General features: G+C 37.5%; 2 protein-coding genes across 2 annotated transcripts in view; one reads left to right on the top strand and one right to left on the bottom strand.

Annotated features, from left to right (window-relative positions):
* Positions 1-4,283, top strand: part of LIPC (lipase C, hepatic type) — a 173,793-nt gene extending 169,510 nt beyond the window's left edge. Inside the window, exon 11 of the mRNA XM_079912117.1 lies at positions 3,559-4,283. Within this exon, the coding sequence (XP_079768243.1) occupies positions 3,559-3,670 (112 nt within the window). The 3' untranslated portion in view covers positions 3,671-4,283. The remainder of the gene's footprint in view (positions 1-3,558) is intronic.
* A 21,266-nt stretch (positions 4,284-25,549) lies between these two features.
* On the bottom strand, positions 25,550-136,742 carry ADAM10 (ADAM metallopeptidase domain 10). Its single transcript, XM_079914873.1, has 16 exons — positions 136,422-136,742; positions 107,962-108,112; positions 96,295-96,413; positions 93,873-94,031; positions 81,318-81,418; positions 74,500-74,649; positions 69,763-69,855; positions 66,510-66,693; positions 54,330-54,493; positions 50,338-50,521; positions 42,308-42,458; positions 41,320-41,503; positions 40,294-40,402; positions 39,602-39,822; positions 29,566-29,692; positions 25,550-27,801 (listed from the first exon to the last, which is right to left on the bottom strand). The coding sequence occupies exons 1-16, from the start codon at positions 136,474-136,476 to the stop codon at positions 27,707-27,709; spliced, it is 2,247 nt and encodes a 748-aa protein (XP_079770999.1). The 5' UTR covers positions 136,477-136,742; the 3' UTR covers positions 25,550-27,706.
* Positions 136,743-144,179: the final 7,437 nt, after the last annotated feature.

The raw sequence follows: 144,179 nt of genomic DNA, 5'->3' as shown, positions 1-144,179 counted from the left end.
CCGCATGATCAATTTGAGAAAATTAAACTGCTTCTCTCCTCTTATACACTTAGCTATTCTTGCATGACTTTTTGGCCCTTTAGAAGAGCTCAACTGAGCACCACCCGTCCCCAGATTCTCTCAGCTGGAGAGTAATTCCTCAGTCTTAGTGGTTGCTTGCCATGGCAATTCTAGGTGACTTGACCTGAAAGGTAGTATAAAACACAGCACTACCTTCTCCCCTGGTGCTTACCACATGGCTCTGAGGAAGGAAAGAGGAGAGGGACAGGAGTGCTGCTTACAGAGCTCCTGCTGCACCATGGGCTTGAATGAGGTGCTCTAGAGCATTCATCTCATGGAAGCGTCCCAGTGACCTTCTGAAATGGGTAGTATTGCTGTGCAGATTAGGAATCTGAGGCTCAAGGAGTTACACAGCTTAGGGACATTGCTCATAACTGTCTGAACCCAGATCTGACTTGGTTTGTTTGACTCATTACCCGTTTGTTGCCAGAGCACAGCTTCCAACAGCTCCTCCCCCCCCATTAGTCTTGGTCCCATTAATCTGACCTTCTCTGGTCTAATCTAGCAGAGTTGCAGAGCTGGAAGTTAATATATATGTACATCACACCTTTCCTCACGGCTGCAGGAGGGACATCATGAAAAAGGGGGAGGGAGTCTGGGACCTATAGTTTTTTAAGTTTTTAACTCAGTGAGCCCTATGGGTCTTTGCAGTACCCAACACCATCGGCGGGGGCGGTGTACCAAAAAAATCTGAGTTGTAGCTTTTGGCAGAAAGAAACTCAAGGACCTAATTAGGAAAACAAGATGCATTAATTTTACTAATGATATGCTCCATCCCAGGGCTTCTCAAACTTTAATATGCACACAAATCATCTGGGAATCATGTTAAAATGTAGGTTCTGCTTTGGTAGGTAGAGATGGAGCCTGGGATTCTACATTTCTAACAAGCTCCCAGGTGCTTCTGATGCTGCTGGTCCATGGATTGCACTTTGAACAGTAAGAGTCTAGTACTGCATGGTCTATAGGAAGTCTAAGAAGAAAGACATCAGTTCAGGTTGGTGCTGTTCGGTCAGTGCTGCAACAGGCTTTGGAGAGGCCAAGAGGCATTCCCGGAGAGACAGGCAGTGAACAAACCATATATAGGCAGAATCCAATGACTTCTGCATCAGCTAGTCCCAAAGTCGAATTTTGATTTCACTGCTTCCACCTATGGAGGCTCAGACAATAGCTGCACCTCTCTGAGACTCAGTTCTCTAGTAACAAATAGGAATTATAATATGTATCTCATGAGACTAATAACTACCAATTTTTGAGTACCTTCTACCATCTGAAATCCCAGAGCTGGGATGCAGATATTAAACCTCATTCTCAATCTCTTTGCTAACTACAAGAAAAAAAAAAAGGTTAAATAACTTGCTCTGTGCCTCCACGGAAGGAATTCAATGAGAGGTGATTTTCTTCCCCCAAAGCACAAAGTCAGGGATGAGAGGGACTGTTGTGGGGTGAAGAGCAGAGCAGAGAATATTCGTCCTGTAGCAAGAAGTGAAAAGTGATTGGCTAAACAAAATGGGATGTTTGATTGCCACAGTAATCATATAAATGCAAAACAAAAATCAATGAAATTATCACTGGTCACCCACTAGTTTGGCAGGAATTCAAAGACAGATAACATCTAGAGCTGGTACAGGTGTGGAGAGATGGGCATTTTCATACATTATTCGTGGGAGTACAAATTACAGAGCTTCTGTAGGGGAATTTCACTCAACAACTAACATTTAGTGAGCACATATCTTATGCTAGACACTGCTGTGTATACAGCAGTGAACAGAGTGGACAAAGCCCTTGGTCTCATAGAATTTATATTATCAAAATTTGACATATGCATAATCTTGACCCAGAATTTTATGCTAGGTGCCTATCCCGGAGAAATACTCAAAATATCCACAAAGGATATCTATGTACAAAAATGTCTATTGCAGTACTATTTGTAAATACTAAACCATTGGGGAAAAATCCCAATCTCCATTAACAGGAAAATGGCTAAATGCATTGTCATACATCCATACACTGGAAGGTTATGCAGCAGGTGAAAAAGACTGAAATAGATTTTTTTGAAATATAGTTGCTTTATAGTGTTTCAGGTATACAGCAAAGTGATTCAGTATATATGTATATTCTTTTTCAGATTCTTTTCCATTGTAGGTTATTACAAAGTATTGAATATAGTTCTCTGTGCTATACAGTATGTCCTTGCTGTTTATCTACTTTATAGATAGTAGTATGTATCTGTTAACTGCAAATTCCCCATTTATCCCTCCCCCCACTTCTCCCCTTGGTAACCATAAGTTTGTTTTCTATGTCTGTGAGTCTCTTTCTGTTTTGTAAATAAGTTTATTCGTATCACTTTTTTTTAGATCACATATAAGTGATACCATATGATATTTGCCTTTCTCTGTCCGACTTACTTCACTTAGTATGATAATCTCTAGGTCCAGCCGAGAATGAAATAGATTTGTATGTACTGATGTGAACAGTTCTCCAAGTACATTATTTGATGACAAGAAATTTTTTCAGAAAAATACAACAAATGTGATGTTTGTATATGAACATCCGTATATGTGTAAATACATAGAAAGAGGTCCAGAAAGACAGAAAGCAAATCATGAAAGCAGGGAGGGGAGTGATATTAGTGAAAGGTGATGGAGAAGAGGGTCTTTAATATTCAACCTTATATATTTCTTTATTGTCTGAATTTTTTAAGAATGCATTCATAATTACTCACAATAATTTTTAATTTAAAAAGTTTGATTTAGTAAAGACTTGACCTTAGATGCAATTCAAAAAAAAAAGAAGCTATAAACTACAATTCTCTGTGACTACTGCTTTTTTTTTTTTTTTTTTCTTTCAGATAGATGCAATTGAAGTTAGTAACACAAAATAGCATCTCAGGCCAAACCAGTGGTCAAAGTTGTCAGCCGTTGGTCTCCAAGAGAGACCCAAAGCACTTAGTGATATCCTCTGTGGCTGGAGGACCAGATAAGAGGAAAGGGTGGGGCTTATAGGGCTGAGCCAGGCAGATGCTGATGACAGTGGCCTCATACCCAGGGACCTTTAAGAAGGGCATTGACAAACTGGAGTGTGTCCAAAAAAGGAAGGCTGGGCACGAAGCCTGCCTGTGAGGAACAGTTGAAGAAAGTGCTAATGTTTGCCTTGGAGACAGGGTAATGTAGTGAAAGAAACCATTGTTACCCTCAAACCTTTGATGAGCTGTATAAAGGAGAACAAAGCAGGGCTGCCCCAAGGACTTTCAGTTCTTACAGAACTGAAATCACACCACACAGAGCTCCGGGAAGCCTTACACTGATTGCTTTCACTGACCTGGGCTTTGTTTTTCTCTGAAGTTATGAAAATATTTGCAGTCATAAGGATCTAATTTTTTTTTTAAATAGCATGTGTTACTAAACAGCATGTCAAATTGGGTATCTGACAAAGGATGAAACACTTCAATAAGCTCCATCCAAAACTTAGTGCTATGTTTGCTTGATGTTTTCTATGCAGAATGACCTTTTGCTCAGAAAACATGAATGATCTACAACTTCACCCAACCCAGGAGAAAACCTTTGTGAGATGTGAATCAAACTCTAAAAAACTGAAGCGAAAGATCAGATGAGCTTTAATGAAGACCCAGTGTGAAGAATAAATGATTTTATTCCTTATCTGGAATTGTTGCCTTGTTTGAAAACCAAAGTTATATAAAGAAACTTGTATAAAGCTTTAATAGATTTAAGATTTAAAGGGGAGCACATTTCACTGTTATAAACTCAGCTTTTTAAAACTATGTGATGTAACTATGTTCAAATATTAGTGTAACCAAAAATTTCCCAATTTTATGTCTGACTGAATGGTAATATATGCAAATAAGTACAAATGTAAGAGCCATTTTAGATCCGTTGTTCTAATTTAAAATGCCTTTTACAATTAAGTCAAATTTCCCATATTTCCTTGCTGGTTTGTTCTGTTCAGTTTTTTGAAGCATGCTGGAAAGATACTTCTTTATTATATAACTAGCATTTCCATAAAGTGAAATTCCGATTAATCACAGTTGTGTGTCCCAAAGTACACACCTTTTAAGACCATTCAGCTCACCAAAAGAAGAAAAATTCTACTTAAACTAAAAGTTACCATCATACGAATCATACAGTTATTTCACTGAACCAAACCAATTATAGTAGAATTCTCCTAAAACTACTGATGATAACCATGAAAGCTGAAGAGTTGGTCGTTTTAATGATTAAATTACTACTGAAATACAATTTTCCTCTTTACTAATGCTTGCCACAAAAGCTAATGGAAAACTTGGAATATCTCAAAGACTTAGATAGCAAATCTCAAATGGACCAATAAACAAATTAATGATGTTTTGACCAGCAAACTCCATCACAGAGCATGTGAAGGAAATATTAGATACATCCCTTGGATGTAAATCCCTTGGATCTGTGTGTCAAGTAATTCAGAGAGGAGGAGCACACTATACACGTTCAACAACCTCACCCGACACTGGCATAGCCTCAGCTCTATACAGCTCATAATTCATATGCTCTTCACCAGAGCAGGGCCCCTGGAAACAAAAGTCCTGAAGACATACCTGCCTCTGATGAAATCAATTTAAGAGGATCTTGCGTGATTCACTTTTATTTCCCTTGGAAAGACCCGCGAAACTGAAGGATATGGGGGAAGAAGGACAGCTGGGTCAAGGTTGTACTGTGTCCTGCATACTAATCTTGACTACAAAAGCACCTGACCGCCCTTTTAGGTATTGTGTGTGTGTGTCTAGAAATTACAGATATTAAAGTGAACACTGTTTCCCATCATGTCTAAAATACTAAGATTTACAATAAAGTCATGTTTGTGTCGGATGGGCATGTTTTCTCATTGACTATCCAGAGGGAATTTAAAATATCACTTTTTGAACATACTCTTTGCTATATACCCCATAGAATCTATGCACAAGTCGAACAATACTCCTGTCAGCCTTGAAAACATCACAACGAGAGACAGCCCAAATACCCACCCATGCGGTGCATAAATGAACAGTGGTATATCCTTACTCATGGTTGTTACACAGCAGTGAAAACGGTGACCCAAAGCTGCACACACAACAAGAAAGGGCTGAGTCTAGAGTGAGACAGAGAGGCGTCCAGGGGGCAGAAGTTAAGGAAGCACTTGTGGGTTTGTGTATTTACACAAAGACACAAAATATATATGTAGTTTGTTACGAGGAGAACTAAACTATAGTGTTAAGGATGGACAAATAGGTGGTAAAACACTTACGTAAAAGCAATAACATCCCTAGCACACAGTGAGGCTGCGGTAATCTAGGAAAGAGGAAGTGCACACCGGAGTTCCAGGTGCCAGCAACATTGTACTTGTCACTCCGCGTGGTGGTTGCACAGGTGTCCATTTTTATAACCAGTCTTTAAACTGTACATATATATTTTATGCACTCACTTTTAGTATGAATGTCACATTTTGCAATACAAAAAAAAAGGGCAGAGTTTAAAACCAACGTTTTTCTACTCTAGTGTGATGCATTCCAATACTAATTAGTTTCACACAAAATATAATTAGAAAGTATTTCATCTTTAGTAGGAAAACTTAAAGTGACACAGGAGGTCATAACATTGGGGGCAGAGAAATCAATAAGCGACCAACATGACAAATGGTTCATGGGAAAATTTGAGACTCCTCTTGGCATGGATTATTTCCACTTGGGAAGATGTGTTCATCGACATCACATTTTCCGAAGTACATCTTAGGAGGGAATTCAAATAGGGAAACTGAATAATGCAGCCACATCTGTTCATTGCCCATGCAAAATGCTGACTGCTATGCTGATTATATGCACCTCTCTCCAAAGAATCTGTATGTATGAGCCCACTCAGGAAAGATAACACTAGCATACTGCCTTTCAGGCAAAAGCCTGTTTGTGCTTTTACTTGTAAGAGCCCAGGGAAAGAAATGGGGCGTCAATTACACTGCAGCTGGGCTCTTTGAGGTGCCTGAAGCCAGAGAGAAGGAAACAAGCACTCCATTCAACACTAAAGTCAATGCACCGTCCTGCAGAGCCAAGCCGCCTGTCTTCGGTGTTCACCTTGATAATGTTGCCGCAGACGTTGTGAAAGCTTTGCTAGCAGTTACACGTCTCTGGGGCGGCAGAGCAGGAAGCCAAGCTGCCCAGCGCAATGCCCACTCTCCCACCAGAGCGTGGATGAGAGGGAAGCCAGATGGATGGGAAACAGACAAGCAAGAGGAAGACGGAAGAAGTCAGTCCTGAGCGTCACCACCTACCTGCTTACCTCATCTCACACTACAGACTTCTCCTGGAATTCCTATGATCTGTATGTGATGAATGAGGGCCCCCAGCACACCTCATTCCTTCTATCTGGGCGCAGGACAGCCTGCCCCAAAATATGCCACAATGGCATATTGTTTTTGAAATTAAAGTTACTTAAGAAACAGCCAATGCAAGAGGGACACTCTGACCCTCCTTTCCGTCTCTCTGAAAGCAGGAAGTAAATCTCTCCTGTGAAAGGTGCCCTCCCTGATCTGGAGGTAGAAAGACACCCTTATCACCAGAGATAGGGAACTGGGGCTGAGAAGCCTGTCTTAACAAGCACTGTTACTTCTTTAATTTACTACCCTAAGCCCAAAGTCTGTTTAGATTCTTCACTAAACTGAGCACCCAAAACCTAACTTTCTTTGACCTGTCAATTCCTCACAAAGGAATTGTCTCTTTGTCTAAAAAGTATAAAAGCTGCCTGCTTTGGCCACCTCTTAGGTGCCATTTTATGAAACCTCCATTTCCATGCATTAAATTTGTTTTTCCTTCTCCTGTTAATCAGTCTTGTGTCGACTTTATTATTAATCCACCCACAAGAACTCAAGAGGAGTAGAGGGGGAATCTCCCCCTCCCTGAGACTTCCCACCTCTCCCTTTTCTTACACCTCCTTCTTCTCTTTCCGCCAGAATGTCCGCTTCCCTGCTTAACTGAATCTTATTTATCCATCCAGACCCAGTTACTTCACCAGTTATTTCCTAGGTCAGCCCAGCTCACGGGGATCTCTCGCTCCCCTGAACGCCCAGCTGTAACATAAATGATGCTCTCACCGGGCCCTCAGTTACTGGTGCGCTGCTGACCTTCCTGCTACCTCTCTGTCTCCTCTCTGCTCCTTGCCCTCTACTCAACCTGTCAAGGACCTAGACCTCCTTCTCTGCTCACTTCTCTCTCTTTACACCATCTCTCCACTCCTGTGGCTTCATTTATGACCCATACAGGCCAACCCCTCTCACCTTAGAGCTGCACTGTGGGGTCCCCCCTGAGCGGCAGGCACTCCCATATGTGCAATTACCCACTCTCAACGCTTCTCCCTTTGCTGTCTTACAAGCTCAAAAGGTTCAGAACTGAGCCCATCATGTCCTCCCTGCCCCCCGCCCCAAAACCTACTTCTCCCCATGCTGCCTGCTCTGTAGCTCAGTGAATGTCATCATTACCCCACTAGTTGCTGATAGCAGACACCGGAGGGACCATCCATAATCCATAATGTCTCCTCCCCTTTGGCCCAATTGAACAATCACCAAATCCTGTGCGTTTTACCCATGCTTCTTAATTGTGTGTATATCTCTCCACCTCCGTTGCCATCATCCCAGCCCAAGCCAACGCTCTCTCTTACCTGGATGTTTGTGACGACTTTCCACTTCTTCCTGCTGTGCCCAAACCTCTTTCAATCCATTTTTATCACAGCAGCCCAGGCGATCTTTTAAAAAAAAAATTGTTTTTCTTAAAGACACATACCGTTTTCATACTTAAAGCCCTTCAAATGATTTCCTAATGGTCTTTGGAAAAAAGTCCAAAATAATTACCCTGGCTTCCAAGGCCTTCCATCAGGCTCTCACTTTTCCCTCCAGTCTCATCGCCCTCATTCACTACGTCATTGTAACCCAGCCTGCACGTTAGAACTGCCTCAGAAGCTTTCAAAACTACCCAGATCTCGGCCCCACCCCGCGAGATCTTTACTGACTTGGTCTGGGTAAAGCCTGGGTAACGCGAGACTTAAAATGCTTTCCAGGTGATTCTAATGTGCGCTAAGTTTGCGAACCATGGGTTTAGACAGGTGGGCCCTCTTTCAATTCCCTGAAAGGTGCAGAGCTCTCTCCTGCTTCTCAGCCTTCACCCTCTCCTCTTCTCCCACCTTCTTCCCATGCTTCCAGTCCCAGTTTAGGTGTTACGGCTTCAGGGATAATTTAACAAAGATTATCCACCCCACCACCACCGTCCCAGCTATACATACTCTTCCTTTTTTTCTTAAAGGGGTTTCTTTTTTTAAAAAAATATTTTATTTATTTATTTGTCTGCATCGGGTCTTAGTTGCAGCATGTGGAACCTAGTTCCCTGACCAGGGATCGAAACGGGGCCCCCTGCATTGGGAGCACGGAGTCTTAACCACTGGACCACCAGGGAAGTTCCTATACATACTCTTAACATCTTTTCATTCTTCTGGAAAAATTACTTGTGGCCATGCCATGTGGAGCCATATTGGAGCAAAACAAAAATCAGTGATCCTGTCTTTATATAAAATATTGATATTTTATTCATCACAGATTTTTGCATTAATTTTGAGTTTTTAAAATATTGCATTAAAATATTATTTATATTGATGGATAGCTGAGTTTTTGGCGCCACCTTCAATTGTACACCCAAGGCAAGTGCCTCAGCCACTTCACCTGGTCCTGGCAACTGGTGCGACAGTTTATTTAATGTCTGTCTCCCACGCTGGATGTGAAGTTCTGTGAAGTCGGGGAGCTTCTAGATGTTCACTGCTTTATCCTAAGCACTCAGCCCACCGTGGCAGAGTTGGCGTTCCGTAAATATGTGTTGACGTTACAAGTGACAGTCATCTTTTTACAAGTATGTCTTCTCTTGCCAGTTAAATCATAAGCTCCAACTACAGTATCTGTTCAAGATAGCGTTTACTGCTTCCTCATTCCGTTTGAAAACACAGCCACGTTGCTGGAGCAGTTGACTTCCCTCCCCCCTCAAGGACAGCCTTATCCCTTCCCACCCTCTAGCCTCCTCTCGTCCTGATTTGGCATCTGTCTCAGTCAGTTCATTAAAAGCCTTTGTGTTCCTTGACTAAAATTTTGCTTTTCAAATTAGGTCTATCACAAAAAAGGATTTTCTAGAGAGCCATACTCATGCCAAATAAGTTAAGAGTTGGGGGTGACCATATGTGTCATCTAGAGCATTGCTTCTCAAACTGGAGCATGCACAGGGACCGTGTTAAATGCCTTTCTGATTCAGGAGGCCTGCCGTGGGACCCGAGATCTTGCACTTCTAGCAAGGTTCCAGGTGATGCCGTTGCTGATGCCACCACTGCTGGTCCCCAGGCCACACTGTGAGGGGCATGAACGGAGGCCAGTGTTTCCCACACTCCTATGTTGACAAGCATCACCTGAGCACTAATGAAAATACAGCTTCCCAGACCCCTCCCCTGGAGATTCTAATCCAGTGGGTCAAGGACAGATTCTAGAGATTTTTCTGTTTCACAAGTACCCTGAGTAAGTTTTCTCATCAGAAAATTCGGGATGACACTGACCTAGTCCAAAGCCTTCCTCTCAAGGGAACATAACATCACAGCTGTGGCTGAGCACCTCCAGTGAAGGGAGGTCCCTACCTTTGCAGAGAGCAAATCTGCCTGGCCATAACCTCTCAACCTTAGTTTCTTCCCCAGAAGCCCTAGAGACCAAATTCATGCCTCGAGTAGCTGGAGACAGTCTGGATGTGAGGCTATGAGCTCTTGTGGGCAGAAGTAATGTGTTCATGGGATTGTTTTAAATTTCCCATTTGTTAGATGTTTTACAAAAGCGTAAATACAACATGTGAAACAATGCAAAGATGTATAAAGAGAAATCTAGTCATCTCCCTGCATCCTCCTACTACCCAGCCCCAGCAAGCTCGGGTAGGTAGAGGATGATAACAGCTATTATGTTATTCCTTCAAACATCCACAAGCATTTTTACACACTCAGGGCTCTGTTTGTGGTTTTCACCAAAGTAGAATCATACTATATAGATTACTCTGAAACTTGCTTTTATTTCTTATTTTTCAGTTGATATAGATCATTAATATTCCCATAAGTTAGGAGAGATGAACATGTTTTTCTAATTTCTGTAAAAGCAGAGTTATACCTGTTGGAGGAGTTAGTGCAGTCTTTCTCCTACTCTTCTGGCTGGGGCCAGTCCCCTGACTCATGTTAACGACTAGGGGTGTCAATGAAATTTTTTGTGGTCATATACCCGAACATATGTACACATTCTTATATAAAGGGGAGTTGTCACTGTTTTACAAACATGTAACCTTATACATTCTTATACATCTTATACAAACCTTATACATTCTTTTCAGCAAATTGATTTTCTTACTCAATGGTACCTCCTGAAATCTTTCTAGGTCAATTGGTATAGCTCTCAATATTTTTTATGACTGCCTAATATTCTAGATTGTGGAGGTGTCTTAAAATATTCAGTTGGTCTCATACTGCTGTGCATACCTTTCTTCTAGCTTTTTGTCCCTCTGAAAAAGGCTGCATTTAACATTCTTATACATACCTCCTACATATACCCATTTGTGGGAAATATTTCTAGCAGTGGAATTGCTAGGTCAAATGATACATATTTTTCAACATAATGCTTGCTTATGCTTGCATTATGTTGCCGTATTGCTTTCCCAAAATGCTGCAACAGTTTGCAATTCCACCACAGTCTTTGAGCACCTACTCTCTCCTCTCTCCGCCTCTTTCTAGGAGGAAATATTTATTGCTCATTTTAGTTTTTGTCAGTCTGACGGCAGTGATGACTTCATTGTGACTTTAGATTTCCCTACTGAGTCTCAGAATCTTTCCACAGATTTATTGAATTTGCTTTACTGTGAACTAATTGTTCAAATCCCATTTTCCATTGGAATGCTTGTCTTTTTCTTGTCAGTTTGTAAGAACCACATACTTTATGAAATTTTATTAACCCTTTATCTTTCAGCTTCTTTGCAAATTATTTTTCCAAATCTGTTCCTCTATTGCTTTTAATTATAGTATTATTTGTTATACAGTAGTATAAATTTTTCTGAGGTCAGAAAAGTCTAAAATTTCTTTTATAACATATGGATTTCCTGACTTGGTTACAGTCTCTTTCATCATCGAATTGCAAATTGTACAAAATGAAGATTTTCTTCTGAGATCTGTATTTGTTTTCCTACCTTAAAGGCTTTAATCAATTGAAATTTATTTTTGTATATGGTATGAGATTGACTTCCAACATAACTTTCTTTTATATGGATAAAAGTGGAGCTAACATTTAATATATTAACTTTTCATGCTGAATTCAGATCCCACTTTTATCATAAATTTAAAGTACATACTGGGAACTATTTCTTAATTCCCTATTTTGTTATATTGATCTCCTTGTTTATTTCTATTCCAACCATACTTAATTGATTTCAGAGTTTTTATTTACTTGCTTACAGGGGCTTTATTCATAGTATATTCTTAGGCATCTAGTCTTTCATATGGACTTTAAGGTAATTTTATCCAATTCCCTAAAATCTCTCTTAATATTTTAATTGGGAATCACAATTAGAAATTAGTACAAGGAGAACTGACCATTTTACTATAAGAAGTCTCCTCATCCAGGAATATGTTTTCCATTTGTTCACATATTGTTGCATGTCCTTCAATAAGATTTTACACTTTTAATTTTAATTTATTCCTAAATATTTTAATTTTTTGTCATCACTGAAAGTGGAACCATCCATTCCATTTCTATTTAATGCAGCTTGTTACTAGCATATAGAATAGATTTTGGATTTTATTTATTCTGTATTTGTCCACTTTATCAAATTATTTTATTGACTCTATTTGGTTTTTTATTTTACTAGAATCTCATGGTATACAATCACTTCATCACCAAAAAGACAATATATACTGATTATTTTATTTTTTTCACCTTAGTGGGTTTTCTAGAAGCTCTAAGACAATGTTAACTAAGAATGCTGATAGTAGATACTGCTGTTTCATTCTCGATATTATTAAAAGTTTTGATGTTTTGCCTGTAGTACATACATATATTTTTTTTATATATATATAGTTTTGGCAAGTAAACCTTATTGTATTTAAGTGGTTTTCTACTATTTTTATTGGAAATGGCTGCTGAAATTTAAAAAATGCCTTTAGTAATATATGAATTTTCTTCTTTAGCTTATCCATAAAATTAGTTATGCTGATAGATTTCCTGATACTGACTCACACTTACATTCTTGGAATAAACCCTCCTTGGTTATAATGTATTTTTTTCATAACATTACTGGATTTTACTTGCTAAAACTTAATTAGAATTTTGCCTTTATTTTCATAACTGAAACTGATGTACACTTTTATTGGTGCTATCATTTTCATCCTTTGATATTCTATAGCTTTCGTCTATGGCCTTGAATAGTTTAGATAATATAGTGATGATCTTTATAATTTTTTTAATTAGAGAAACATTCAGCTGTGAAACCATCTGGTCATTGTGCTTCTACATATAGTCTTCTTAGGTTTTCCGCTTTTACTTGTTTATTGCATATAACATTTATTTAAATTATTTATGTGAAATACCTTCAAGCAAGAGAGGTACAAAGTTACTCATGATAATGAGTAAATGAAAGCATAACATTAAAGCACAGGAAAAATCCCAAACTAAACTGAAATTTTAATAATTCTACCTGAGGTAACTAAGCAAACACACACATTTTTCATGGGAAATAAGATTAAGCCACAGGAATGCTATGTAGTGCTCTGTCCAACATTAAAAGTAGATACAATCCACCAAAGGCGGGGGAGGCGGGTGGAGCCAATAGCCTATAAAGTGAAAAAGTTTAGTTAACTGTCAGGAGAAACTATGTTGGAGAATGGTAATAGTTCTCCCAGTTTCTAGACATACTCTGCTTAAGAGTATATTTAAACACTATATTTTTAGGAAGTACATTTGGAATAATTCTAAGTTCTTACAATTCCTGGGGGACTGGGGCATTCATTCATAGCATGGCTGATGCTCTTTGAGCAGCCCATGTGTTCGTTTTCTACCTTATACTCTCAAATTCTAAATGGAATAAGAGGTACAATGAGTCTATTACTTATTACTATTACTGTTCTCTATTTACTACCAATGACATACAATGAGATATGTGTAGGCCCATAAAATAGGCCCATAGATTTAGGAATATAAAGTAAGGTAAGGAATCTAATGCACTTGAAAAAATAAAACGTTTCTAAAAGGAAACATTTAATGGAATATAATAAGTTATTTCTGTGAGATATTTTCTGACTCTACTGTCTTCTAGGCTGGAATAAAATTAGTAAAATTAAAAGATCACGATAACAAGCATAAATTACACCTGGGTTATTATGAGTTTAGAGAAAGAGAGAAAAAAAGAAAGAGAGGAAAGAAGGAGGAAAGGAAGGAAAGAAGGAAGGAATGGAGGGAGGGAGGGAGGGAGGGAGGGAGGGAGACAGGACAATGCTTTTTTTCTCCCTAAGAAGGAAGCTTTTACTTCTAGAGTCAAGACCAGGTCTAGAGTGAGGCAAGCAAGGCACCTCCGTCACAAAACCCGAGGAGGCAAGAGATGCAAGTGCCAGCCCTCACTTGTGCGACCCCGAGAGTGAGCTCCCCTTTACGAGGGAGGTGCCCAGGAGGCCAGGGTTGGCACTAGCACGACCTCGTCTTCTTGAATTCTGTGCCCTGGGCAGCTCACTTGCCTCTCTATAGTCCCAGTTCTGTTTATGTTAAATCCTTCTTCATATTTTCTTTTGCTTAATTTTGTTCTTTTCAGAGAACTTGCTGCATAGAAAAACAAGTACTTTTATTTTTAGATATTCTTCTTTAATGATAATGGTGTGTCTGTTTATAAATTTTCCTCTGAGTACAGATTTTGATAGAAAGCATGCCCTTTTTTACTGCTTTCTAGGTAGTTTACAGTTTTAGCTCTATTTTCCTCTTTGCTCTAAAAGTTATCCAAGAACTATTCCTTAATTTATAAGTAGGCTAGTCCAGACACTTTTAAATTTTAAATTCCTCCTTGTCTACTATTAACTTTGCTATTTCTGTTTTCTTTTTTATTATATTTGCTTGGTATCTTTGTCCATCCCTTTATTTTCTTTATACTTTTTTATTAAAATTTTGTTTTAGATATTTTTCTTCTAGATGTTGTATAGCTGGTTTATTTATATTTCCAGCTCAATCTAAGCGTCTCTGACTTTTAGTGGGAAAATCCAGTCCTTCCACATTAAGCGTTATAATTGGACTCCTTCCCCTAACTTATTTTATTTAGTTATTGCTTTATACTACTTATTATGTCTTACTTTTTTTTTTTTTTTTTTTTTTTTTTCGGTACGCGGGCCTCTCACCGCTGCGGCCTCTCCCGTTGCGGAGCACAGGCTCCGGACGCGCAGGCTCAGCGGCCATGGCTCACGGGCCCAGCCGCTCCGCGGCATGTGGGATCTTCCCGGACCGGGGCCCGAACCCGCGTCTGCTGCATCGGCAGCGGACTCTCAAACACTGCGCCACCAGGGAAGCCCTATTTCTTACTTTTAATTGTATTTATTTTTGAAGATTGATCAAATTGTTATTATTTCCCCTTTCCATCTTGTTAACATGACTTCTCTTGTGGATTTTCATTATATTTCCTGTTAGTTTCCCTTTCCTGTTGCTCATGATCAGATAACTATTTCTTTACCATTTTTTAAAAACCAGATCTATATTTCTCCCACCAAAATACTCTATTCTTCCACCATTTCCACTCCAAACTTTAGCATATATTCACTCCCCCCACCAGTTCCACAGCCACTCCACAGATGAGACCTTCGGAACATTTCCCTCCTTTCCACCCACACCTGATGCCCAGATTTGCTGAGATTCACTTATTGTTTTTAGTTCCAGACTTTTTAGAGGAGTTGTCAAGGCAGGTGGTAATGTGATCAATTCAGGAAAAGAATAGACTTACAGAGTGGAGAGTCCAGACGCACTCAGCAGTCAGAGGGATGAGCTTCTCTGGGCTTTGTGTATTCAGGTGCTGGTAATATACTCTGATTTGGGGGATGGTCCCTTTTACCATTCTCCTAAGATTTTGTATTCTCCTGGCCCTTCCTCATGCTTATGGAGACTTTGACTCTAAGTTTGTTTGGTCACTAAGTAAAAGAAACTGGTAACGTATTCTTGGGTTATTTTGCAAGACTGAGTGAACTGAAAGTACAGGTCAATTTCCATACAGTTCCATACAATTTCCTAGGTCAATTTCCATACAGTTCTTTTCTCTCGTTGGTCGGCAGTTTTCTATATTGTAGCGTACAGTGTTGCAAATAAGCAGTCCAATGCTAGGATGATTCTTTCTTCTTTAGAAGTAACTGTTCTTTTCTGGGGAAACTTGTAAGATTTTTCTCTTTTCTTGTAGCTCAGAGATATAATATGCCTAGAAGTCTTTTCTATCATCAGTCTTTCCTGGAACTCTGTGAGATGCAAATCTCTCTTCAGCTAAGAAACTTTTCTTATCTTACTGATTGCCTCTTCTTGTATTCTCTACCCCCTTCTCGATTTCTATCCCTCTCCTGATTTATATCTCTCCGTGTTTTTGCACTGTGCTTTGAGGTGTCTCTCTTATCTTCCAGGATACTAATTCAGACATCAACCATGACCACTTTCTCCTTCAGTTCAACTCTTGAAATTTTTACATCAAAATCTATTTTGGTCTCAGAAAATCTGTGTGTGTGTGTGTGTGTGTGTGTGTGTGTGTGTGTGTGTGTTGCACTTAAATCTCCTTAAGTTTCCTTATTCTTTTGGTTCAAGTTATCTATGCCAACAGCTATTTCTGTACTGAGGGCTCTACTTGTAATTCATCTCCCTGGCTGCTGGGCCCCATTAGGAAGCTTCTTTTCCTTTGTTTGCTCACTGGGGCGCTGTCCCATGTATTGGGGTATCTTAAGGGCAGCATTCCCAAAGCAGTGGAAGGAACAGTGGTCTCAACCTCCCCTGACCAAAGCTTAGCGGCAGATGGGTTGCCAGTTCTCTGGTGAGGCACTAGGAGGAAGCCCTTCCCAGTCTTTTCACCTCTTCAACTCAGGATTGGAGGCAACTCAGCCCATGTGCTCAGCTCCTCAGGAACCAGGGGGACCAGGTACACTCATAGGGACCTTCCCCCTGGTACTCTGTCAGGAGGCTGAAGCCTCACCAACATTCCAGGCATTGTCTGCCTCCCAACAGCTGCTTTTCTCGGGAGAGGCAGGTGGGTTAAATTGCAAGTAGAAAAAATGCACCATGTGTCCAAGCTGCTAATCTTTCCAGAACCTCCTCCTATTCCTCGGTTGTCATGTCTCAGAACTTCCTCACTTCTTGTTTATTTTTGCATTCCAAAGTGCTCAATAAATATGACTGAATAAATGCCACCACTCCTACCACAAATATTCTCTGGTGCAGCTTCTAGTCATTATGATGTTTTTAGAAGCTAACTCAAGCTGGCTTAAATAAAAAAACTTTTTTTTTTTTTTAATCTCACGAAAAAGGAAGTCCCAAGGTAGGGTGGGCTTCAGGGAAGCTTGATTCAGCAGCTCTTCAGTGTCATTAAGGTGAAGGGTTTTTTGTTTGTTTTTTCTCTCTCTGCTCTGCATCCTCGATGTTGGCTTCATCGTCAGGCTGACAGCAAGTTGGATGCTGCAGTCTCAGGCAGCACTAAGACCTGACAACACCCAGAGAAAGAAAAGTCAAAATCCCCTCATATTTTACTGGCCAGATTGGGTTACATGCCCATTCCTAAACTTGCAAGGGTGATGGGGTTGACCAAAGACCAATCATCCCTAACCACATGGCTGTTTGAGGAGAAGATACTTAAAATCAGGGAATACCTGCTCACAAGCTAAATGTTCTCAGCTCAGTGAACAGTTTTTCACATGAAAACAAGAATAGTTGGCACTTGAGCGCGCACCATATGCAAGGTGCCTTACATTCTCATTTAATCCTTATCACAGTCCCCTGAGGTGGCTAATAGTACTATCTTTGTTTCACAGATGAGAGACCTAGAGCTTAACTAACTTTAACAAGGTCACACAGTTAATGAACCATCCTTTTCCTCCTTACAGATTCTATATGTCTGAATGCAGCTTAGCATTGCAGTTGGCAACGGAACACGTCCTTTACATATTAATTCCCTTGGACCCCATGTGAGAGCTATAATTAGGTACTCTACTTTAAGACAATGTCTTTCATATTAAGGAGCCTGGTAACTAGCTCACAGTGCAAATCATTAACGGCAGACCCCTAGCTGTGCTCTCCCTGATGTAGCTGGGACAGTGCAGACCTGTTCAGCCATGCCTTGGAGTTTCACCTTTGTTTATTATATATCAAGCTCAAGAATCCTATTATAAAACAAGCCTCATGATCTTATTATGGTACAGCTGAGCCCTATGTGGCTTATGCATTCATTTTATATATTCCCTTAGAAACTAACAAGTATCTGGCAAGTCAAACAAGTATTTTATACTCCTGAGTACACATGAAACTCTTTGCACTTGGGGCTTTGTAGTTTGCATGTGTGTGTGTGTTCAATTAAGTGTTTGCCTATTAAGAGCAGTAAACACTCATGGAACACAGAACCTATGGGGGGAAGGTACCACCTGAAGTTCTACTCCTCAACTCTCCTTCTCCCACTCCCAGGATAATCAGTTACTATGTGGTGTATTTCTATAGATTCCTTGTGCAGTGCATTTATTTTTCTTTAATTTAAAATAATTATTTATAGTAATATTCAAATATACATAAAAGTAGAAATGTAGTAAGGAAGCCCAATGTTCCCATCACCCAACTTCAACGATGACAATGTGTTGTGCTATATTTGACATCACACTATATGTAATTTTTTAATTTATTATAAAGAGAATCTTTCATAAAAAATTCATATACAGAAGGATAAAAAGTAAAAAAGTCCTATTCCTCTCCCAAGACCCTTAATTCCAGTGCTCAGAAATAATTTAACAGTTTTTAATTTATCTAGAGATTTTCTATACATAAATTATATATTTTTACAAACTTCAAAAATTTCACACACAACAAATAAGGCCACACATATTTATTAATACTTGCTTTTTCCACTTACTGTATCTTGGAGGTCTTTAGAAGTAAATACCTAGGAGTGGCCTGCATTCTTCAGCAGCTACAGTGTCCCACTGGAAAAGATACTTAACCCAGGAATGTGAAGTGGGTGAAAGCTACTTGATTTGGAAGATATGTAAATTCTATCTCTAAAGCCAGAGGTTTACAAAGTGGGTCGTGTACACACCTAGGTGTGTGCAAAAAGACCCAATGGACGGTGGGAGGAAATACTGTAGCTGCCATTAATTTTTAACTCATCCCTTTTAATTTTTGCATATTTTAAAACAGTAACAGTATAACACATTGGCATTATTTATAAATAAATATTTCCATGTTACGAATGTGTACTCAAGATTTTTAAGTATGGAGTACACGATGAACAAAGTTGGTAACCACACTCCCAGGCCACCGTTTTAGTGAGTGCCACAGAAAGCAGGGATGCTTGTAAGGCTGAAAGAGTAGGCTGACGGCCGGACCTCTGACAAGTGTTTTAACAGACGTGAAACTCCAAGCCTCCTAAGAATTCCTTAGGTAAGGAGAACCTGTCCCTGGCTGGGGATCCTACAAAAGTACCCACCATCTAAGCAGCAATACACAATGTTTCTACAGAACCCAGACTCTTGCGGGGGGGCGGGGCGGGTAGGGAGGAAGAGCAGGACAGTTTCCTAGTTTGGGAGCGCTCTATATTATGATAAGACCCTTTTAGAGACCAAAATCAGTGTTAGTATATTAGATGCTCTTAGGGAAACCTCGTTTAAAAAAAAAAAAAAAATCAATAAAAATAAACAAAAACCCATTTGACTTTTACTCAGCATTTTCATTTGACCCTGGAATCCATATCCCCTCCCAACTTTTTTTTTTTTCTGAATAGTTATTCTAAAACCTATGGAACTAGAATTTTGTGGGAAAACTTTACAGAAAAACGTTGCTCTGGACTTTTGCTGCAGGAAAACACCATCTACAAAATGTTTAATTTCTACCTTTTATTCTGAAATAGTCAAATAAAAAATACCATAGATGATTTAGCTAAAGAAAACAAACACTTATCCACACATACAAAGAAGCTAGGGCCTCCCCATTTAATTTCTAATTTGAGCTTTCTTAATCCATTTCTTCTGCCAGGAGTTATATATAATTTGTTGCTTATACACTCCAAAGCTAAGCTGTGCTTTTCCCATTTGTGCAAAACATGGTGGGTATATTTTATATCCTATAAATACAAATGCATATTAGATTTTTTTTTCATTTTATTGTGCTTTGCTTTATCACTCTTCACAGATACTGTGGGTTTTTTGTGTTTTTTTTTTTTTTAACATCTTTATAGGAGTATAATTGCTTTTTAGATTTTGAAAGGAAATTTCTCTCTGGGGGTGAGAGGAGGAGGTTGTGCTGCCAGGGGATTTAGAATCAGAGACGTTAAAAAGTTACAAGTATGAGTGTTGGTAAGGTTGTGATGAGACTAACTTTTGTGCATTATTTTGTGAAATTAGCTTCATTGCCTATTTTGCAAAGCACACACCCTTTACTAAAATACAAATGTTTATTGAACACTTACTATAGCCAAGTTCAAGGAAATGGAGATCAATAAAATTCAGCCCTGTGGAAGAACCAAGAGGGAAGAGACAATCCAAGCAGAGGGAAAAGCATACCCACTGGCATGGAAGTACAGCAGAGCATGAAACAGTCAAGGAACTGCCCTGCAGTTAAATCATTTCTAAAAGTGACAGCAAGTTTGGCACTAGTTAGAACAAACTTTTACCAAAACTTCAAAACTCAGCTCAAGCATATATCCTTTGGAAAGTCATCTTGGCTCACATATGCATCGCCTCTGAGTTTCTAGCTATACTGTATTTATATAGTTGACAGCACAAATCCCTCTGCATTATGATTGTTGGGTTTTTTCTTTCCACTAGATTACGAGCTCCCTGAGACCTTGGATTACAGTCCCTGGGGGGCTGAGGACAAAATGCAGCAGGTTGATAAGCAAACGGGAAATGAAGTAGCCACTGAGAATAGATGATCCTTTCAAGAGCTTAGCTTGGATGAGGCAAGATTACACTGCAATGTGGTATGTGCTATGACAGAGAATGTACAAAATGCCAGAGAGCAGCAAATTAGAGAGACACCTCACTCGGCACGGTACGAGGTTAGATGTCCTGATTCTGAGTTTATCATAGTCATGACACAGATGTCGAGGTCTGAAAAGCCAAGGGCCTTTCACAACTCTCCAACTTTCGCTGATATCCTTAGGAACCAAGTAAGACATCTGCCAAAGTACAAGCCAGCTCTTCAGTAAATGAATACGTTATGCAAAAATGAAAAATCATTAAAAAAAATACACAAAGGAATATGAATGGCTGGGTTCACATATAATGAAATCAAGAGCAAAAATTATTACCTTTCCCCAAAGAAAAACTAGTTATCAGTGCCCAATATATAACCATTCACTATTAATAAAAACCCTGTTTGACCTATTTAACCTCTCTTCATCCTTCAGGTTTGGGCTCAAGCATCACTTTCTTGGGGACACATTCCCTATCCTTCCTGACTAGGTCCCACCTCCTTCCTCAATCCCATCCCTGCATGATCAGCTCTTGGACCACCAAGGCCTCCCCCTCACAGCACTTACCATGGTTGTTACTGACATGTCTCCACATGATTATTGGATTAGTATCTATCTCACCTCCCAGCCATAAGCTTCACAAGGGCAGGGACACTGTAAGTTCACTACTGTATTCCTATCATCCAGCAGAGGTGCTGGTGCAACCAGGCGCTGAACACAGATCTGTCCAATGAATAACTGAGGCAAGCAGTCCACACAAATAAGCACGTGCATACCACATGAGCAAAGAATTCCAAACATTCTGAAAAGATTTCAAGGGAGAAGGGAAAAATAATGGTTAACAGGTCAATTAAGTTAATCAGAGGGCCTACTAATAGGGACTTGCAAAAAATAAAAACTAACTACAATCACAAAACCAAAGTAATGAAAAATTAATCATAATATATTGACACTTTATAAAAACTGGCCTTTTGGGTTCAGAAATACAGAGGCTAACTGTCCAAAAGGCAGGGGGAAAAAAATAAAATATACATCGAGAATGAAGAATAAAATTGTCTAATTAGTTCAGTATTATCAAATAGGCTTCACTTTTCAAAATGATGTCTAAAACTCACACAGTGGAAACACATTTTATACAAGACAATCTACACTAGATCAAATTATTCTAATTTCTTTACATTGAGAACAAACAATTCCAAGATATCTTTTTAAAGATACATTTCCACCTCCAGGGATCATTATCATTTTAAAAAGAAAGAGTAGAATCTAGTTTACTGTACTGAGCTACTTAACACTTATTCTAACATAGGACACACAGGTTAAATACAGATCATCTGATCATACTCCCTGACATGTTTTAACAGAAAATAAATATTTTCTTTAACTAGCTGTTAGGCCCCACAAAAACTAGTGAGCCAGGAGGGATCTATTGGCCTGCTTGACATGATTGCTGAATGACTGATAGCTTCAAGCATTCACCCTAGCAGTTGAAATCAATTAATCACTCATTGTAACTGGAGCAGAATATAATTAACTATGTTTGCTTGACTGGTTCAAGTATAATTCCACTAAAATCACTAAAAAAAACCCATTAGGAATATAGGCCATTATCAGGAATTGTTGCTAAAATAAAAACAGTAATGAATGAGCGTCTATATGAACTTAATTCACGTTTTTAAAAATTTTTTAAGAAAATGTTGAATACAAGCACAGGTAGAGAAAACAGTATAATGAGTCCCCAAGGGGCCGTCACCCAGCTTCAACAATTACCAACTCACGGTTAGTCTCGTTTTCAGCTTTACTCCCATACCCTACCCAACTGCAGCTCGCAATTTTTTTTTTTTAAATATCGGCTGTATAGCCTTCTATTTTATTTTTTAACTATTTTATTTTATTTTATTTTATTTTTGGCTGCGTTGGGTCTTCGTTGCTGTGCCCGGGCTTTCTCTAGTTGCAGCGAGCAAGGGTTAACTCTTCTTTGCGGTGCGTGGCCTTCCCATTGCGGTGGCTTCTCTTGTTGCAGAGCATAGACTCTGGGCGCAGGGGCTTCAGTAGTTTCGGCTTGCGGGCTCTAGAGCGTAGGCTCAGCAGTTGTGGCACACGGGCTTAGTTGCTCCGCAGCATGTGGGACCTTCCTGGACCAGGGCTCGAACCCTTGTCACCTGCATTAGCAGGTGGATTCTCAACCACTGCGCCACCAGGGAAGCCCTGCAATTTTTTTTTAAGCAAACCTAAACACAGTATCATTTCACTTTTAGGTCTTCAGCGTGAGTCTCTAAAAGGGCTCCTTTTATAAATGTAACCATGATACCATTATCACACCTAAAGATAATTGCAAAAATCCTTAAAATCATAATATATCCAGTTAGTTTTCCTATTTCCTCATTTTTCATTATTTATATCAGGATCCAAATAAATCCATAGGCTGTATTGGCAGATAAATCTCAAGTCTCTCTTAATCCATCTTTTTTTCCCTTGCAAGTCAGTTGTTGAAGAAACAGGGTCATTTGTCCTGTAGTTTTCCAGTCTGGGTTTTCCTGATTGAAGCCTTTGTGGTATCATTTAACGTGTCCCTTTATTTCCTGTGTTTCTAGTACAGAGGCAGTTAGACCCGGAGGCTTGACCAGGATCAGATCGGACTTTTGGCAGGACTGCTTCAGAAGTGGCACGCGTGTCTCCATTAGGAAGCACAAATTATTGGACTGCTGTCTCTTTGTGAGGTTAGCAGCCACTGCTGCTTGTTGTCTGGGTCCATTAATCATTGTTGGGTACAATGGTGATATTGTATCACTTCTCTTTATTACCTGGAATATTTCTTTAAGAGCATATTCCAAAGGTAACTAGGATTTTGTAAACTATCATTATTAACTCACAGAGTAAAACAGCTTTGGACAGTGGAAACTTCTTCAAGAGGCCTCCTTCAAGTGGCTTCTCTTGTTGCAAAGCACAGGCTCTAGGTGCGTGGGCTTCAGTAGTTGCAGCATGCAGGCTCAGTAGTTGTGGCACACGGGCTTAGCTGCTCCACCGCATGTGGGATCTTCCCAGACCAGGGCTCTAACCCGTGTCTCCTGCATTGGCAGGCAGATTCTTAACCACTGTGCCACCAGGGAAGCCCCTAGAAAATCTTTAACCCACTTTTAATTCCACTTTTAGGAATTTATTTTATTATTAGACTTAGGATTTTCCTTAAAGGACTGTTTAAAATAATGAACAATCTGAAAACCTAAATATCCAAACAATAGGGAATTGGTTAATTTTTAAAATGTATAATACATCCATAGAATGAAATATTTACAGTCATTAAAATGATGCAGATACAATATCAATGTATTGTTAAATAAGAAAGGTGCACAGAAAAAAGTCTTAAAGACTATATCCCAAAATGTTAACAATGCAAACTGGGCTGTTCTCATGTTTCCACTGGCTGGTTTAGGATTTGGCTACTTGTCCATCTGCTTTCCAGTCTCCAAAATGTTGTTATCTTCTCTTCGATATTTCTTATCCTTGTTGGATATGCTGTTTTCTTTCCCCAGTCACTATGATTTTAGTAGAGATTTTAGGAAAGAGCAGAGGCTAATAAATATTTTGCTCAACCCTCCATTTTTACCTAGTATCATGTTGCTTTTCATAGGAGAGAACAGATACTCTGAAGAGCTTATCAATTACAAAATATATGAATTTCTACTGAAAATAGTGCATACATGTATGTACCTAAGACAAACAATACAGTAACACAGAATACAAGGGTTCATTCACTTGTATCCTAATAATGTAAAGGGTTGGATACAGAAATGATAGTGGAAAAACTAAACTGGTAATAAACAGAAAAAGTGATTCAAATGGAAGCTGTTTTCAATAAAGAACATAAAACCAGAAATGCTGAAACTGAAGCTGAGCTCTGTGGGGCAAACTAATTATCCTTTTTGTTACTTAGAAGTCAAAAGTGTTTTTCAGGAAACTACAATTTCTTGCGACTGTAGTGACTTCTCTAGAGAAAAGCTGTCCCTGGCAGCTGCTTTTAAACTATATCCAACTTGCTCTCTAGTTTTGGGAGACCTTGACTCTTTAAATCTGGATAAAGAACATCACTTCTTATACCCCTGAAGATGGGCTGTCCAGTTCTGTAATGGACTTACTACACTGACCCTCTTGTACTTTCGATTAGAAATACTTAGGAAATTAAAAGCCTTCCCAAGCACATGCACCCACAGTTGCACAGCTACCAAGGACACTAATCTAATCCCATCTTTGGAGAAATAATAATCATTAGGTCTTAAAATGTACAGACCACAGGGACCAAAATAAGAACTCGAGGGTAGTCTGCTCAATTTGGAGAAATCTTCAGTTTTCACTAGTCTGTGAATATAACAAAAATGAAGTACCTCAAAGCACAAACTGCTGAAGACACCTCAGAAAACAAGACTTATCGGATAAAGCTGCCATTCCCTAAAAGAAGTCCTTCCCAAAACTGTATATTGCCTGACACTATGGAGAACACTAGTCCAGAAACTGTAATAATTTATTCTATTGCTGATTTAATCTAAACAAAATTTAAATATTCAATTGTAAGTAAAAATAATAAATTTGCAATCATCTGAATCAATATTGATGGTTTCATAAACAAACATAACTAAACATAATACATTTTGAGGTTTCTAAATTAAAGTAACTAAAAAGTATTGCATATTTTTACTCATTTAACAAATACTACTTATTTAAGCTGGCCTCAATGTATTTAGTAAATAACTAAATAACTTGGGTTTGGGGCAGATTGTTCTGTGCAGGGCACCACTCTGGGCTTACAATTCTTTTTCTAGGTAAGACTGAAATATCAAGTCTCTTCTTATTTGCTATGAATTTGACAAAGCAGGAAAACGTGGCTCAAATTTTTTAAATACACTTATCATCAAACTAGACTTTTAAAATAAATGAGGTACTTAGCATTCAAAACTTTGCAAAATATATATGAGACCAGTTTCCAAAATGACTCAGCTCTTCTGCTAAGACAGACACGTTTAAGCACTTTGAATATTGATTAGAAATAATGTAAAGCAGTTGAGACTGTTTTTCAAATGTTCATTGTGTGTAGAAAGAGATATCTAATAATAAAATTTTTACATGAAGTCTTAATTAGGAATAAAGATATCTGTACTTGTGTGGGAAGAGACCATCCTTTCTGCGTAACAATCTCTTTCATTTAGTAAGGACAAGCTGCCTTGCCGGAAGCTTCTTTTGATAGTTCTCAGAGCTCAAAGAGTATGAAACCTTCAAGACAATTTCATCAAGTCTATTTATTAATGCATTTCAAGTTTCAAAAAACCTTACATCTTTGCACAATACTTTATTTTTTGCAATTTTTAGTAAAAATTTCCAAAGTGAACAAAAAGATACTGTATAAAACACAGTGGACATTAAACTGACAGTAGTATTAGATCTCATTTGTCTTGATCCTTTTGTTTTACCACATCTTGATTTGCAGTGGAAAGAGTTCAGTGCACGCATCTCTTTTCAGAAAACATTTAACTTAGACTCAAAATAAAATGGGGCAGTATGTACCTGCCAAAACCCTACCACAGGATAACATTACAAGCAAAAAATGTACATGTTCCAAAGTCTACCACACTCAAGAAGTTACTAATAACTCTTGCAGAGTAAAAGTCACCATTTTAGAAATGCAAACCCACTTCCAACCTTTGCACAGTCCGAAAACAAAGGCATTTAAATGATTTAAAAGCAATTACATATATATATCTACCTACCTGTTTGTTTAGAATTATTTATAGTCTATCTGGGGTTTCATGTACAAAATTCGTCTCTAAATCATGTACAAAAAGCTGTATTTTGAAAAAAGTCACCACATACTGTACAAGTTTACAAGGAAGAGATCCCATTATTTTCTCTAGCATTTTTGGCCTTGCTGGCTTGCGTCACATTATGAGAATGATTGTGTAAACCTTATACTCTTAAGAAAAAAAGAAAAAAGAAAAAAAGCCAAACACAAATCTTTTCAACTTTCCCTAAATCTGCCTCCTATGTGAAGCCAGGAAAATCATAGCTGTTTACTTCTAATTTAAGTGATATAGCTGGAAAACAAGAAGCAATAAATATGTCACAAGCTTAAAGGTTTTTTGTAATGCCCCCTTCCATTCCTGCATAGCAATAAGCCTGTTAATACATTAAATGCTTTTGCCTTCTTTCTTTAAAAAGCCAATTATTTACACCTGTTTAAAAAATAAATTTGGAATGGGACATTGTGCTGTTTCACCTTCATTGCAGTTAAAATATTTTAGGGAAAAAAAATGTCAGAAGGCCTAGCTACAATTTTAACTACTGGTTGAGCAAATCACTCTTCTTTAGTGGTTACCAATGATCAGTGATGATATGCTGAAAACGCTGTTCAAATATTTTGATAAAATAGAGACACAGCTTTTCTTTTCCGTATCAGACAAAACCAAAACATAATTAGCATACAAATAAGAGGCTGCAAATAAAAAGAATCATTTCACTGACATAACTGCTACCAAACATGAATAAAACTTCACCTATCACTTCAAAAATGGAATTGAATTAGAAAGTTTAAAATAAGTAAGTGGAAATCAGACATTTACATAAAGAACTAAGCCTGAAGTAGTAGTATGCTGCATATGTCCAGTTTGCACTTAACTGTGTTCTTCAGCATCATCACTCTTGTGCTCTTAGCAGCCATTTGATAAAACAAAATGAATATCAGAACCAACTCCATCACAAGGAAAAGGTAAACTGATTCTCGTTTCAAAACTGCCTGTGTAAAGCATTACAGAATCCTGGACCACTGAATACCACCATTCTCTGTTATCCTGAGTATGTCAATTAAACAGTAATTTTTCATTAAGAGCGGAAAAATTTTATAATACAAAGAAACATCCATATTGCAATTTCTGTTTACAATTGCACACAGGAGTACAGTGTACGTAAGAAATACATGTCTGCATATAACAAGGTATGTACATTGGCAAGTGATGTCTCCAATGTTGAGGTGGTCGAGCCTCCTAGCCTTGATTGGCAGTTGAAAAAAATATATATATTTCAATTTGTGATAAAAGTTTATCGAGAGCCAAGTTTGCCTGCAAGTGAAGAAAATGCAGCAACGAAGAACAGGGAACACGGGGCACATAATAATATGCTAAGACTTTGTGCCATTAGGTTAAAAATATCTGTCCATAAGAAAATTGGGTTCCTTTTTCACATCCCACCCCCAAATTGGAATTTTCAGGCTTTAAAATTTAAGTAATTCCACCTGATCTGAGGACATGATCTCTTGCCATTTTTTTCTTCAACTGTTATTTGTGAGGGTTTAGTTTGGGGATGATGATTTAATAGGTTTCTCTTTGGAGTGAAGTTTTCCCATTGTAGGCACTAGGAAGAACCAAGGCAAAAGCTGAGTTAACGTCTCATGTGTCCCATCTGATAACTCTCCCGGGGCCTCTGACGCTGGGGTTGCTGAATGGGCTGGGGAGGTCTCCTCCTCTTTAAAGTGCCTGTGCGTCACAAACAAAAGCAAGAGAGATTTACCATGAGCTTTTTAATCTTTAAAAACAAAGCTGCCATTTCAGTTAAAAAAAAAAAAAAAGGGGGGGAAAAGAAAAAAGGTTCTAGATCAGCATTGTCCGAAACAAATATGATATGAGCCGTATATGTAAGTTTCTATTTTCTGGTAACCACAGTGAAAAAAGTTAGAGAAACAGGTAAAATAATTTTAATAATATTTTTATTTCATTTAACCCAATATAGTCAAAATACTATCATTTCAAGATGTAATCAATATAAAGAATCATTAATGAAATATTTCATTTTTTAAATACTAAGTCTTCAGAGTCTGTATGTATTTTATATTTACAATACATCTCAATTGAGACTAGCCACATTTCAAGTGCTTAACAGCTACAACTATTAGATTAATATGGGTCTGAGGAGAGACTCCATGAGGAAGAAATTGCTGGGTGTCTTCGAGCAAATGACTTAGCCTCTCTGAAACTCAGATGACTAACAAGTCTGTACAACAGGGATAATAACTAACTCAGATAGTCTGTTGTGAGGATTATATGATAATTCACGAAAAAGTGCTCAACAGTTTTTGAGAGCATTCAATAAACAACAGTTAAGAGCTGGAAAATCCTTAAAATGAAATTAAAAGAATTGCATCATTAAATGAGGCCATAATTGGTAATGTATCTAAAAAGTGTCACTTGGCCCTTGGAAATCCCTAAGAAACTGACATCAGTTCCAGAGTGCTAACTTGCTAATTTACAAAAAGCAATGACATCAAAATCAAATTTCCTTTGATTCCCACCAAGATACTGTCCCAGCATGACCACTGACCTCTCTTGCCTTAAGATAGGTAAATATAGGGGAACAACTGAGGGAAAATGGAGAAAATTATAAGAAACCCCTAGCTTTAAACAACTTTGTGTAGGGCAGTGGATTTGGCCTGAGGCAAGAGGCTTCAATGAGAAGTGAGTGGGGGGCAGGAGAGGGAACTACTGCCATTTACCTGGGCCTTGGGACAGTGTTGTCCCACACCTACTTCGCAGGTGTCCCGAGGGGAGCGTGGAAGCGACACCTACCTTGGGGAGGGGGTGGGAGAGACAGGTGGGGGCCTAAACAACCCACAGCAGTTGCTTCCTTACCTTCCTTCTCCAAATCCCCTTGTCTAAAGAGGGTATCTCCTCCCAGCCCTGTCTCCCTGAGAGGTAAAGGGTGGTGGAGACAAAACCTTAGGAGTTGTTTTCAGAGATGGAGAATAACTATGGTTGTTTGGTGACTGAAGCCTCTACACTACGACTCTCCCACAGACTGGAACTTGTATTTCCCCATAAGCATCATCCCTAGGGAAAATGACTTTACGTGCCAGAAAATATTTCAAGAGCACGAACGTTAAAAACCATAACTGAAGCATAGCTATTAGAATAGAAAGAACAATCATTTAGAAGTAGTCTATCATAATAAAACCAAAAAGGGAAGATTTTTGGATTTTTTTTTAAAGGATATATTAGCATTAGCAAAGGATATATTAGCATTTTTTAAAAAGGATATATTAGCATTAAATCGGCAGCCATAAGCTAGACTGGGTTGATTAAAAAAAACAAAAAAAACACACACTTAAAAATCAACTACATAATTCAGCCAATAATCCCATTCTCAAGGAGAAAGTATTATATATTAGTTACTGAAGACTCATTTATAATTCAGTTCTACTTGCTAAATGGTTCTGAGTAATAAAAATATTGCTCATATTGTCTTACCTGGAAGAGGTTTAGGAGGAGGCAACTTTGGATTACTACTTGGAGTATGAACACTGCATATCTTAATAAAACCGGCCATTAACATGATCAGGGCAATTCCCATAAGTAATACTGCCCACCAATAAGCCTAGAAATAAACAGATTTTTCCACTGAAAAAACTATAAAATATTTTAGAGTATTTTACATTATATAAAATATACAATAGGATACATTACATTTTAATTTTTAAAGAACATCTGTTCATTGGGAGTTGTAGATATCACGTAAAAGCACATATATATTAATCTCTAAATAAAAAGTACAAAGGCGAAAACAAAAATCACCCATAATTTCACTTCCTAGAGGAAACCACTAAATCTTATTTTCATTTCAGTCTCTATTCTATATAACTATGTTTGTCATACTCAGAAAAACACACGTGCAAAACTGGGGTCATCCTGCATATAGTTTATATTGCATTTTCCCATGTTACTAAATATTTTCTGATTTAAATACTTCCTTCCCTTCTTTTACCTGTTACTCTTACAGACTTTGCTTTTTATACTATCCAGTGACTTAGAAGGTATATAACTTGCTTTAAATTCTACTAGATAGATTTTTAAAATATTCTTTAACCTATATTTTTTTCTAATCATCAAAGCTAAGACTGAAATTCTATCTTTTTTGAGACCCCTCTTTCCTGTTTCTCTATTTCATTTGGAACTTGAGTCCCAGACTACTGTTATTAAATTATTCCTATACAATGTATCTTAGTTCTCATTATATATATATATATATATATATATATATATATATATATAAAATATCTATTACATATATACTCACTTATTTAAAGGTTAACTGTCTTCTTTAATATGAAAAGTGGAAGGATACACACATTCTAGAAGCAGGTAAAGTTTACCTCTAAGAAGGTACTAAAAAATTTCATTTCCAACTTAAGTCAAATTAAATCAATTAGCCAAACAAAAAACCTTCAAAAACTACTGACATAATCTTATTTATAGAAAAATTACTGTTGCCATTCTTAATAAATTTAAGTCTATTTTGCAATTCAAAATATTCAATTTTTGTCTTAAGATAGCATGTACTAATAAACATCATACAAAATAGTAACAACTAGAAAACTATGAACCTTATATTGGCTTACGCAGATTGTTATAATACATATATAGTTATTGCTAATTATTGCCAATAAAACTCCCATTTAAGAAGCGCTTCTCGGATCTGGGGCCTTAAAACCAGCAGTCTACTACTTCTATACTGTTTTCTTTATCCAGCAGTGACAGTATAATTAAAGAAACAGAAGCGGAAATAAAAATGAATGTTGTGGTAAAATACCCCAAGCCACCTTCCCCGTGTGTGCATAAAGCCTTTCATATATATATATATATATATATATATATATATATATATATATATATATATATAAACATATCAATTTAATTTTGAAAGAATCCCAAACTTTTAGAAAAGTTCCAAGTACAGTACAAAGAAGTTTGTAAAATCTGGAACCATCTGAGAGTAAACTGCTACCATGATGTCCTGTTACACTTGAACAATTCAGCATATAGTTCCTGCAACTTAAGGGGGTTTTCCTAGATATTAAGGGGGTTTTCCTAGATAATCATAACAAAATCAGGAAATTGGCATTGTTACATCACTACCATTTAATCCTCAGACCTCCTCATTCAAGTTTTGCCATATGTCCCAATGCCATCCGATTCAGAACTGTGCTGCATTTACCAGCTGTGTTTCTTTAGTCCCCCGCAATCTGGAAACAATCCACAGTCTTCCCTTAGTTTATATAACTTGACACTTTTGAAGATTACAGGTCAGTTATTTTGCATTGGAATGTCCCTCAATTGGGGTTTCTCAGATGTTTCTTTATTATTAGATTCAGGTCATACATCTTTAGTAAGAATATCTCAGAAGTGATGCTGTATTCTTCTCATTGCATCCAACCAGGTGACACATGACTTTGATCTCATTACTAAGGACGTTAACTGGATCACTTGACCAAGGTGTTAACTGCCAAACTTTACCAAAAAGATACTCTTCTCTTTTGTAGTCAATGAGTATTTTGTACGGACATAATTTAGAACTATATAAATATTTTATTCTTCATAAAACTTTAAATTTATTTATTCCCTCATGATTTCCTATTTTCCTTAATGGGTTATAATCCATTACTATCATTATTGTGTCTTTTGGGCATGTCCTCACCATTCTTTGAGCACTTCAGTTGGCACAAGGAGTTACAGGTTCATCTTGTTCTTTCCCTGCCCCAGCACTGGAATCAGTCATTTCTCCAAGGAGCCCTAGTTCCTTTAAAAACTGGCCCTCCTAAGCAGACACCCTCCTCACAATACTTGTACTCTGACATCACAAGCCAGTCACCCCTCCACAGGGTTCAAAGGGCACCCTGCCCTGTGCCAGTACAGCTCCCCTCACCAGGCATGGATGCCTTGCTTGGCCTCACCTAATTGCCTTTAGGAATGAAGTGTTCAAGAAAGGAGAGAGCAAGGGGTGATGCAAGTCAGCCTTACTGCCGAAAGATTTATCTTTAAAGAGAAGCTACAAATCTGAATTTTTACATGAAATCTGTTTTTAAATGCTAACAACTCATTCAAAATTTCTAAAAACAACAGGTAGACCATACAAGACACATTTGCCGGGCTGAATCTGGCTTGGAAACCACAGCTTACAATCTACTTTTCAGAAGCCATTTCTTGCATCCTACTGAGATTGCCAGATAGTTTTCTAAAACTTTCTTTTGGTTTCTGTAGAAAATAATTTTCAGAGCACTGCTCTTCCCTGTGAGTCTTTAGGTTAATATTCCCCTTCCCTTGTTAAATAAATTTCCCACAGGCTCCTGTTGTTTTTCCTGTTTTATTCATCCTCAAATAACAGACCTGCTATTTATCAAAAAAAAAGGCAGGGTTTAAGTCCTGTCCTCAGTCTGTCAACTCAAGTGCTGGCTGATTCCTCTCTTCATTTCTGCCTACTGTCACATGCAGAACTATATGCACAGCTTTTGTCATGTTCCAAGCATCCAGAGGCCTTTTAAATGTGGCATTCAATGAAGTTAAGACCTTCTCCTACCTTTCCTGTCTGCAACTCTGACACTGACCCAGTAAAATCATTAAGAACCAAAATCACCAGCTTGTACTGCTACAAGTACTCTTCCTGCTCTATACCAGTGGTTCTCAACCTCGGCTACACATTAGAATCGCCTGGAAACTCAGATACCTGGACGAAATCCCAGGCTCCAGTAGGGTGGGGGTGGGATCCTGACATCAGCAGTTTTGTTAAAGCTGCCACATGATTCCACTATGCAGCCAAGACTGAGAACTACTGGTCTCTACCAAGGGTCAGCAGACTTTTTCTATAAAGAGCCCAACAACTAACATTTTAGGCTTTGTGGGCCATATGGTCCTGGTCAAAACAATTCATTTCTGCCACTGTAGTACAAAAGCAGCCATAGATAAGACACAACACAGGTGAATGTGGTTGTGTTCCAGTAAAACATTACTTACAATTCAGTGTTCTGGTGGAGGGCCCAGGGAACTGCATTTTAAACAAGCATGCCCGTGACTAGGATGCAGATGAGTGCCTCTTACTCAGTGTAGATATGCTGGCATTGTGGTACAGGACCATTTTGAGCAATGCAGGAAGTTTAGCATACATGGCCCTCATCCATCAAATGCCAGTAGAGTCCCTCAGTTACTCTGACAACTACTGGTAATTTCCAAATACCCTCTGGAAAGGCAGTATCACCTCTAATGTGATCCATTTTATAAGCACAAAGGGTCAAGGGTCTTCCTACTACCTTCAGGCTGGTGGGCTAGTTCTGTTATGGGAGATGCCCTTCCATTCCTGACGTTCACTATATTCTCGAACACATTTCCTTCCTTCTAGTCTTCCACATGGTCATCAGTGTTACAACTACTTAAAACACAGAACTATGTCATTCCTCTATGTAAAACCGTTCTTCAAAAGCTTCCCACCGGGCTTCCCTGGTGGCGCAGTGGTTGAGAATCTGCCTGCCGATGCAGGGGATGCTGGTTCGAGCCCTGGTCTGGGAAGATCCCACATGCCGCGGAGCAACTAGACCTGTGCGCCACAACTACTGAGCCTGCGCATCTGGAGCCTGTGCTCCGCAACAAGAGAGGCCGCGATAGGGAGAGGCCCGCGCACCGCGATGAAGAGTGGCCCCCACTCGCCGCAACTGGAGAAAGCCCTCACACAGAAACGAAGACCCAACGCAGCCATAAATTAAAAAAAAAAAAAAAAAGCTTCCCACCAAAGATCTCCAAGATAAATCATTAAGTGGGACAGAGATAAAAAAACAGAGCACACAATGAACTGCGGCCCAGTAAATATATGATTCCACTTGTCTTTTTAAAATATATTTTCTTATAAAAATACAGTTTCTGAAAAATATATAAGAAACTCGTCTTGAGAGGACTGGGCTCCAGGGAAAAAAGGCGGCTTACTTTTCAACATATTACTTTGTCAATTAAAAAAAAAAAAAGGATAATCACACTTTTCAAAAGGATAAAAGTGAAAAAAATTTTTATTTAAAATATTTCTTATGTCTGTGACTATTTCAGCTGCTCTCTCTTAACAAAACATCCACCTGTCCCTCTACTTACTAGTCCTTAAGAACTTAGCTTTGCTATCACATCCTTAAAGAAGCCTTGTCCAAATAGGTTCTCCTATTTCCTGTGAAAACATGATGCAGAACTGAAAATATGTTTCTATGTGCTTATCCTCTCTATCCCAAACTGGACTGCAAGCTTTTTGAATTTATATTCTATAAACTCAGTATATACTCTACCAAAAAGTACCTGTTGGACTAGTTATTACACGTGAGTCATTACTCCAAATACTGACTTAGAGAAACACTTCTCATTTATAATATTTATTTATTATATCTAGATTGCACGCACGCACAAATAATGCAAAAGGTTCTTACAACAGAGGACATAAAAAATTATGGTTTGACACCTCTTCTAATACCAGTTTTTCAGTACCTATACAGTTTTAAATAGAGATGCAAGTAGTATGGCAGTAACAAAAGCAGACTGGAGAGAGGAAGCCTGAATTTAACAGTGGTTATAACTTCGTAGAAAACAAAGGTCAAAAGGACCGAGTCCCAGCTGAGATCAAAAGATATTTACGAAAATGTGGCACCCAGGTCCTTGAGAATTTCCAGTCCCTTCTAGCAGTGTTCCTGGTTTTCCTCTGAAATCTTCCAGGTAACTATATACCTCAAAAGCCCAAAGCTGAGATGTTTTCGTGACAATGATAGTAGCTCTCAGAAATAGAATATCGCAGTGGATAGAAGATAGCAAGGAAAAACTAAACAAAACAATAGTGCATTTGAGAGTGTTAGTAAATATGGTCACCTTTGGTAGAGAAGATTTTTTTAAATGCCCCCTTCAAGAGAGAATTATCAGAGAGTGGTAAATGCTAAATCACATGTTTTCTCATATACTATAAAATCTGGAAAAAGAATACCAACCAGGCTACTAAGTGCAATATATGTGTTTCATCTCAGAAAAGAGATCACAGTTTGTCCACCTGTTAAGAGTCTGAAATAAAAGAGAGCTGTCATTCATTCAACAGGCATTTAATGAATGTAAATTACGAGTCAAGCTCTTGTCTTTCATAGATACAAGGGTGTTAAGTGAAACTTAAGAGACAAAGACATCCAAGTTTAAAAAACAGCTTAGAAGTTAACAAGTACTAAATCAAGTCTGAGAAAATAATTCTACATAAGAAACAGATAGATGATGTTCAATACATCCACTTACATGGCCAAAAGAACACAAAGTAGAAAAATTAAGTAAAAATGACAAAAATGAAAGGTCAAAATTTGCCAGTCTAATTTATTATGTTCTAATTACAATAGTTTTTTATTTAATAATCTAAATAAACAAAAAGGACCTATAGGCTAACAAAACAATAAAACAGGTTTCACTCAAAAAACTGTGAGGGGGAAGGGGCAAGACAAGCCATCAAGTCTCTTCAGACGTAAGATAATCTTAGCTGGTTTTAAAGATCTCTAGAAAAAGTTAATCATATAACCCTTTTGGTGAATTTCCAGTGATAACAACTCTCAGTCACAGCAAACACGCTCTAGACTTCCGGGTAGTCACAAGACCATGTGGGACCCACAGTCCCTTGTCAGGATACTGATTATGCCATCCTGCAGGGGCAGAAAGCGTCCCTTCATCCTTCAGAAGATACCATTGTCTGGACTCTGACTAAATGTTCTTTTATCCTTCAACACTCCACGCACCACCCCTCTCGAAAGCAACTGGCTACTAATCTTCTTGTTACTTTATACTTAGCCTGGGCAAGCAGGTTAAAATACCACTGAGAGATACCTGAAAACATTACAACTTCAAAGTTAGGATAATATGTATGATTTTTTCTTTTCCATATAAGTTATGACACAGTTATCTGCTTCATTCATCTAGCAAACACATACTGACTCCTTACCATATGCTAAGCCCTGTGACAATACTGCATCTTTGTTGTTCAAGTTTCAGTAGTGATATCTATGAGGCCTATTCTACTAGGCAACAAAGGACTCTGGAGGTCCACAACCACCTTCCATTTTCAACACAGCAGGAAGACAAAGTAGAAAATTTCGGTTACAAGTCTTTTAAAAAGGAGTCATTACACTGCAGAGACTGTAAAAATGGTTCCCAAACTTTAGCATGCACCATCACATACCGACTCAGGGGTCCACGTGGGACCTGATCATTTGCATTTTTATCAAGTTCCCAGGTGCTGCTGATGCTGCTGGTCAGGGGACCACACTTTGAGATCCACTGGTCTAGATTAGGGCTTGGCAGAAACTTCCTATCAAAGGCCAGACAAATATTTTAGGCTTTATGGGGCCAAGCAGTCTCTGCTGCAACTATTCAAAGTGCAAACGCAGCCATAAGCAATATATAACTGAATAGCCATGGCCATGTTCTGATAAATCACTACTTATGGACACTGAAATTTGAATTTCATATAATTTTCAGAAGAATATATATTTTTTAAATTAATTATGGCCATTAGTTCCGTTACAGGTAATATTCTTTTTTTTTAAAAATAAATTTATTTTATTTATTTATTTTTGGCTGCGTTGGGTCTTCGTTGCTATGCGCAGACTTTCCCTAGTTGCGGCAAGCGGGGGGCTACACTTTGTTGCAGTGCATGGGCTTCTCATTGCAGTGGCTTCTCTAATTGCGGAGCACCGGCTCTAGGCGTGCAGGCTTCAGTAGTTGTGGTGCACTGGCTTAGTTGCTCCGCTGCATGTGGGCTCTTCCAGGACCAGGGCTCGAACCCATGTCCCCTGCATTGGCAGGAGGATTCTTAACCACTGCAACACCAGGGAAGTCCTCAGAAGAATATTATTTTGATTTTTTTCAACTACTTATATACGTGAAACCATTCTTAGCTGTAAGCCATACAAAAATAGGCAGTGGGCTAAATCTGGCTCATGAGCCATAGTTTGCCAACCCCTGTTCTACATGAATGGTTGGTTCTCAATCCCAGTTGATCATCAAAATTGAGAGTTGGGAGCTTTGAAATGACCCAAACACTTTATACTCCATCCCCAGAGATTCTGACTTAATTGGTCTAAGCCCTTAGGTAATTCTCATGTACAATATGAATAAAGGTCAGGTAAGTTTGGAAAATGAAGTTAAAAAGATTTTTTATCGTGGGGCTTCTCACAATATTATCACAAATCTCTAGAGGGGACTATAGTATGCAATATTGTCCAGATTCATTTGACCACCAAACCTATGGATCTAGTGTTCTGTGAAGCACTTGGAAACACTACTCTAAATCTTTCATAAAGAACACCAGATACTTATCTAGGTTCATAAAATTACAGCAAAATAAGAGAGAAGACATTAATTAAAAAATGAGAAACATAGTTGACTCTTGTCAAAATAATAATAAAAAGATGAACTCCTGATAAAACTGAACAAATTAAAAAGAAAAAAGCCACAAACTAACAGGCAATTATTTTAAAGTGTGGGGTAAATACAGTGATAGATTTGGAAAAAATCAAGGTCAAAGGTGGTTTCCTATGTCAAACCTAACACAAAAGGTGCAAAAAATGTGAACACATCAGTAACTATGGAAGAAAATGAAAAAGAATTACCAATGTATCCATTTAATGAAAAGGAGACAGTGGTACAGGGTCTTAACAGATTTACTGGTGAATGCTCTCCAACTTTTCAAGAACTAGGTGACCCCTTGATAAATCCAAAGGATGTTTATCATTATCTCCTGGCGAGACACACAGTAGGCATTCAGCCTACATTCAAACATTACTGTCAAAAACAACTTTTCCCCGGAAAAGAAAGTAAAAGTCTTTATTACATCATTTCCATGGTGCCTATAGCAGTCAGTAACTCACGTCCTGAACTATTAAACTGTTAAGGTTCTTCCCACTCTACCCTCATGAGGAAAAAAGATTCCATAGTATACTGTGGAAAGGAGATAAAAGAGCCACCAGGTACCAATGGAAAGGAAAGTCAGTGAAACTAACCCATCATCCCTTTCACAGCTTCTTACCAGAGCAAACTAATAACCTACATTACTAACTAGAAGGACACTTTCCTTATACATGATGAAAGACCAGTGTAACAAAATGAACTCTGCTATGCAGGTGAACTCTGCAAGTAACACAAATGAGACAAATAACTTGTAAGGAAGTGGCTGTTGTTTATCGTACTGTTTGATCTGATTAATGCCCACAAATGCAGCAACAGCCTAACGGTACTCTTCCGGCATTATGGACCATGCTATTTGAAAGGGTGGCATGTGAATGTCAACACTGATTTAAAATAACAGTGTTCTATACCCATTTAAGGCAAATCTGCATAAACCTAAAAGTGCCTGATTAATCAGTTCCAGAGCACAAGACTTCACATTGCTAAAATTCATTGTAAGAAGTATTTCACAAAATCCTCAAATCTAAAATATGAAAAAAGGTTTTAAAAACACTTTAACTAAAAAGATCATTTCTATTAAATATTTTAAAATAGGAATGAGTTTTTGAAATTGTAAATAAAATGAATCAAAATTAAACATAATGGAGAAAAGTGAAAAAATATTATTTTTAGATGATATGATTTACTATCTAGAAAACCTACAACATCTGGCACAACAACATAAACTCAGCAGAACATAACTCTGAGATTCCAATTATCAGATTTTTTTCTTTGAACACACTGTTTCCCATAGTAGACAAGTATACTAGATCTCAACTTTTTCTTATTAGAGATGATCAGAAAAAAAGAAAATAAGAACTGGATTTGAGTTGAAAACAGGGAAGTAAGGGAGCCAAGAAATGTAAGCTGCCTGAAGTCACAGAATTATCAAACGTCAGAAGGATGATCTGAATCCTCGTGTAATTCCAAGCCTGTACCCTTTTCACTTTACCATAGTGCCAGAAGGCACCTTTAGGTGTTTTTTTTTTTTGCGGTACACAGGCCTCTCACCGCTGTGGCCTCTCCCACTGTGGAGCACAGGCTCCAGACGCACAGGCTCAGCGGCCATGGCTCACGGGCCCAGCCACTCCACGGCATGCGGGATCCTCCCGGACCGGGGCACGAACCCGTGTCCCCTGCATTGGCAGGCGGACTCTCAACCGCTGCGCCACCAGGGAAGCCCTAAAAATCACTCTTCAGATAAAATACAGTTGACCCTTGAATGTGGCGGGTTAATCATAGTTAGCCAACCACCTCCAAAGTTCTCTATATCCATGGTTCCTCCACACCGGCAGATTCAACCAACTCCACACTGTGTACTACTGTAGTATTTACTATTGAAAAAGATCTGCTTATAAGTAGACCCATGCAGTTCAACCCATGTTGTTCAAGGGTCAACTATAACTCCAGTATAAACAGAAAAGAAGTGATTTTCTCATAACAGGGGTGACCTCTAACCAAGTAAAATTATGATCAAATCATTTTAAGATAAGGTTTCTTTATAAATAAAAACTATACTTACCACAATCCATTCAGCAATGTTTTCATAGAGCTCTGGACTGAAAATTGCTTTTTTAAGCCTAGCTAGAGGACCATCAGCATCTACTAATCTGCACCGCATGAAAACATCACAGTAGCCTCTAAAATCATTGCATGGGGATCCAGGTTGCAGCGTGATGGTTCGACCAAGGAAGTACTTGCTCCATTGCACAGACCCTGTACTGGCACAAGTTGATGGCTCCACTGCAAAAGAAGTGTCAAATATAAGTTGAAGATCAGATTTTCTATCGGGCTAGCTCGGGAGAGAGGGAGGAAAGGAAGAAACTGCCTAAAATCATCACCATGACATGTTATATAGACTTTCATTAGTTAGACTAGATAACACCACTGGTAATTCACCTTAAATATTACAGCATAAACAAACAACCAGTAACTCCTGACTTAGTGCCTACAATGGCTTTAAATCCTTCTAACGGTATTTATATTAATTATTGTAAAAACGCTGGCAGGTTTTATCTAGTTTATCATTTTAAAAACACTGTAGGGACCATAATACTAGAAACACAATTCTATACTACATTTTAAAATTTCTCAAGAGGATCAGTTCAGCTGGAAATTATGTCCCAACTGCATATCAAAGTTTAACACTTAAAATTTAGGAGAAAATAAGGTTTTTGAAACAGATTTTATACTCTTGCATTTTAAAAGCCTTACTCTTCTTCATACAGCAGACATGGCATAATTCCTTATCATCTTTGCCATCAGAGCTGGCACAGGTGCACTCCTCCAAGCCATATTTCTCACAGATAGAACCTGCACATTGCTGAAAGAAAAATAAAAGACCAATTATTTAATTCCTATACAGTCAAACCTCTTGTTGACAATAGCAGACAGAAACACCTCCAACGCTAAAATAATTAAGTAGAAATACAAGTCGGGGGGCGGGAGGGAAGCATAGATTAGTATCAGAAATGGATGGTATAAACACATCTTAAAAAGAGTAAGTGCAGGGGCTTCCCTGGTGGCGCAGTGGTTGAGAGTCTGCCTGCCGATGCAGGAGACAAGGGTTCGTGCCCCGGTCTGGGAAGATCCCACATGCCGCGGAGTGGCTGGGCCCGTGAGCCATGGCTGCTGAGCCTGCGCGTCCGGAGCCTGTGCTCCACAACGGGAGAAGCCACAACAGTGAGAGGGCCGTGTACCACAAAAAAAAAAAAAAATTAAGTGCAAATAAGATAGTAAATCTTTAAAGAAATGGTAACTTAAAAATCTAGACCAAACAAAAACAGAGAAGGAGATTAGATGAGCATCGACTTTATGTTGGTTATTATGGCTCCTTTATAAGGAGAGAAAAATGAAATTTTCCTCATGTAGAGGAAAGTGATTATTTAGCCAAGAAAGCTTTAAAGGCTTCACATTCAGAGGAAATAACTGAGAGTTCTTTTACTTAGAGTATTAAAATGTTAATTTATAAAACTTAAAAGAAATACAAAGTTACATGCCTAGTTACATAACTATTTTTCTCTAGAGAGTATCAAACGCATGCAGTAGAAAGATGAAAGACAAGTCAATAACTAATCAAATGCCACCAGGCACTTATGCCACATAATGCATTCACAGCTTTGTGAGGAAATAGATAGGGACCGAGATTAATTACTTTATGCGGCTTTAAGTGGCAACAAACAATTATCCTGAAAAAGGTTTCATAAAACTAAATAAACAACATACAAATCAAATGCTTACCCCATTAATGCACACTTGTGTATGCCTATTACAGTCTGTAAAGTTTGGTTTAGGATCAGATGCTGGGCAGAGAGCTGTGATGCCATTACATATTCCTTCTTTTGCACAGTCTGAATCATCCCGACACTTCTCAGTTTTTGACTTGAATGCACACTGTGCTGTGCAACAGGGACCTTGACTTGGACTAGAAGAAACATTGAGGTGAGTAAAGAAAATCACTAGGATATTTCCTATACATATAGATACAGTCCTAATTTTTAAATCATAAATGCTAAGTATGTTACTGTTAAACAAGTCTTATTGGAATAAGAGGCTATTAAATTTCAACATTCTATTAAGTGCAGAAAAGTGATTAAGAATCTTGTTTTTAAAATGAAGGCATACTATATTGAGCTTTCTTATTCTATTCTATTTGCCTATAGTAAAAGGTTATAATAGAAAATGGATTAAATATTAGGCAAGTCATCATTGTTTTTCATAGATACACATTAGTCAATTTATCAACTTTTCTCACATTTATACACTAAAATCAAACTAGGATACACAGAACATCCATTTTAAAAGTACTGCACAAACAATATTCTACTGCTTATATCTATCACTACCAAAATAATTTGGCAAGTGAAATAAAATTATATGACAACTAAGTTACAGGAGTGTATGGAATCCATACTATCTAAATATTTAAAGTTAAGATTCTAAAACTACTGACAAAAGTCACATTTTTAAAGTTAGGCATTAAATAATATGTATTTTATTGAGTGTCCTTTGCATGTCCTTTTTTAACACCCACCACACAAACTGCAATTACAAGTAGTTCAATCTGCCAACAACAGTGCCCTAAATACTACTACTCCAGAAAATAAACCAACAACAAATAACAAAGTTCCAAAACCACATACATCTCCTAATCTCAGTTTGAAATCTGACATAACTGCCTTCAGGTGACTTCCCAGGAACATGAACACTACTGGAATTAGCAAGGTACCTGCATTGCTTTCCAGGTTTCAGCTTGCATTTTTTCCCTTCTGGTTGGTTTGCATCATAGCAGCACTCGTCTTTACACTGGTCACTATAGCCGCAATCACATTCTTCACCTTGCTCTACCATTCCATTTCCACAAATAGGTTGGCCAGATTCTGAAGAAAATAAATAAGACAAAGTAAGCATTATATGCAACATTAATTTTATTTAAAATTTATAAACTCTTTAAAGCCGCAGAACAAAAGGAGAAAGGAAAATTTCGAAGAATAAGAAAAGTAGAACAAACTAGGAATCTGGAAATCAGGAGATCTAATTATAACAGTGGCTTGGTCACTAACTAGCAATGTGGCCTTAGGCAAGTCACTTCCCTTTTTTGAGGCCTCAGTTTCTTAAGCTGTACAGTGAGGGAATTTGACCTGATGCTCCCTTCTAAGGTCCCTCACAGAAGTGGTAGCATTCTATTTAGGCCATGCCACACTGAGCTTTACTGAACAATGACTGTACTATTTATATTTTTAGCACATAAGTACAAAGTAAGTCAGTGTTTCATCAAGCAGAAAAAAATTAAACCTTTTCTGTTAGAAAATTTCAAACATACACAGAAGTAGTAAAAGAATAAGTATAGTGAACTCCCATGTACCAATCACTTAGCTTTAGCAACTTCAACAATATGCTGTAAACAACTCCATCTAACATATTCAGCTGCTCTTAACAAATATCCCAAGATGAATCTAACAGATAAGGAGTTCTTTCTTTTTAAAATCTAACCATAATACCATTACACATCTAAAAAACTTAACAGCATGCTTAATAGCATCTAATAGCCAATTCATGTTCAATTTTCTTCAATTACCTCTTTACACTAGTTTATTTGAACCAAGTTTCACACAAGCTTCCCCCAACCCCTCTCCCCATGGTTGCTTTTGGTTGACATGTATCTTAAGTTCTTTTAATATGTAACAGATTCCCTCCCCTCTTTTTATTTTTACACTATTGTTAAAGAAATTGGGTCATTTTATTTTATGGAATTTCCCACATTCTATTTGGCTGACTGTATCCTGGTCAATTAGTAAATTCTTTTTGTAATGTACATCAGTTTTGCTTGTCAGCTAGACCAAGCTCCTTAAGGGAAGAACCATGTATTATTTACACATTTTGTATTTCCAGAGTCTAACAATATTGGGTCAAATCTTAGTTCATTAAGGTTGGGCTGTCTGGTCTAAGCATAGTGAATAATTTCAGAAAGATTTTTAGGCTCTTTTTAAAAATTCTTTGATTTTGCCAGTGAAGTTTAAAATTGGAACAAGAATGCTACTCTTAGTAAGAACATAAAATCACTGAATTTCAGTACCTGCAGGGAAATAAAAAGAATCAAATGTCTTCATTTTAGAGAAAAGAAAACTAACTTTCACAGAGTTTGTGACTTGCTGGAAACCATATGCCCCACTATGGACAAAACACAGTCTAAACCCAGGTCTTCTAGATCTAAAATCTGGTGCTCTTTTCTTTCTGTTATACCAAATCAATGTGGAAAACAGTTGTAGCACAGCCTTCAAACTGAGAACTGAGTGAGTGGAAGGGAACATATCTCAAGCACAGGAACCTAAAACAATGCACGTCTGAATCAAAAATATTCTAGAAAGCCTAGCTTTATACTCAGAAACTTCATTCTTATCCTTGACCACATCAAACATTAAAGGAAATTTTAGAGGTAACTGAAGCTACATCTCACTCTTTCCTTCTTCTTTTTCTTGGCCATGCCATGAGGCTTGTGGGATCTCAGTTCCCCAACCAGGGATTGAACCCAGGACCATGGCAATGAAAGTGCCGAGTCCTAACCACTGGACTGACAGGGAATTCCCTCTCTCTTTCATTTTATAGCATTTCTTTTGTTCTCAAAAGCTAGAAGCATGCACATGCAAATATATACTAAGTAAATAATAATGATTTTTCTAGTCTAGCAATAATCATTTTATAATTCATGTGACGTAATTTAGGAGAAAAGGAAAAACAACAGAAGTCAGAAAACCATTCATGCGATATTTACTACACGTTAGTTTTCGTCTCATACAAAAATATTACTTCAAATCAGCTATTTGCTAACAGCTTAAATACAAGGAAAAGGGGCTGTTTAAATACCAAAATTATAATACGTACATATTTCATGGTAATTTAAGAAACAAATTTCCTTCCCATAATACTAAAAAGCAATATGCTCATTTTTTTCTATCTTATGTAAATGTTATTTCTTTCTTTCTTTTTTTTTTTTTTTTTTTTTGCGTACGCGGGCCTCTCACTGTTGTGGCCTCTCCCTTTGCAGAGCACAGGCTCCGGACGCGCAGGCTCAGCGGCCATGGCTCACGGGCCCAGCCGCTCCGCGGCATGTGGGATCCTCCCGGACCGGGGCACGAACCCGTGTCCCCTGCATCGGCAGGCGGACTCTCAACCACTGCGCCACCAGGGAAGCCCCTTTCTTTCTTTTTTTAAAATTGAAGTATAGATATTTTACAATGTGGTGTCAGTTTCAAGTGTACAACAAAGTGATTCAGTTATACATACATACATCTATGTAAATATTTCTTTTCCAGAATCTTTTCTATTATAGGTTCTTACAAGATATTGAGTATAGTTCCCTGTGCTATACAGTAGGTCCTTGTTGTTTACCTATTTTATACATAGCAGTGTGTATATGTCAATCTCAAACTCCTAATTCATCTACTCCCCATGCCCTCGTCCCTGCTAACCCCTTTGGTAACCGTAAGTTCGTTTTATGTGTTTGTAAGTCCATTTCTGTTTTGTAAATAAGTTTATTTGTATCCTTTTTTTAGATTCCACATACAAGTGATATCATATGATATTTGTCTTTCTCTGGTATTTGTCTATACTACAAAGCTACAGTAATCAAAACAGTATGGTACTGGCACAAAAATAGACATATAGGTCAATGGGACAGGATAGAAAACCCAGAAATAAACCCATGCACTTATGGTCAGTTAATCTACGACAAAGGAAACAAGAATATACAATGGAGAAAAGACTGTCTCTTCAAAAAGTAGTACTGGGAAAACTGGACAGATACATGTAAAGGAATGAAATTAGAACATTCTCTAATTCCACATACAAAAATAAACTCAAAATGGATTAAAACGTAAATATAAGACTAGATACTACAAAACTCCTAGAGGAAAACATAGGCAGAACACTCTTTGACATAAATTGCAGCAGTATTTTTTTGGATCTGTCTCCTAGAGTAATGGAAATAAAAACAAAAATAAACCAATGGGACCTAATTAAACTTAATAGCTTTTGCACAGCAAAGGAAACCATAAACAAAATGAAAAGATAACCTGCAGAGTGGGAGAAAATATTTGCAAACAATGCTACTGACAAGGTGTTTAATTTCCAAAATATAAACAGCTCATACAGCTTAATGTCAAAAAACCCCACAAACAACCCAATCAAAAAACGGGCAGAAGACCTAAACAGACATTTCTCCAAAGAAGACATACAGATAGCCAACAGGCACATGAAAAGATGCTTAATATTGCTAATTATTAGAGAAATACAAATCAAAACTACAATGAGGTATCACCTCACAGCAGTCAGAATGGCCATCATTAAAAAGTCTACAAATAATAAGTGCTGGAGAGGGTACAGAGAAAAAAAAATCCTCCTACACTCTTGGTGGGAATGTAAAGTGGTGCAGCCACTATGGAGAACACTATGGAGATTCCTTAAAAACTAAAGCCATATGATCCTGCAATCCCATTCCAGGGCATATATCTGGAGAAAACTCTCATTCAAAACGATCCATGCAACCCCAATGTTCACTGCAGCACTATTTACAAGAGCCAAGACATATAAACAACCTAAATGTCCATTAGCAGATGAATGGATAAAGAAGATGTGGTGTGTATACACACACACACACACACACACACACACACACTAACACACAATGGAATATTACTCAGCCATAAAAAAGAACGAAATAATGCCATTTGCAGCAACATGGATAGACCTAGAGATTATCATATTAAGTGACGTCAGACAGAGAAAGACAAATATGCTCTTTTTTTTTTTTTTTGCAGTACGCGGGCCTCTCACCGTTGTGGCCTTTCCCGTTGCGGAGCACAGGCTCCAGATGCGCAGGCTCAGCGGCCATGGCTCACGGGCCCAGCCGCTCCGCGGCATGTGGGATCTTCCCGGACCGGGGCACGAACCCGTGTCCCCTGCATTGGCAGGCGGACTCTCAACCACTGCGCCTCCAGGGAAGCCCCAAATATGCTCATTTTTAAAGTCACTTTCAATCAGGAAGTTTACTGTGAAAACCCAGTTTGCAGATGAAGAATCTATGTGTCACTTCTACACTAAGAAGATTTAGAAAAACTACCACTGATAACAACAATAACAAAAATGAGAACATCAATTTTAATTTTAATCTGCCCTTTTAAAAGAAAAAGAAGGCTTTATAAGAAAAAGTCAATCAATAAAAGTAAAAATTGATCATTTGAACATCATCAAAATTTAACTTTTGCTCTGGGAAAGACTGTGAAGAGGGTGAAAAGACAAGCTACAGACAGGAAGAAAATATATGCAGACCAATATCTGACAAGTGACTAGCATCTAGCCTATATAAAGAACCCTCAAAACTCAACAGAAAAAACAAAACCAAAAAAACTCAATGGCCAAGAAACATGGACATTTCACCAAAGAAGATATACATATGGCAAAAAAGCACATGAAAAGATATTCAATGTCATTAGTCATCAGAAAAATACAAAGTAAGGTACAATGAAATACCACTATATACCTATCACAATGGATAAAATAAAAATACCAAAGGCTGACAAGGATAGAGAGAAATTAGTTCACTCATACACTGCTGGTGGGAATATAAAATAGTACAGCCTTCTAGAGAACAGTTTGGCAGTTTCATATAAATAAAAACAAACAACGGCTACATTGATCCATCAGTTGGATTTGGAGGCATTTATCACAGAGAAATGAAAACTTATATTCACATGAAAAGCCTGTTTATAGCTGCTTTATTCATAACTGCCAAAAACTGAAGATAACCCAAATATCCTTTAATAGAAAAATCGTTAAACTGTAGTACACACATACCACCTGCAATAAAAAGGAACAAACTAGTGATGCAGGCAAACAATTTGGATTAATTTCCAAGGAATCATGCTGAGTGAAAAATCCCAAAGGTTACATACTGTATGATTCCATTTATATAACATTTTTGAAGTGACAAAATTTTAGAAATGGAGAATAGTGGGGCAGCTGAAGGGATACCAGGAGGGAGGTGAGTGTGGTTATAAAAGGACAACGCCAAGAGTTACTTGTGGTGGGACTTCCCTGGTGGTGCAATGGTTACAAATCCGCCTGTCAATGCAGGAGACACGGGTTCGATCCCTGGTCTGGGAAGATCCCACATGCCATAGAGCAACTAAGCCCGTGCGCCACAACTACTGAGCCTGTGCACCACAACTACTGAAGCCCGTGCATCCTAGAACCTGCATGCCACAACTACTGAGCCCAGGCGCCTAGAGCTCATGTTCCACAACAAGAGAAGCCACTGAAATGAGAAGCCTGCGCATCGCAACAAAGAGTAGCTCCCACTCACCACAACTAGAGAAAAGCCCGCGCACAGCAACAAAGACCCCACACAGCCAAAAAAAGAATTAAAAAAAAAAAGAATTACTTGTGGTGATGGAACTATTCTTTATCATGGCTGTGGTGATGGGCACATAAACCTACACATGATAAAACTGTATAGAACTAAACACACACACAGAGAAATGACGACAGGAAAAACTGGGGAAATCTGAATAAGATCTGTGGGCTGTGTCAATGTCAATATCCTTGCTATATGTAATAGTGTATTGATACTATACAGTTTTGCAAGGTGTTACCACTGGGGGGAACTGGATGAAGGGTATATGGAATCTCCATTATTTCTTACAACTGCATGTGAATCTAAATTATCTCTGTATAAATTTCAATTAAAAACAAAAGGCCATAGTGTTATGTCAATTATACCTCAAAAAAAAAAAAAAATGCAGGGTTTCCCTGGTGGCGCAGTGGTTAAGAATCTGCCTGCCAATGCAGGGGACATGGGTTTGGGCGCTGATCCAGGAAGATTCCACATGTCACGGAGCAACTAAGCCCGTGAGCCAAAACTACTGAGCCTGCACTCTACAGCCCGCGAGCCGCAACTACTGAGCCCACGTGCCACAACTACTGAAGCCTGCATGCCTAGAGCCCATGCTCCGCAACAAGAGAAGCCACCGCAATGAGAAGCCCACACACCACAACAAAGAGTAGTCTCCTGCTCATCGCAACTAGAAAAGCCTGCGTGCAGCAACAAAGACCCAATGCAGCCAAAAATAAATAAATAAAATAAATAAATTTATTTTAAAAAATGCAGCTAAAAAAATGAAAGGCCGTGCTTATCTGGAAACCTTCCTCAATTCTTTCTCCTTTGCTGCCATATGTTTAACTCATCTATAAGAGTGTTGTTTATGTGCAATATGAGCAGGCCTCAGTGTTTGCCTTCAAGTAACTTAAAATCTTGTAAAATAGGACAAGGACCCCCAAAAACATAATACAAGGTAGAATATTTAGAACATATTAAATGCCCTACGAGAGGCATAACAGATGAATGGATAAACAAAATGTGGTATATCCATATAATGGAATATTATTCGGCCATAAAAAAGAATGGCATTCTGATACATGCTGCAACTTGTATGAATCTTGGAAATTTTATGCTAAGTGAAATAAACCAGATACAAAAGCATTATCCCATTTATATGAGGTACCTAGAATAGGCAAAGTCACAGAGACACAAAATAGATTAGAGGTTACTAGGGGCTGGGGAGAGAAAGAAATAGGAGTTATTGCTTAATGTTTACTAAATTTCTATTTGGAGTGATTTTAAAAGTTTGAAAATGGAAAAGCAGTGATGGTTGCATAACACTGTAAATGTACTTAATGCTACTGAATTGTACACTTAAAATTAGTTTAAATATAAATTTTATGTTATATATATTTTACCACAGTAAGAAAAAAATTCATAGCAACTTTATTCATATTAACCCAAACCTAAAAAGCCCAAGTGTTCCATTCAATAGGAGAGTGGATAAGCAAATTGTGATATATTCATATAATGCACTTCTATTCAGTGGGGGAAAAAAATGGTACAAAATACTAATAATGAATCTCAAAATAGTATGCTGAGTGAAAGCAGCCTTCCACAAATGGGTGCAAACTGTATGATTCCAATTATATGAAATAAAATAAGCAAAATTTATCTATGGAGAAATAAATCAGAATAATGGTTGCAGGAGGAGTGCAAAGATTGATGGGGAAAGGAAATGAAAGAACTTTGTGGGGTGACAGAAATGTTGTACATCTTCACAGGTGCTTAGATTACACAGGTAAATGTATTTGTCAAAGCTCATCAAATGGTGGACTTAAGATTTGTATATGGCGGGCTTCCCTGGTGGCGCAGCGGTTGAGAGTCCTCCTGCCGATGCAGGGGACGCGGGTTCGTGCCCCGGTCCGGGAGGATCCCGCATGCCGCAGAGCGGCTGGGCCCGTGGGCCATGGCCATTGAGCCTGCGCGTCCGGGGCCTGTGCTCCGCAATGGGAGAGGCCACAGCACTGAGAGGCCCACGTACCGCAAAAAAAAAAAAAAAAAAGATTTGTATATTGCACTTATGTGAAAAACAAAAACACCACAAACAATATTGAACTTTACTTAAATTGAACTCTACTTATGTAGGCTAAAGTGTTTAGGACTGAAGTATACCGATATCCACAATGCACTTTAAATTTCAACAAAAAAATATGGATTGAGAGATGAAGAGATTGACAAGTGTGATAAAGCAAATGTATTAAAGTGCTAACAACTGTAAAATATAGGTGGTGGGCACATACTAGGTGTTTACTATATAATTCTTTCAAGTTTTCTGAATGTTTCAAAATATTCATAATAAAATGCTGGGAAAATATACATACCAACAAAACAGTTGTTTCTCTTCTTCTCAAGAACTTGACTTATATTTCTAATACTACAGAGTGAGAATTTATTGTTGTTAAGTTTGTCCCCAGATGTTGCTCTTGCATACATGATGTAATTGCCATTTTCTTTTTGTCCTAAATTCTTAGATTCTCCTGGAGTGCACTCTGTTCCAGAATCATGCTGTCAAAAAGAATATAGAGTTACATAAACAGGAAGTAAAATAAGGTTTTCAGGTCATCTGATTAAATGTAATTTTCTCATCAGAAGAAAAATGGAAGTTTATGGACTCTCCTTTAGAGTAGATCTTACAATTATTTTAGACTGTGAAAAGGAAGATAATTTGCTCTTTTAGGGGTCACTGTCTCAGAAGGGAAGAAAAAATCAGTGAAGGTATAACTGCAATGGATACCTTTTTTATTTTTATTTCTTTTTTGAAATTTACATAAATCTTTGACACATTCTGCAATTATTTCTTTTAGTTGGATTCCCAGTGGTAGAGTTACTGAGTTAAAAGGTCAAATATTTTAAAGGTCTTGATACATACTGCCAAACTGCCTGACAAAAGGGCCATATTAATTTACATTATATAACCACATGGATCAAGATTTCAATAGGCAGAAATGGGAAGGAATTGGCTTCCTGGCAGAAGTAAAGTTTTTTAAAATGACTTAATTTGACAGGGAAGAAGAAATAACACTGGAATTACACTTAGACCCAAATTATGGAAAACCCTAAATGCTAAGATAAGGAAATTGTATTAGCAATACCATCAGGTATTAGAAGTAAGGTTGTGAACAGAAGTGACATGATCAGACCGATTAGAACTATACCTAGGGCTTCCCTGGTGGCACAGTGGTTAAGAATCCACCTGCCAATGCAAGGGACATGGGTTCAAGCCCTGGCCCAGGAAGATCCCACATGCCGCGGAGGAACTAAGCCTGTGCGCCACAACTACTGAGCCTGTGCTCAAGAGCCCACAGGCCACAACTACTGAGCCCACGTGCCACAACTACTGAAGACAGTGTGCCTACAGCCTGTGCTCCTCAACGAGAAGCCACTGCAATGAGAAGCCCATGCACCGCAACGAAGAGTAGCCTCCGCTCACCACAACTAGAGAAAGCCCGAGCGCAGCAACGAAGACCCAACACAGCCAAAACTAAAACCAAATAAATTAATTAAAAAAAAAAAAGAAAGAACTATACCTAGACAAAGATTCATCTGCTCAGAGTCAATACATTAAGACTTTCATACCGAGAAACAGGAACTTGTCTCATTTATGATTACAACTCCCCACAACAAAGTTTATAAAGTGGTTAACAGCAGGTGTGCAATAAACATTTAGGACAGGATAAATAAATATAAGGGATAGAATGAACCACTCAAAGAGAAAGTAACATTGTCATAATACAGATACATGACAGGGGAGATAAAGACAGATTTTAGATAAAGATGTCAAGGGAGACAGGCTCAGGAGTTCATGGTCTGGCTGATCTCACTATTAAATTATTTAATACATATTTACTAAGTACCGACTATCTATATGTATGGTATCATGAACAACATACACAAAGGGATGAGGTGTATTTGAGCATGACAGAATCATTATAAGTAGTCTGGTATGACAGGAAAAGATAGCAAGGTAGGCAAAAAAATGTGAACCAATTTATCCATTCAACAATAAGCAAAAAGTAATATTACATTAATGTCTTAAAAACACCTCTCTGGCAACCAGGCAGAAGACAGATTAGAAGGGAAGTGAAAAGAGAACAAACTAGATATCCTACTCCAAGTATGGCCCACAGACCAGCAGCAGCAGCATCCCATGGGAGTGTCTTAGAAAGGCAGACACTCAGGCCCAACCAAAGGCCCACTGAAATGGAATCTATACTGTAAGATCCTCAGTAATTTGTATGCACATTAAACTTTGAGAGACCCTAGACTAACAAACAGAAGAGTAGTTGGAAGGGTAGGAAAATCCCCTGGTAAGGGTTGGATGAAGGTGACTGGGAGAGTCGAGGACATTTAACTGCCCTTGAAAATGCAAATTAACAAGAGTTCTCTGCTCATCTCTAAATTTTCAGTTACTCTTTTTAGAAAATATCACAAAAGCATACAATAGGTAGAGCGATTCAACGCATTTTAAGTACTTTATCCAAGAGTACTGATAATAATCTATCGATTTCCGATCGGAATTAGAAGAAGAAAGACTTGAAACTTAGTGAGAGGGTACTTATATTTTACAAACTGGGGGAACATTAGATAAGAGCATTTGAGAATTTTAAGCTATGATATTACAGTTTTTTTCTAAACTCATAAAAATTTCCATTTTTACAAGTGATAAGGTACAAGTAAATGAATTTATATGCAGTTTTCAAATGAAATTTTCCCAAACTTGTTATTTTAATAAGCCCCACCAAAATCACAAAGACAGAATATCTTTCAGTATTTTGTATTTCCATGTGTATTAATCTTCAGTTCACTTGAAAATCAATTCAATGAACTGGGTATTAAATGATACCAAAGAACTGCTCATTTTGTCAGGTATCATAACCACATGGTGGTTATGGAAGAAAATGTCTAATTTTTTAAGAGATGCATACTGAAATGTGGAAGGGGGAATGAATTTGATTCTAACACCTTACGAAGAAAAAGAAAGAAACACAGAAAGGAGATGTGGCAAAATCCTGATGATCGTTCAATCTGAATCAGAGGTTGGCAAATCGCAGCCCACAGCCTGTTTTTATATGGCCTAAGCTAAGAATGGTTTTTCCATGTTTAAAAGATTGTAGGGCTTCCCTGGTGGCACAGTGGTTGAGAGTCCACCTGCCGATGCAGGGGACACAGGTTCGTGCCCCGGTCCAGGAAGATCCCACATGCCGCACAGCGGCTGGGCCCGTGAGCCATGGCTGCTGAGCCTGCGTGTCCGGAGCCTGTGCTCCACAACGGGAGAGGCCACAACAGTGAGAGGCCCGCGTACCGCCAAAAAATAAATAAATAAATAAATAAATAAAATAAAATAAAATAAAATAAAATAAAATAAAAGATTGTAAAAAGAAAAACAACAACAAAGAAAAATATGCAACAGAGACTAAATATTGTCCCCCACACCTATTATGTTTACTAGTAGACTACAGAAAGTTTGCTGACCCGTCCTGGATATGAACGGAAGACTTTGCCGTACTATTTGTCTCTACTTTTATATATGTTACAAAGTTTTCATACCGAACGACTTTAAAAGAACAGTCTCATTCCACAGTAGAGAAAGACAAATCTAGTAAACCCCAATAATGCTTTAACAGAAACCAAACAAGAACCCAACAATTTGCTAACATTCAAAATGTACTTTAAGCAATGAAAAGTGATTCTCATTAAATAAATATTTGAATGAATCATGTGCCAGGAACTATTTTTTTTTTAATTTTTAAAAAAAATTTATTTATTTATTTTTGGCTGTGTTGGGTCTTCGTTGCTGCACGTGGGCTTTCTCTAGTTGCAGCGAGCGGGGGCAACTCTTCGTTGTGGTGCGCGGGCTTCTCATTGTGGTGGCTTCTCTTGTTGCAGTGCACGGGCTCTAGGTGCGCGGGCTTCAGTAATTGTGGCACACGGGCTTAGTTGCTCCGCGGCATGTGGGATCTTCCTGGACAAGAGCTCGAACCCGTGACCCCTGCGTTGGCAGCCAGAGTCTTAACAACTGCGCCAGCAGGGAAGTCCCCCAGGCACTATTCTAAGGTCAGGGGACACAGAAGTGAATGAAACAGACAAAATTCCTTGCTTTCATAGAATTCTGGCACTGTTGTGCTTATTTTCTTATTTTAATTACAAATATTCTATCTTCCTCCTTTTCAGTATTATGGTCAAGTACATTACTGTGTTCTGACATATAAAAACTAAACATTCATGTGTACTTGTTTTCACTGTAAACAACAAAAATTAAACAACGTGGAAGATTAGTAACTTTTAAAAAATGTAATAATTAAGCAATACTTACTGGAGATCCAAAGTTATGTCCAACTTCATGAGCAAATGTAATGTGAGAGACTTTGGGGGGTACATGAGACCCATAGTTCTGAACAGTAATAATTCCAGTGTTTAAAGACTTCTTCTTACCATCTGAATAAAGCTTACTTTTTTCACATATTCCTCCAGAGCTTCCTAATTCAAAACAAAATATGGCTAAAATTAGCATCTATTTCCCCCCAAATAATTTTCTAATATATGCTGTATTAACTTGAAACATTTTATATGTATTTTGAGTCCAAAATTGGTACACATGTATATCAAATACTCAAAAGTTTCTTTTGTCCAAGGTTAGGAAGTCATTTCAAATAAAAGTTTTAATGGCACACATATATTCCCAGGGTTGAATACAAAGTCCTTATAAAATGTTCCTCTTCATAACCAAAATGTCCTCCAATTTTTCTCCCATTAATTTAGCAAAACAAATATTTAAGAGTCTGTTCAATTTAAATATTTCAGCATTTACACTGGGTCAAATCCTACACCTCTTCATCTTGTAAAAAAAAAAAAACAAACAAAATAACAACTTATATTTAAGTTAAATGAAAGTTGAACAAAATATTCTCAAAGAGATTCTGAGAAAGTCACTGCTACCAATAATAGCAGTGATGCACAAGAGTATGTGATTCACTATCCTGAGAGGCAACATACAATGTATTCTTAAAAAAAGAAAAGAATTAGTGGTCGCACAGGCTGGGGGTAGGGGAAACAGGGAGAGACTGATAGAGGTACAAACTTCCAGTTATAAGAAGAATAAGGTCTGAGGATCTAATGTGTAACACATGATGGCTACAGTTGATAACACAGTATTGTATAAATGAAATTTGCCAGGAGAATAGAACTTAAACATTCTCACACATACACAAAAAGGAAAAAGGTAAATATGTGAGGTGATGGTTGTATTAATTAACTTGGTAGGGGGAATCCTTTCACAATACACAAATATCAAATCATCACACTGTGCACTTTAAATATCTTACAATTTTATTTGTCAATTATATATCTCTCAATAGCTTAAAAAAAGGAAAAAATATGTCAAGTGGGTAAAAAAAAAGGGAGGAGGGAATGAAGGAGAGAAGGTGGGAAGGGAGAGAAAGCAAATGTGGCAAAATGTTAACTGATTAATCTATCAGGAGTTCACTGTATACTACTCTTGCAACCTTTTGGCAAGTTTGAATTTTTTTTCAAAATAGGTTCAAAAAACTGAATTATGATTTTTCCAACATGTCTTGAGGATGCTTGCAAATTTTAAAAGAAAAATCTTCATTTTTACTTATATGATACATATTAAATCATTTTGTAGTTCACCTGTTCGTTTATAGTTCCTGAACGTCAGAGCTTAATACCGAAATGAAAATGCTTTCACATCTAAAGGCAGTTAATTTAAGAAATTAGAAAAAGAACAACAGCAAATCAGAAACTGGCTGGCCAATCATCGTCTTTATGTACACTAAACTGAGAAGACCACAGTACTTTAAATAACTATTAAAGACTTTCAGTGAGAAGTTCTTTGGTTTACATTCAGATTTAAGAGGTTACTCTATTTAATTATTTTAATTAAAATATCACATGGATTAGGATATTCTGATAACTGATCAAATTATTTCAAATTAGCTTTCTACTACATACAAAGTTACAACAAAGTTATTAAACCATTTTTAAAAGTCTAACATTTATAATCTCTGATAAAGCATACAATAGAAAGCAATTCAAAAAAGATGTACACAAATGGCATGACACTACAATTGCTGCCTTGTTCCTTTTAATATTAGAAAGTACATAGCAACAAATCATAAATTTAATGACTATTAGGATACAATTTAAGAAGCTGAAATGATAATGTGCTCTCACAGAAAACTAAGCTGAAAGGCTAAGTCATATGCAGATTTTAACCAGCAAAGGACTGAGAACCTCTACATTTAAAACTTACTACATCTTCTACACCAAAAACTGGATAGAAAGAAAACAGCAAATAATTTATGAATATTTAATATATTCTCTTAAGCTACCTCTACTTTTGAGTCCTCAACCTTGAGTCCTAAGGACTGTTATCATTATTTCTAAAAACTAGAAAAGATAGAAATAAGCACTCTGTATGTAATAATTACAGTCTATATGTTACAGTTTTAAACAAATAGTAAATTAATATCCTGCCTCATCGAAGATCTGTCATATGCAAATTGGTCCAATGCAGTACTGGCAAACTTGAATTAAGCATAGAAGATTCCACGCTGCAAATCTTTGTCAGTTAAAAAAAAAATGTAAATAGCATATATTAAAAACTCTGATAATATACCTTCTGTATTTTTAAGGTCTATCTAATTTAAAGGAAGATCATACATAAACTTAAGTGTACTCTTCTGAAATATAGTCTTTATAATTCATATCTTGTTCAACATCTTAACTGCTTTTGGTTTTAATAACTGTTGTTTATTTGGAAAGTTTATTACTTGCTACACAGACTAACAGCATATGTTGGAATAATTCAGTTATACAGGAAGAAATAAAATACTATGTCTAATATTATAAGTCACGGTTTAACTTTTTAAATACTGCAACCACTTTTGATATGCCAGAAACTCAATTAATGATATCATAAATACCTATAGCTAAGCCATAACTCAAGTTCAGTAATTGCTTTACATTGTAAATTTAAGATTTTACTACATATAGTCATTACTGAAAAACAGAAATTATGTAATGAGAAGAATAAAATGTTTTTAATTTGAGTCAAAAGCAATTATTGATGGATGGATGACTCAGTGACCAACAAAGAAGTATGACATTTTTCTATCTACAGGATAGTCTGAAAGCTAGTCACAGAATATCAGTCTTAAACTTTAAAAAAGACTCCCCCAAAAGAAAAAAATTATAAAAACTACAGGGTAGTATAATACCTTGACAGAATCCATAAATAAAGTTTTGATGTGAGCAGGCCTAAATATCTAAAACAATAGTATCATGCTGACCATACAATATTAATCTGAGCAGTAATTTTGAAGCAGACATTAGTACCACTCCCAGATAGGTTATTAGGAAATGTCTGAGGGTATTTCTTTATCTGTCAAGTCTGGGGAGCAGTACTCACATGTAATGGGTAGGGACCAAAGATGTTAAACATCCTGCAAGGGACAATCCAGACCTGTACAAAATGTCAATATTAAGTGTCCTCTATTCTAATGATGTAATATTTTAATGACATAATTCTCCTAGCCTTTTAATTACACTTTCAAACAGGTTAAGAATGCAAGGAATATCAAGGACATTGGCTCAAGATGGCAGAGTAGAGGACGTGTGCTCACTCCCTCTGGCGAGAGCACCAGAATCACAACTAACTGCTGAACAATCATGGACAGGAAGACACTGGAACTCACCAAAAAAGATACCCCACATCCAAAGACAAAGGATAAGCCACAATGAGATGGGAGGAGGGGCACAATCACAGTAAAATCAAATCCCATAACTGCTGGATGGGTGACTCACAAACTGGAGAACACTTATATCACAGAAGTCCACCCAATGCAGTGAATGTTCTGAGCCCCACGTGAGGCTTCCCAACCTGGGGGTCTGACACAACCTGGCGGTGCAGAAGGGAGTGGCACAATATGTTTAAAGTGATGAAAGGGAAGGACCTATAACCAAGATTACTCTACCCGGCAAGGATCTTATCCAGGTTTGATGGAGAAATCAAAAGCTTTACAGACAAGCAAAAGCTAAGAGAATTCAGCACCACCAAACCAGCTCTAGAACAAATGCTAAAGGAATTTCTCTAAGTGGGAAACACAAGAGAAGAAAAGGACCTACAAAAACAAACCCATAACAATTAAGAAAATGGTAACAAGAACAGACATATTGATAATTACCTTAAACATAAATGGATTAAATGCTCCAACCAAAAGACATAGGCTCGCTGAATGGTTACAAAAACAAGACCCATATATATGTGCTGTCTACAAGAGACCCACTTCAGACCTAGGGACACATACAGACTGAGAGTGAGGGGATGGAAAAAGATATTCCATGCAAATGAAAATCAAAAGAAAGCTGGAGTAGCAATACTCATATCAGATAAAATACACTTTAAAATAAAGAATGTTACAAGAGACAAGGAAGGACACTACATAATGATCAAGGGATCAATCCAAGAAGAAGATATAACAACGATAAATATATATGCACCCAACACAGAAGCACCTCAATACATAAGGCAACTGCTAACAGCTATAAAAGAGGAAATAGACAGTAACACAATAATAGTGGGGGACTTTAACACCTCACTTACACCAATGGACGGATCATCCAAACAGAAAATTAATAAGGAAACACAAGCTTTAAATGACACAATAGACCAGATAGATTTAACTGATATTAATTGGACATTCCATCCAAAAACAGCAGATTACACTTTCTTCTCAAGTGCACATGGAACATTCTCCAGGATACATCACATTGTGGGTCACAAATCAAGCCTCAGTAAATTTAAGAAAATTGAAACCATATCAAGCATCTTTAACCACAATGCTATGAGATTAGAAATCAATTACAGTGAAAAAAAACCTAAGAAACACAAACACATGGAGGCTAAACAATACATTACTAAATAACCAAGAGATCACTGAAGAAATCAAAGAGGAAATCAAAAAATACCTAGAGACAAACTACAATGAAAACACAATGATCCAAAACCTATGGGATGCAAAAAAAACAGTTCTAAGAGGGAAGTTTATAGCAATACAAGCCTACCTCAAGAAACAAGAGAAACCTCAAATAAACAATCTAACCTTAAACCTAAAGGAACTAGAGAAAGAACAAACAAAGCTCAAAGTTAGTAGAAAGAAAGAAATCATAAAGATCAGAGCAGAAATAAATGAAATAGAAACAAAGAAAACAATAGCAAAGATCAATAAAACTAAAAGCTGGTTTTTTGAGAAGAAAAACAAAACTGATAAACCTTTAGCCAGACTCATCAAGAAAAAGAGGGAGAGGACTCAAATCAATAAAATTAGAAATGAAAAAGGAGAAGTTACAACAGACACCGCAGAAATACAAAGCATCCTAAGAGACTACCACAAGCAACTCTATGCCAATAAAATGGACAACTTGGAAGAAATGGACAAATTCTTAGAAAGGTGTAACCTTCCAAGACTGAACCAGGAAAATATGAACAGACCAATCACAAGTAATGAAATTGAAACTGTGATTAAAAATCTTCCAACAAACAAAAGTCCAGGACCATATGGCTTCACAGGTGAATTCTATCAAATATTTAGAGAAGAGTGAACACTCATCATTATCAAACTCTTCCAAACACTTCCAGAGGAAGAAACACTCCCAAACTCCTTCTGAGGCCGCCATCACCCTGATACCAAAACCAGACAAAGATACTACAAAAAAAGAAAATTACAGACCAGTATCACTAAGGAATATAGATGCAAAAATCCTCAACAAAATACTAGCAAACAGAATCCAAAACACATTAAGAGGATCATACACCATGATCAAGTAGGATTTACCCCAGGAATGCAAGGATTCTTCAATATATGCAAATCAATCAATGTGATACACCATATTAACAAACTGAAGAATAAAAAGCATATAATCATCTCAATAGATGCAGAAAAAGCTTTTGACAAAATTCAACACCGTTTATGATAAAAACTCTCCAGAAAGTGGGCAGAGAGGGAAACTACCTCAACATAATAAAGGCCATATTCAACAAACCCACAGCAAAAATCATTCTCAATGGTGAAAAACTGTATTTCCTTTAAGATCAGGAACAAGACAAGGAAGTCCACTCTCGCCACTATTATTCAACATAGTTTTGGAAGTCCTAGCCACAGCAATCAGAGAAGAAAAAGAAATAAAAGTAATACAAATTGGAAAAGAAGAAGTAAAGCTGTCACTGTTTGCAGATGACATGACGCTGTACATAGAGAATCCTAAAGTTGCCACCAGAAAACTACTAGAGCTAATCAATGAATTTGGTAAAGTAGCAGGATACAAAATTAATGCACAGAAATCTCTTGCATTCCTATACACTAATGATGAAAAATCTGAAAGAGAAATTAAGGAAACACTCCCATTTACCACTGCAACAAAAAGAATAAAATACCTAGGAATAAACCTACCTAGGGAGACGAAAGACCTGCATGCAGAAAACTATAAGACACTGATGAAAGAAATTAAAGATGATACAAACAGATGGAGAGATATACCATGTTCTTGGATTGGAAGAATCAACATTGTGAAAATGACTATACTATCCAAAGCAATCTACAGATTCAATGCAATCCTTATCAAATTACCTTTTTTTACAGAACTAGGATAAAATATCTTAAAATTTGTATGGAGACACAAAAGACCCGGAAAAGCCAAAGCAGTCTCAAGGGAAAAAAGGGAGCTGGAGGAATCAGACTCCCTGACTTCAGACTATACTACAAAGCTACAGTAATCAAGACAATATGGTATTGGACCAAAAACAGAAATATAAATCAATGGAACAGGATAGAAAGCCCAGAGATAAACCCACGCACCTATGGTCAACTAATCTATGACAAAGGAGGCAAGGACATACAATGGAGAAGAGACAGCCTCTTCAATAAGTGGTGCTGGGAAAACTGGACAGCTACATGTAAAACAATGAAATTAGAACACTCCTTAACACCATACACAAAAATAAACTCAAAATGGATTAGTGACCTAAATGTAAGACTGGATACTCTAAAACTCTTAGAGGAAAACATAGGAAGAACACTCCTTGACAGAAATCACAGCAAGATCTTTTTTGATCCACCTCCTAGAGTAACAGAAATAAAAATAAACAAATGGGACCTAATGAGACTTTAAAGCTTTTGCAAAGCAAAGGAAACTACAAATAAGACGAAAAGACAACCCTCAGAATGGGAGAAAATATTTGCAAACGAATCAATGGACAGAGGATTAATCTCCAAAATATATAAACAGCTCATGCAGCTCAATATTTAAAAAAAAGCAACCCAATCAAAAAATGGGCCGAAGACCTAAACAGACATTTTTCCAAAGACGACATACAGATGGCCAAGAAGCACATGAAAAGCTTCTCAACATCACTAATTATTACAGAAATGATAATCAAAACTACAATGAGTTATCACCTCACACCAGTTAGAATGGGCATCAACAGAAAATCTACAAACAACAAATGCTGGAGAGGGTGTGGAGAAAAGGGAACCCTCTTGCAATGTTGGTGGGAATGTAAATTGATACAGCCACTAGGGAGAACAGTATGGGGGCTCCTTAAAAAACTAAAAATAGAATTACCATACGACCCAGCAATCCCACTACTGGGCATGTACCCTGAGAAAAGCATAATTCAAAAAGACACATGCACCCCAATGTTCATTGCAGCACTATTTACAATAGCCAGGTCATGGAAGCAACCTAAATGCCCATCAACAGACGAATGGATAAAGATGTGGTACCTATATACAATGGAATATTACTCAGCCATAAAAAGGAATGAAGTTGGGTCATTTGTAGAGATGTGGATGGATCTAGAGACTGTCATACAGAGTGAAATAAGTCAGAAAGAAAAACAAATATCGTATGTTAACGCATATATGTGGAACCTAGAAAAATGGTACAGATGAACCAGTTTGCAGGGCAGAAAGAGAGACACAGATGTAGAGAACAAATGTATGGACACCAAGGGGGGGAAAGTGGTGGGGGGTGTGTGTGTGTGTGTGTGATGAATTGGGAGACTGGGATTGACATGTATAAACTAATATGTATAAAACCGATAACTAATAAGAACCTGGCCTATAAAAAAATAAATAAAATAAAATTCAAAAAAAGAAGAATATCAACTAAAGTAGAAGGAATGATAAAAAAAAGAATTCGATAGGCTGTGGGTTATATTGAGAACCTCATTTTGAGCTCTGCATGTGGTCAAATTCTAATACGTAAAATCAAACTAAAATTTCTAAACTAAGAAAAAACAGAAGAGACAATTTCTACCAAATCAAAGGTCTCAAAGAATGTTCTTTACAAATGCTCAGAGGAATACTGAATGGTTCAGGATTAGCTCTGGAGATGAACTCCAGAGCTAGCCTTTTTCAGTGACCTGGCAAAGTGAGACTATGTTCATTGGGTTAACTGATAACATTAACAGGGATAATAGATGAGCAGAATGTGCCTTAATAAACCAAAAAATAAAGGCCCCTCAAAAAGCTGGTTAGGGGGCTTCCCTGGTGGCGCAGTGGTTGAGAGTCCGCCTGCCGATGCAGAGGACACGTGTTCGTGCCCCAGTCTGGGAAGATCCCACATGCCATGGAGCGGCTGGGCCCGTGAGCCATGGCCGCTGAGCCTGCGCGTCCGGAGCCTGTGCTCCGCAACGGGAGAGACCACAACAGTGAGAGGCCCGCGTACCGCAAAAAAAAACCAACTTTGTTAGGGAACCAATGTTTTGGCCTCTAAAATAAGAGGCTACTACCTGCTTAACACAGAACTGTGTTTATATAAAGAGAAGTTTAGAGTAATCTTTCTAGATTCATATTCAAGACTATCTTTGTTTTGGAGACCAGACTCCTCCCTTTTGGGGGCTCCATTCCAGGCCCTCTATAATTTCAAATGGAAGCCTCCAAGTCATCCCAGCTCACAAGCTGTTTCTACTTATTATGGAGTTGGGGCAGGAGGTACTGTTTTTCTCATTGAGGTAACTGAAGGCAGTACCCAACCACAATAAGAAATATTAAAAGAACAAGTAAAAAGTAGTATTAACAAGACTTAAAGACAAGAAACCTACTATTCAAATGTTTTAACCCTCATTGCTTTTCCCAGCTTAACTGAGTCAGTGAAGAGGACTACAACGAATAATTTGAGTAACTATTCTGTGAAAATTAACACAACAGTATCAAAACAAAATCCTTTCCACTACCATATATTTGAATAGTGAAACAGCTGCAGAGTTAAATGATACAACAGAAATTAATTAGGCCAAATAAAAATGAAAAAGATTAAGAAACAGTAATATCACAAGCTGAACAGATCAGCTATAAAATGATATTTTAAAAAATAGTGTAACAGCAAGCATTACGAAGATCTACATGCAGAAACATGAAGTATCAAAGGAAGGGCAAAGACAGAAGAAATTACAATGAAAAATAAACAAGCTGAAGCAAAATGATTTACCTGCATTTATAGAGACAGAACAGACAAGGACCCCGTCTCCTAGTTCCCAAACCAGTGCTCTTCTAATTATGCCTTGACAATTACCCAAAATGATGCCTAAATAATACAGAGTAGTACTGTTTTATAACTCATCTCTCTTAAGAAAGAAGGAAATAGATTCCATCTCTGCTTAGATCCAGGAAACATTTCAACTTCTTCTTGGAAATGTCTTAGAAAGATAAAAGTAGGATGTTACATTATAATAATACCTAGTAAAATAACTACCAAATGCACAAAACCTGGAGTCAAAAGGTCCAGATTCTAGGTTCTGTGAGATACTGGGTTGTTGACAAAGTTTCTGAATCCAATCCACCTGTATAATGGAGGAAATATTACCTACACCTCATAACGGAACTGAATTAATCAGTAAGAGCAAATACATAAAGTTCCTTATAAAATAATAAAATGTAGGTGAAATAAACTCAGTTCAGGTAGTCTAAGGGCAAAGGGAAGTGAAGAAGAAAGCTGTCAAGGCAGGTATCTTATTCTAGAAAAAGTTGTGTCAAAGGAACAAAGATCCCTTCTCTTTGCCACTCTGGCCCCATTCTTCCTGCCGAGCCCCTCCCCAGAAGCTCTTAGAAAAAGGCTTCTGAGAGCTGGAGTTAGGGGTTTAACACAGAGTAAAGGAAGAGGGCATCAGATGAAGAACGCAATGACAAAAATACAAGTTACGTAGCCCATCATTTTCAATCCAGAACTGCTGCTTCAATAAAATAAGCACCGTTTCATAAAATAAGTGGTCCAGATATCATAAACAACTAGAAAGAAAAACTAACTCTCCCCCCAAACCCATAACCCCAGTCCAATCATGAGAAAAACATCAAAAAGACTGCAACAGAGGGGCATCCTACAACATTCCTGACCAATACTCCTCAAAATTGTCAAGGTTATAAAAAAACAAGAAAAGTCTGAGAAACCATCACAGCCAAGAACTAAAGAGGCATGACAATTAAACGGACTGTGGTATCCTGGACAAGATCTTGGAACAGAAGAAGGACCGTAGTAAAAACTAAAGAAATCTGAATAAACTATGGGCTGACTTTAGTTAACAATAGTGTACCAGTATTGGTTGATTAATTGTAACAAATGTACCATACTAATGTAAGCTGTTAATAATATAGGAAGGTAGTGGAGACGACTCTATCTGCTCATTTTTTTCTATAAATCTAAAACTGTTCTAAATATACAGTCTATTTTTTTTTTTTTAAAGTAGACATGAGGATATCTGAAGTTTCAGGAAAATTTGACCAAGCTCTCTCAGGACCATTACATTCTTAATGAACAGGAGTCTGGAGTTGGAAATGCAAAATGGCAGAAAGTTTTTAGTCTGAGATCATCCAATCATTTGCCCAGGAGACATTTTGTGAGCAAAAATATTAAGATGGTGGTTTGCAGACTTTAGTATGCATCAGAAACACCTGGAGGGCCTCTTCAAACAAAGGCTGATGGGCTCCACACCTGGAGTTTCTGATCTAGTAGACCTGAGTGAGGCCCATGGATTTACATTTCTAACAAGTTCCCAGGTAATACAGATGCTGCTAGTCCATGGAGCACACTTCAAGAGCCACTATATTAATGGTAATATATAAAGAAAAATGAATCCCTGAGTTTCTATAGTACTTACTGATGATTAAGGAGAACGGACTATAAACTATGTGATAAAATTATCCAACTAACCAAGGAGGGGAAAAGAAATTTCAGAATATAAAAGTTATAAAACGTGAATTATCATAGGAAAGAGTGAGTTGTACAATCTGCTGACAACGCAAGTAACACAAAACCAACACAGATCATTTTAAAGGACAAATATACAAAAATACTGCACTATGATATATGCAGCCTATGACATAAACTTGTACTTTAATGACATCATGAAATTGAGTACACTTTAAAATGTGGAAGAAAAAAAAGCTTTGGAAACTAAAAAGGATATTCATTGCTGGCTTAAAAAAAAAGAGCAAGTATAAAAGCAAAAATACAGTATTAAAGATGTTAAATATGCATAACAAACCAAAGAATAAACTAAGAATAGAAAAGCCTGTCTTGCCCTGGATAAAGCAGAAGTTTATACTTTGAAAAAGATAGAAATTATGTATCAGAAGGAGAAACTGCTGTGTATAGCTCAGAAGGTGACAGACTACTGATCAAATTCTATATGGCAAAATTTATATTCAAAGAATTCGGGATTCTTTCTACTCATCTTTCAATTCATCAATTTCTCTAAAATAGGCTACTGAACTTATTACACTGTGACTCACAGACCCCCACCCCAACTGCAATGGCAAGGGGATTATCCCATTCGGGCTTTCTCAGTGACAGTAGCTTTCATGGCTAAGGCAGAGAGACCCCAGGGGAACGTGGGGCCATGAAATCAAGCCAGTGGAGCTATGGGTACTGGGCCTCCTGCCCACATCTCTTTTCAGGCAACACTTCCCTTTTGTTAAAATAAAGGTGAGAAATAATAATAATAAAGGCAGTCTTTCTTTTCTTTCTACCTGCTATTCCCGAGTAGGATTTCTCTGCTCTTTATCTCATGGCAGAAGAAGCAAGAACACAGTTTTCCCCTTTTGACTCTAAAAACCTCTCCCCATCCCCCTACCTCCCAAAATAATTAATTACATTAACTTTTGTTAAAAAATTAATATTTTGCTTTTCAGTTTCAGAACTAAGTACCACTTTTTCCCATAAAATTATTTATTTCAGCTACTGAATGTACCAAATGTCAGGATATCTCCCTGTTAGTACTCATTTACTCATTTCAAAATAAAAAGCTGCTTCAACTATTTTTCCATTTACATATGCTTATGAATTCTGCCTAACTCAAGATGTATACATTCAGATACTGTACAGGCATCACTTTCTCCTATACTTTGTAAAATTCAATCCATCAAGAGAACTGCTTTTCATTTCAAGTAGTAAGTCAAGACATATATAGATAAACTACCTGAAGGTGCTCCAACCCAAGCCAGACCAAGGACACCATCATCAAAATCTCGGTCTGTGAAGACATAGGCCAAACAGTAGTCATCATGATTCTGCTCAGAATTTAATTCCAGAAACTTCTCCACACCAATATTTGGAAAACGGAAGGGATTTGTAGGGTCCTTCTCATCAGCAGTTGTGTTGATCTAAAATCCAAAACAATGATTTTAACAAGCAACCAATGTTAGCAGAGCCTTAGTGTAAGTAGTATCTTCCTGGACAATATGCTTGGGGCCCAAGGAAGTCAGGCCTAAATTAAAGCTTCTACAGTTATTCCCACTACCTCCATCCCTGATCTAATCAGAGAAGCCAAAAAGGGAGGAGGCAAGGAGGGAGGGAGGAGGGAAGGAAGGAAGGATGGAAGGGTAGGGGAATTAAAACTGAGTATATTACATTTCTGAGCAAGTGTTCACAGATTCCTGAACACTGAACACCTGGGATGGGAAAACAAGTTCTGCTTTCAAAATTTCCAATAAGGAAGTACAGTTTCTCAATTTAATCATTTGATGAGTCTCCTTTAGTGCTAATCTCCTACATATGATGACAAGTATGACATAAAACTCTATATTTCAGCTAATTAATATAACATAAAAGAAATATTGAACCCAAAACTGTCAATTCAGCAGACAAATCACATTCTTCGTTCTCCTTGCCTAGAGTCTTGAGTCAAGCACAACTAATTTCAAGTTCAATCTTTTCCCCTGAATGTGATCAAGAATTTTTTTTTTCTTTGCCAATTCATTTCTCTTATTATTTCAAGCTGAGTTCCTCCAGAATGTTTCCTTCCACACTTAGCTACTATACTCCTGGGTGCAGGTTCCTCCTTCACAATATGAAGAATAATCAGTTCTGATACCAAACTTCAACTGAAACAAAAGCTTTCATTTACTACTCATTGCTTCCTTTCAGAGACCTCTGCCTAACCTCTGAAGTCCTAGAACAATTTGGTTTTCCCCAAGTAAGTCAGAGAATTACATACAAGACTGTTGGTAGAGAATAAAAAGGAATATGTATGAGAGTAAACATTGCTTAGAAGGGAAATCTCAGTCTATTGAAAATATCAGTGATAAGGCTATTACAATTAATAAAATGAAAACTATAGGTCTTTTTAGGATCCACATCTTTCAGTAAAAACCAAGGAGCTTACAAACAGGATGGCAGAAACACCACTGAAGGCAATTGCCTAAAGACAGATATGAGATCATCTGGTTTATCCATTAACAATTAACCAGAAACAATCAGTTATGGTCATCTAACACACACACACACACACACACACACACACACACACACACACACACACACACACATATCCAAAAACAAGAACACTATACATTAAAGGTAGCCCATGCTTAGAGACATGCTGCATATCGCTTTTTCCCACTAAACATAGAAATGAAATTCTCTGACACTTCTGTAATATTGGCTACAAATAAAAACTGCATCTAAATTTTAGTTACCTATATTAAAATGGGATGATTAATTTTTTCTTAATAAATTTATTTATTTAAACTAAAGTTTTAATCTCAGTTAAAGGCCTGAAAAACAACTAATCGCCACATAACTTTTTTTTTTTTTTTTTTTTGCAGTATGCGGGCCTCTCACCGTTGTGGCCTCTCCCGTTGCGGAGCACAGGCTCCGGACGCGCAGGCTCAGCGGCCATGGCTCACGGGCCCAGCCGCTCCGCGGCATGTGGGATCTTCCCGGACCGGGGCATGAACCCGTGTCCCCTGGATCGGCAGGCAGACTCTCAACCACTGCGCCACCAGGGAAGCCCCACATAACTCTTTTATATACATGCATCTATTCATAATGCAAATTATTTTAGTCAAACAAATGTGTTTCACTAAAATTTGTTCAGGTGTTCTCTACTTTTCACTACTTTGCATTTCATTGCTCTGTCTACTAAATAGCAATATTTATAACACATCACTTTTACTTGCTCATTTAAAGGTTTATATTGCTCTCAAAATACATGAAAGCAATTGATTACAAACAGTTCTTATACGGTATATCGAACCATATTTCACCTTAAGGCAATCCAATGTAATAATTAATCATGTCACTTCTAAAAGTAAGGACCACTTTCAGCTATTTTTTAAAATATATTACATGTATGTACTAAAACTATAATCTAGTCAACAATATTTTAAGAAGAATAAAAGCACAAAATATAAAGAAACCCTGTGGGGTAGTCCCTGGTGGTCTGGTGGTTAGGACTCAGCGCTTTCACTGTCAAGGGCCTGGGTTCGATCTCTGTTTGGGGAACTAAGATGCCGCAAGCTACCGGCGCAGCCAAAAAAACGCTGCACAGCCATGTGGCACAGCAAAAAATAAATAAATAAATAACATTAAAAAAAATAAAAGCCATTAAAAATAATTTTTTTTTAAATAAAGAAATCCTGTGGCAAGTACTTTTGTAAAATGATGATTTTTAAAACCCAGGTTATCTAGCTTATAAACTCAGATTCTTAAAAGCTTTATACTTCGAAAGAATTCATATTTAGAAAATTTTTGAAACAGTCCAACTTTTTAATAATAATATTTACTTATTAACAATTTATAACATTAAAACTAAGAATCAGTAGTTCTGGATCAGCATTTCTCAAAATGTGCACTGCAGGTCTTTGGAGTTTCAGCTGATGTTAATACAAAAAGGTTAAATTAGCTTAGAAAAATATGGATTTCTTTCCCAAAGGATTTCTCAAAACTTGAAATACATTAGTGTGCACTGTTAAATTTCAAGAGGAAACAGTATTAAGTGTTTTTCCAACTTCCAAGTGTATTTAACCACTGTATCTATCCTTCCCTCTGCTGCAGCATCAAATGGGACACACTGTGAAATATACTGCATAAGGCAAATCTGAAGAAACTGGGGAATAATATCAGGGAGAAAAATGTCAAGTACGGTATCTGCAGTTACTTAGAGCGCTTTCTAACTGGTATGTTAATCAGATAGATAGAAAACAGTACTTTCTACCATACCTCTTCTGCAGTCCAGATTAAAGCCCTATAGATTTCATTAAGTCATAAACCCAAGTATCCCCTCTGTGTGTGTGTAAAACCCAAGAGTAAAGCTAACCTGCATCAGCACATACAACTTAACTATTTAATGCATGAAGATGAAGTAAAAGTCAAGCATTTTTCTTTTTGTAAACATGATCCTTATTGTTTCTCTTTCTTAATGTTCTTAACTACTGAAATTCCTTACTTACTCTTATGCGTTTCACCATGAAACTGATATTACGGATTCCAGAGAAGTCTGTGGTCTGGTAAATTGTATCAATCGCTTTAACATGACTGGATATCTATTGATTTAAAAAAAAAAGACATTTTAGAGGCAATGTTGAAATGTGAAAAAGACTGTGAATTTCCATTTCCCAAATCAAGAATTATTCATATTCCACCACATTCAAATTTTAAAATGTCAATATCATATACTAGATGAAAGGATGAAAAAGATTAGTGAGCTGGAACTGAGAAGGGAAATTCAGTGACTTTTCCATATTTTTCTCTGGCCAAAACCAAACATGTACTCTTGCCTCAGTCATATATTGGGTTGGCCAAAAAGTTCCTTTGGTTTTTAAGTAAAAATAAAAGACATTTTTCATTTTCACCAAGAACTTTATTGGACAATGTATTCACCATTTTGTTCCACTACCTTCTGCCATTTTTCAGGCAACTTCATAATTCCATTCCCAAAACTTTTTATCTTTTCAAGCAAAGAACTGTTCCAGGTACCTTTTACAGTCTTCCAGATAATTGAAATTTTTTCCATTAAGAGAATTTAGTAAAGACCAAAATAAATGGAAATCTGAAGGTGCACATAAATGGAAATCTGAAGGGGATGAATCAGAACTTCCCAGCCAAGCTGTAACAGTTTTTGCCTGGTCATCAAAAAAACATGCGGTCTTGTGTTATCCTGATAGAAGATTCTGTGTTTTTTGTTGACTAATTCCGGACGCTTTTTGTCGAGTGCCACTTTCAGTTGGTCTAGCTGGGAGCAGTACTAGCTGGAATTAATCGTTTGGTTTTCCATTAGGAGCTCATAATAGAGGACTCCCTTCCAATCGCACCATCTACACAACATCACCTACTCTGGACGAAGACCGGCCTTTTTTTTTTTTTTTTTTTTTTTTTGCGGTACGCGGGGCTCTCACTGTTGTGGCCTCTCCCGTTGCGGAGCACAGGCTCCGGACGCGCAGGCTCAGCGGCCATGGCTCACGGGCCCAGCCGCTCCGCGGCATGTGGGATCCTCCCGGACCGGGGCACAAACCCGTGTCCCCTGCATCGGCAGGCGGACTCCCAACCACTGCGCCACCAGGGAAGCCCTCGAAGACCGGCCTTTGGTGTGGTTGGTGGTGGTTCATTTTGCTTGCCCCACGATCTCTTCCGTTCCACATTATTGTACAGCAGGGGTCCCCAACCCCTGGGCTGCGGACCAGTAGTGGTCCTCGGCCTGTTAGGAACTGGGCCACACAGCAGGAGGTGAGCAGTGGGCGAGCAAACGAAGCTTCATCTGCGGCTCCCCATCACTCACATTACCGCCTGACCCATCCCCCCGACCCCCATCTGTGGAAAAACTGTCTTCCACAAAACCAGTCCCTGGTGCCAAAAAGGTTGGGGACCAATGTTGAACAGTATCCACTTTTCATTGCCCGTCACAATTTGTTTTAAAAAGCAGAACGTTTTCGTTACGTTTAAGTAGAGAATCACATGCGGAAATACGGGCAAGAAGGTTTTTTTCGCTCAACTTTCGTGGAACCCAAACATCAAAGCTATTAACATAACCGAGCTGGTACAAATGATTTTCAGTGCTTGATTTGGATATTTTGAATATGTCTGCTATCTCCCACGTGGTATAACGTTGATTGTTCTCAATTAATGTCTCGATTTGATTGCTATCAACTTCAACTGGTCTACCTAGCCGTGGAGCATCGTCCAGTGAGAAATCTCCAGCACGAAACTTTGCAAACCACTTCTGACACGTTTGATCAGTCACAGCACCTTCTCCATACACTACACAAATCTTTTTTCGCGTTTCAGCTGTGTTTTTACCTTTCATGAAATAATAAAGCATAATATGCCAAATGTTTTTCTTCCATCTTCAATATTAAAATGGCTACACAAAAATTCACCAATTTTGATAAGTTTTTTTTTAATGCATGCTGATCTGACAGCTGTCACAATGCAATCTAACAAAATTGTTTCAAATGAAATTAAAGACAATTAAGCACTACTAGTGACATCTTATGGAAAAACTGAACGAACTTTTTGGCCAACCCAGTAAAACTTGGTTTCCTCAATTCCATCCTGCAATGTCATACCTCATTGCCTTTTCGCATGCTGCTTCCTTATGCCTAGGGTATCTACCCCTTAGATTCAGCTCAAACATCTTCTGTGAATATCTCCCTGATAATATCAGGACACTCAGTCGGTCTCTGACTTTAGTCTTTCCATTGATGCAATAGTACATATTCTGTAAGTTTTGTCCACCATTTACTATATGGTAGGCGCTGTTTTAGGTGCTGGAGGTACAGGGGTAAACAAAATTGAGAAGGTCCCTATAAATTTACAGATTTATTCTAGAGGGGGAGGAAGGGAAGGAAGTAATACAAATATAAATAACATACATTCAGATTTTGCTAAATTCTAAGAAGAGGTAAACAGGGTGATAGAACACAAAAAGATCCTCTTTTTCCTAGCTGACTCCCAACTTAACTCTCTGGCTTCTAAACCACTCTATATACAACCTTCCCATCTTCATTTACAAAAAGCACTCTTGCTACCACTTACGTGAAAACATGCATATATATATAGGTTCGAAACTATTTTCAAAGAAATTATATAAACATAAATAGTCAAGTAAAAGCATTAACAATAATAATTTCAAAAGTAGCCCTAGTTGCCAAACAATGATAAAGAATACCATAACACTGCTGATAAAGTCCATTATAAATCTGCTATCTACCCTCAGCTTGGCCTAGCAATCCCTTATCCAATTCTCACTGTTCCTTCTCCACCCCCAACAGTGGTAGTTCAAACATTTTTCCACAGATGATTGATCAGACATCTTACTTTACTGAGGGTTCATCTTGATCGCCTGCTCTTTTAACCTTCCAACTTTTCTTTCTTTCTTTTTTAATATTTATTTATTTATTTGGCTGCGCCGGGTCTTAGTTGCGGCAGGCGGGCTCCTTAGCTGCAGCATGCATGTGGGATCTAGTTCCCTGACCAGGGATCAAACCAGGGTCCCCTGCATTGGGAGCATGGAGTCTTATCCATTGCGCCACCAGGGAAGTCCCCAAACTTTTCTATCTTTATGCATTTCTATCTCCCTCAAATGGTAACTCTTCCTTAAAGAGTAACTTTTCTATATTCTTAACCCCAATCTTTACTGGATCTTCAAACACATTGTTTCTCATCAGTTTTTATTTCTCATATCTAACACTGTTTCTCTACTGGATCATTTTCCTCTTCTGACCAACTTCTCATGTATCCCCCTTTCACTCAAATATTCCATATTATTCCTGACACCATTTTTTTTCTGTTTTTCACATCTCTTGAAACCCTAACTGCTCCTGCCAACCCATTCCTTATTGTTCACAATGTTTTTACCCTCACAACTTTATTGAGAGCTTGCTTAAAGTCCATCAATAATATTCTAATAACTAAAAATCAGCTAACCTTTATAATCATTCTTTCTTTTTTTCAGCATTACTGAGGTATAAATGACAAATAAAATGTAAGATATTTAAAGTGTACGTCATGATTTGACATACATATAAAATATATATTGTATATTTGACATACATATACATCGAGTTAATTACTTTGTAGTCATTCTCTTTGGTATCTCCACATGACACTATTGGTTATGCATTTTGTTGTGAAACTTTGCTTATTCCTTGGCTAATCCTATTTTATCTCCTACCTCTTTAACTATTATATTTTAGCCCATAGCTTCTCCTTGTCATCCTATTCACTATAAAGAGATTTTATCTCCCAGTTCCTTCCCTTTTGATTTCATTCTCTCTCCTTATTTTAACTATCTCTTTTGCACCCTTAAATTCCATGCAGAAAGCTCAAGGCTAACCTCTCCCAAGCTCCAGTTCTACATTTTCAATACCCTATCATCACCATGTACATGGGCTTTTAAACATGTCTAAAAGTAAGTTCATCACCACCAACAAAATACCATTTATACTAATGACACCTCCACCCTCTCACTCTCAAATCCTTGGACTCAAAATGCATTCATCAAACTCTCACTGGATACCTTCAAAATGAAGGATATTTTGGGCTTCCCTGGTGACGCAGTGGTTGAGAGTCCGCCTGCCGATGCAGGGGACGTGGGTTCGTGCCCTGGTCCAGGAAGATCCCACATGCCGCGGAGCGGCTGGGCCCGTGAGCCATGGCCGCTGAGCCTGCGCGTCTGGAGCCTGTGCTCCGCAACGGGAGAGGCCACAGCAGTGAGAGCCCCACGTACCGCAAAAAAAAAAAAAAAAAGGATATTTTGAAGAGTGTCTCCGAAAAATTTATACTTCAATAAGACACAAATGCAGATAGCAATGTAACTTAGAAAGTGTTAAGTATAAGGAGAACACAGAATAGAAATTAAAGATTCTTATTGGAAAGACTCCTCTACCTTTCCCTCCTTTAAGCCACAAATGACAATTTGACCCTCTCTTCCAAGCTAAGCTCCCAGTGTCATCTCCTTCATGAAATCATTTTCTTACATCTCTCTTTAGAATGACACTAAAATATCCTAACTGGTCTTTCAGTTATTTGTGTTCTTACCTTACATATTTTCTCGTATCACAATTGAAAATACATACTCTTTATTTTTCCAAAATGAGATACGTACTAACTTTAATTTTTAGAGGAATATACAGGTATAATGAAACAATATGAGAATATGAAAACTAAAATAGTAGCAAAATTATAAATACCTGGGCAATCACAGCCTCTCGTGTTCCATAATATTTAAAAAACAGATGATCAGTCTGAATATAAAGCTGACAAGTATTTTTTTCAGCTGAAGTTGTACGTTTTTTCCTCAGGAGTTCTGGACCGTTAATAGCATGTTCTTCTTGAGGTGTCTATATGTCAAAAAGAGTCATTTCTAATCATCAGTATGCTTCACTGTTATAATTTTATATAGTTAAGAATACACATTATAAACAATTTCACTTTCTACTTTATTATGTAAGACCATAGGTATTTCCTTGCACTGTTAAAAATTCTTCATAAACACCACTTTCAGTCTCATAACATTCTACTATATAGATGACTTATTTATTCAAGCAATTCTTTAACTTTGAAACATTTTCAAAACATACTATTTAATACGTAAATATAAAGCAAGGCTTACAGTAGTTTACAATACTTTGATGTCTTCCTCTACCTCACCTCTAATACCCAATCTATCACCCAGCCCTGTCAGATTTAGCTTCTAAATACTTAGGGCATCTGCCCATTACCTCTAGCTCCATCACATTAGCCCAAGCCACACTTATTACCTAGAGTATTGCAATCTGAGCGATGGGAATCTACCTCTATCCACTTCTGCCTTCAATCTAATCTTCATACTGCAATCCTTTCAAAAAACAATTTTGAAAATATTACCCACCTGCATTTGTAATTCAGTGATTTCCTATGGCTCTAAGGATAAAGTCGTAAACCCTTTATATGCACCACCCAGTCAGCACTGCAGACTCTACTTACCTGTCCAGTTTCGTCCCGTTCCATATTACTTCACAGAGAGACCCTACTACATTACCCAACTCTAGCTCTCTGTGCTACAGCTACATAGGCCTTCTTTCCAACCCTCCAACACACGGTCTGCATCCTGTCACAGTCTTTTGCACATGGTGATGCTGTCTCTCCTGATCTAATTAACTTCTTTTCTTCAGACTTAGCAAAGACCAATTCACCCATCATACCACCTCACAGAACCATGTACCCATGTCCTTTACAGTTTATCATGTGGTTATTTGTTTATTTTCTGTCCCCAGCCCACCACCATTACTTCAACCACTAGAATGAGAGTTCTGGAAAGAAGAAATTATCTCAGTGTTTGCGTCTCACTATACTGCTATCAGCTAACACACACTTCACAGGCAAACAGTAGACACTCAATAAGTATTTGTTTAAATAATTAACACTGCTATTGAATCGAAGCACTTAAACATTTGTTGACATCTAAAAGCACCATGTTAAGTGAATTTTGATGACAGAGTAATAGAGAATTCAACTTAAATTAATTAAATTTTAAGCCACAATTCCAAATTTACACTCACATTTTATAATTTCCTTCTCCCTTGACAACTCCATGTTTGACTGTTCTCTTAGTTACTGTCTTCATTGTACTTTTATCTATTTTCGCTCAGTACATCATTCTAGGATGGCAGTTACTGTTTCAGCACATTCCATTGTCTTCTGGTTTCAACTGTTTCCAATGAGAAATGAGCTGTCATTTTTACTGTTGCTTCTCTGAAGGTGACTAGACTTTTTTTATTGGTTGCTTTTAAGAGTATATTCTTTGGTTTTTAGACTTCTCTAATATTGTGCTAGTGTTATTTTCTTTGTGAAAGACTTTTCCTGCGCTAATTACAGGGTTTACTAAATTTGTTGTTTGATATTCTCTGTCATATGTGGAATTCTCAGCCACCATCTGTCCCTATTTCACTCATTTTTTCTCCTTCTGAGATATCAATTACACATACTTTAGGCCTTTTTAATGTATCACCTATGTCTCTTAAAGCTCTTTTCTGTATTTTCTACACTTTTGTTTCTAAGTGGTTTACCCTATTTTTTTATGACGTACTATTCAGGCCTAAGCCCGTCAAATTCTTCGTTTCTGTTGTTATATTTTTCCATTCTAGAATTTCCATTAGGTTCTTTTGTTCATTTTCAATTTTCTGCTGAAATTTTTAATTTCCTCTTTATGTACTTGTTATAAAGTCTGTATCTGTGTCTGGTCATTTCATTATTCACATACCTTTAGGTTGTTTACATGTCTGACACCCCAGCTATACTGTAAGCTCTCTGAGGGTGTATACCTGTCATTTATTCTTGAATGGCTAATGTCTGATAAATAATTTTTTCCCTCTCACTCTTCCATCATGTTGTCTCATTTGCTAATGTGATTATTTTGAACTGAGTGCCAGACAATGTGCATGGAAAACCATAGATATAATCTGAGGCTTCAAGTAATGATATCTTTCTCAAGAGAAGATCTGTTTTCACTTCTGGCAGGCAATGAGCCTTGGTGCACTAGTAATCCTCGATTACCTTAATCCAATCAGAGATTAAGAAGATGTGGTGTGAAACTTTAACCCCCGTGAGGGGAGGCAGAACACTTTCTGATTCACCCTTACTTCTAGGGAGCAGCCCTTCATTCAAGATCGCAACCTGAAGTCCCGAAATAGTAGTTTTATCTTTAGCCTCAAGAATCTGGAGGGTTCTATTCAGCTTTTCAGTCTCTTAGCTACCTCCTCAGGAACTGGAAGATACAGCTAGAGAAAAGGTAGCCCCAAACGTCAGGCTCACCTTCCTAAGTGCCCTCTTTGTTCCCTAAGATCTGGTCCCACACTTCTTCACAGCTTTGTTATCTCTCCAACGCCTTCTAACAAATACACACACATGCAGACACAAACATAACATATATTTTTTAAAATATTCGTATTTTGAGGTCAGGCTGGTCTCTATTAGTTGTTCTAAACAGGAGAAGGACTACTTCTCTATTTCTTGACAACAATATTTTGTCCATGTTATGAATTGTGAATATTGTTTCAAAGTTTATCACTGTCTTCACTTTAAGGTGTCCTTTACTCTTAATTTTCATAGAGTGAAATACATCAATTCTTTAATAGTCAAAGATTCCATGCCTTATTCAAAGTGTTTCTCTACTTCAAAATACAAAATATTTTTTAATATCTTCTTTTGTCAAGTGTCTTTTCAAATGCTTTTGCCCTTTTTTTTTTTTTTTTTTTTTTTTGCTGTACGCAGGCATCTCACTGTCGTGGCCTCTTCTGTTGCGGAGCACAGGTTCCGGACACACAGGCTCAGCGGCCATGGCTCACGGGCCCAGCCGCTCCGCGGCATGTGGGATCTTCCCGGACCGGGGCACAAACCCATGTCCCCTGCATTGGCAGGCGGACTCTCAACCACTGCGCCACCAGGGAAGCCCTGCCCATTTTTTAATTGAGGTTTGATCATTTTTTAAAAACTGAGTTATAAGAGTTCTTGGTATATTCTGGAAAAGCCTTCTGTCAGATATATGTACTGCTGACATTTTTCTCACAGTCTGTGGCTTCTTTTTACATTTTCTTAACTGTATCTTTTGAGAAGTTTTTAATTTTGACAAAGTCGAGTTCGTAATTTTTTTCAGCAGGGTATTTCTGTGTCCTAAGAAATTGTTGTCTATTCCAAAGTCACAAAAATTTCCTCCATGTTTTTATCTAGAAGTTTATGTTTTAGCTTTAAGCATACAGATTTATTATCCGTTTTGAGTTTATTTTTGTATAAGGTGTAATGGTATAAGTTGAGGTGTTTTTTTTTTATGGATATTCAATTGTTCCAGTACTATCTGTCAGACTGCTCTTTCGTCCTTTAAATTACCTTGGGACTTTTGTGAAAATCAACTGGCCAAATGGATATGGACTCTCTATTCTGTTCCATGACCTGTAAGTCTATCCTGAGGTCAAGATGACACCATCTTGATTACTGCAGCTTTATAGTAAATCTCAAAATCAGGTAGTATAAGTCCTCTAGCTTTTGTTCTTTTTTGAAAATTGTTTTGGCTATTCTAGGTCCTTTACATTTCCATATAACTTTGAAAACCTGTTTGTCAATTACTAGATAAATCCCCACTAGGGGATTATATTTGGTTCTTTTATTATAATTACTATTCTCTTTGTTTTCATAGTTTTTTGAACACATTAATATTAGTTGTTTCAAAGCCCTCATGTGCTAATGCCTGTAATTTCTAGTCTGTTTCCATCTGGGTGGTATTTTGTTCTGATTATGGATCACCTTTTCCAACTTCTTGAGCTTCTGGTCATCTAGCAATGTTTTCTGAACATCTGACATTCTGCATGCTACATTGTTGAGTATCTGTATTCAGTGTCCTTCTTTAACAAGTATTATTGAGCTTTGCTCTGACAGGCAACTAATTTACTTGAAAATCACCTTGATCTTTCTGAAGCTTGGTTTTTCAGCTTAGTTAGGACAGGTCTGGAGTAGCCTTTAGTCTAGGGTGAGATTAGCCTACTCCAAGCATGGCTTGGGATCTCTACCAAGTACAATTTCTGATTGTTGTTTCAGTTCATAGATTCCTCAGTAGTTTTTCTTTCTCGGGTAGTTTTCTCATAGAATCTCACCCTGTGCATGCACAGCTTAGAATCCGGCTAAGATTCAAGGCAACCCCTGTGCAGACATCTAGAGCTTTTTTTCAGCATAGCTCTCTCCTCTCAGGTACTATGTCCATAAATCCAGATACCTCAGTCTTCCAGAACCTGAACATATCTCTTCAATTGTGCAACAGCGCTGTGCACTTCTTACTCTTCTTGAAATGCCCTTCATTGTGCCATTCCTAAAATTTTTCCTCCAGTCAAAAAGTCAGGGAAATCACAGAGATACTTATTTCTCCTCTCTCAGGTATCTCAATCCTGTACTGCCTGTTGGCCAATATTTGAAAACAATTGTTTCTTTTTTCTGTTGTTGTTCTTGTTTTGTTTTCCAGTTGTTTTTTGCAGGATGGCTAGTTGGATACCAGTTACTCTATCACAGCTGGAAAGGGAAATCTCCACTTACTTGTTCTAAGAGTTTCAAAGTTTTCGTTTTAGTACTTTATAGAGTTTTGTTTTGTTTTAAATATAATGTGAGATGAAGATCCAACTTCATTTTTTCCAAATGGATAAACATTTTCTCTGGCTCCATTTATTCAATAGTCTCTATTTTCCTCCCTGATTTGAGATTTCACCTCTACCACATAACAAAGTTTCATATACGTATGGATCTGTTCCTGAGCACTCAATTTTATTCCTCTGGTCAATTTGTACATCCCTATGCTGAAAGTACACTCTCAATTACTAGAGTCAGTCTTAATATCTTCCAGGGTAAATCTCTCTTTCCTGTTCATCACCTTCAGATGGGCCTCATTTCTTCTTAGCCTTCACTTTTCCTTGTAACATTTTAGACCCATCAAGTGCTGTGAAAAATCATGTTGTAATTTGTATGGAATTGCACTGAATCTACAAATCAATATGGGGAAATTAATGTTTTTATATTAGGTATTATGTTCCATTTTATATAGTATATCTCTCCATAATAAAATCAATCATCTGTAATATTTCTTATAAAATTTTGTAATTTTCCTTATACAGGTCTTATAATTCGTTGTTACATTTATTCTTTGATACATAATATTCTTGATATTATTTTTAATGGTGTCCTCTCTTACATGACATTTCTGGTGGTCTGCTGCTGATATAAAAAAATACAACCTACATTTGTATATTAAATGTTGTGTCTAGCCACTGTTAAACTGTATTATATCTAGCAATCTATACTCTCAGCCTCTCTATCCACATTGCCGATACCTTAGTACAAGCCACTATCACTTCTCAACTGAATAACTGCAACAACTCGTAATTAGTCTCCTTGTCTCTAGTTTTGCACCTCACTCTGAAGTTAAGAATTCTTTACTGGTCTTGCTATCTCTCTGGCCTTGTATATACTGTTCCTCCTCTTTCCATCTCTTCATGGTCAACCTAACTTCTGCTTTTTCTTTTAGTTTCTGATTATTGTCCTCAAACACTTGCAAGGCTAGGTTAACTAGTCTTCTTGTGTGTAGAATATCACTCTTTGCTTAATCTTCTTCCATTTCTTACTATCTTCAATTTTTCTGTGTCTCCAATTAAACTAAAAACTTTGTGAGGACAAGCCTTCATCTTAATTTCCACATATTCCCAGAACCTATCACAGATCTTCTGACATATGGGAGATCAATACAAAATTGTTCAATGAATACAAGAATAAAATCTCACTTAGACTTAAAAGACCCATTTGAAATGGTATTATTTATGCCATTTTGCAGATCAAGAAACATACAAATCTGCATTTGTGACTCAAGAAATGTTAATCCATGCTACTACTTTTAGAACGGATGTTCAAAATATATGATGTTTTATTATAAAAATAAATTTTTTTTAATTTTAAACTTGTGTTTTAAATAACCATAAAACTACCACCTATAAATGAAATAAAGGAGGTCAAAAAAAGAATAAAACGTCAACAGTCAATGGCAGAAAAACTTACGATTAAAATATCAAAAGTATGATGATTTTTATTAGGGTAACTAACTATCTTGGTTTGCTTAGAGACACATGATTTTCAATGTTAAACTGGAGAAGTCTCAGGCAAACCAGTGGGAAGTTGGTCACTCTAATTTTCATATTAATACAAACACATTTATACAAAATACATGTTCAGACTGGATATTTTTTAATTTTATGATAAAACATGTAAGAGAATATTTTGGACACCTTATGTTTTTTGGGTCATGCAGATTTGTACTCAAATTGCAGCATCACACCTTTATTATAAGCAAGTTACTTGGCCTCTTTGAGCATTAAAAAATATAAATATTTCCTGACGGCAGTATAAATCTTTTAGAAATCCTAGAACATACATTTTTAATGCAGAAACACATACCCAAGTTCACTTCCATTTCTTAAACACAAGTTTGTATTAAAATCCTTACCTGTGTTACTTCTTCCACACCAGTCATCTGGTACTTCCTCATCCTTTCAAATACTGAGTGATCTGCACAGCCCCCCTGTGGACCATACTTATGGGGATAGTCTAAAATACAAAGAAGAAATATTATTACTGTCACATGTTTAGGTATTACCAATTATCTTATAAACGAAAATTTAACTGTCATAATTAATGAAAGCCATAAATGCTTATTGGGTTCCAATGGGAAAGGCATTATGCTAGGCATTCTACTTTTAAAACCAGGCAGGTTCTGAAGTTCTCCTTCAACATCAATGGTCTCTAAGTTTTTGTCATATGAATGATTTGTGAATTCTAAAAAAGAACAATAATCATTCTTTATTCTGCGTTTAACTTTCCCAACCTGTCCCACTTCAGATATATAGAGCATTTTAACACTGCAATTTACTTCATTCTGTAATTTATAACTTTCCGTTCAAAACATTAAATTTCTTATTCTGCAAATGTACAAAGCTACCTCAGTTTGAACTACAGTTGGGCAAATATATCATATTTGGTTTGAATTCCTTCAATGAATACCAACTAGTCATAAGGGAAAGTAACCTAGAAACATGCTCCATGGCATAGTAAAAGCAGATTGAGTTTAAATTTCTTCAATGTATAATTCAAGTGAATGCTTTGTAAAGCAATAACTATTTTATTATCACTTGTTTTCCCTTTATAGTTAAACAGTGATTAATTTAGCCTTAACTGAATTGTTTCTATTTCCAGACAGCTGTTCAATTTAGTGTAGTCATTTAAAAGTTTATTCCACTCTCTCAAAGTTCACATACTTCCCTTGTTAAGGTTCTCCTTAGTTCATGAACATATTTTATAATTCAATCTACTACCCATAATTAAGAGAACTATCAAAATAAAATATAAAAAAAATATTTTTTAAATATTAAAAAAATATAAAATAAAATAAAATATAGAGACATGGGTTAGAGGGGAAGCACTGAAACATCCTTAAGTAGCATATAGTTATAATGCACAGAATTATAATTAGAAACACTGTTTCTTAAGTAAATCTAGAACCTGAAGTGGACACTAGTGACCTATTTCACTGGAACTACTAACTAAATATCACAATACAAATCTAAACTGGCAGGTAGCAGGTAGGGGTTATGGACAACCTACTTACATTGATATAACAGCTCTGATTTAAACGTTAGTTTTCACCAGAGGTCAAGATTGCAACAGCTGTAAAATTCCAACCAATAAATGTGGAAGAAATGATAGCCTTAGGGACTTCCCTGGTGGCACAGTGGTTAAGAATCCGCCTGCCAATGCAGGGGACATGGATTCGAGCCCTGGTCCGGGAAGATCCCACATGCCACGGAGCAACTAAGCCCGTGCACCACAACTACTGAGCCTGCACTCTACAGCCTGTGAGCCACAACTACTGAAGCCCATGTGCCACAACTACTGAAGCCCACATGCCTAGAGCCCATGCTCTGCAACAAGAGAAGCCACCACAATGAGAAGCCCACGCACCGCAACGAAGAGTAGGCCCCGCTCTCAGTAACTAGAGAAAACTCGCGTGCAGCAGTGAAGACTCAATGCAACCAAAAATTAAATAAATGAATAAATAAATAAATTTATTAAAAAAAAAATCAAGGGGGAACCCCAGAACTCTCCCTGTTCTTAGGAAGACATTCCCTTGACCCTCACTTACCTAAACACTCACAGCTATCTACCACTTCCTGCCTTGGGAACATCAAGACTATTTTCATTGGGGCTCAGCTTTTATAGTCATGAGACTACACCACCAAGTACTCCAGTTTACTATAAGTTTTTGCTGCCTCCAATTCACTACTTCCCTCTATTACCTTATTTATAGCTCCTAACTCACTGTCACTCTCTCTGATACCACCCCATCATAATTCTTAGTGATTTCAACATTCATGGGGATGATCCTTCCAATACACTCATCCTACCTTTTCTCCAACTGTCTTCTACCTCAATTTCTGAAACCCCTTCTTAATCTCAACTTTCTCATCCTACTTTCTTTCCACCACTCATCTTTTCAGAACATTCCCTTTAGACTCCAACAATCCTTTGACATCTCAAAAACCCTTCAATCCACCTATGCTACCACCCTGTTCACTAGTGGATATTCTCTCTCTCCTTATTCAGTTTAAATCCCATAGTCAATTATTATTATACTTACTCCACTGCATTTACCTTAAACTCCCTTGCCACCACCCCATTCCCAACTCTCCACCAAAACCTGTTTAAATTCAGCTCTCTACCTATACCACTCCAGTTGAATGGGGCTGGAGAAGCAACTGGTAACTATAACTATTCTCATTCAAAAATTATCATCTGTAACTTCAAGCAGTTCCTTTATGCCACCTGACAATGATAATGTATTTCCAGAGTCCCTTCTCAATCCTATTTCATGTTTAACTACAGGCAGTCCCCACTTTACCACATTATCACAGGCAGTAAAATTGACCATGCAAGCTGAAAGTATGCAAAGTGATCTTAATAATCAATGGGGAAAATTACAACTGCTCCATGACCTTCAAAATTTTTTGTCAAACTACTGAAACTCTCTTGTTATTTATAAATGTGTAGGGGAATTAAAAAACAAAACTATGATCTATATAGTACACTCTAATTTAAAACATTAGAAACATCAAAGGACTTCCCTAGTGGAGCAGTGGTTAAGAATCTGCCGGCAATGCAGGGGACACGGGTTCGAGCCCTGGTCTGGGAAGATCCCACATGCTGCGGGGCAACTAAGCCCGTGTGCCAAAACTACTGAGCCTGCATGCCACAACTACTGAAGCCCACATGCCTAGAACGTGTGCTTCACAACAAGAGAAGCCACCGCAGTGAGAAGCCCGCGCACCACAACAAAGAGTAGCCCCTGCTCGCCGCAACTAGAGAAAGCCCTCGTGCAGCAACGAAGACCCAACACAGCCAAAATTTAATTAATTATTTAAAAAAAGAAACATCAAGAATTAGAATATTTAAAAGAACTAGTGTTTTGTTTCTTTGTAAATTGTATCTTATATATCATAAATTTTATATATGCTTCAAAATCTGTCAGCACAAAACTCTCCCAATAGAAAAAAAGGAATCGAGTATAAAATGTTTCCCATATACTTTCAAAACTTCTAAAAGAGCCTATTTTCCCTGGTCACCACATTAACTATGAAAATGGACAATGACATTTTCCCTCTAAAATTACTGACAATATAATCCCCATTTCTAGAAAAAGCCTTTGTTCAACTAATGAATAAGCCCTCATTGAGATGCTAAATCATAGGATGCAACTGTAGTTCCCCTGAAAAGGCCAAACAGCATATTCTTTCACAAAGAATGAGTCATTGGCGTAGAATATTCAGCTTATTTAAAACAAAGATCAGCTTTAAATCTAAGGCCTTTCTTCCAGTTCCTCTGCATGCCAACCTCTTGCTTCTGTTTTGTTGTAGGAAGCACAGATATAAATAATACATATACTGTGATACCACCTCAAGCAGGAAATAGCTCTAGTTAACTCTCAATCATCCACTCCAGGAAGGGGGAATATTTACAGTACAGATCATCTGCCCAACAGATGTGTAAAACACCCACTTCTCACTACAGACTAACTAGACTAGACTTTATCTCCTCACTACTCCCAGCAAGCCATCCCTCCCTCAACGTGACTGCCAGGTTAGGAATTTGACTGCAGAGTCCAAAGCTTTAGCTATGAGATAACTCTCTAACCATCAAAACTTGGTGTAATTCCTCCAATGACACACTATGACTCACTAAATTCAATCAAATGACCCAACTTTTATGATATTCATTGAATTTAAAAGACAGTGGTTCCACAGACAGATACTGTACCAAAAGTTGATTTGCTAGGTATCTGAAGGGTAGGTAGGTTGGGTCCTTGCCCATGAAAATGCCACTGACTCCCAAAGTTGCCAAAAATCCACAAGGATTCATTGAGACAGTAAAAAGACGAGGAGACTTTTTGTTTTCTTTAAGGAGAGATGATGGGTGTGGAGGAATGGACGGATGGGTCAAGCAGCCCCCAAATACCCTTCCCCCTTCCAATTGCAGTGGACAGAGGTCCCTTTCTCCCTAGTGCCCCTTCCCCCATTCCCCACAACCAGTCTCTGTTTGGGGAGGGTGGGGAGAGCAGGGAGAGAAGGGCATAGTATGAAGGACAGTAAGCTAAAGATGGTCCCCTTTTCAACATGCACTCACAACCCTGCTCTCACAGGAAACAGAAACTCAGAGCTGGTCCAGGCATGTCCCTTCCCACCCTTGTTTTTTAAGAAAGGTTAGTGTTGGGGGCCAAGGGGATCACGGGTATCAGGTCAATAGGAGAAATGTTGCTCTATTATTCTGATCAGGAGACTGTAAAGTGCGTTAGGACAGAAACTTGGCCCTGTTCATCACTGTATCCAATGTATCTGAAAGTGTCTTGTACAGATTAGACACGCAAATGATAAATAAAATAAATTTATTAAGAAAAAAAAAATGATAAGACCTAAAGGGCTATTCACCAAAATGCTAACGGTGGTGGATACACTTCATCTTCTACTTAATTCACAAGCAAAAATATCTATTTTATATAGTCATTTGATAATCAGAAAAACCAAAAATATTTCCAGCTTTAGAGGAAAAGTAGTTTGGAATCATCAAATTTTAGAAGAAACAGGAAGTATTAATGATCTACATACTCACTTTATAACATGAAGAAAATGACACCCAGAAAAGGTAAAGTTACTTACTTGCATAAGGTCACAAAGCTATTCTCAAACTTCATCCTGATTTCCCTTCAAACTACTTTCTCATACAAATGCCATGCCTCAGTTCTGACACATTACCTCTTGTGCTTTTTCCTTACCATGTCTCCCACTAACTTGTGTGATCTTAAGCAAATGAATTAAACTCTGCAACAGTTTTAACTAGTTGATCTACAAGGTCACCTTTTTTTAATTTTTTTTTCATTTTTTGGCTGTGCCACGCAGCATGTGGGATCTTAGTTCCCTGACCAGGGATCAAACCCACACCCCCTGCACTGGTAGCGCAGAGTCTTAACCACTAGACCGCCAGGAAAGTCCCCTACAAGGTTGCCTTTAAGTCCATGATTCTGCAGGGGAACAAAATTTGCCACCCCATGTCTCTCTCTGGCATAAGGATTATTTTAGACTGATTATTTTTAAGAAAACAGAAGACTCAGGAAGTCTTTCTTTTTACCTGCCCTTTAACTGCCTAGAAGAATTTAGATAAAGGGCCTGGTTCAGGAACAGCACTATCAACAGAGAGATCTACAAAGAAAATGGGATAGGTGTGGTAGGAGGAACTTGGCAGGCCCCGGAGACCAAGTCCTCTCTGTGTCCCCTTGTCCCTGCATGGCAGAGCAAACATTTGTTTACCCAACATTTGCTTTTCCATCTTCCTATAATTGTTTTCCTCCCCCTTGAAGTACCAAACCCCTAGCCCCTTCTCCTCTCAAATGCCATATAAACCTCAATTGCCTAACTGGGGCCTCATTTTTCTGATGGAGACCTCGTACATACATAATTAAATTTGATTTTCTCCTTTTAATCTGTCTCATATCAATTTAATTCTTAGACCAGCTAGAAGAACCTAAAAAGGGCAGAGGGCAATTTTTTCCTTCCCCAGCAATTCTAAGCCTCTACAGTTGCTGAAAGCAGTAAAATCCACATCAGTGAATTCCTAGTCTAATGAATATAAATATAAGATAACAAGGTTGCTTACGGAGATTATCTAATCTCCAAATTTATAAACCATGAACAGAATTTAACATTTTTATAATAAATCTTGTATCACAATGTAAAGCAGCTCTTTACCGGGCCCAAGTCCTAGACCAATGTCCTCAGACACACCCACAAGGTCGCTAGCATAAACGTCAAGCATTGAATTGTGCTAGAAGAGATGTGAAAGACCTAGTTTTAGCGCCTCTTATCCCTAGTACATACACACATGTATACTCAATGCTACTTCTACTAGTTTTTCTGTAACTCATCACTCATAAAAGTTGAACCTAAAATGTAAATTTACTCTATTTTTCAGTAGGGAAGATAGCCACACTTCTGCAAAATCAACAATGATACCAAAAATAAAGCCTTAGCTTTCTCCTAATCTTTTTTTTATCTTCACAATAATTGTCTTTACCATCATTAAGTCCCTCGACTTTAGCCACCTTTAAACAAGTCTCTACTAACTTACGATGTAACTAAAAAGAACTGGAGTAAACGCCAGGAAACATGGATCCTTGCCATGAAAATACCTTGCCCAAGTTGCTTAAGACTCTTTAGGCTTCAGTTTCCATCATCTTCAAACTTAGAACTAATTCTAGTCCCTTTTGCAATCGTAATAAAGTTACAGAATTCCGTTGAATTCAGAACTACATCAATCTTCTGGTCTATTCCAGAAAACTCTATTTTCCATGAACAGTTTGCTGATGAGGTATGATGAAGAAACAATGCCCCCCAAAAGAAAATCCCTATTTTTTAAATGCATATGCTTGTGAAGTCTTAATTTAAAACTTTCAAATTCATTCTTCTTACTACCACATCAAACGTCTATAAGCTTTTTCCAAACTCTCAAAACATATGACTTGACAGTATAATGACAACTTATTAAAAACTGCATCTTTAATGCAATATTCAGATGAACAATGAATTAATTTTCTTATTCAATCTGTTTGTAAAAACATCTCAAACACTGCAAAACACAATCATGAGGTGATATTTCTCGGAAAAAAAGAACAAAATTTCCAAATATAATTTTACTTTCTAGGATGAGTTTTAAAGCTGTTTTACAATATAAGAGCTTTGTTATTTTTAAATAATCTTATGTTTCTGAAATGATCATTATGCAGCCAAAATATTTTCTATTTATGTTTTTTAAATAAATATATACAAAAATATATATTGGGTTGGCCAAAAAGTTCATTCAGGGTTTTCCGTAACATCTTACGGAAAACCCTGAATGAATTTTTTGGCCAACCCGATACATATGGTAACCAATCAGAAAACGTCTTGATCTAAAGTGTTCGTAACTTGAGTCTTATTTACATAAATAAAACAAAATAAACTTTGATTGAATAATATGAAAGGGCTGGGCATATTTTCTCCAAATTCTGCAAAAAGAATTAAACCCCTCACTGTCTCTTTTTAATCTGTTTTTTTAAATGTTTTCCCAATTAAATATCTCACATTTCTAATTAAATATTTTTCAAATAGCTACCACTTCTCACAGGCTTCTCAACTTTTCTTCATTTGTGCCTGTGAACTATTTGGAGAAATTATATTTCCCTAGAGATTAACTCAGAAAAAAAAAGCAAAAACAGAGTCAACAATGCCACTAAATTCTTATATTTCTTTTAATACTGTTACTTTGCTTAAGAAAATTAAGTATTTAACATCAATGCTAAGTAAAACACGTGAATTAAAACATACAGTATAGAAATTAACCTATAAACTTGTATATCCTATGGGAGTTCTGAAGTCATGGGCACTTCCTATCATAGTCTTAAGCGATTCTGCTACTGAATTATCAATCAGAACACTCCATTCCTTAATCTTTCCGAGTGTCTACCACAGTTTGTCACAACTCCATACACATAAGCACATTTCCAAGCTCAGACTGGACCTTAAGCACATGTAGAAACTCTGCACGATAATCCTCAGAATTTCCTGGTACCTCTGGAAGAAAAATGTGACAATCTAACAATGTCAGATTTGAACAATGCTAGCCATTATCAATACTTTCCAATTCAATTTTTCCTTTCCTCTTTTCCTTCTATCCTTTGTCCCTCCTTTCCACTAACAGTGACACAAAAGATGTTGAAAATCTTAGTGACTATGACAAAACTCAGTTACATCCACAACTTCAAAAACACAATATGAAACTGATTTTTTTTAAGGTTTATTAAAAGCAATATCCTGAAGTTTCACAAACGAAGAGGCTTCTACCGGAAGGAGGCCTTCACCTTGAAATGGTTAAGTAAAATTTAACAGTCTCAATTTTTCAGAGCAAGAAATAAGGGGTCTTCCCACTGAAGCACAAGAGAAAGAAGCGATAAGTACAGTTATAGCTAGCACACAGGCTGAAAGTAGGAGTGACCTACTATTGATACAATACTATGAGGCACAGGCAAATTCAAGCTCTTTGGGCTTTCCTATACCACCCAAAGGAAAATAAATAATCTGAAGTGAAAGAATAAACCTAAACACTCTTACTCTACGGCTTCATGTATTTACTTAAAATATCTTTTAGTTCAGAAACAAAATATTTCTTTATAAGTACAGCATGGGAAAATTGCTTAGAACTTTGCCTCTCAGAAAGGTAGTATACAAAAGGTGCAAAGGTCCACTATTTACAACTAATGATTCCAAGCAATCATACAGTCAGTCATTCCTAAAAGCTATTCATATTACTAAGACTAGCAGTATAGTTTATGGGACAATGTTTTTCCCAGTTTCTTAAAATAAACTGGGCCAAGAGGCAGAGGACTAAATGGTATTCTTACCCTGTCATAATTGTTCACACTTCTATGTCCTAGAAGAGAGTGTTTTTTACCACCTAAGTATAGATTGAACAAGTATGAATTTTAAGCTGATAACTACATGTAGTTATCACCTTCACATCTAAATGGATATCAAAGCATCTAGAAGTTATTAAATATTTTCACAGAAAACTGTCTCTATGTTCTGGTACAGCACCAGAAGCCATTCCCTAAGGTTCTCCAGAATATCAGTATCATTTTCCATGGTGGTTTCATATATTCATGCCTAGAGTTGCAAAAACAGTATTAAGATGAGGGTAGCCAAACTCTCATCAGGATTCCTATCCAAAGTTGGCGTGCCTCCCCTGTCATTTGCTTCCGCTGAAAATAACAAATACAGGGACACCAAATTCACTCAAGCATATACACAATGATCTAAACAGCCATGCAGTACTTTAGCTGTAAAAATAAATTATTGGCACTTAAGCAAATTATATGAAAATAATAATAATATTATTATTAAATAATAAAGGGACATCCTCTGTCTTTTAATTAGCTGTGAAATAAAGCATCCATTGCTAGATATGTTAGGGAAAGAATTTGGCTCTAAACAGCAATAGATGCAAATGTGTGATTTCAGGGAGGCTTACAGATCTCAGAAAAGACCCAGAGATCCTTGGAATAATGGCAGTGAGAATTTACAGCTTTTTTCCAGGAGTGAAGCAGAAGACACATGGTTAAGAACACGAGATCCACAATCAAGTGACCTAAGTTTTCTAAGGCTTAGTTTCCTCATCTATAAAGTGGGGATAATATGTGTGCCTATATACCTCACAGGGTTATTGTGAAGATTAAACAAAATAATGTAAGCAAAGAACTTTGTATGGTGCTGGTTATACATCAGAGAGAAATAACTACTTGTACTACCACTAATACTATTAGAACCTTGGGTATTCTACACAGAGAGGTTAAAGGGCCAATTAAAAGTAAATTTAGGGCTTCCCTGGTGGCGCAGTGGTTGAGAGTCCGCCTACCGATGCAGGGGACACGGGTTCGTGCCCCGGTCCGGGAGGATCCTACATGTCACGGAGTGGCTGGGCCCGTGAGCCATGGCCACTGAGCCTGCGCGTCCGGAGCCTGTGCTCCGCAACGGGAGAGACCACAACAGTGAGAGGCCCACGTACCGCAAAATAAATAAATAAATACATTTAATCTAGACAAATACCATGTGGTTTCACTTACATATGGAATCTTAAAAAAAAAAGAAAAGAAAACAAAACAAAACAAAACAGAAACCGAGGCATAGATACAGAGAACAAACCAGTGGTTGCCAAAGAGAAGGGGAGTAGGAGGAGACTGGGCGAAATAGGTCAAGGAGATTAAAAGGCACAAACTTCCATTTATAAAATAAGTAAGTCGTGGGGAGGTAACATACAGCATAAGGAATACAGTCAATAATACTGTAATAATTTTGTATGGTGACAGATGTTATCAGACTTATCGTGGTGATCATTTCATAATGTATTTAAATGTCAAGTCACTATGTTGCACACCTGAAGCTAACATAATATTGTATGTCAACTATATTTCAATTTAAGAAAAGTAAATTTATCTAGCCATCCTCTAGAAGAGCGGTAGGCAAACAACAGCCTGCTAGATATGAGTCCTTTTGTTTGGCATGAAAGCTAAAGACGGTTTTTACATTTTCAAATGGTGGGAAAAAATTAAAAGAATAATATTTTGTGTCATGTTAAGATTACATGAAATTCAAATTTAAGTGTCAGTAAGTTTTATTGGAACATAGCCATGCTCGTTCATTTACATATTTCCTATTGCTGTTTTCATACTACAGTGGCAGAATTCAGCTGCAACAGAGCAAATATGGCCCACAAAGACATATTATTTACTATCTGGACCTTTACAGAAAAAGTTTGCCAATCCTTGGTCTAGAATCTAGACTAGAGCAACTATTTAAAAACTAAATGGTTAATACATGGGTGCTTTCCTTTTGTAGTTAACTTGACAGATTTTCAGATAGTTTTTCAAAAGTAATTGTCTAAATCTGCAAGCACTAAAAATTCTGTTTAAGGCAATTGCTTCCCATACTCTTATCCTCATATCATTACATTTCCATTTACCAGAAGAAGTTACAAACAAAATCACTCTAAACATTGCTGTTTTTAGGCTCTAATACCACTACTGGCATGTAATAACAAGCAGAATGTGAAACGATCTCCTTACCATGAATATATGTTTACCAAGACAAGTAAGAGTTAAGCACTGAAATCAATGGTAAAGTTAAATGCCAAAAGGAACAGAAAACTAAGTTGCATCCAATGTCACTGATTCTGCAAGCTAACTCATCACCTTTGGGGAAAAAGAAAAGGCTGAAATAAAGGGAGATTTTTGAAAATTACTGTAAGATGCAAAGTGAAAGAAATGCAATTATATGATGAGGAAGAAACAGAAGTATGAAAAAAGAGCAGAACATTCTTAAACTACATACAAGTAGATAAGAGAAGAAAGGAAACGAGAGAGAAGACAAAACAACAGAAATCATAAAAGGCAGAATAAACACAGTTGAAGATACTTATAAGACATACAAAGTGAAGGAAAATGTTTGATTACAATATCATGGGAAGGAAATCATCAGTTCAAAATCTGTCAATCATTTCTTCCTCTCCTTTCTTTCCCAAAGGTCTTGCTTGATTTTGAGAAAACATTATAGGGAAAATGTTGCAGGACTTTATTAAGTATCAGTGAAGAAACTGCTGCAGAGATAAATGATATCTGAAATGTTAAAGGAGCAAAAGAAACAGAAACTGCAGTTGGAGAACTTACACACCCTGATAGAGGAGGTAAACCTGCAAAATGATTAAATTACTCAGAAAATTACAAAGTAACATACAAATGAAGTAGATGATAATTCTACTGGCAGAAAGAAAGGAATTCATACTCTAGCTTGTGAAGGAAGACTGTAGCTTGGAGCTTGAGGAGAGTCTAAAATACCAGGAGGGGAAATTGGAAAAGGAATCAAATAGGGATGAGCAAAAATGTGCACAAGTAGCATTAACGAATTTAACAAATAGCCAAAATCATAAATGTATTCTATCTAGAATAATTATGCTATTTTCTATAGTAATCGAGCATTAGAGATGACAAGCAAGTTGGAGAGACTTAAATACAGAAACGGTCAGAGCTGATAAAGCAAGAAGTCGACATGGTTAACACTTTCCAGTACATTACCAGGGGTGAGAACGAAATTACTGACAACAAATTTCTATATGTAGAAAGGAAAATGAAGCCTGGAAGCTGCCAAATAAGGAAAATAGGCAAAAATTGATAGACTACTCTTACTACAGTCAAAAATAAAATATGAGTATTCAAGAGGCCTGTGAATTAGAGGAATGCATTTCTGGGTCATTTCATTACAGCATTCTCGTGATTAAATGACTATGGATATACAGACAATGGTAGAATGAAAAGGGGAAGTCTAAATACATTTTCTATTCTTAAAACACAGAAAAAGAACTCTCCCAACAAATTACCATCATACAAAGACCACGGTCGAGAACAAAATTCATAAAGATAAATCTGAAGTCTTACCAAGCGGAAGTCATTTCAAGATTCCAAAAAGAAATACTCAAAAGGCTTAAAAATTACAAAAATATCTAAAATATTCTTTAAATACTATGCAAATATCCACACTGAAATTTACATAAGAAGATGATGCTTCAGTAGGCCACACACACAAAGGTGTTACAGCATTAAATGACTGGATGATACCACAATATAGAATTTCCAGTTCAATCGGAGTTGGTTGACTCATAGTTCAAACAGAATTGGTTGTAGCATATCAACAAAGTAGTACCAGCACAGACTGACAATGATATTGTCTCAACGATATAGATCCATTCTTTAATTGAGATTTTAGTTGTGAAACTATTTTCTAGCCTGATTAACAGCTTAGGAAAGAAAACAGCTCAGGTTTCATTTGTCTCCACATAGTTTTAACTATTTATATACTCTTTGCAAAATTTAAGTACTTACTAATATCATCTTCATGATAAATGACAGAGTGAAATGGCAGAGTGCGGTCTTTAATATATCTCTCTGCTGGCTCAACATAAAATGTGCCACCACGAGTCTGAATGAATCCTTCAAATCTTCCATCAACAACAGACCCATGGCTAAAACTTCCTTCTTCACCTATTAATGAAAGCCACAAACTCTTAAAAATTTGATTTGCACATGAATGTTAAATTCATTCTCCTTTATAAAGCCATTCTTATGTATTGAGAAAAAAACTAAATACAAATTTACCGGGGAAATTAATTTTCACATGAAACGTATCAACCTGAATGTGAACAACAACTGGAACTTAGTTAAAATATATACAGTATATATATAGTAACAACAATGAAAAATGGAACATCTGTCTTGCTGACAATCAAATTCCCAGAACCTAGCACAGTGCCTGGCATGCATGCAATAGTCACTCAAAAAAATGACTTAAATAAACTTAGAGGCAAGCAGATACACTGATAAAATATACACTTTCAAAATAAAGATATTAAAGTATCTTTTGAAATTCTACTCTAATTGCCATAAGAAAAAAAGTTCCTTTCCCACCTAATATATTCTGCACGAATCTTTTAGCTTCCTTACCACCAGTAGGTTTTATAAATACATTTTAAAAATAAGACAGTATTAAATATTTCAGAAGCAATTTGAACAAAATATGCCAATAATTCTTTCTGAGATATTGGAAAAAGGTTCATGATAGTATCCCATCAATTATACTTCTTTAGGGAAAGAAAATTATAAGAAAAAAGGTAGTTTTGTTTTTTAATACAGTCATAAAGAAAAGCTGAGTACCAAACATCAAATGATAAGAAGAGGTGGGTAGTTAGGTGAGGGCTTTAAAAGTTAAATTTGCCATTCAAAAATTTCTCATTAAAACAAAAATCAGGCTTTCTGCAATTTCTAAGTTGTAGATTAACAGTAATTAGTTGACTTTAAGTTAATGATAGACTGAAGCTGAGTCCAAGACATTTGTATTTTAAATGATATGATGTTTACCTGCAAACTCATTTAGTCTTGTACGCTTTTTGACTATCACCTACCAAAAAAAAGGGGGGGGGGGCGGGTGCTGGGAGACTACTAAGTTACTTGCCCAGCAAGATAAATGATCAAGAAAATAACAGAAAACTATAATCTAACATTAGAAATTTCGACCTATGGAAAAACACTTTCCTTTTCCATTAAAGAATTATAAGAATACAAAAAAACTTTTAATTGTTTAACTATGCTTGATCTACAAATAAGAAATTTTAAGTACGGAAATGTCTCATTTACCGATCATCATAAAAAAAAATAAGAAACCTTTCTCAAAGCATTTAATTTTTCAAGTCAGGATTTTGAATGGAAATCTCTCTAATATGTAGAAATAAAATTTAACTTTCAGTTAACTTTAATAACTCTTAATAAATAGGATCATCTTGAGTATTTATTAACGTACAGTTATAACTCAATGATATTTTGCCCTTAATACCTACAGAAGACTTTGCTTTTTTAACTTTTTTACGACTTCCATCAATTGTTCTGTTCTCCCTACATTACTAAGCTGACAGATGTAATTTTCTATTGCGCTAATAAGTGTGCCCCCCATCTCCCTGATACCTTTTTAAATCTGGTGTAGTAAGAGAAATTCATTAGAATTGTGAACAAAAAGCAAATAGATCCAGAGGAAGGAAGGCCCTGGGAGGATTTTCCTATGAATGACTTTGTCACATTATTTTTGGCTATTAAGATAATCTTCACAGGGCTTCCCTGGTGGCGCAGTGGTAAAGAGTCCGTCTGCCAATGCGGGGGACACGGGTTCGAGCCCTGGTCCGGGAGGATCCCACATGCCGCAGAGCACCTTAGCCCACGCACCGCAATTACTGAGCCTGCACTCTACAGCCCACGAGCCACGGGTACTGAGGCCCACGCACCTAGAGCCCGAGCTGCGCGACGAGGGGTGGCCCCCGCTTGACACAACTAGAGAAAGCTTCACGCAGCAACGGAGACCCAGTGCAGCCAAAAATAAATAAATTTATTTAAAAAAAAAAAAGATAATCTTCACAGTTCGTTATAAAACATAGTTAAGTTACTGTTAATTCCTTGCTTGGAAGATCAGAAAATTATATAAATCATTAAAATTTTTTAAAAAACCTAATAGTTTGGAGGTAATGAGAGTCAAAACTTCATACCTTTCAGAAGTCAGACGCTGCATAATTCAATACTAAACATATATGTAAAGGTTGATCGAAGAATTACTTCATTCTTCAAAGCCCATTGCTCTTCACAATACACTCAAATCTCCCCAGGATTTATCCCATCTTTCTGAAATATTTGCCTATACTTCAAAATGCATATATTTCCTTGTATAGAAAAAAATTAAACACGGTTCTTTTAAGGTTCAACTCACCATAAATATGTCCAGTGTAAATATGAGAGGTATCATAATCAAGTATCGTATTTGATGTTTCCACCCTAAATTCATCACTAAAAAGAGAAGTGTCCCTCTTCATTCGTAGGTTGAAATGTCTGCAAACAGGGTAGGAAAGGAAAAAAATGAAATTAAAAGGATCCAAATTTAAACAATGATTTTTTAAATTAAAAAAAAAGCTGCAAAATGTGGATTGTTTCACACAATTTGTCTATTTGGGAAATAACTGGCTAAGATTTTCTTATAAAAATTCTGCTCTGAAATTCAACCTAAAACTGTGATACAACTCACATACAATTAAACAGTAATCATCTAGGGATATATTAAAAAAATAAATGCCTACAGACTGATTCTCACATGGTGAAACAAGATCATTCCAACAGCAACTAAGTTACTTGAAGATAAAAGCAAGCTTCTTGACCCAATTACTGTTAATTCACCACTACCTGTCTCCCCTCTCTAGTAATTCCACAGCTTTTCCATTTTCCCCTATAATTCACAACTCAGATAAGAGAATACATAAGGAAGTGCCATTAATTAGATACTTAACATCTCTTTTCAGACAAGCAAGTATGCATGCTCTTTCTTTCACACACAGACACACACATACAGAAAGACAGACACACATACACAGGAAACTTTACAACTCCTTTATTTTTCCCTGGGGCATCTTCTTCTAATTCTTTTTAGACCTTTCTCAGTTCAATTTGGAGATCCCAAACCCAAAGGACCATGATATTAGCTGAAATTATACTCATTCTAACTGTCCTCTATAAAGGAAAAGGAAAGACCAAAATACTGAAATAAAATTAAATAAAGAAATCTAGGGTTTTAGAATCAAACTCAGAATCAAAATCTTAAGCCTAGTAAATCCTTGCTAGCCCGGGATTCCTGTCCATTAAATGAAGATAACACATTCTATTTTCTAGAACAATTTTAAGGATTAGAGATTATAACGTATGTAAAGTCATTAACACAGTACCTGGCACAAAGGAGATGTAAAGGGTAGTAAAGTAGCTATCACTACCTAACTTTAAAAACTGTATCAAGTCTCCTTTATAACTGCCATAAATGTCTGCATATAACACAACTTCTACTCAGTGAATATGAACCGAAGTCTTTAATTAGCCAACCCCCAAATGTTAGTAGGATGTGGAATAATTTGAACTCTGACACATTGCTGGCGGAGGTAAAAAATGGTATAATCACTTTGGAAAACTGGCTGTTTCTTATAAACGTAAACATACAAAAACCCTATGACCCACAATTCTATACCAAGAGAAATGAAAATATAAAATATATGTCCACACAAACAACTCGACACAAATGTCCAAAGCAGCTTTATTCATAATAGCCCAAACCTGGAAATAACCTAAATGTCTATCAGCAAGTAAAGAGAGAAAAAGGTTGTGGCTTATTCATACAGTAGCAAACTATTCAGCAATAAAATCATCAAACTACTAAAAATAGGTACTTTTATAAAACACAAAAGGATGCACACAGTATATATAATTCCATATATATGTAATTCTAGAATATGCAAAATCTATCTCTAGAGACAGAAAGCAGGTTAGTAGTTGCCTGGGATGGAGAGACTAAGAGCAAAAGGGAATGAAGGAATTTTTTGCTCTGATGGAAATGTTCTACACCTTGATTTGAATGGTGGTTCACAAGTGTATACATTTGTCAAAACTTAACTCAAACTATACACTTGAAATGAATATATTTTATGTAAATTATACTTCAATAATGTTGATTTTAAAGAAAAAAATCAAATCATTTTTCAAGTGAATAGGGGTCAACAGTTGGGTATAATAACCATTACCTTCATAGAGTGTCACCCTTTCTGAACACTATTTTATCTTTTTCCCTTAATTTCCTGTATTGGCAACCTTTTATTTTGCAGCTGCATTCATTTCCACTTGCCTAAACCTCTCACCAAAAAACTCCTAGGGCTTCCCAACTACTGTGGCAAGGACTGTAGGCTAGGAAAGACATCCTTAGAACCTTAACGTTCCAATCTACTGCAGCAAGTAATCAACAAAGCCAAACACATCTTCTAAATGGGAACTCCAAAAAGTCAAAAAAAGACAATCCTAAACAAACAGGAATCTTTCCTGAATTCTTATTGTATATCCTTTTCATAAAATTCCTTTTAACCAACTAACAGACATGAAATTCTTGAAAGGTGAGTATAAATACACACATTATTTTTTAAAGGATCACATTTTGGAAAATCATTAATTTATCATTATATACACTTTTAATTTACTATATAAATACCACCTCTAAAAGAGCATCTTTGTTAAACAGTAAAAATCCAAGGGCTTAATATGTTTGTCATTCAGGATTTATTATTCAGCAAAACTGTTTTACCTTAAATCCATTATAAGCAGCAGCATTAGTACTCTATATCTCCCTCCCCCAAAATGGTAAAAGCTTCAGAAAGGACATTTAAGTTCAATATGAGAACAATCTATGCTGCAATCCCTACTCAAAACAATAGTTTTATATCACTTTACGTGTCTATGCAGATAGCAATCCTAGAGGGATGTTGTAACAGAGAGAATTTAAGAACACTTGAAGTAGGCCCCTTCTAATCTTGATATTGATTTCATGAGAAAATCATCTCATATATACAAAACATTATTCTCACTATTGATTTAAATTGGATTGAAACCACATATAAAATCAGTTTTCAATTATGCACAGTCAAGAAGCAACATAGATAATAAAACAAAAAAATCAAATTTACATCATACCCCCAAGATGCACTGCTCTATTAATATCAAAATTAATGTGCATCTGAAACATATATAAACAAAGAAGGAATGGAACAAGGGTGAGCCTGGAAGGCAGGTAAATGGTAGAAGAAGCCAGACTGAATTAAACTCTGTCACAATCCATGAAACAGATCAACTACAAAGGAATAATCAGAAGCTGGGTATATTATTCCATTAACTAAGTCATTGGATACCAGTTCTGTAATTTTAATTCCACTACCATCTGTTTGATAGTTCATATCTTTACACTATTTTAATATTTATATAAATTGCAAATTCTTTGCAATAGTCCTGTCAGACAACACATTATAAAGTAATAATAATAATTAGCTGATGAACACATCCTACCTTCCCAATTTCTCAACAAGCCTTGAACAAAAAATCATCTGAAAACATAACCTGATTCTTTTTATTTTATTTATTTATTTTTTTGGCTGCATTGGATCTTTGTTGCTGTGCGTGGGCTTTCTCTAGTTGCAGTGAGTGGCGGCTACTCCTTGTTGTGGTACGCGGGCTTCTCATTGCAGTGGCTTCTCTTGTTGCAGAGCACGGGCTCTAGGCGCACGGGCTTCAATAGTTGTGGCTCATGGGCTCAGTTGTTGTGGCTCACGGGCTCTAGAGCGCAGGCTCAGTAGTGTGGCACACGGGCTTACTTGCTCCGCAGCATGTGGGATCTTCCCAGACCAGGGCTCGAACCCATGTCCCCTGCACTGGCAGGAGGACTCTTAACCACTGCACAACCAGGGAAGTCCCAACCTGATTCTTTAATTGCTTAAACTTTTGGCCCAAAGGTCAGAATAACTACAGTGAACACTACCTTATAAAAATCACTGTATTTTGGGAAAACAGTTTGGTGGTTCCTCAAAAAGTTAAACAGAATTACCATATGATCCAGCAATTCTACTTCTATGTATACACCCAAAGGAATGGAAATCAGGGACTCAGATACCTGTACACCAGTGTGTGTGGCAGCATTATTCATAATAGCCAAAAGACAGAAAAAATTCTAATATTCATCAACATATGGATTTCAAGATGTATGTATGGGGAATTCCCTGGTGGTCCAGTGGTTAGGGCTCCGCGCTTTCACGGCCAAGGGCCCAGGTTCAATCCTCGGTCAGGGAACTAAGATCCCATAAGCCGAATAGTGCGGCCAAAAAAACAAAGATGTACATATGAGTGGTATATACATACAATGGATTATTCAGCCTTAAAAAGGAATGAAATTCGGATACACTACAACACAGATGAACATTAGAAACATTATGCTAAGTGAAAGGAGTCAGACGCAAAAGGCCACATATTATATGACTCTAGTTATGCAGGACATAGAATAGGCAAATTCCTAGAGATAGAAGGTAGAACACAGGTTACCAAGGGCTGGTAGGAGGGCAGAATTGGAAGTTATTGTTTCTGTTTGGTATAATCAAAAAGCTCTAAAAATGAATCACGGTGATAGTTAGACAACACTTTGAATGTACCTAATGCCACTGAATTGTACACTTAAAAATGATTAAAATAGTAAGTTACATGTTATTTTTCCACCATAAAAATAAATAAATGTTTAAAAATCATTGTACTGGGACTTACCTGGTGGCACAGTGGTTAAGACTCCACACTCCCATTGCAGGGGGCCAGGTTTGATCCCTGGTCAGGGAACTACATCCCACATGCATGCCACAACTAAGAGTTCACATGCCACAACTAAAGAGCCTGCATGCCACAACTAAGAGTTCACATGCCGCAACTAAAGGAGCCCACGTGCGCCAATTAAGGAGCTGGTGAGCTGCAACTAAGGAGCCCACGAGCTGCAACTAAGACTCAGCGCAACCAAATAAATAAATAAACATTTTTTAAAAAAATCATTGTATTCCCCAAAACTAGGGTATAAAATAAAATTGTGCAGGCAGAGATACCCTTCCTAGCAGTAAAAGCCCCTAGAGAACTGGTTGAGATAGTAGTATTGTGATGATAATGATGAGATTATAACATTCTTCTTAAATTTATATAGGTTTACAGTTTTCAGAGCACTTTCACACATATTACTGCATCCCGTCCTCACAGTAACATTGCTAAGGAAGCACGATGAATATTTTTATCAAAGGGCATGACTCAGGTCACAAGACTAGAATTAGGACTAGAACTCTAGTATTTGGTTGCTGCATCTTGCTTTCAATCATACCACGAATGCCTCTCAAGCATGTGCCGGAAGCAGTCAAGCTAATACATGCTGAGTGTTGTAGCAGTCTTAATGTATGTAATATTATCAGTCTTCACCCAGTCACCTTTTAAAATTTGAACAAATGCAAGTAAGACACAGAAGTGAAAATATAACCTTATTTGAATTTCACTGAAAATTCTACTTTACAACACCACCATAAGACGTTCCCTTTGATTATTAATCCCGTTTTACTATGTTTCTTTCAGTAAGTTTAGTTCTCTTTTTTTATATGTGTATATATATATATATATATATATATATATATTTTTTTTTTTTTTGGCTGTGTTGGGTCTTCGTTTCTGTGCGAGGGCTTCCTCTAGTTGTGGCAAGCAGGGGCCACTCTTCATCGCGGTGCGTGGGCCTCTCACTATCACAGCCTCTCTTGTTGCGGAGCACAGGCTCCAGACGCGCAGGCTCAGTAGTTGTGGCTCACGGGCCCAGTTGCTCCGTGGCATGTGGGATCTTCCCAGACCAGGGCTCGAACCTGTGGCCCTGCATTGGCAGGCAGATTCTCAACCACTGCACCACCAGGGAAGCCCTCTTTTTTTTTATTGTTATAATATAGTATACTGTCATCAAAGATAAACTTTAGATTTCCTCTGAGGAGGAAGATGCTCTGTATAAGGAACATCATTTGCACTGGGAATATTTTCCTACTGTTAGATTTAATCACTATGTTGATTCTATGAATCAATAGTATTTTGTCTCTCATCTTGATTATAGTAGTTCTATTATAATTCTTTCCTTAGTGGCATATAGTAAAGTTATAAAGAATAGAGTAAAATTATAGGAGGGCAAAATCAACTAACAAATGACAGCAATTTGAAAAAAATACAGGAAACAGATTCCAAATCTCTGGCCTCAGTGCTTTGAAAATGCAGTTGTACCATGTGGTAATAATAGTTGGTTTTCCCCTCTAAGGCTTGAGAAAAGCACTCTAAATCTAAACTAAACAAACAAACAGAGGTACCAGAACCACCTGTGGTACAGAACAACAAAATAAATTATGCTAGGATATGATTCTTTAAGTTTTTGGTTGATCATATACTTCTATATTAAAGAGGTACCATTCTATATATTAGAACAGTAAGAATATAAAGTGAAAAGAAGTTGCCTTTTCCCATATGATAGCTATTTAGGCTAAAGATAATATGGCCCTGACTCTCAGAAGAAAACAGCAATAGTTAAAGGTGCATCCCTTGAACTGAAGTCATATTAGGACAAAAAGCCTCGACTAATCAAGTACCTTGGTAACAGGGGGAAGAAACCTGAGAGCAAAAACCTTGCTTCCAAGTATGTCTGTAATCCAGCAGTCCCAGACGCGTCTACTGAGTCTAAATGGAACAGGTTTATGGTAGACCTGGGTAGTGATTCCTAGAAATAAAACAGTACTTAATAGCCATCCCTGACATTTCTAGGTATTCTTTTCCTTGTAACATTCACCTTCTTCTTAATAAAGATGCTTGACAGACTCTCCATTCAAACTATTTTTGTAAGACAAGTTGCCAGTATTAACAGCAAATATTACTATGAGTCAAATATCTAGTTTACTTCCACTAGTATACTTTTTGAAACAGCAAAGTCCTTTTTCAAATTATCTTAAAGAAGCCACTATCCACCTCCTCCAAAAAAAAAAGGATAAAATAGAACAGGTTGGTAGAAGGGGAAAGGGCAGAGTCAGCCCACCTGCGGCCCATTGGGAAGAACCTGAGGCAACCTCCAAAGAAATTCTAGGGTTCTACAGTTTGAAAAACACAGTTCCAGGCTTTACTGATGGCCCTGAGGTAGATAGATTACCTCAAATAAGCAAAAATACATATACGAGATTCCTCAAGAGCTCCCAAAGAAGATAAAAGTGAAACTAAAACTCAAGCAAAAATAAGTAAATTTATCCTGTGTAAGGAGAAGCAGGGACTTCCCTAGTGGCGCAGTGGTTAAGAATCTGCCTGCCAATGCAGGGGACACAGGTTCAACCCCTGGTCTGGGAAGATCCCATACGCCGTGGAGCAACTAAGCCCATGCGCCACAACTACTGAGCCCGTGAGCCAAAACTACTGAGCCGACGTGCCACAACTACTGAAGCCGGCGTGCCTAGAGCCCGTGCTCCGCAACAAAGAGAAGCCACCACAATGAGACGCCAGTGCACCACAACAAAGAGTAGCCCCCGCTTGCCGCAACTAGAGAAAGCCCGCGTGCAGCAACAAAGACACAGGCAGCCAAAAATAAATTAATTAAATAAATTAAATTAAAAAACAAAAGAAAAATACGTTTACACTCGTATTTCCATTCCTTTTTCAAAACAGGAGGAAGCTCAGTTTTTTAAAACTCATTCCCTCTCTTCTACATAAACCCTAGTTAGTGCTTAAAAACATGAAAAATAAAAATGGTATTTCATGTTAAAATCTTATCAAAGAAGCTAAGCTCAGAGCCATCATCAGCTCTCAATTTAACTTCTTCAACACAGAATTAATGTGAACACAACTCAGTTGCTATTTCTTATTTCAGTAAGTAATTCAAATAGCCAGTGTAGCCTTCAGAGTTTTAAAAAACATATTTGTTAGGCTTTTAATTTCTGTGTTTAACGAGGAATCAGGCAATCAGGCAATAACTAAGAATTGCATATCCTAGAAAATCCACTTCTGAGACCAAGAGTGGTATGAAATATACTTAAAGTATATGCTAAAGGGCACTGTACTTGACATAAAATAGGTACAAATAAATACCATTTTCCCTTAGGAAATTTTGCTCAAACTTGCTCAAATCTTGTTGGAACAGATTTCAGTGTCAGGTCAGTATTTTTTTTTATTTTGTTTTTCCATATCCATAACAATAGCATTTTTACACAATTCTAATTTATTCTGTTGCTCTTCTTTATGAGCTGGCATCTATCTGTGCTCCCTAGATTCTCACTTCTGTGTCTTAAAGTGTGCTGGTTTGTCTATGGAGTTAAAAGCATCCTGGGTTTCTGCTACGCTACTCATGATACGTCAAAGATAAAGTCCAAGACACTTCCTGACTAACCCAGCTCCAGTCAGGACCCAAAGAGAATACTTATGCCTTTTACAGGTTACCTGGGCCACATCCTTGATACCCTCACATTTCAGAGGCAGGGAGAACTTGAGTCTCAAACTGCAAAGAAACTTCAAATCAAATTATCTGACCATTTATTATGAACAGTTCGTAAATGTACAGTTAAGGCTATAGGAATAATTATCTTATCAAAATCAGAAAAAAGAAAACTCCAAAACATCATACTGCACTTAGATAAAATTTTGGTATCTTCTACACTATATACAAATCACATATTAGATGGAAACAATTTCTGATTTATTGATTATGTACCTAAACAATTAAACACAGAAGCATAAAAAAGTTTATTACTGACTAGACAGTGTTTTGAGAGTTCTTTTTAATTTAGTTACTTGAGTGTTACTAATATATTTTGTAGAACTCCAAAGCAGGAAGAGGCCTTAAACATTATCTCATCCAAACTTCAAGGTTTTACTAATGAGGAAGCTAACGCTCAAAAGAATCTCTAGATAACACATGCCAACTCAGAAGGGAACACCATTCAGGCTCCAAATCACCACAGTACTCCTTTCTCTACCCAGTTTACGACTGTTTCAATACATATATTATACTTCCTATAAAAATCACAAGTTCTTTACTAAGTAGCTTCCTACTCAAATGCAAATCTATGAAAGGCAGTAAAGTTAGCAAAGTCGTGAGAAGACCAGAAAATAAAGTTGACTGTCCAAAGTATATAATGGAAAACAAAACATGAAGGAAATGTTTAAAAATACATATACACACAAGAAAAAAAAATGTTAACTTCATGATGTATATGAGTCAAATTATTATGCTATACATCTTAAATTTGTACAGTGCTATATGTCAATTATATCTCAATAAAACTGGAAGGGAAAAAAAAGAGCAATGGTTTTTCATGGAATTCTCAAGAATGGACATTAGGCTTAAAGAATCTCGACATTCCTTCATTTAACACTGATATTTGTAAACATGGGATGTGATCTACCCTTTCTTATTTAGGAAACGTGGAAGCCAGGTTGAAAGAATTGTGTTCACGTGCTTAGGCATAAAACAAACAGAACAAAGAATGATTTTAATACTGAAAGACACATACACACACACACATACACACACCCTAGAGAGGCTGTGCTAGTACCCAAAACCAACATTTTGTATATCGTGGAGAAGGAGAAGAAACTTAGCAAGAAATCTATAATTATATTTATCAAGGTCATTTTTGTAGGCCTATTTCAAGGAAAGGGAGAAATAAAACTATGAGATCATCACATTTTTAACTAAGGTATGTTATAAGATAGTTACAATAACCGTGTTTTAGGACACAAACTCTGAGACAGTGTGAATATACAAGTATAATAATTGAGACAACAAAATTAAATTCCTGAATTCAGATCTATTCTAGAAAATGTAGTATATGTATATAGTTAATTAAACAGATTTCTGTTAAAAGTACCTAAGATAATCACTAACACACAGAATGAGATTTCCTGGGTCCAGGTCCTTTGCTGAGAGCCTCAGCTAGAAGTAAGTCCTCCTCCCTTTGAATACCTACAGCATTTTATCTGTAAAGCACCATATCACATTTTCTTCTTATACAATGACTTACGCACATCTTGCAGCTCCTATCAGAATAACTAAATAACAGCGTGTACTTGTACACTCTCTCTCAGTTACGCTCACACATGTACCAAAAAAAAACAAAAGGAGGTAGGGATTTGGTTTTGCCATATGTTCAATATGAATTATGTAATGGAGCTAATAAAAATCTAATGATGTAATAGAAATGTGGTATCCAAACCAAAGGCAGCTAGAATCTCAACTTTTCCTTTTGGCAGTCACACGATATCTGCAATACAGCATTAAATTTACTTTGAGATAGTTACTAAAAACTTAGGAAGGCTTAATGATTGCTTATTATTTCATGGTACCAATAAAGAATGGGTAATTAAAATTTTTTCTGAGGTTAAGGGTCATAAAAATTTACATGATTTGCCATCAGTAAAATTTTTATCTAGAACAGATCCTGAAATGAATTTTTTCTTCCTTCAAAACAAAGTAGATTTTATAACTTGAAAGTACTTTTTTCTATAATGATCATTGTTTTGTAATATGGAAATTAAGTTAAGTAATGCATTTATTTCCATGTGCAAAATACTTTGTTTCATAGTAATTCTTATTAACTGATTTTTTTCATCCATTAAAATCTTTCTTGAGTGTCTATAATATAAGAGCAAATAGCAGACACTAAATAGTAGCATGTGTCTGCCTGTGAGGAAGAAAAAACAGTTACAGAAAAATAAACAAGAAATGCACCCATGAAAAGGAAGAGATACTGAACCAATGCCAAAGGCACAGGTAAGTAATTTAAAGGTTCAGAGGAAGGTGTAAATAAAGCTTCAAAGAAGTAGAACTTGAATGTGTATTAAAAGATGATCAGAATTTAAGATAAATAATACAGGAAACAAACTGTACATGGTATATTCAGCAATGAGAAGCTCATTCTGAATGAAACAGACACAATATGGGGAAGTGGAACAAAGTAAGTTTAGAATAGACTTGAGTTAATTTACAAAGAATTTTGAAAGCCCAGTTAAGAAATCTGGCTAACAATCATTAATTGAAGACTTTAGAGCAATAAGCTGACATGAAAAAGGAAGCATTTAAGGAAGAGTCATCTTGTAGCAGTACATAGTATAGCTTTAATGATAAATGGAATGGAAGCTGGGAAACCTATTAGGAGGTGAATAATAAATCAGGGTTACAACTGTAGAAAAAGTACAAAAGGAATAGACTTATTCATTACAGCAGGCAAGGCAGAGAATCTGACAAAGAATACTTGAAGATTTTGTATCTGAATACTCCTAACAGACAAAGAAAAAAATAATATGGGGTCTTGAATCAGCCAGGTCCAGGTAAAATCTGTGCTACGTAACTTTAAAGAAGTTATTTAACTTCTGTGAGTCTTAGTTTCCTTGGATATAAAAAGATTTACCTTGTTTGGGTGTAGAGAGATTAAAAAAGAAAATGCATATAAAGCATCCGGTACCTGGAACACAACAGGACTAAATAAATGTGATTTTTTTTTTCACCTCTCTCCCTTGGCTCCCTGTTCTTTATTCCTTAACAATTCTGTCTGAGAATTAAGCAGTACAGTAGGTCATCTGTCTACAAGTTGTCATTTTAGAGCTGATAAAATTGAGTTAATGAGAAATTAAATGACTTACTTAATAGCCTACAACTAGCTATCTTCACTCTCGGCACCAGAGAACAGACACATAGGCCATAAAACACATAAAATTAGCTGAACCACAAACATAGACTCTTCTTTAAAGACACATCCTCTGATAATACAACAGAGGATCTGATTCATAAACCTAAAAACATTTAAATGTGACTGTTTCCTTAACAACATAAAAAGGGCAATCCATTTTAAAAGAAAACATTTTTTAATGTATACACCAAATTTCAGCGTAGGCTGAATTTCCAAATGGGGACCTTTCCATTAGAGAAGGAAAATTAAGGGTATAAATTTCTTCTCTTAATATAGATTGAATACATGGGAACTTCAGACACAGTCAGCATAAATTTACTCACCTTCCATGAGCATGGAAATCTAGACGTAAAAACTGGTCCTCATGTGAAACCGCTCTTTTGGCACGCTGGTGTTTTTGGTGTAATGAATCCACATCATAAGATAATCCTTCATAATGTCTAATGTATTTATTTAAAGGATTTCCATACTGACCTATAAAAAATAAACAATTTAAATTAATGTCATCTTGTGGCCCATTCTAGTTCTAATATGGTTCCATGATTATTCAAATATCTATAAATATGAAACTGTTTCACTAATCCTAGTACTTTATTTTCATATACTTTTTTTTTTTGGCTATGCCGTGTGGCATGCAGGATATGAGTTCCCCCACCAGGGATCGAATCTGTGCCCCCTGCAGTGGAAGCATGGAGTCTTAACCACTGGACTGCCAGGAAAGTCCCTAAAAACTTATTATAATGGGAATTTTAACCACACACACAAGTTTTGATGTTAGCCGTAGGTTTGTCTAGGATGTCCTTTATCAGGTTGACAAAGTTATCTTCTATTAATACTTTGCTGATAAAAACTATCAGGAAGAGTTGTTGACTTTTGTCACCCACTCTTTCTGCATCTGTTAAGATGATTATAATAGATAACCAACAAGGACCTACTGTATAGCACAGGGAATTATACCTATAAGGGAAAAGAATCTGAAAAAATACACATATATAAAATATGTATAAATGAATCACTTTGCTGTACACCTGAAACTAACACAACATTGTAAATCAACTATACTGTAATAAAAATAAGTAAATAAATTTTTAAAGAGATGATTATATGGTTCTTTCTTTTTAGTTTATTAATATGGAAAATTAATTGACTGATTTTCATGGGCAGAGGAACTAAATAGACACTTCTCCAAAGAAGACATACAGATGGCCAACAGACACATGAAAAGATGCTCAATGTCACTAATTATTACAGAAGTGCAAATCAAAACTACAATGAGGTACTACCTCACACCAGTCAGAATGGCCATCATTAAAAAGTCTACAAATAATAAATGCTGGAGAGGGTGTGGAGAAAAAGGAACCCTCCTACACTATTGGTAGGAATGTAAGTTGGTGCAGCCACCATGGAGAACAGTATGGAGGTTCCTCAAAAAACTAAAAATAGAGTTACCATATGATCCAGCAATCTTACTCCTGGGTATACATCTGTACAAAACTATATTTCAAAATGATACATGCAGGCTTCCCTGGTGGCACAGTGGTTAAGAATCCGCCTGCCAATGCAGGGGTCACGGGTTCAAGCCCTGGTCCAGGAAGATCCCACATGCTGCAGAGCAACTAAGCCCATGTTCCACAACTACTGAGCCTGCACTCTACAGCCCGTGAGCCACAGCTACCAAGCCCTCATGCTACAACTACTGAAGCCCGTGCGCCTAGAGCCCGTGCTCCACAACAAGAGAAGCCACCACAATGAGAAGCCCACACACTGCAATGAAGAGTAGCCCCCACTCACCACAACTAGAGAAAGCCCACGTGCAGCAACGAAGACCCAATGCAGCCAAAAATAAATTAAATAAATTAATTTAATTTAATTTTAAAAAAAGATACATGCATCCCCTATGTTCATAGCAGCACTATTCACAATAGCCAAGACATGGAAACAACCTAAATGTCCATCAACAAATGAATGGGTAAAGAAGATGTGGTACATATATACAATGGACTACAACTCAGCCATAAAAAAAGAACAAAATAATGCCATTTGGAGCAACATGGATGGAACTAGAGAATATCATACTAAGTGAAGTAAGTCAGCAAGAGAAAGATAAATACCATATGGTATCACTTATATGTGGAATCTAAAATATGACACAAATGAACTTATCTGCAAAACAGAATAGACTCACAGACATAGAGAACAAACTTGTGGTTGCCAAGGGTGGGGATGGAGGAGGGGTGGAGTGGGAGTTTGGGGTTAGCAGATGCAAACTATTACACAGAGAACAGATAAACAACAAGGTCCTCCTGTATAGCACAGGGAACTATATTCAATATCCTGTGATAAACCATAATGGAAAAGAATAAAAAAAGAATGTATATGTGTGTGTGTGTGTGTGTGTGTGTGTGTGTGTGTGTGTATGTATGTATAACTGAATCACTTTACTGTATAGCAGAAATTAACACAACATTGCAAATCAACTATACTTCAATTTTTAAAAAATTGTTCATTTTCTAATGTTAAACCAACCTTGCATTACTGATATAAATCCCACTTGAATATAGTATATTATGCTTTATAATACTGTTGGATTCAATTTGCTATAATTTTGTTTAGAATTTTTGTTATCTATGTTCATGAGAGACACTGGTCTGTAGTTTTCTTGGACTGTCTTTGTCAAGTTTTGGTATCAGTATAAAAAAAAAGACCTTGAAAGTATTACCTCTTCTTCAATTTTCTAGACAAATGTATGTAGAATTGGTATTATTTCCTCCTTAAATGTTTGATAGAATTCACCAGTGAAGCCATCTTGGCCTGGAATTTTCTTTGTGAAAGGTTATTAATGACATCAATTTGATATATAAACAGCTAATCTGGTTATCTACTTCCTGAGTGACCTTTGGTAAGAATTTGTCCATTTTACCTAAGGTGTTGAAGTTATGGAGATAAAGCTGTTCATAATATTCCCTCATTATGTTTTTTATATCTTTTGAAACTATAGTGATGTTACCTCCCTCATTCCTGATATTGGTAATCTGTATCTCCACTCTTTGGTCCTGATCAGGATAGCTAGAGATTTACTGATTTTACTGATCTTCTGAAGAACCAACGTGTAATTCCTTTGATTTTCCTTATTTTTCTGCTTTCTATTTTTTTATTTTTTACTTTGATCTTTCTTTTTTTCCTTCTGCTTACTTTGAGTTTAATCACTCTTCTTTTTTTAGTAAAGACCATTGATTTAAGACTTTTCTTTTCTAATCCAGGTATTTAGTGTTATAAATGTTCCCTTAATACTGCTTTAGCAACATCCCACAGATTCTGTTATGCTGTGTTACCATTTTCATTCTGTTCAACATACTTTCTAATTTCCTTTTTGATTTCTTCTATGATTCATGTGCTATTTAGAAGTCTGTTATTTAGATTTTAAATATGGGGAATTTTTCAGTTATCTTTCTGTTACTGACTTCTAATTTAATTCTACTATACCCAGAGAACATACTTTGTATGACATCAATCCTTTTAAATACATTGAGACTTATTTTATGACCAAGAATTTGGTCTATCCTTGCAATGTTTCATGCACACTTGAAAAGAATGTATATTCTGCTGTTAATGGATGAGTGTTCTAGAAATGTCAATCTCTGCACTTATTGAGTACAGTGTTTTATAAATGTCAACCAGGTCAACTGGCTGACAGTGTTGTTCAAATCTTCTATACCCTTCATGATTTTCTATCTACCTGTTCTATAACTGAGAGAAAGGTATTGAAATCTCTGTCTGTAATTATGACTTTTTCTCTATTTCTCCTTGCAGTTCTCTGCTTAATTGATTTTTTGTTGTTGTTCTTTTTTTTTAATTTATTTATTTTATTTATTTTTGGCTGCATTGGGTCTTCGTTACTGCACGTGGGCTTTCTCTACTTGTGGTGAGCAAGGGCTACTCTTCGCTGCAGTGCATGGGCTTCTCATTGTCATGGCTTCTCTTGTTGCGGAGCATGGGCTCTAGGCACGCAGGCTTCAGTAGTTGTGGCTCGTGGGCTCTAGAGCTCAGGCTCAGTGGTTGGGGTGCTCAGGCTTAGCTGCTCCACAGCATGTGGGATCTTCACGGACCAGGGATTGAACCCGTGTCCCCTGCATTGGCAGGCGGATTCCCAACCACTGCGCCATGAGGGAAGCCCTGCTTAATTGATTTTTGAAGTTCTATTATTACACGCATAAATGTCAAAGATTATTATGTATTATGCCTTTTGGATTAATTCACTCCTTTATTAATTATCAAATGATCTTCTTTATTCTTTGCAATATTCTATGTTCTAAAATCTACTTTGTCTGATATTAATATAGCACTCCTTTTTTTCTTTTTTTTTTTTTGACTGGCATGATATCTCTTTTCCATCCTTTTATTTTTAATCTATTTGTGCCTACGTATTTAATGTGAGTTCACAGTAGGCAGCATAGAGCTGGGTCTTGCCTTTTTGTCCAATCTGATAATCTCTGCCTTTTAATTGGAGTGTTTGGATCATTTACATTTAAAGTAGCTACTAATGTGGTTAGGTTTAAGTCTATCATCTTGCTATTTATTTCTGTTTGTCCCATCTTTTCTCTGCTCCCTTCTCCTTTATTGGGACTAATTAGTTTTTTATGATTCTGTTTTTACCTCTTCACTAGCTTATTAGCAAAACTCTCTGTTTGGTTATTTTAGTGGTTGCTTTAGGGCTTATACGTATACATCTTTAACTTAGCCTACCTTCAAATGATATTATAACACTTCAGGTATAAGAACCTGACATTACTATACTTTCACTTCTTTCCTCCTGGTCTTTAGACTATTGTCATCATATACTTTACTTACTTGTGTCTTATAAAGCCCATAATACATTGTAATTGTTTTGGTTTAAACAGACAATTATCTTTTAAAGAGATTTAGATAACAAGGAAAAAACTCTCTTTCTCATTTCCAGGGTTCTTCATTCCTTCATGTTGATCCATATTTCCATCTGGTATCATTTTCCTTCTACCTAGATAACTTCCTCTAAAATTTCTTCTGCTGGTGAAGAGCTCTTCCAGATATTGGATGTCTCAAAGTCTTTATTTTTGTCTTCATTTTTGAAAGATATTTTCATTGGCACAGAATTCCAGGTCGACAAGTTCGTATTTTTTCTTTAAATATTTTTAAAACCTTGCTCCACTCTCTTTTCACCCATATTCCTTCTGACAAGAAATCTGTCATCCTTACCATTGCTCCTCTGAATATAATGTGTCTTTTCCCTCCCTAGTGCTTTTCAGACTTTCCTTTTTAATACTGGTTTTGAGCAATTTGATTCTGACGTGCTTTGGTTTCTTCATATTTACTGAGCTTTAGTTTCAGTAAACTCCTTGGGTCTGTGGGTTTACAATTTTTCAACTCTTACTTCTTCAATTTTTTTCACTCTCCCCACCCCCACCCACCCAAGGACTCCAGTTACAAGTATATTAGGTCACTCAAATTCTTCCCACAGCCCACTGATGGGTTTTTTCATATTTATCAAAAATTCTTTTTTTCCCTGTTTCATTTTGAATAGTTTCTACTGCTGTCTTCTAGTTCAATAATATTCTGTAATGTCTAACCTGTTGTTAATGCCATCTGGTGTGCTTTCCATTGAAAACATTGTAGTTTTCATCTGCAGAAGTTAGATTTCCGTCTGTTTTATTTATACCTTTTAGGTCTCTATTTAACTTATTAAACATATGAAATACAGTTGTAATAACTCTTTTAATGTTCTTGTCTGCTAATTCTAATGCCCATGACAGTTATGGATTGGTTCCAATTGACTGCTTATTCTTCTCATTACAGATTGTGTTTTCCTGCTTCATTGCATGTCTCATAATCTTTCACTGAATAGATGGCAGACACTGTGAATTTCACCTTGTAGGGGCTGGACATTTTTTGTATTCTTATAAATATTCTTAGGCTTTGTTACAGGACAAAGTAAAGGTAGTTAGAAAGTTTGACCCTTTTGGCTCTTGCCTTTATGATTTGTTACATGGGTCTGGAGCAGGGTTCAGTGTAGGGCTAATTTTATTCCCTACCACTGGGGCAAGACATATCTGAGTACTCTATGCAATGCTCCACAAATCATGGCATGAGTTTTTCCCACCTGGCCGGTAAGAACAAGTACTATTTCCTGCACTACGTGAACATAGGGCACTGTTTCTTTCCCTGGCCTCAGGTAATTTCCTCACGTATACACACTGATCAATACTCTGCCAAACACTCCAGGGGAACCCTCTGCAGATCTCAGGGATTCTCTCTCTATGTAGCACCCTTCATTCTGATATTGTCTGCAAACTCTAGCTGCTTTGGTCCCATTCCATCTCAACTCAGAGTTTGTTCGTCTCCACCTAGGTTCCCTCTTGTAGCACGAATGAATTGCAGATGGAAATTCGTTCCAGGCAGAAAGCTGGAACAATCATAGGTCTCGCTTCATTTGTTTCCCCTCTCTTGGGGATCTTGTCCTTCACCACTTGGTGACCAGCGTATTAAAAACCATTGCTTCTCGCCTAATGTATTGCATAAAGCCTAAATGTTCCATCACTAAATTTTCTGTTTATGCAGTCAGTTGCTTGTCATTATATGGTTAAGGATACAAACTCTTAAGTCATCTGGGTTTAAGTTCTGAAGACTGCACAACAAGGTAAATATACTTAACACTACTGAATTGTACACCAGAAATGGTTAAGATAGTAAATTTTATGGCAAGCATTTTCTTATTAGAATAAAAAAATTCTCTAGGTTTGAATCCCATTACCTTCATTTATTAGCTTGTTTCCCTGATCAAGTGGAAAACTCAACTTCATTTTCCCACCCTTAAAACAGAGAGAAGTAAGGGTCCCTGGTGGCGCAGTGGTTGAGAGTCCGCCTGCCGATGCAGGGGACACGGGTTTGTGCCCCAGTCCAGGAGGATACCACATGCCGCGGAGCGTCTGGGCCCGTGAGCCACACCGCTGAGCCTGCGCGTCTGGAGCCTGTGCTCCGCAACGGGAGAGGCCACAACAGTGAGAGGCCCGCATACCGCAAAAAAAAAAAGAAAGAAAGAAAAACACAGAGAAGAATACCTCTTTTTTAAGGCTGTTACAATGATTAAATGATTTAAGCCATGTGTGGCAATCAGCAAAGTACCTACCATACAGTGAAAGCTCAGTAAATTTTTCATAGTCATCACCATCTCTTCCCTTTCCTCCACTTCCTTTTTTGCCTTCTCTCACACTTGTCTTTGAGACCTATATACACAAATTGAGGCCATACATTCAGGAATAAAGACAGAACTAGGTTTGAATTCTGACATTTCCTCACCATAACTACATGATCTGGGTAATTATTAAACTTTTTTAAAATCTCAGGGTTTTTTTTTTTTTGTCTGTAAAATAGAGACAAAAGTAAATAACTTAAATGCAAGTAAACTGCTTAGCACAAAGTCTAGCATGAAAAGACCATTCAATTTAAAATACTGAGTCACTGGTGGGAATGTAAATTGATACAGCGACTATGGAGAACAGTATGGAGGTTCCTTAAAAAACTAAGAATAGAATTACCATATGACCCAGCAATCCCACTACTGGGCATATACCCAGAGAAAACCATTAATTCAAAAAGACACATGCACCCCAATGTTCATTGCAGCACTATTTACAATAGCCAGGTCATGGAAGCAACCTAAATGCCCATCGACAGATGAATGGATAAAGAAGATGTGGTACATATACACAATGGAATATTACTCAGCCATAAAAAGGAACAAAATTGAGTCATTTGTAGAGACGTGGATGGATCTGGAGACTATCATACAGGAGTGAAGTCAGAAAGAGAAAAACACATACCGTATATTAACACATATATGTGGAACCTAGAAAAATGGTACAGATGAACTGGTTTGCAGGGCAGATATTGAGACACAGATGTAGAGAGCAAACGTATGGACACCAAGCGGGGAAAGTGGCAGGGGGTGGGGATGGTGGTGTGATGAATTGGGCGATTGGAACTGACATGTATACACTGATGTGTAAAAAATGGATGACTAATAAGAACCTGCTGTATAAAAAAATAAATAAAATTCAAAAATTCAAAATAAAATAAAATTGACTCCTAAAAATAATAATAATAAAATAAAATAAAATACTGACTCACTTCACCATACTCTTGAATGCACTGCTCTCAAGAGAGGTGACAGAAATGGAGTCTGAAACTAGAATCCAAAGCAATCTTACAACTAGCATAGAAAATATAGTGAACCCAAGGTATAAGAGAAAATAAAACTTCCCAGTATGGAACTTCTAAAAATCAGGACTCAATAATGGAATTATATATTGTACCAATGCATCTTCCATATTCCTTAAAAATATCTTTGACTCTGTATGTGGCTTTTTAAAAATACCTCACACAAGATAAAATATCAAGAAAAAATCAAGAATGGGGAAGTTGTACTATGAGAACTTTGGGGTAGGTCTTTCATTTTCAAAATCAAAGTAGGATTACTGAATTGTATTTCTTTTAAGTGGACTGAATAGTCATAGTACAAACTTAGCTTTGCAAAGTTACTGCGTCCACTCCTTTTTCGGCACCAAAAAGTCAACTTTTTAAGTCACAATGCAGATAAAGCATTTTGCCACCTCTGATAACTTAAAACAGTAACTATGGCTGTTCTGGTGAAGCACATGTGATAACGGCTCAATTATTTGAATGGATGTAACACTTCTGGGAGAGTTATTAAACAAAGTCGTCTCTTCTCTGTGCCACACACAAAGGAATTTTATGAAGCAACATAATGTTTACCTTCACTTACAAAGGATCTGAGTGATGACTTTCAGAATCTTTACAATTGAGATAAAACATAATTCACTGGGTTTAAATGGGAAAGTTAAAAACGCTACCCAGGGACATACAGTTAACAAGTCCACTTCAGTATCAGCTTCTACAAAAGACCTATGTTTCTTTGTTAACTGTGCCTAAATATCAGTATTTATGATATGGTCACGGTAATACTTTAAAAATTATTGAAGAAAATGTATTAAATGAGGGAATTCCCTGGTGGTCCAGTGGTTAGGACTCAGCACTTTAACTGCTGAAGCCTGGGTTCAATCCCTGGTGGGGGAGCTAAGATCCCACAATCCACATGGTGCGGCCAAAAAACAAATGTATTAAATGAAACTGTATTATGCAGTTTCTCCCTCCAATACTTAATGAAACAATGGGAAAACCATGGGAAAAAACAACTATAAAAAGCAGCCCACCCTCCCACATTAAAAAAAAATCCTCAAGAACTAAAACCAAGTAAGAAATGGATATAACTAGTGTGTGTTAGGGCTAGCTGATACGGACTCACGAGTGCCAATTCTCTTCCCAACTGTGTTCAGTGACATGTTGGTAGCTTGAAATCAGCCATGGGTAGAGTATTCATGCTACTGAAATTAGAAATAGCTACAAATCAGAGGATTTTTTTTTCTTGTTTTCAAGAGAACCAGTGTACTAAAACAACACTGGGTATAACCTAATGGTATATCTTTCAAAGAAGCAGCCAAGGAAATAAACAGAATACTCTAATGAGAAAGTGTCAAAGCATAGCACACTGAACTCCAGACGCTGCCCCTAACCCTCATAAGCCATACAATTCACTTTTTAAGAAAATCTCAAGAGAACAGAGCCCTGGAATTCTCAAAAAGGTTGTATATGGTCATGAGTCCTGACTGCACAGAAGTAGGTAAAACACAAACTCTGTCACAGAAAAAAAATGACAGAACAAAGAAGAGCCACACCACTATGAACATGTCGAAACATATCAGAGCAAAAATAATGAAAAAAAAAAAAAAAGCAAAAGAGAAAAAAACCCAACTGAGAAGGAAAACAAAAAACACTTAGAAACAATCCGGGACAAACTGGAATCAATCAGTCTTAGATGATATTAAGGAATTCTTGTTAATTTTCTTCAATACAACAACACTGTGGTAATATAGTAGGAGAATAATCTGAATTTGGGGAGATGTACTTTGAAGTACTTAAGAGTAAAATAACACGCATAATTTTCACTGAAGTGATTCAGAGTGGGACAAAAAAGAAAAAGAACACAACTGCTATCAGTTTCCACTTCTGACTATAATGGAGTAAGAGGAACTAAATTTAACCTACCACCACAAACATTCAGAAAACTTGACAAAATACATTGGAGGATAAACAAATGAGATAAGATCTACAATTGGCCCAACTTAACTACCCAGAGGCAGTTTCAGGTCAATATGCAGGGCAGAGGAACCCAAACAGAGCCTGCTGGTCTTGCTGAATTGAGGAGCCACGTATCTGAGTTCTGAGAGGCCAGGCGTTTAGAATTTGTGGGTCAGAGTGCCAAAGAAAAGGAAGCTAACAGAAAAGGAGCTCAGAGATCTAAAGAAGGGTCCCCTTACATGTTTGGCAGATTCATATCTGATCATGTGAGAGAATCAACTATCCCAGGCCAAAAAAATAAACCACAAAAAGAGTAAGCAGAACAATCTTAAAAGTTTATATTGATAGGGCTGGGAAGTGTTCATATTCCCACCATCCAGAGAAGACAGACCTGTAATATACGGAGCATTGGGTAGAGCCCTCAGGAATACATCACCTTATTTACGGGGCAAAATTAGCCACAGACTAAAGGCTGTTTGGGATCCACTCTAACAAAGCTTAAAGGCCATCTTCCAAAGGACTCAACTGATTCCAAGTAGTTTAATTGTACACCAAAAAATATGTGACAGTGTTTAAAGGCAAGACAAAAATCAAACACACACAAAAAAGTAAAAATCAAGAATGATCTGCATCCAATCAAAAATTACCATGCATGTAAAGAATCAGGAAAATGTCTTTTTCTCATATTACTGGAGAAAAAATCAGATATTAGAAACAGAGACTATAGAGATGATGGAATTAACATACAAAGAAATTAAAAGTTATCATGGGCTAACAGCTGAAAACTAGAGACAAAAAAACCCTTAAAATCAGCTGGTGGGTTAGACCCAAAGGAGCTACAGAAAAAGACACATTACATACAGAGGAACAAAGGTATAAATGACAGCATAACTACATAAGACAGAAGATAATTCAGCAACATGTTTAAAGTACTACAAAAAAAAACTGTCAACCTAAGATTCCATACCCAATAAAAATATCTTTCATAAATGAAGATGAACGAAAAAAAAAGGTAAAATGAACCCTTTTTCAGACATCAAAGCTGACAATTATCACCAGTAGACCTGCATTACAAGAAATGTTAAAGGAAGTTTTTCAGGCAGAAGGAATATACCAGCTGGAAACCTGTGCTGACACAAACCTGTGTTGACACAGGAACAATGACTATAATGAGAAAATAAAAATGATTTCTTCTCTCGTTCTTTAATCTCTTTCAAAATTAAGTGATTGTGTTCAAGAAACACAATGTACTATGGCATTTATGACACACATAGAATTAAAATGTATGATAATACAGCACAATGGAGGAGAGGAGAAATGAAAGTACACTATAAATGAAGTGGTATTTTATTTAAAGGTATACATTTTTAAGTTACAGGTGTATGCTGTACACCCTAGGAACAACCTCTAAAAATATATACTAAACAGGTATATCACATAAGCCAATATCAGAGATAAAATGAAATCATTTTTTAAAGCAAATTAATCCCAAAGAATATAGAAAAAGAGGAGTAAAAAGGACTATGAACAGATAGAACTAACAGAAAACAAACAGTAAGATGGTAGTTTTAAACTCAATCTTATCAATAATTACATTAAAAGTTAATGATTTAAACATAATTAAATGGAAGTCATTTTATTATTTTTCAAGAAAGAAAATGTTAATACAGGCTGTCTAAAAGATACTTCAACAAAAATAAAGATGAGTTAAAGTAAAAAGAATAGGGGGCTTCCCTGGTGGCGCAGTGGTTGAGAGTCTGCCTGCCGATGCAGGGGACACGGGTTCGTGCCCCGGTCCAGGAAGATCCCACATGCCGCGGAGCGGCTGGGCCTGTGAGCCATGGCCGCTGAGCCTGTGCGTCTGGAGCCTGTGCTCCGCAACGGGCGAGCCACAACAGTGAGAGGCCCGCATACCGCAAAAAAAAAAAAGGTAAAAGTTATACCATCCAAACCCTAATCCAAGAAAGCTGGAGTGCCTACAGTATTATCAAAGTAAACTTTAAAACAAACAAACCAAAGGAAGAAAAAAAAAAAGAAGGATTAAAAAAAGACATTTCAGGGGCTTCCCTGGTGGCGCAGTGGTTAAGAATCCGCCTGCCGGTGCAGGGGACATGGGTACGAGCCCTGGTCCAGGAAGATCCCACATGCCGTGGAGCAACTAAGCCCATGTGCCACAACTACTGAGCCTGCACTCTAGAGCCTGTGAGCCACAACTACTGAGCCTGCGTGCCACAACTACTGAGCCCGTGCACCTAAAGCCCATGCTCCGCAACGAGAAGCCACCGCAGTGAGAAGCCCACGCACCACAACAAAGAGTAGTCCCCACTCTCCACAACTAGAGAAAGCCCGCGTGCAGCAACGAAGACCCAATTTAGCCAAAAATAAATAAAATAAATACATTTTTTTAAAAAGTACATTTCATAACCCATCGAAAGAACGTGACAATCCTAAATGTGCATCACATAACAGAGCTTAAAGTATGTGAAGAAACAGCTGACGGGGGGACTTCCCCGGTGGTCCAGTGGGTAGGACTCCCCTCTCCCAGTGCAGGGAGCCCAGGTTCAATCTCTGGTTGGGGAACTAGATCCCGCATGCATGCCGCAACCAAGAAAAAAAAAGAAAAAAAAAATCCCGCATGCCGCGGCTGGAGATCCCACATGCCTCAACGAAGATCCCGCGGGCCACAACTAAGACCTGGCAGAGCCTAAATAAATATTTTTTTTTAAAAAGAACGAGGAATACAATTTTTTAAAAATTAAAAATGCTGACAGAGCTGAAAGTAGACAAATCTGTAAATTATAGTTGGAAATCATGAACACTCCTCACTGAACAAGTAGACAAGAAATAAGGACTGAACACTATCAAACAACTTGACCTGATTAACGTTTACAAAATAGTCCACCCAACAATAGAGTATATATTCTTTTCACAGGCATATGGAGTATTCACCAAGATAGACCTTAATTCTAAGCCATAAAGCATGTTTCCATCAATTTTAAAAGACTGAAATCAGAGAGTATGTTTTCTGACTACAGTGCAATTAAATCAGTAGGAGATACTTGGAAAAATTCCCAAATATTGAGAACTGAACACACTTCTAAATAGCCCTTGGGTCAAAGAAGAAATGAAAAGGGAAATCAGAAGGATTCTTAATTGACTGCAAAGAGCACAAGGGAACTTTACTGGTTAGTGTAAATGTTCCATATTATTATTATTATTATTATTATTATTATTATTATGGTGGTGGTGGTTAAACAACTATATACCTTTCTCAAAATTAACTGTTGAATTTTATTGTATGGAAATTATACCTCAATAAAGCTAATTAAAAATTTTTTAAAGAAAAATGGTGAGTCAAAGTGGTAAGCATATGGGTATTTGGCCTTTCTTTTACTCTTCCCTAAGTTATACGCTTTTTCAAAAAAAAAAAAAAATCCAGAATCTAAAACAAAGACAATTCAAAATAGTCCAGCTTGTCCTCCCTTCAGGAAAATAAATAAAATCAACATTCTACTCACCTCCAAGAAACTATTTATTAAGCATCCTATAATGACTCATTATTCAGCAGTATATTTTTGTTGATAGGATAGACATAAGTAGTAAAAGTTGGGGGGATATAAAAGAGTAAATGACAACCAGTGATCCCAACATGCAAATCCTACACAGGAAACCTGATCCAGAACTTACAGATTTTTCCATAAACACTAAAGTATTCTCCATTATGATCTTAATCAATTCCCATACTTCTGATACAATAGTCTATTACTTGAAGTAATATTCTACTACTTGACAATATACTGGAACCCTCTCCATTTTATCTTCCTTAAGATTATCCAGGTATCCCAAGCAGCAGCAGCACACACCATAATTACCCCAAAAATACCTTGTGAAAAACACCAACGCTGTCCTGCCTCTCCAATCCCACTTTTGTACCAGAAACACAACCTTAAAACAACTAGGGAAAAATCTGTCAAAACAGTCTGAAAGATGCACACTATTGGCAAAACTTCAGCAAGCATACATGTCTGCTCAGTTCAGAATCCAGGTCTCCAGTGATGCTTCTGATTAGAGGAGCCTAGTTCAGAAGACTAGTTTACATGCCTGTGTCCTAGTTGCAACTGAAAGGCTGGGGAATCTAAATTAAGGAGATGGAATTCATAAGGCTGAAAATGTGCCAAACAAAGCAAGGTTCAAAAGGTTCTAGACAATCAAAAACCATTGCAAATAACTGGCCTCTTAGCTTCCATTCCTGCCCCCGACCCCCGACAGTCTATTTTTCACACAGCAGTCAGAGTTATAATGTTCAAATAAAGTTACATTGTGTCACTCTTCTGCTCAAAATGTTCCACCCCTCACCCACCCCCCTCACTAGCTGTTCCCCCTCCACAGCCTTCATCATGATTTATAATCTCAAAAAAAAAAGTCATAACCGTGGCTTATAATGCTGAAGATGATCCTCATAAGGGGCTGCATTCCCCCACTCCACTTCCATACGGGTCTCACCTTATCTTCTACCACTCTCCCTTTACTCTGTGTATTACAGCCACATTAGTCTCTTTATCGTCCCTCTGCCTGGAACATCTTCCCCCAAAGCAGGGTTGGCACACTTCATTCAGATATCTACAAAATTTCTTCAGAAGCTTTCTCTGATCACCCTATCTAAAAGCTTATGTCCCAATCATACTCATTCTAATATCCTCCTCTTTCTTCATATTATTTTTTATTGACATATCCCTCTACCACCAGAAGTTCCACGAGAACAAGGACTTTGATTTGTTCAATGATGTACCCTCATTACCTAAACAAAGTAAGAAAACATGTTTGCTGTAAGAATTAATGAATCCACTCAACGTTTCACGGAAATTTCCTTTTTCATATGAATTTATAAAGAAAGCAGCCTATACCTTGCTGATAAGAAAGCCATCAATCATCAGAAAATGTGATCTATGATACTCATCCAAGAAGCATCAGAATTTCTAACAGGTCTAGTATTTGCAAAGTGCTACTTGTTAAAATTAAAATTGTTATAGATCTATTCGCTAGGTAAGTTTTTTTTTAATCTTCTATTGATGCTAATGAGTGCATTTCAGGTATTTGTCTCTGCAATTACCTATGCAGCTTTCATCACCATTTTTCATGACTTTCTGAACAGTTAAAAATGTTACATTCCTTTTCGTAACGAAGTTTTTCAATAACCGTGGAAGTATATGGTCAACATATCTTACTTTATGTTTCAACAGTTTAGCAAGCATTATCTTTATTTATAAGTCACGTGTTAGAATCCCAACTGTGCCACTTACTAGTTGAGTGATCTTGGACGTTACCTACCTCTCTGTGCCTCATTTTCCCTGTCTGTAAAGTAAGTGAAATAGCAATACCTATACCTAACAGTGTTGTTATATGGATTAAATTACTTAATATATATAAGGGGCTTAGAATAGTGTACAGTACATAACAGGTAAGAATTCAGTAAATTATGGTTAAATTAATTAATGAATGTATTCTCTCATTTCACCCTCATAACAACATTGCAGGGCAAGTACAATTAATCTTAGGATAAGGCACAGAGAGGTTAAGCGATCCACCCAAAACTACAAAAGTTCCTTTTATTTTTTATAAATTTATTTATTTATACATTTATTTATTTATTTATGGCTGCATTGGGTCTTCGTTGCTGTGCACCGTCTTCCTCTAGTTGTGGCAAGCAGGGGTTATTCCGCATTGTGGTGCACGGGCTTCTCATTGCGGTAGCTTCTCTTGTTGCGGAGCATGGGCTCTAGGAGCGTAGGCTTCACCAGTTGTGGCATGAGGGCTCGGTAGTTGTGGCTCACAGGCTCTAGAGCGCAGGCTCAGTAGTTGTGGCACACGGGCTTAGTTGCTCCGCGGCATGTGGAATCTTCCCAGACCAGGGCTCGGACCCGTGTCCCCTGCATTGGCAGGCGGATTCTTAACTACTGCCCCACCAGGGAAGTTCCCAAAACTTCCTTCTAGCTCAAACATTCTGTGATTCTAAATTTACCCTAAAATGAAAATGGGTTTTTTAAAGTTTCATCTTGGGAATATAGCAAAGTTTACAAGTTTTATTGAGTAAAATCAGATAACCATGAAGACGTTCTACATTTCACCTTTTAGTCTAATTTTTGCAGTGAATGACAAGTGCTAAGTGCTTTAATAATATTTTTTAACAGGAACACATAGTAGTTGAGAAAAAGCAATTTGGTTTCTATAAAGAATATTTTAACCCATTCAACCTACCTAATTCTTTTAATTAACTGGGCATATAAAACTAATGAGCAAAACCAATACACTAACAAAAATGGTATTTTCATTCCATTTTAAAGTCAATTAAAGTAAAAAAGATTAATTATAAGCTTTGAAGGCTTTTTTTCCAGACATACTCTTAGAAAATTGGAATTCTTATGTAATTCATAAAAAGTGAAATTATCTAGTTCAGTAATCATTCATCTATTCACTCAGCACATATAATGGGCACTTACTATATGCACTATATACTATATGGGCATTGTTTTAGATGCTGGGAATATAGCAGCTAACAAAACAAAATTACTGACCTTAGAAAACTTTATTCTAGAGAAGGAAGGCAGACAGTAAGACAAACAAGTAAATAACTTCATTTTTTTCGGCGCATAATCAATTTATTTTATTTTATTGAAGGATATTTGATTTACAATGGTGTGTTAATTTCGCCGTACAGCAAAGTGACTCAGTTATACGTATATATTTTTTCATATTCTTTTCCATTATGGGTTATCACAGGATATTGAATAGAGTTCCCTGTGAACAAGTAAACAACTTGGGATGGCTATAAGAGTGTTATCACGGGGTGACTGGATAGAGAATGCCAAGGAAGGGGTTTGTATTATATGTATGTATTTATATGAGGTAATCAGAAGACTTCATAATATTTCAGTAAAGACTCAGAAAGAGAGCAAAGTACAACAATGTGAGTGTACTTAAATACTACTGAACCACACAGCTAAAAATGGTTAAGCTGGTAAATTTTACGTGTATTTCACCACCATGTAATTTTTTTTTAACTTAAAAAAGAAAGAGGGTAGATAATACAGCAATCTAAGGGGGAAACTGTTCCATGTAAAAGGATCAGCAAGTGCAAAATCCCTGAGACAGGAGCAAGCCTGGCAATTTTTAAAGAGCTCTGTGTGGCTGGAGCAGAAATGAACAGTGGGGAAGGACTGGGGGCAGGAGGTAGGGAGAACAAGCATACATGTACCTCAGGTAGGGCCTTAGAAGCCACTATAAGGACATTGGATTTTACTTAAAATATTAAGCCACTGAATGGGTTTTTTAATTTATTTTGCTATTACTTTTTTGTTGAGGTACAATTCACAGAACATAAACCTCACCATTTTAACCATTTTAAAGTATACAATGTACCAGTGGACGGTTTTGACCAAAGCAGCTTTTGAACACAATCACATTGACTGCTATGTTGAGAAGAGACTGGGAGAACAAGAGAACAGGAAGAAGAGTTAGCAGGTTTTACGGCAATTAAAGTGAGATGGATGCTGTAGCAGTGGAGCTAATGAGAAGTTGTCAAAATTTGCATATACTCTAAAGGAGAAGCTGACAGGATTTGCATGCAGGGTGTAAGTGAAAAGAGGAATCAAGGATAACTCAAAAGTATTTTTGCCTAAGCAACTTAAGAATGGAGATCCCATTTACTGAGATGGGAAAGACTACAGGAAAAAAGACTGGGGTAAGAGGAATCAGAGGTTTGGTTTTGGACATGTTAAGTTTCAGATGCCCACCAGACATCTAGCTGGAGATGTAGCTGGGAAACAGGAGTCTAGAATTCAAGAGAGTCCTAGGCTGGAGATACAAATATAGGGGTCATCATCATATTAGGGGTTATTTAACACACCTAATAAGTAAGTACCAGCACAGAAACTTCTTCTTCCAAAGGTCTGTTGCCATTTAAATTAACATGTGATTTGTGGCCCATAACAGACTACTATTTTCATCCTCTAATTTAAATCCTTTATTTAGATGAAATAGATCTGTACAAAAGGAATCATAGCCTACAAGTCTAGGAGTAAAAAACAAAACAACAACAAACAATGCAAAAAAACTAATGTTCTGCTGCTGCCTCTGAATACATAACTGGAGCTTCTTTTATCACTGATATATTACCCAAGCAGGCAACATGAATGACAGGGAAGGTAACAGGAAGGACTCAATGGACGGCAATCTTTAACTCCTTTTCTCCCTTCTGATAAAGAATAGAATACTCACTGAAGACGTTCTCATCATGTAAAGTCCTTAACAATGGAGAAACAGATCTGTTACTAGACAATGATGAAAATAAACTACATTTAACCTAGAGTACAGTAAGATGTTAGTAATCTGACATCAAAGGAAAATGACAGGTTCCACTGAGCAAAATTTCTAGATAATTGGGGTTTATCTATGTGCCTAATATCTTTCCTTTTGAACCATTACTGATTTTTTTTCCCCTCTACTTTAACATCTTCTTGAGCCAGGCTCACCCTTATTAACATCTTCAACCTAAGAGGTCATAATGATATGATAAGCTCTAAGCTATTATGTTATTGTGCCATTGTTCCTACATAAAATAGCTCCATCCTGCTGTGTAGTTATTCTGTCAATGTCTCCTTTCTCTACTATTACTCTTTTTTACCTATACATAAAAGCATACCAACAGTGTTTTACTTTCTAGTCCTTAGTTGTAGTTGCCAGAAATCTGGCCTTCACAAAACATATAATAAACTCATATGGTACTTAGTACCTACAAGCTCCGTGGGAAATTTGAACAATTAAAAAATAAAAAAGAATCTTCTTGGTCATGTAAGGACAATGTCCTTAACCTTACGAGATGCATACTTAAGATTTTAAGGGTATCAACTTACTTTAGGGGGTTCAGAACAAAAAAAAAGAATACATATTAAGAGCGATAAAGCAAACGTGGTGAAAGATAATCACTAATAAACTTAGGTTAAAGGTATATAAATGTTAACTGGACTATATATACTTCCAACTTTTCAGAAAATACATACATTTTTAAGATAAAAAGTTAGGAAAAATTAAACAGTATATCAAGCAAATGCCTATGTGTAAAATTGGTAGAAGAATAATTGGACTGGACCTATAAGATGGAGAAAACATATAATTAATTTTCAAAAAAAAAACCTAAAAAAGTAAAGCAACACACACACACAAAAAATCACCTACAATACAAGAATGGCAGAAAAATGGCCAGCAGGTTCTATAGAAAAAACAACTCGGTCTCCTTGCCACTGGAGATCTTAAGGCGCTCTCTCCCTTTCCACAATTTGAGAACACTATTTTATTTCCTGTGACTGTTTTCAAAGTCACCAGGATAATGGTATTTACTAAAGGTAATCCAACTTTAAAAAATGTTTTTTTCTTTTTCCGTATCACAAAAGTTTTGTAATAGATACTTTTGTAAAAGATATAACCTATATCTCACCATCAAGAGATTTAGTATCTGTCCTCAAGCTTTTAAAAAATGAATACATGTATAGGGGGCTTCCCTGGTGGCGCAGTGGTTGAGAGTCCGCCTGCCGATGCAGGGGACTCGGGTTCGTGCCCCAGTCCGGGAAGATCCCACATGCCACGGAGAGGCTAGGCCCGTGAGCCATGGCCGCTGAGCCTGCGCGTCCGGAGCCTGTGCTCCGCAATGGGAGAGGCCACAACAGTGAGAGGCCCGCGTACCGCAAAAAAAAAAAAAAAAAAAAAAAAAAAAAAAAGAATACATGTATAAATTTATCTGTGACAAAACTGAAATGGTATTATGCATAAAATGTTCTCTAAGGTGCTTCTCCCGTCTTAACTGTAAACATTTTCTAATGTCAAAAAAAAACGAAGAAAAACAAAAAACCTTTCAAAGAACCTGACTGACCAAAAGTCAAATGGCTCAAATACTATAAGTACAAAGAGCCTAAATTATGCTCTGATGGCAAAATGACCCAATCTTCGTACAAAGGCAGAATCTAACAACCTCATTATACTTTAAGAATCATACCTGGAATATAGTAAGTATACCATAAATGCTAACCATTATGATTATTTCCCATATTCCATGGGTAGGCAGCATCTTACTTCTCAGGAATGCTTGCAAACAAAAGCTTCCTTCCTCGGGCTTCCCTGGTGGCACAGTGGTTGAGAGTCCGCCTGCCGATGCAGGGGACACGGGTTTGTGCCCTGGTCTGGGAAGATCCCACATGCCACGGAGCGGCTGGGCCCGTGAGCCATGGCCGCTGAGCCTGCGCGTCAGGAGCCTGTGCTCCGCAACAGGAGAGGCCATAGCAGTGAGAGGCTCGCGTACCACAAAAAAAAAAAAAAAAAAAAGAATAGGGCAAAAAAACGCAGAATGAAAATTTCATTAACATCGGGGGAAAAAACAGAGTATATCTTACTGATGGTGGATAACACCTTTTTGTGGGAGAGCAATATTATGTAAGAAATAAACTTGTTTTCCTATTAATATCAAAGAAAGTTGACAGTACAGTCTTAAGGATGGGGGAAAGAAATCTGCAAAAATCTTTTGACATTACATATCTCCCTATTTACAGAAAAACTCAATTACAATAAATGAGAGGATGTGTAAGAATAAGCTAAGGCTGGCACACTTCCATTCGTCAGAAAAATTACTTGTAATCAAGTTGTTTTCTACAGACTTTTCACTTGTGTAATTTTAAAATTAGGAACCAAGAGCATTTTTCCACAACTTTAAAGTGTATTTCCTTCCTAAGGAACTTGAGTCATCAACTGTGTCTGAGGCATCACACTGGGTTGACCAATGCTTCTTATATTTGATATGTATTCACTCTGATCTTGAAGCACTAAATACCATTAACAAAGCTGTTCTCTTGTATGACAAAGGTAGACTTCCAGGAACTATAGTGTCCTATATTTCAGCAATATACTTAAGTGCCTTTACTGCAGTCTTGGAAAAGTTACTTCTAAATTGTGACTTCAAACTTAAGCCACAGTATCTATTTCTTCACTAGAAACCAGTCAAATCATTTTCTACAAATATCTACACCTAACAGTTACAAGTGAAAGCTCAAAATAGGAGAGTATGTCTACAATTATAAGCATATTCCAACATACCCACTTTTTCAGATATGCTCGTCTCTAAGAATTAAAAATAGTAAAGTTAGCTGGCTCAAAGTGAAATTATAAACTATAAATTTTAAACTAAATCTATCACAAAGGACATAAAACATCAATAGTGAAAACCTACCAATTGTATTAAACTTCAACTACTTATGAAATACAACTTAAAAATCCAAAAGTGGAATACGTACATAATTTAGATTTCTATGCTGATTTGAAATGCCTTTACACCATTTCAAGTAAATGCAAACATAAGTACAGAGAAGGGACTTTGACTTTCAGCCCACCACACATACACACACACACACACACACACACACACACACACACACACAAAATGGCTCCAGCTACCACTGCAATGTTGATATATATTTACCCCACACTTTGCATTTTATCCTAAACCTACTCTCAGCACCCCACCCTTCTCCCATATTGTACCCCAAACCATCTGCCTCCACCTCCTTCCAGGAAATCTGATGTGTAGATAAAACAATTCTGCCAAAGGTGCTACCAATGACAATAAGGGGAGGGAGAGATGGAGTTATGAAAAAGACATGAAAGTTTTTGAGTACTTATGAGTTAAAATTTTGAAGAAAATAAATTGTGAAAAGTTGAAGTTGAATAGAACTAATTCTGAAGAGAGATTTGCAGAGTAAGCTACTGGTTAAGTGCCTCAAAGTATCTTTCCACAGAAACTAAAATCCTGCTAATCCATGGCTCTTCTGGGTTAACAAGAAACTGGTTTGCTTTGGTTTTCAGATAATCCTCATGGGCTATCAGTCATTCAATCACTACTATAAATTAAGAGAATCAGATTTTCTTCCCAAATGCAAACTCAAAGATGAAGAATGGGCAATGCTGGAAAAAAATTTTTTTCCTAACTGTAGTGCACAGAACACTGGAGGAGGAAGGCTTCAACAGGATAAGAATATGGGGAGTTTATGTGACTTGAGTAATCAAGACAGTAAGCTATCAGAAATAACAAAAACAATAAAAAAGATGAAGAGGACAAAGACAGCAAATTCCTTGCTAGAGCAGAGTTTCTCAGCCTCAGTTTTGGCCCGATAATTCTTTGCTGTGTGGGGGCTGCCTTTTGCATTGTAAAAGATGTTTCACAGCATCTCTGGCTTCTACCCACTAGATGCTAGTAAGCATTCCTCAAGTTGTGACAACCAAAACTATCTCCAGACTACTTATAAATATTTCAGTGTCTGCTTGTGTATACATTTTAACTACACATTAATTTTTTAAAAGCTACAAAACCACATAAATACTATGATGTAAATTCATAATAACAGGCATTTTAAAAGACTGAATGATTAATATTAAAAAGTGATAGAACTGTGTTCGAGAAGGAATTATGGATTTCTCAAATTCTAGTTGCTAATGTTTGATAATGATGTTCTAGTATTTCAACTTTTAAAAATACATTTATTTATCTATATTTTGTAACTAATAGATTCCAAATGAAATTAGGCCTGGAAACAACATATTTTTAACAATATTTGCACATCACTTTACAATCTCTTCAGCATTTTACGAACTTCTCCCACTTAATTCTTAGGAAAAAAGAAGCAAATTAATATTCTACCCAATTCATAAGTATAGGATTCTATCCATATTCTTTTGAAAATTAAATCCAAAGTTCAAAGTTTTTCAAAAAATATGTGTACATATATATCCCTTGCAATCATTAATGCAAGCAAAAATAAACGAAAGAAAATTCTGCTCCACAAATCATATATGTACATTTGCCTCAAACGCAGAAGTCACATTCTTTTCCCCAATTTGTGTCTGAAATAGGAATTTCACAATTCACATATAATCAACAGTATCAAGCATAGTCTTTTCTCACTGTTGTGGCCTCTCCCGTTGCGGAGCACAGGCTCCAGACGCGCAGGCTCAGCGGCCATGGCTCACGGGCCCAGCCGCTCCGTGGCATGTGGGATCTTCCCGGACCGGGGCACGAACCCGCGTCCCCTGCATCGGCAGGCGGACTCTCAACCATTGCGCCACCAGGGAAGCCCTCAAGCATATTCTTGAACTGAAGAGCCTAATTCCAACTGAAGGACAGTAAATATATACTTGTAAGGTAAAAATATACTCGTTAATGTACCTTTAACTTCTCCTTTCCACCTCAAATTCACCAAACTTCTATCTCCCAACTGTCAGGAACAGTGCTTCCCAAGTGACTAACCACAGATTATTGAAGGACTGTGCAAAGTTTTAACCAATGCCCAACAAAAGTATTAGTTTGCAAGTAGGATAAAATTCAACTCTGACACACATCCCAACCTATAACCTTCAATCTAGATTCAAGATCTTAGACACTTTCAACTTCAAAGGCTGAGGTCCTCAAAGCTTTATAAAACTACACTCTCTCCAATGCAACAGCCTCTAAGATCCAAACTCAACACAGAGTAAGCCCTCAATAAATTGTGATACCTTCACATTAAACATTTGCCAAGTTTTACTAGTTTTTCTTCCATATGATTTCTTGTTGTACCCGTATTTGTTTCTACAATCACTACCCTAACCCAGGACTCAATCACCCAGTTCATCAAGCAGCTAATTTATTCCTTATTGTATCATATCCCAACTGCTCAGCCAACCAAAATTCCACAACACTCTTCTTCATGGTTATCATGGCCTATTATATGAATAATGAGAGTCCCAGTCATTATGGCCCAGTTAGCATTTCTCCTTATTTCCTGCCATGGACTCTCCATTCCAGGCCAGTAAGCCTACATGCATCTTACTACACTATAAGCCATTCTCTTCTATCTCAAAAAGCTCTCCCAAACTGGCTGATGTCCCTCCAGCTTAATAAATCCTCATTTCAACTGCAGCTACAATACATAATTGGAACTCTATTTTTATATCTTGGCATTTCTGTCTACTCTGACAAACTCAATGTTTTTTCTTCTCTTCTCACTCAAGACTGTGCCGTCATGACTCCTACGAGCCATAGACATACAATAAACACTGGTGACTAAACAGCAATGTTCTAACTGTACATGTTCTCACATTGTTTAATTGGAATTGTAGTAGCTTCAGAATGAATTCACCCAACATCAAAGAGAGTCTACACCCCCTGAGAACTATTCTCAGTACTGCTATTTCCTGCAACCTAGCTAGGACAGGACTGTCCCCACCCCAGTAGTCCTAAGGCAAAGCTTTCACACTGCTAGACAGCAGTGTTACTGCCCTCATAGGAATCTAACTGGCAGGATTATTCCAGTTTTTCCATTTATCCTTAGTATTGCTCCTTTTTCCAAGTACAAAAATTGACAGCTAAAGCAAGTTTAGCCCCAAACTGTAAGCTGTTCTTATACTAAACCTCCATCATTTAAGATTAAATTCAGCCCATTTAAAAGGGACACAGGGGTTTCCCTGGTGGCACAGTGGTTAAGAATTCGCCTGCCAATACAGGGGACATGGGTTTGAGCCCTGGTCTGGGAAGAACCCACATGCTACGGAGCAACTAAGCCCGTGCACCACAACTACTGAGCCTGTGTGCCACAACTACTGAGCCTGTGTGCCACAACTACTGAAGCCAGCGCACCTAGAGCCCATGCTCCCCAACAAGAGAAGTCATCTCAATGAGAAGTCTGCACACCACAACGAAGAATAGCCCCCACTGTCTGCAACTAGAGAAAGCCCGTGTGCAGCAACAAAGACCCAACGCAGGCAATAATTAATTAATTATTTTTAAAAAGGTATGGGGGGCAATGGGTAAAATGCCTAGGCTTTGAAGTCAAACTGGCTTGGGTTTGAATATCTAATTCACCACTTAGCAGGTAGATGATGCCAGAAAAATTATTTCTTCAAGCCTGTTTCTTCAAATGTAAAATATCACCACTCCCTCATATATGTTGAAAAGCGAAACTTCTAACACAATATCAGATACACAGCAGACATCACAGAAATGTCCCTTTACTCTCCCTGCTCCATCCTACAAGTTCGTAAGATAATTTTTAAAATATTAGATAATAAACACCCTTGAAGATCTTAAACAAGTTATAAAAGGGAGATCAGAAAAGACAGAGGTGCTTGCCATGCCCAGTTCTCTCAAACCCTGCTACTCAGAGAGGTCCTGTACACACACAGAAAAGATACTGCTAATGTAGGGGATGGCTTGAAATGGGCCTTCTCAAGATGATACAGCTAGCTGGATTATCAATCTCAGGTTGAAAAGATGAAGAGTCAGAGCTCCTTAAAGACAAAAGACACGACTTCCCTGGTGGCGCAGTGGTTAAGAATCCGCCTGCCAATGTAGAGGACATGGGTTCGAGCCCTATTTCAGGAAGATCCCACATGCTGTGGAGCAACTAAGCCCGTGTACCACAAATACTGAGCCTCCGCTCTAGAGCCCACTAGCCACAACTACTGAGCCCACGTGCTGCAACTACTGAAGCCCGTGCGCCTAGAGCCTGTGCTCAACAACGAGAAGCCACCGCAAGGAGAAGCCTGCGCACCGCAATGAAGAGCAGCCCCCGCTCGCCACAACTAGAGAAAGCCCACACGCAGCAACGAAGACCCAACGCAGCCAAAAATAAATAAAAATAAATAAATTTATTTAAAAAAAGATGAAGACAAGAAGTCTGTCCCCTTTATTAATTTCATCATAGGCCCTTACTTGCTGGTAAAAGTGAAATAGTTTAAGCTTAAACTTTGATACTTTTAATACTTTTGGCCAAACTTCCAGAAAACTTATTTCTTTATAATGCATGCTACAAAGCGAAGCATTTACACCAGATTTTTTAATATAAAAAACATGTCGGAATTCCCTGGAAGTCTAGTGGTTAAGACTCCGCACTCTCACTGCCAAGGGCCCCAGTTGGATCCCTGGTCATCGGGGAACTTAGATCCCCACGAGCCGTGCCTCCATCAAAAAAAAAAAAAAAAGTGTCATATTCTAAAGTTCATTTAAAGTATGATTTCATTAAACCAAAACATGGGACTGAATTTACTGCTACAGCTAAAATACCTGTGGACCTCTCAAACACACCAATTAATTTTTTTAAAAGAGGAGAAAGAAAAAACATCAACTCACCAACATATTTGTGTTAAAAAAGTATAATTCACACATACATAAAAATTCTTTGGGCTATACTTAATCAGAAGTTCTAATAAATTTATAATGTGGTTGCATAAAATATTTTTATGTATATATTTGAGTCATGTCTAAATAGACATTAAACTCTAGAAAATTTATGGTATCTTCCTACAAATACAGCATAGGCTGGGACATGTGCAAGAAATGGACAACTTTAGGAAAGTTTAGTTTTATGATTCTAAACACATTCTCTTTTCCAGCTTCTCACCAACACACTAAGAGCAAGAAAAAACTAATGCAAAACAGTGACTGACAAATCGGATAGGGGAAAGCAACTAAAAAGTATAATTAAGTACCTAAAAATGATTTATACTTTAAAGTTAAATCCATATTTCCACTACAGCTTCTTCTAATCTACACAAACATATTCAGTCTCTCATAAGAGAATCTGTATGTATTCTATTCTATCATCCTCATAAAAACTTCTTACAAACTTGACCATAAAAGCTCAGATTTGTAATTAAAATATTATATATTACAAATAAATTACAAATATCTCCATACACCCAAAAGCTACAATCTTGATGCTAATTTTAAAATGAAAGATTTCTTAGTGTCTTTTTGAAAAAGTTCTGCTTAAAACAAATATCAAAAAGTAAGTAACCTTTTAACCAATGTTTAATGCGAAATGGTACTTTATAAATGACTCCAGAGTTCTGAATTTAGAAAATTTTTGTTTAAAAAGGGCCTTAGCCCACAAAGATTATGCTGTCAATTTATACTTTTTCTTCGACCATCAGAATACACCAGTTTCTATTCTTACTGTTTCACTCTTGAAAAGCAAAGGACATTTTATAGACTACTGCTCATCAGGAGTTTAAACTGCCTCACGTGGACGCCTTACTTTTTACTACCTCATAGAAACCGGTGTCTAACAAAAAGTGAAAACAGAAATTTCTTGTAAGCCACATTTAGAACTTAAATACAAATGTAAAAACAAAGGCCCTTATAGAGGGTATCCAGCACAGATATTTCAAACTAAACATCTACTAGAAGCTCCTAATCTGTTTCGCTAGAAAATGAACACTACAAACTACAATAGAAGTCTACCTACAAAGTATCATCCTCAGACGAAGTATAAGACAGGACAAAAATATGCTTGGCTCTGCAGTCAAAGTTACAAAGAAAAGAACGAAAACAATCCACTACATGAAATATTCAGATATTTTCTAAATTATCAAATTTGTCTATACTAATCCAAAGCACTCCGGAAAAACTTCCAATCTAATTCTCTTAAACATATTTTAAGGTCTTTAAGTATACTATGGAGGAAGTCAAAAAGTTAACCTAAAATAAAGCACTTTACACAACAACAAAATGATGCAGTTGGTCCTGGGATACAATGGAAATGAAAATTGTCTTCAAAACTGGAGTAATCAAGAAATTATATGCTTTTAGCACACTTAACGCCAACGTGGGGGGTGGAGGGTTGCCACTGTTTTGACAATCCACTAATTACACTGTATGTCTACTCCACCTGAGAGTTTAATAAAACTCTTCAAGTTGGGTCACCGAGGGACTGTCTCTCTAAAAGACGCAATCCAGCCTACAGATCAGTGAACATCCCGAAAACGGCTTATCTTTCTCCCCACCAAAACCTTTCCCCTGGGCAACAAAATGTTTGCACTGAACATAAACACACCCTACCGCAATCTCTCTCCGAACACCCGGACAGAGGCGGGGCACTCTGGAGAGCGGTAGCCGCCCGGCTCAGACGAGAAGGAGACCACTGTTACCCCTCCACGGGCGGCCCCTCTGCAGAACCGGGTCGGTCTGGATCGCCGCGCCCGGTAAAGAACAATACAATCGCAACTTCCCACGAGCCTGCGCGGCGGTTCTCCGCGACTGAGCGGACTCCGGAATTCGCCACCAGGCAGGAGCTGGGGGCGGAAGGGTGAGGAGGGTGAGCGCGGGACCAGGATGGCAAAGACCGGCGGCCCCGCGGCAGTTGCCCGCCCCGGCGCCCGTCGAGCAGGCTGCAGGGATGGTGCTGCCGGCCTGAGCACCACCGGCTCTCGCCTGGCGACCCGGATCTCGACTTTGCTTCTCAGGCAGGCGACCCCAGGCTCCCCTGCTGCTGGGGCGGCAGGGGGCGGGAAAGGCCTCGCCGAAGGCTCGGTGCCTCCTCGGCCCGCCACGGAAGGGAACGCGGTCGGGGTGCAGGGGACAATAGGGAGCGGGGAGCGCTGCGCGCCCGAGTGGCGCCGCCGGCCGGCCGGGCTGACTGACGCGCCAGCCACACGGAGCGACTGGGCTCCGCTCGGCCCGGCCGCCGCTGCCGCTGCGCGGTCTGCCGTGCTCACCGCGCCCCCGGCGCTCGGGGTCGTGCCTCACCTCCCAGTCCCGCCGCCCAGGAGAGGAGCAGAATTAACACTCTCAGAAACACCATCTTCCGCTGCCGCTGCCACCGCCTCCTCCTCACGGGTTAACAGCAGCACATCGATCCGGAGGGAGAAGCTGAAGAGGCTTGGTCCGGAGCCTCCACGGGGAGCCGGGACCTCCCCCGGCAGGAGAAACGGCGAAGCACCTTCCTCTCGCCCCACTTCAGGGGCCGGCAAAGCTCCCAGCACCTCCAAAACAGGGACCTCCCTCCCCCTCGTTCGTTTCCTTCCTCCCTTCCCCGCTTTCCTTCCCTCGCTCCTTCCCTCTTCTCTACCTCCCTCCCCCCGAGCCCGGTACCTCCGCCTCCTTCCTTGCCACGTGACCGGCGAGCGCCCAACCAGCAGGCGGAGCCGCACCCCTTCCTCCCGCCCCTCCCCCTCCCCCAGGTGCCCCAGGGGCGCGCGCATGCGCGCTGCGGCTGGTTCCCGGGCTCCTCGGCCAGCAGCTGCTTCCTGTCCGCAGGCGGAGAGCGGGGATTGGGCTTGGGAGGCGGGGTTTCCTGGGGTTCCGCCCCCGGACCGGAGCGCAAATCTGCGGACCGCGTAGGGCTGATTCTTAGAGCTGTTGAGAATTGTCTCGGGTTAAAATGGGAGAGTCAAGGGGCAGCTGTCCACTTCTTAACTTCACAGGGAATGGAGATTTTGGTTACTTCTTTTTTTGCCTCTCAGAGTGCACGACGTCTACTAAGTAAACAAAAGCAAAGTCCCCCACCAAAAAAGCCAAGTGCGAACAAGCGGTAATTACAAAGGAGACAGCCGCCAACAATCAGAACCTAAATGTAAAGACCTTCCAGCAGCAGAAACACAGCCTGTCATATCTTTCTGATCGCTTTACAAATTTGTGGCACAGATCAGGCCTTAGCCATTCTGAAAGCATGCCGCCTCAACCACAGGGTACGGAATCTCTAGCCCGAAAAATGTCCTATTTACCACTCTCTCTGTTCCATCTCTGAACAGAACTGTGGAATCTCCTTCACCCCAACTTCTTTGAAGCTCCTATTTGATTTATCAGTAACTCCCTTTGACTCTTTAAACTAGTATTCCATGGATTAAAGACTTAAACATAAGACCTGAAACCATAAGACTCCTAGAAGGAAACAGGGGAAAGCTTGATGTTGGTCTTGGCAATAATTTTTGGATGCGACACCAAAAACACAAGCAACAAAAGCAAAAATAAATAAGTGGGCCTACCTCAAACTAAAAAGCTTTGGCATGGCAGAAGAAAGAATCAACAAAATGGAAAGGCAACCTTCAGAATGAGAGAAAATATTTGCAAATTGTGTCTCTGAGAAAGGGTTAATAACTAAAATATATAAGGAACCCTTACAACTCAATGGCTAAAAAGCAGACAATCCAATTTGAAAATGGGCAGAGGAACTTAAAAGACATTTTTTCAAAGAGGACATCCAAATGGCCAATAGGTACATGAACAGATGCTCAGTACCACTAATCATCAAGGAAATGTGAATCAAAACCACAGTGAGATATTGCCACACTGTTAGAAAGGTTATTGTCAAAAAGACAAGAGATACGTGTTGACAAGGATGTGGAGAAAGGGAAACCCTTGTTCATTGCTGGTGGGAATGTAAATTGGTGCAGCATTACAGAAAACAGCATGGAGGTTCCTCAAAAAATTAAAAATAGTACTACCATATGAGGGACTTCCCTGGTGGTCCAGTGGCTAAGACTCCATGCTCCCAATGCAGGGGGCCCTGGTTCAATCCCTGGTCAGGGAACTAGATCCCACATGCCAACTAAAGATCTCACATGCTGCAGTGAAGATCCCACATGCAGCAAGGAAGATCCCATGTGCCGCAACTAAGACCCAGCACAGCCAAATAAATAAATAAATCTTTTTAAAAGAAGAAGAAGAACTACAATATGATCCAGCAACCCCACTTCTGGGTATAAAACCAAACGAAGTGAAATCAAGATCTTTAAGAGAAATCTGTACTCCCATACTCATTGCAACATTATTCACAATAGCTACGATATGGAAACAACCTAAGCGTCCCTCTATGGATGAATGGCTAAAGATGTCATATGTAGATACTGTGGAATATTACTCAGCCATGAGAAAGAAGGAAATCTTGCCATCAGGGATGAACCTGGAAGGCATTATGCTAAGAGAAATAAGTCAAACAGAGAAGACAAATACTGTGTGATCTCGTTTATATGTGGAATCTAAAAAAGCCAAACTTAAAGAAACAGAGTAAAATGGTGGTTACCATGGGCTGGGAAGTGGGGGAAATGGGGAGATGTTGGTCAAACAGTACAAACTTCCAGTTGTAAGATGAACAAGTTCTGGGGATCTGATGTACAACATGCCAACTATAGTTAATAATACTGGTAAGCATTTTGCAATATATAAGTGTATCAAATCAACATGTATACACCTTAAACTTACCCAATGTTATATGTTGGTTATAGTTCAATAAAGCTGGAAAATATTTAAAACTAACTAAATAAATAAAAGTAAACAATTCAGTGGCATTTTACTAAATTCACAGTGCTGTGCAACTATTACCACCATCTACTTCCAAGACATATTCATATGACAAATAAGAAAAAAAAAACTTGTATTTCATGAATTAGAACGTTTCAATGACATCTAATTAGTCTTCATCTATTTGGCATCCTGCTTCAGGAGGCTGAATTAAAAATATAAGTATTAATACTAATAATAATTTGGAATTCCTACTTCTTTTTGCTGTGTATTTTTTACAGTTTATCACCATATGCTTCTTTAATTCTCATTTTGAAAAATGAATTATTATAGTTTTTTGTAATTTATTTTATTTATTTATTTATTTATTTATTTATTTATTTATTTATTGCGGTACGCGGACCTCTCACTGCTGTGGCCCCTCCCGCCGCGGAGCACAGGTTACGGCCGCGCAGGCTCAGCGGCCATGGCTCATGGGCCCAGCCGCTCCGCGGCACTTGGGATCCTCCCGGACCGGGGCACGAACCCGAGTCCCCTGCATCGGCAGGCGGACCCTCAACCACTGTGCCACCAGGGAAGCCCCACAGTATTTTTTATAGTTAATTCCAGTGGTTAGAGGCAAATGGCACCTTGTCTTTAATTTCAACTGGAAAAAAACCAAAATCGTGTTTTACATTGCCAAGGTGATCACCAAAAATTACATTTAAGATTGTATCTCTTTTTATTTAAAAACATACATTCATTGCATACCAGCATCATAATGAATGGTATTCCAATGTTACAAGTTTGAAACACTATTTTTTTTTTGACATTTTAACTTACTACATTTTTGGTATTTTGTAAATGTATGGGAAACTGATGAAATGTGGAAATATAAGGTCTGCATTTATACCATCATAGACAGTCTGGGTTGGACTCCCAGCTTTACCATTTATAAGCTGTGTGGCTTTGGCCAAGTTATTTCACCTTTCTAACCTCAGTGTTTCTTTTCTTAAATGAGAATGATAAAATATGTCCCTCATGAGACTGTTCTGATGATTAAATTTAAATTATTTAATATTTGTAAAGTGATTATAACAGTGTCTGGCTGTTGCTACATAAGTGTTTAAATAATTGCTATATAAGTGTTTAATTAAAAATATATAAATATTATGGTTCTTCCATGAACACTCGTCCATTTGAAAGCAGTGATTAATAGCATTATTTCCTTAGCTATAATACACAGCTTTGATACTACCAGTATAAAAGAAAGTTACCCTCAAGTTTTAATAGTGAGAAATTCAGCTAGGAAGTATATGGCCGTATACAGTATATTATACAAGTAATACTGTACAAAAATGTTTCTTGCACAACTTAAAACCAATCCTGGTAAACATTTTAAATTTTCCAGCTCCTAATAAACTGCCTGCTGCATGTCTCACTGTCATGCCAAACTCAATATGTGTAACTTATCTCTGATAATGGCACCACCACCCTCTCAGTAACCTGGGATGGAGAGTGGAATCATCTCATATTCTTCTTCCCTTGTCTACTCATAAACAGTCACCAAGAATTGATTCTTCCCTAAAAATATTTTTCTTCTGCCTTTAATCCATCCCTACCCATTACTGTCACTCCAATTTGCACAATTATTTTCTCTTGCTTGGTGGACTTCTAATCCATCTCACTCCAGTCTCTCTCACTTCTGGTGCTGCTTTCAAACCTCACCTCAGTCCACTGAAGTTTTCTTCCAACACCATCACTCTCAAGGAGCTACTCTTCCTGGGGCCATCAAAGATCTGTTAGGGGCTTCCCTGGTGGCACAGCGGTTAAGAATCGGCCTGACAATGCAGGGGACACGAGTTTGAACCCTGGTCCGGGAAGATCCCACATGCCGCAGAGCAACTAAGCCTGCACGCCACAACTACTGAGCCTGTGCTCTGCAGTCACGAGCCACAAATACTGAGCTCACGAGCCACAACTACTGAAGCCCGCGCGCCTAGAGCCCGTGCTGCGCAACAAGAGAAGCCACCGCAATGAGAAACCCACGCATTGAAATAAAGAGAGGCCCCTGATCGCTGCAACTAGAGAAAGCATGCATGCAGTAACGAAGACACAACGCAGCCAAAAATTAAAAAAAACAAAAACAAAAAGATCTGTTAGTTACCGATGCCACTACACACTCTCACTCCCTATCTAACTAGACCTCTTGGTCAATTAACGTTCTCTCCTCAAAATTCCCTCCTCCAGTGTTTCCCAAGACTGCTCTCTCCTGATCTTGTTGTGGCCTCTCCCGTTGCGGAACACAAGCTCTGGACGCGGAGGCTCAGCGGCCATGGCTCACGGGCCCAGCCGCTCCACAGCATGTGGGATATTCCTGGACTGGGGCACAAACTCGTGTCCCCTGCATCTGCAGGCGAACTCTCAACCACTGCGCCACCAGGGAAGCCCCCGCCTTACTTTTTTTTTTAACATTATTTTTTAACATCTTTATTAGAGTATAATTGCTTTACAATGGTGTATTACTTTCTGCTGTATAACAAAGTGAATCAGCTATACATATACATATGTCCCCATATCTCCTCCCTCTTGCGTCTCCCTCCAGCCCTCCCTATCCCACCCCTCTAGGAGGTCAAAAAGCACCAAACTGATCTCCCTCTGCTATGCAGCTGCTTCCCACTAGTTATCTATTTCACATTTGGTAGTGTATATATGTCCATGGCACTCTCTCACCTCGTCCCAGCTTACACTTCCCCCTCCCCGTGTCCTCAAGTCCATTCTGTATGTCTGCGTCTCTATTCCTGTCCTGCCCCTAGGTTCTGCAGAACCTTTTTTTTTTTCTTCAGACTCCATATATATGTGTTAGCATTTGGTATTTGTTTTTCTCTTTTTGACTTACTTCACTCTATATAACAGACTCTAGGTCCATCCACTTAACTACAAATAACTCAATTTCATTTCTTTTTACAGCTGAGTAATATTCCATCCTATATATGTGCCACATCTTCTTTATCCATTCATCTGTCAATGGACACTTAGGTTGCTTCCATGTCCTGGCTATTGTAAACAGAGCTGCAATTAACATTGTGGTACATGACTCTTTTTGAATTATGGTTTTCTCAGGGTATATGCCCAGCAGTGGAATTGCTAGGTCATACTGTAGTTCTACTTTTAGTTTTATAAGGAACCTCCATACTGTTCTCCATAGTGGCTGTATCAATTTACATGTTAGATAAGGAGTGAAAGTGTGTAGTGGCATCAATAACTAACAGATCTTTTTTTTTTTTTAGATTTAATTTTTGGCTGCATTGTGTCTTCGTTACTGCAAGAGGGTTCCCTTTTCTCCACACCCTCTCCAGCATTTATTGTTTGTAGATTTTTTGATGACGGCCATTCTGACTGGTGTGGGGTGATACCTCACTGAAGTTTTGATTTGCATTTCTCTAATGATTAGTGATGTTGAACATCCTTTCATATGTTTGTTGGCAATCTGTATATCTTCTTTGGAGAAATGTCTATTTAGGCCTTCTGCCCATTTTTGGAGTGGGTTGTTTGTTTTTTTGATATTGAGCTGCATGAGCTGCTTGTAACTTTTGGAGCTTAATCCTTTGTCAGTTGCTTCATTTGCAAATATTTTCTCCCATTCTGAGGGTTGCCCTTTTGGCTTGTTTATGGTTTCCTTTGCTGTGCAAAAACTTTTAAGTTTCATGAGATCCCATTTGCTTATTTTTGTTTTTATTTTCATTTCTCTAGCAGATGGGTCAAAAAGGATCTTACTGTGATTTATGTCATAGAGTATTCTGCCTATGTTTTCCTCTAAGAGTTTGATAGTGTCTGGCCTTAAAGACCTTAAAGACAATTAGGTCTTTAATCCATTTTGTGTTTATTTTTGTGTATGGTGTTAGGGAGTGCTAATTTCATTCTTTTACAGGTAGCTGTCCAGTTTTCCCAGCACCACTTATTGAAGAGACTGTCTTTTATCCATTGTATATTCTTGCCTCCTTTATCAAGAAAAAGGTGACAACATGTGCGTGGCTTTATCTCTGAGCTTTCTATCCTGTTCCATTGATCTATATTTCTCTTTTGGGGCCAGTACCATACTGTCTTGATTACTTTAGCTTTGTAGTATAGTCTGAAGTCCAGGAGCCTGATTCCTCCAGCTCTGTTTTTCATTCTTAGGATTGCTTTGGCTATTCAGGGTCTTTTGTGTTTCCATACAAATTGTGAACTTTTTGTTCTAGCTCCGTGAAAAATGCCAGTGGTAGTTTGATAGGGATTGCATTGAATCTGTAGGTTGCTTTGGGTAGTATAGTCATTTTCACAATGTTGATTCTTCCAATCCAAGAACATGGTATATCTCTCCGTCTGTTTGTATCATCTTTAATTTCTTTCATCAGTGTCTTATAGTTTTCTGCATACAGGTCTTTTGTATCCTTAGGTAGGTTTATTCCTAGATATTTTATTCTTTTTGTTGCAATGGTAAATGGGAGTGTTTCCTTAATTTCACTTTCAGATTTTTCATCATTAGTGTATAGGAATGTAAGAGATTTCTGTGCATTAATTTTGTATCCTGCTACTTTACCAAATTCATTGATTAGCTCTAGTAGTTTTCTGGTAGCATCTTCAGGATTCTCTATGTATAGTATTATGTCATCTGCAAACAGTGACAGCTTTACTTCCTTTTTCCGATTTGGATTCCTTTTATTTCTTTTTCTGCTCTGATTGCTGTGGCTAAAACTTCCAAAACTATGTTGAATAATAGTGATGAGAGTGGACAACTTTGTCTTGTTCCTGATTTTAGAGGAAATGGTTTCAGTTTTTCACCATTAAGAACAATGTTGGCTGTGGGTTTGTCATATATGGCTTTTATTATGTTGAGGTAAGTTCCCTCTATGCCTACTTTCTGGAGGGTTTTTATCATGAATGGGTGTTGCATTTTGTCAAAAGCTTTTTCTGCATCTATTTAGATGATCATATGGTTTTTCTCCTTCAATTTGTTAATATGGTTTATCACAATGATTTGTGTATATTGAAGAATCCTTGCATTCCTGGGATAAACCCCACTTGATCATGGTATATGATCCTTTTAATGTGCTTCTGGATTCTGTTTGCTAGTATTCTGTTGAGGATTTTTGCATCTATGTTCATCAGTGATATTAGCCTGTACTTTTCTTTTTTTGTGACATCTTTGTCTGGTTTTGGTATCAGGGTGATGGTGGCCTTGTAGAATGAGTTTGGGAGTGTTCCTCCTTCTGCTATATTTTGGAAGAGTTTGAGAAGGATAGG

This window comes from Stenella coeruleoalba, assembly GCF_951394435.1.
Source record: "Stenella coeruleoalba genome assembly, chromosome: 2".
NCBI lineage: Eukaryota > Metazoa > Chordata > Mammalia > Artiodactyla > Delphinidae > Stenella > Stenella coeruleoalba.
This window is presented reverse-complemented; position numbering and strand designations above follow the sequence as displayed.

Coding starts and splice junctions, on each gene's coding strand:
- ADAM10 (XM_079914873.1), bottom strand. CDS start 136,476: ATGGTGTTTCTGAGAGTGTTAATTCTGCTCCTCTCCTGGGCGGCGGGA. Junction 42,459..50,337: donor GAGAAACAACTGTTTTGTTG/GTATGTATATTT, acceptor TATTTTCTTCAG/AATCTGGCCAACCTATTTGT. Junction 41,504..42,307: donor AAACCTGGAAAGCAATGCAG/GTACCTTGCTAA, acceptor TGTTTCTTCTAG/TCCAAGTCAAGGTCCCTGTT.